This window comes from Phascolarctos cinereus, unplaced genomic scaffold (assembly GCF_003287225.1).
Source record: "Phascolarctos cinereus isolate Bilbo 61053 unplaced genomic scaffold, phaCin_HiC Scaffold_9;HRSCAF=440, whole genome shotgun sequence".
NCBI lineage: Eukaryota > Metazoa > Chordata > Mammalia > Diprotodontia > Phascolarctidae > Phascolarctos > Phascolarctos cinereus.
In genome coordinates, this window is record NW_027556402.1 from 198,892,114 (window position 1) to 199,036,292 (window position 144,179).

Genomic DNA, 144,179 nt, shown 5'->3' on the forward strand with positions numbered 1-144,179 from the left:
CACCTCAGGGACTGTGATGTCAGGGTCCAAGAATGGTGGTTTGATAGAGAAAACTGTTGTGACAGTTTGTGGAAATCTTTTCCAGGGGGCACTATATAATAAATCTGAAAAGGTAGGTGGGAGCCAGATGGTGGAGGACTTAAGTGCCCAGGGAAGAGTTTGTGTTGTATGCTAGAGGAAGTAGGGAGCCACTAAATATTCCTGAGCAGGAGAGTAACATGGTCAGACTGTGTCTTGAGAGAATGATTTTGGCAGCTTTTTGGAGGAGGGATTGGAAAAAGGAAGAAACTACAAGCAGAGAAACCTATTAGGAAGGTATTGCAGAAGTTCACATGAGAGGTGAGGAGGGTCTGAACTAGGGTGGTAGCCTTGTGAATGGAGAGAAATGTGAAAGATGTTATGAAAGTAAAATCAATAAGACTTGGCAATGGATTGCATTTGGGAGCTGACTCCAGATCAAAACACTGAGAATGGCAACGTGGTGAAACACTCAGCAGCAATAGGAAGTCAGGAGTGGGTTTTGAGGAAAGAGAATGAGCTCCATTTTGGACTTGTTGAGTTCAAGACGCCTATGGGAAATACAGATGGAGATGTCAGCGGGCAGCTGGTAATGCAAGACTAGAGTTCAATCCAGCACTCTGAGAGATTAGAGCTGGATATATAAATTTGGGAACCATCTGTATAACAATTATACTAGAGTTCCTGGGAGTTGATGAGATCACAAGGATTGAAAGAGTACTGAGAGAGAAAAGAGCACTAGAGGCAGAGCTTTGGTGGAATGTGTTATCAACGAGGCAACTTCATCTAGCAGTGAAGATCACAATCCCTACATGCCTTGGTAGCTAGTTTTGTGATTCACTGTGACCAAAATATTCACCATGAAGAAGAATCAACCAATCAAATAATTAACAAGTATTTAGTAAACATCTACTGCGTGCCAGACATCATGCTGGGTGCTGGTGATAAAAATACAAAGAGAGTGTTGAGATTGTGTGTTTGTCCTTCCTTCTCGAAGAGGACCTTGACATCAGGGAGATGATGACATGACTTGCAATCTACTTTGATTTGAATGAGGAAGGGCTGTGCAAAGTCACCAGCCTCGCTTTCTCCTCTAGAGCCATCAGGGTCCAGTGGCCAGATATTCAACAGGACAGCTGGAGAAGGCTCAGGATGCAGTGGAAGACCCTGGCCCTTTTCAGCTAAGGTCTTTTCAGGCCCTCACTTTGAGTGAGGCAATGCCCATTCAGTGAATAGACCTCTTTAAAAAGTGAGTTAAGGGATGGCCCCTTTAATTAAAAAAAAAAAATCAAACTGAGAAGGGAAGACCCTCAGAGTTGCTGGCCTAAAGAGAAACAGTTACTATTGACGTTCACTCTGAGCCAGGAGTGTTGAGGAGAGGGCCTAGGACAGAAAGTCCAGATGGGATATGGATGACGAGCCAGCCAGGAGTCTGAGAAAGAGCAGTCAGACAGGTAGGAGGGGAACCGGCAGAGATTAGTGTCATGAAAACCCAGAGAAGAAAGAGCAGTATCCAGGAGCAAAAGGTGGTCAGTGGTGTCAAATGCAGTAGGAATGTTGAGCAGGTTAAGGGCTGAGAAAAGACCACTAGAATTGGCAATTAAGAGATCATCGGTAATTTTGGAGAAAGCTGTTCCGGTTGAATGACGAGATCAGAAGGCAGACTGAAAAGGGTTGAGGAGTGAGAAGAGAGAAAGAAGAAGAAGAAGAAAGTGTAGACAGCTTTTTCTGGAGTTTGGCTGAGAGAGGGAAGGGAATCTATTAATATATAAAAAGAATCTGGGATACCGCTTCCCTCACCCCACACCTCCACTAATGGCAGTTTATAAGGAAAGGGAAGATGTGTATATTTGAACTACATGCGTAGTAAGGAAGTTGAAAACAAGAGGTTAGAAAGGTAGAAGGAGAACTTTTTGAGGATAGTGCCACAGAAACCCAAGTAGGAGAGAATACCTAGGAGAAGGGAGTGGTAAATAGTGTCAAATGCCATAGAGAGCTCAATAAAGACGAGGACTAAGAAAAAGCCATTGAATTTAGTAGATTGAATTTAGTATTGAATTTAGTAGATAGGCAATTTTTGGTCACCTCAGAAAGAGCAGTTTCTGTTGAGTGGTGGGATGTGAATCTAGGTTGCAAAAAGTTGAAAAGTAAGTGAGGAGGTGAAGAAGTGGAAGAAATTATTATAAATAGTTTTTTTCCTTAGCAGTTTGGCCATGAAAGGAAGAGGTATAAGATGATATCTTAAAGGAACAATGCAGTCAAGCATAGAGTTTATTTGGTTTTTTTAAATGAAGATCTGGGCATGTTTATAGGTTGTAGGGAAAAGTCCATGAATAAAGACAGATTGAAAATTATAGAGAGAGAAGGGATGATTGAAAGGGTAACCTAATTGAGGAGATGAGAGGAAGTGGGAGCAAAAACACAGATAGAGAGGTTTGTATTGGCAAGGATAAGGACCATGTCTCCTTCTAACACTGGAGCAAAGGAGGGTTGAGTGAAAGATGATGTTGGAGGAGACTTCAGGGGTAAAAGTAGAAGATAAAGAAGCTCCTAAATATAGGAGTCTTCTACTGAAGGTGATGAGGGAAGAGATGGTGTTGGCAGCTTGAGGAGAGAAGATGCTGTGGGGAGTGTAAGAGGGAGTCAATTAGGGAAAAGGAATAGTATTGCCATGCAGCAGTGAAGGTTCAGTTGAGATTAGATGGTGCAAATTTTTGCTGACCCTGCCAGCAAGGTTGTACCACTAGCATCATTCACTAGCTTGTGAATATCATTGGAGAATGGAAATGTTGAGACATTCTATGGTTGGATTTGGCGGTGATAGGATAGGATGGTGATAGGACAAGGGGCAGGAGATGCAAAACTGGAAAACAGCTTAAAGGTGAAATGGATGACTATAGCATTAAGATTTTGAAGGGAGAAAAATAAGGCCAGAGAAGGGGTTTTGAACCGGGAAAGCAGAGAGGACTGTAGTTTATGGAGGTTGCAGGGAAAACAAAGAATAGGATCAGGTAGCTTGAGCTGGAAAAAGCCTTAAAGGTCATTCAGTCTAATCCTTTAATGTTTCAGATGAGGAAACTGAGGCCCTGATATTTTAGGTGATTTGCCCAAGGTCACACAGGTAATAAGCAATGGAACTAAGATTTGAACCCACGTCCTCTGACTTCAAATTCATGTCTCTACTCCTCCATATACTGCAGCTCAATTATACCCACCACTGTTTTACGCAGGAGGATATATAATTCAAGTACCCATAAGGCTATATAATTTAAATTCTTCAGAAACTGTGACTTAACACTGCATAGTACTGCCAGAATTACATGCTCCTTGAGGGCAGGGACTGTCTTTCACTTCTTTTTGTATCTCTAGCACTTAGCACAGTGCCTGGAACACAGGCTCTCAATCAATCAACAATCAACATTTATAAGCACCTACTATGTACTGCTACTATTTTCAAGCACCTATTTTGTGCACATTAATATCCTAAAAGGAAGGGAACAAACCTTTATTAAGCACATATATTCTTCATCCACTTGGTGTTAGTATGTGGATAATTAGGCTGTCTGAGAATAAAAGAATCTGGAGGCCTTCACCATTGCGATACCTACGTATGCTACATTGAGTGTACATATATGACACTTGGGATACTGCAGTAGCATTAGTTGTCCACATCAGCTCAAGTGCCACCTTACTTAAGCCTATGGAAAGGCAGTGTGTCACTATATTAATTATCCAGGGAGGGAGTGTAACTGAATAAGATATCCACCAGGCGGAGCCATTCTCAAGCCACCAGCCACAGCCACCATCTCAGACTCTTTTGGGTGCACGTGTGTGCCATACCTGGGGCAATTAAAACCCCTGCTGGCTTGATTCTGAATTTAGACTAGAGGTGGCTGGCATATTGCTCATAATTATTTTAAAGACAGGAAAATCTATGGCTCTACCCTTACCCATATTTGGACTTTTCTTTCTCTAATAGGTGATCTATTAAACAATAGACGATAACCTACCGTGGCCATGAAGTTTATTAGGTATAGTACAAGTAAAACAGAAAATAGTTAAGCACTCACCACATGTAGCCTTCTTCCCAACTGTCTCCTGGAACTCCTCCAGACTCCCTTCCCTGCTCTTTGATGTATCTGGGGAAAGGTCCTGAAGCCACCCTGTCTACCGATCAGGGAGACGGAATTAGGGTGATGGAAAATAAAAGAAGCGTGGGGAAAGAGGTCTGACTTACTACCCCACAAGGTTCCTTGATAACTGACAATCTCCAGCTTGCTCTGTTTCTACTCCGAATCTGCTTGCTTCTTCACCACTGGTTTTAGCACTGGGCCTGAACATGGCAGCCGTGGTCTGAACAAGTGGCAATCAATGCCCACAGTCTTCTCTCAATCTCCCCACTGCTGGTTCCAGATACTGTGGATAGAACCTCATGACCAGGAGTCCTTTTCCAAAGTCAGCTGCTTTTTCCCATAAGGTGGATTGGGAGCTTCAGTCTGTAATGGTTCTCTCTGTTCCCTGCACCCCAGGTGGAAGACAGGAAGCCTCCCTCAACAGTGAAAGAAAAAGAGACTTGTGCACCAGCTTCTTCATATTTCACTTTCCCCTGTCAGAACTTCCTAGAGATAAGAAATCACTACAGACTCCTACACCATCTGAGGGGAATCCCTCTTCCATTTGGACTTAACACTGATTATCCTTCATTACCATGGCAAACACCTTGGACAACTGTCTCCCTTTTTGGTAATCCGTATGTAATAAAGGTCTGGCATTCATTCAGACCCCTCTCAACTGGCTTGGCTGATGCAACTTCCCCATGTAGAAGATCTAGGGAACTTGCTTCTGGGAGAATCATGCACGACACCATGGATGGAGAATGCCTTGAAGAGACTGTGGGGCATGGGTGGACATTGGGTAACTGGTTCCAGTTAGCTAACCAGTTAGCTCTTTGATCTGCTGCAGCAGCTTCAGGTACAATCTCTTTGTTCTCATTTACTCTTGGTGCTCATAGTATCTGGTAAGAAGCCATGTAGGGAGGGAAGAAAGAGGCCTTAGGTCCTATTCCGCTCTAAGACCACAAGGCACAGAGAAACAGGTCTGGTCTTTGGCTTTATCACTTGTTCTTTTCCATGCTAGGTGAAGGGATCCTCGGTGGCCTTGTGACTTCAAAAGGATTCAGACCTTGGCATTCTGGCATTTCAGAATCTGGGCTCCAGACCCAGTGCAACACAGATGCCCTAAGGAGAGAAAGAGTCCCTAAAATTCCTCAAGAGTGAAAGAGGAGGAGTAGCTAGGTGGCACAGTACATAGAGCCCCAGCCTTGGAGTTAGGAGGACCTGAGTTCAAATCCGGCCTCCAACATTTGATACTTACTAACAGTGTGACCCTGGGTAAGTTATTTAACCCCAATTGCTTCACAAAAAAGAAAAAGAAAAAAAAAAGAAGAGTGAAAGAGGGAACCTGACAGGCCTTTTTGAATGCCTCTGGAGCCTAGCAGAGGGCTTCTTCTTCACCATGTGCTTAGTCTCTTCAAGGAATCAGTTTGGAAATATTTAGGTCAGCTCCATCATGTTTCCAAAGCATTTCCCTCATGGGTTATCCTGATTCTCCCAGAAGTCAGCTCTCTGGAAAGGTTGCATCAGCTGATGAGGTCTGCAAATGATCCAGACTTTTATTTCTTAAACTAATTAATTAATTTTTAGTTTCAATATTCACTTTTATAAGATTTTGAGTTCCAAAATTTTCCCCTCCTTCCCCTCCCCCCAAAATGGCATGCTATGATATAGGCTATACATGTATAATTACATCAAACATATTTCCACATTAGTCATGTTGCGAAAGAAGAATCAGAACAAAAGGGAAAAAACATGAGAAAGAAAAAAAAAGAGAGAAAGAAAATAGTATGCTTCGACCTACATTCAGACTCCATAGTCCTTTCTCTAGATGTGGATAGCATTTTCCATTATGAGTCTTTTGGAATTGTTTTAGATTGTTGTATTGCTGAGAAGAGCTAAGTCTGTCAAAGCTGGTCATCACACAATGGTGCTGTTACTGTGTACAGTGTTCTGGCTCTGCTCACTTCACTTAGCATCAGTTCATGTAAGTCTTTCCAGGTTTTTCTGAAATCTGCTTGCTCATCATCTCTTATAAAACAATAGTATTCCATTACATTCATATGCCACAACTTGTTCAGCCATTCCCCAATTGATGGGCATCCCCTCAATTTCCAATTCTTGGCCACCAAAAAAGAGCTGCTATAAATATTTTTGTACATGTGGGTCCTTTTCCCTTTTTGATGATCTCTTTGGGATACAGACATAGTAGTGATATTGCTGACTCAGAGGGTAAGTACAGTTTTATAGCCTTTTGGCCATAGTTCCAAATTGCTCTGCAGAATGTTTGGATCAGTTCACAACTCCACCAACAATGCATTAGTGTTCCAATTTTCCCACGTCTTCTCCAACATTTATTATTTTCCTTTTTTGGAAACAAACTCTTATTACAGATTCCTAATCAGAGGATCATTCAACATTTTTATCTGTTGTTGTGTCCCTGAAAAAGGAATTGAGACATTTTGTTCTCACACAACACACTTCTCTGCTAAAACACCTAAATCACCCCTCCCATGGGGAGCATTTCCTGAAGAATTTTTTGATTATTAACAGCAAGGAGGCATTTGTACTTTAACTTTTAACAAATCAATACTTCGAGCTCTTTAAAGGAATTTTGCATTATTTTGATACATTGGAGAGATAGACTGCCATGTCTGAGGAGAGCCTTTAAGCCTGCATCAACAATCAGTAAACAAAATAGGAGCTTTAATTATCTGTACCTTTCAATCAATTGTGTGATTATGAAGATGTGATCTGCCATAGAACACCATGAGATTGACATCTCATACTTTCATCTAGGACACTTTCCATGAGCCTGCAGATAATTTTCATAAGGATTTTGTAGAGAATGGGAAAGCAAACACATGGGTTGGAATTGACTGATATTTTTTCATTCATTTTTTTTTTCATTTAGTAGTCAAAGCATTTATAATTCTCCCCCCTACACACTCTGCCAGCATCTTTTTTTCTCTCAGTTTTCTTAAGAACTGACGCCTCAATGCTCTCAAATTTGTTTGCCTCCTCAGTATATACATGCCTGCTCTTCCCACTGTCCTTGACCAGGCTGCAAAGACTCCAGGCATAAGTTTGGTGAGATACTATCCCTATAATTCCCAAACCATCCCATTTAGATTGATAGTGTTGTCAGTTCCCAGACTAGCAATGGGACCAGTCATGAATTTTTCAGCTGCAGCCATTGATAAAAGCCCATCTACTAAACCATAAAAAGGATGGCCATTTAAAATAGTGGCAGGAGTGTCCTCACCAATGACATCATGGGCTAATCTTTTGGCACCATTGCAATAATTGCTGCTATTATATTTAATGTTCATATAGTTGTATGATTTTATTTAGCAATTCTGTAATCACACCATGATACAAGTAACATCTTTGAGCTTCTGTCAAATGTGGGGCGGGGAATCTTTTTGGGAGCCTACAATCCCTCACCTGTCTCCCTGGCAGGATTATTGAGGGTATTAAGTGAGTGCAAAAAGGCAATGTATGTTGGAAAGTATAAGGCAATGTACAAATGGAATAAATGATGATAACTGCTAGGTATTACCCAGAGCCCTTCTGACAAATATCCAGAGGAGGTTTAACAGTGGGCAGGCTGAGGGAAGCTGTACATTGTGGGAGTCTGCCTCACTCTGCCTCTCAATGACCAATGCCTCTCTGCCTCTACTAGGGACCCCTTCCCAGGCTATGCTGCTGTGGGGTGTCTTGCCTCTAGTATTCTTCCAGCCTAGGAGGTCCCCAAACCATATTGGGAGTCCCTTCAACCACACAGAGCATGGCCAGCCTTGGATAAGAACTATCTCTTCCTCCCAAGTTGTCTCCATACACCTCCCCCTCCCACTTGTGTCCAACTGTGCCTGGTTATAATTTCAGGCTGTGAGGGCTTGAGGGTCTCTGTGATGACCATTTCTGTCCTGGTTTCCATGGTGACACCTGCACTTTGACCCCTAGCCTTTCTCTGTTCCCAGGGCAGAATAAAGAGGTCTTCCAAGTGGAAATCCCAGTGTTGGGGCCAAACCGGGTACCTCCGGCATTGTGTGTATGTGTGAGGGGGAGGGGGTGTCCTCCTCCTCCTCCCTCCCAGCCAGTCACAGAGCAGGGTCTTAAGAGATGGGAATCTGGCCTTCAGGCCCTTCATCTTCTCCCCTCTGACTGTGAAAGAGAAGGCAATGAACAGCCAGGAGGCCACAATGCCTGGGCATTATTGGCAAATAAGGGGGAGTGGAAAGAAAGCCAACAATAAAAAAAAAAAAGAGAGAGTGGGGGTGGGGGATGTGCTGGGGTATAGGAGAGGAGGAGCCTGGAGCCCGGGAATCTCCTAGGAGAGGTAAAAGGAACTAGACATGGATGGACAGAGCTTGGCTAAGCATCCAATTAAGGACTGGACCTGGAACTTAGAGAATCCTATGGTGTCAAAGCTGAAAGGGAGCTTACTGATTATTGAAACATAGGAGCTCAGACTTAGAGCTGGAAGGCCCTCAGAGGCCATGTAGCTGAATCCTCTCATTTGAAGAAAGAGGAAACTGAGGCCCAGAGAGAAGTCACATTCTCGAGGTCATACATGCAGTACCAGAGCCAGCATTCAAATCCATGGCTCCTGACTCCAAATCCAGTGCTCTTCCCACAGTCCTGCTTCCAGGTCTCCCCCTCGAGATGGCTGTTTCAGCAGCAGGAACTGTAAAGCACTTTCTTCTCAAGACCATTCTACCCTTCCTCCAGGAGAGAGACTTCCCTCTTCTCTTTACCTGTCGGACAAATTCCGAGACTTGAACTGTCCCTCTGCAGAGACCCAGGCACTCACAGTGCTCCTCCTTTGGGAACTTTTGGTCTCGTCTCCTTTCCCGAATTCTCTCTGCTGGCACCCAGCCCTCCCATGTACCCATCCTCTTTGGAAAGGGTTATTAACAAAAGGTCACGCTGGTTATCCACTCCTGTATAAGGTCTCTTTCTTTAGTGCGGGGCAAGGGGCCAGTCGTTATTTGTTAGTTTATGCACAAAATCACACAAAGAGACAGAGGCTCACAAACACACATACACAAACACGTGTATGCAACCAGCTATGAAATACAGCTACAAAAGTGCACACACACACACACACACACACACACACACACACACACACACAGAGATGTCTACACAGTACCTCTCGAGAAAGTGACCTCTTCAAATCTGGCCTCAGACACATAACACTTACTAGCTATGTGACCCTGGGCAAGTCACTTAACCCCAACTGCCTAAAAAAAAAAAAGATGATTTATAAATGACCTGAAGGGGAGTGAGATGGACAATTAATTAAGTAGGAAGCTAAAGCTTCTAGGAGGAGGAAGAGAGGAAGGCGTACTTTCTAGGCAGGGTGAAAGCCCGGAGTTGGGAGATCTAATAACAGGTTTTAGGAACAGCAAGCTGGGAAGCTTTTAAGTATCCAAGATCACAGAATCATAGTTAGAGGTGGAATAGAACTAAAAGGTCATCTGTCACTAAGCTACCTTTCAAGTCTTCTTTCATATTACTTTTTTCCTACCTATTCCATGCTCCAGAAAAGCTAGACAACTCTCTGTCCTCTCAGCCTGTCCCTTCACCCTCCCTCTGTGTCTTTGCTTGTGCTGTTTCCCCTGCCTGGAAAGTCCTTCCTTGACCTCTTTGCCCCTGAACTCCTTCCCAATCTTTGAAGCCCATCTCCAATACAACCTTCTCTATAAAAATCTTCCTGATTCCCCCAGGGAATAATCTCAGACCTCATATAGCACTTTCTAGCTCTCTCATAATATACTGATCATAGAATATTGTGCATTAGTTTTCACTAATGTTTATGTCTTATCTCCCTACTAAACCAGTTAATTGCTCCAGGAGGATAATAAATGTATCTTAACCTAAATACATAAAATGTATTACTCCCAGTGAGTTCTGGACTTCGAGTAAAGAAGACTTCCCAGAGCTACTTATCTCTAAAAATAAAGCCTGGATAAGGCAATGATGAAAAAACCCTTACGCTTCCAATGTGTTCAGTTCCTTGCTCAAGACATTATAATACCCAGCAAGATTTCTAGGTTCTTCCTGATGGCATCATTTGTGAACAGTGGACCACTAGAAGCAGTTAGTGGTCATTAGGTTTGACAGTCCCAAGAAATTCTCTGTGATGTTCAGTCTTCTTATACCTTATTCCCTCCCATGTACTCTTCAATCTAGTGACACTGGCCTCCTGGCTTTTCCACAAACAAGACACTCCATCTCTTAACTCTGGCATTTTCTCTGGCTGATCCCCATGCCTGGAACCCTTTCCCTCCTTATCTCTTCCTGATGATTCCCCTGGTTTGCTTTAAGTACCAGCTAAAGTTTTACCATTTCTGATGCTGAGTGAAGTGAGCAGAACCAGGAGAATGTTATACACAGAAACAGCCACATTGTACAATGACTAATATTGATAGACTTAACCCTTCTCAGCAATACAAGGATCTAAGACATCTCCAAAGGCCTCATGATGGAAAATGCTATCCATATCCAAAGAAAGAACTATGGAGTTTGAATGCAGATCGAAGCACACTGTTTGCTCATTTTTTTTCTTCTTTTGTGTTTTGTTTTCTGTTTCTGGTGGTTCCTCCTATTGGTTCTAGTTCTTACCTACAACATCACTAATGTGAAAATGTGTTTAATAGGAATATATATGTATAGCCCACATCAGGTTGTGTGCCATCTTGGGGCAGGGGAGGGAAGGGGAAAAAAATTTAAAACTCAAAAGCTTATGGAAGTGATTATTGATAATTCAAAATAAATTTTAAAAAAATAAAGTTTTACCATTTGCAGGATGCCTTCCCGACCCTTCTCAATTCTAGTGCCTTTTCTCTGTTAATTGTTTTGTATTTATCCTGTATATAGTGTGTTTGTACATATTTGTTTGTCTGTTGTCTTCCCCATTAAATTGTGAGCTTCTTGAGAGCAGGGACTGTCTTTTGCCTCTTTTTTGCCAGAGCTTAGCACAGTGCTTGGCATATAATATGCCAAAATACTTAATAAATGTCTACTGATGGATTGACTAAATACACACTCTGGGAAGAATGAATACCTTCAGTGCCAGCTTCTTTAGGACCTCTCACCAAGGAGTCACCCAACCACCATGATTCCTCTCTCTTATTCTTCCACCCAATACCAATGGTAGCTTTCTTAACGGTAACTTTGTATTTTCATAGTCATTCCTTAGAGTAAGTCATACCTAGGAATCTCAGCATCTGGGGCAAATTAAGTTGAACTGGTAGTGGCAGGCCCTGAGAGAGACAATCTGACCATGCTTGCTGTCATGCCAGGAGGAAATGCCCTGTCTCTTCTGGCAGAGTTACAATCAATTTGTAAAAGGTACTAATACCCAAGAGACCCTGCCAGCCTGTGACTTTTTATTCAATTCCTTTGGCCACTTACTACCTGAGGAATGGCTCTTCATGTTATTGATTTATGAGATACATTCTTTAAGTCCTGTCTCAAATTCACCTCTTGAAGAAAGCTATCCTTGATTTCCTCAGTCTTCCTTTGAGGAAGGAATTTTTCCTCCCTCAGACTTCACCAATAAGTGGTCAAAAGACATGGAAAAATCACTTTCATAAGGTTGATTGCAAACTATCAATAATTATATGAAAGCATGCTCCAAATCACTAATAACAATAGAAATTCAAATCAACACGACTGAAGTTTTCTCTCACACTCAGTAAATGGATGCAGATGACAATAGATGGAAATGGCCATTGTTGGAAGGACTTTGGGAAGATAGACACGCTGTTGGTGTAGCTGCAAACTGGGCAATAATTTTTTGAAAGCAATGTGAGAAAAGTCACTAAACTATGTATATATATATGTCTATGTATATGTGTATATATATATATATATGTATGTATTATGTATGTATATCCTTTTATACAGACATGCCTCTGCTGTTGATATATTCCAAGGAGTCAAAGACAGAAAGGTTCCAGTTACATTAAAATATTCACAGAAGCATTTTTTTTTGGTGAGGGGATGAGCAGCAAAATCCGGTAGTAAAGTGGGTACCCACAGATTCAAGAATGTCTGAACAAATTGTGACAGATTAAATAAACAGATTATGAAGATTTCAGAGAAACATGGGAATACTTGTATGAACGAGTGAAATAAGCAGCACCAAGAACATACATGTAACGGGGGAAAATAAAATAAAATACTGATAAGAAACCATGAACAACAATGATTCAACAATGTAAATAAAAAACCACCACCACCACCACCTCTCCCTGCCCCCCACAAAGGAAGCTGAATTCTGTGCAAATGGCCAATTTTTGCCTCCTTTCCTTGGAGAGGTGGGGAGTGTGGGTGTGGACCATAGGATATTCAGTCAGCAATTGTCATCCTCTTAGTCGGTTTGCTTAACTGTAATTTCTTTGTTACAAAGGAAGGCTCATGGGGTGGGTAGTGGTTCACTTGGAAATGATAGAGATGTAAAAAACAAAAGGCACCAATGAAATATTAATTTTAAAAGATGAAGAATGTGTATATATTCCTCTTAGCCTACAGCACCATTCCCCTCACATAGTAGGTACTTAAATGTTTGAAGAAAGGAAAGAGGGAGGCTATAATTTTACCCACAAAATAAATGTTAAAAACCCAAACAATCAAAGGAACAAATTAAAAAGAAAAAAAAATCTGCAAAACAGCCAAGGTACTTGTTAAGAAAGAGGCTTCCTTTTTGATTTAAAAATTCCATTAAATGTATTTTCTCCTCTATTCTTCCTGCAGATGATGGTGAGAGAAGGGGTAAGGCTAATCGCTGCTGGGTGAAATCTATGAGAGGAGACAACCTAGCCGTTGTCATGGCAACAGATTCCCCAGCCACAAGGCTGATAAAATTTCCCTCCGCATGCAACTGCAGCGGAGAATTTTATGAGCTCTGTGGCTGCGTGTACCCACAAATGGGGAAGGCACGGCTGAGCTGGAGGCGAAATGGTAGACAGGAATATAGGACGGCAAGATAATAGCCGCAAAGGCACTTGGTGCGTGACTCCCTCCTTCTTCCCCGCCCCTCTCCCCATCCCTTCTGCCCACTCCTGAGTCTCCATGAGCCTGCGTAGTTCATTGCAGTATCCTCCCTTTCTGCCCTTCTGGCCAGCATCCAAGAGCATCCAAGATCTGCCCTGCCTGGCTCTAGGAGCAATTCTATTCCATCTTTTGTACATCCCCTACCTGATTGTCACAGTAGCTTCACAGTCATGTAGCAATCAGAGGCCAGGAGGGATCTCAGAACATCAGAGGTAGAATGCCCTGCCTGAAAGCGTTCTCAGCAATAGATAATCTTAGTCTGAAACCCTCATCTATAGACTAGGAGGAAACAGACTACGAGAAAAGTGACTTTTCCCCAAGCACACGACAAATAGTAAAACTCTCGTAACCCTTGTGTACAAAGCTGTTAAAAACGTGCCCTCAGGCACGTTTTGGGAAACTTCTCTGTTCTCTGGCTCCTAGAATCCCCTCTGGAAAATCTGGGAAACTCACTTTAGGACTCCATCCAGTGTGCTGTGACCGATGCCCTTGACAAACACAGTTCACGAAATTCAAAGAGGAAATTCTTTATTACCTTATTTTAAACTTAAATCCTAAAACTTAAATACACAATTAGAAAAGAAAAATAAACGCATATAAACTGAAAATACTAACATACTAAATGCATAAAAACTTAAATGCAAAATAAGAAAAGAAAAAAAAGCATTGCCATGTGCATAGCAGAATATATAGAGCAATAAATTTCCATTTCAAGAAAGCCTATATAGTAAGTTCTACACAACGTGCTCAGAGCTGTCCATCTTTTCTTTGCTTCCTTGTAGGTTTTCTCTTGTTCTCTGCTGTGCACTTTTTACTTTGTTCTTGTTTCTCCCTTCCTCCACCCCCCCAAAGGCTGCAATTAAATGTGAATATATATGTCCATGTGCATATGTGTACACACATACATGTACACACAGTTACATGCACATACATATACTTAGGTATCCATAATCATACTCATATATAGACATATACATTCATATGCATCTATGTAAGACTGTGCTATACTTGTTTGTCCTGTTTCTTTGAGGGTGGACAGCATCTTCCTTCATAAGTCCAAGTCTTTCCATATTTTTCTAAGTCTAACAACTCATTATTTCCTATACCACAGTAATATTCCAACCTCATACTGTCTAGTTATTAATATGGCTGACATATAGTGTAGTTTCCCTATTGTTCTCTTTTGAGTAAATCTATTTTAGCTTTAACTTTGTCTAAGATCATGATTACTACTCCTGCTTTTTTCCCCAATAAATTCTACTCCTGATCTTTATTTTGTTTTCTGTTTATCTCTTATTTCCTATCCCTCCTGACTCCTCTACTTTACTTCTATCCACTAGCTTGCCCTCCTGTTACTTAACCTACTCTGCTCCCCTCACCCTCAAAGATCACTGCCTTCTACTTGCCCAATTCTAATTTTCAAGGAGTTTTCTTCTAGATCTCCTTTTCCAGTTGGTTGACTTTCTTTTTGCTATCTTGTTTTTCTTGGATTGCTCTTATTTTTAATTTTTTCCCCCCTCAACCTCTCTCATTTGATTTTTAAAGTCTTTTTAAAATTCTTCTACGAATTCTTTTTGGGCAGGTGACCATTTGATGTTACTCTTTTGGGTAGGAAAGGCTTTTTTGGTTTCAGCATCCTCCTCTGAAGACAAACCCTGGCATTCTCTATTCCCATAGTAACTTTCTATAGTTGGGTTCTTTCTCTTTTGCCTGCTCATTTTTAAAAAATTTGTAGCAGCTTATTAATTGTAACGACCTCTAGTCCTGGGGTATAAGAGACGGTGCCTTGGGCCTCAGATCCTCCTTCAGTTCTCCCCTCTGGCCTCCTGGGCATCCCAGCCCCACTGCTTCTGCACTCACTGGTTCCTTCTCATCCTGGGCCAAGCTGGATCTGGTGTTCCTTATCAGCAAAGGTTCCCTTAATCATCCCTGCCCCCTGCTCAGACTGCCAGACTCCCTACAGACATGGCTGAGGTGAAAATTCGTGCAGCTGGGGCTGGGGCTACCTCCCAATCCAGCTAGCCCGAGGGCTTGTACCTTTGCTGTTTCAGCAGAACTAACCTGGAGTTATTTACACTTCACAGGTTTTCTTGGGATCTTCTCAGGTTGTCTCAGGAAGACTCAACTCTTGTTTATTTTTACTGCTCTGCTTTCATCCTGGGGCTCTATTTTGTCTTGTTTGTGGGGGAAATCTGGAAAGCTTGGAATTTTCTGACCTACTTTACCATCTTCCCAGAATCCTCTCCCAAAGATGAATATTTCATTGACAGACAGCAGAAAACAAAAAGCACTGATGACAGAAATCATGGAAAATAGTAATAACCAGCCAACGAACGCCTCTCCCCTAGAACCCTCCCACAGCCTCGGTACAATGGAGCGCCTGAAAGGACTCCTAGCAGGTGCAATGCCTTCTTCCTGTAGTTTTAGGCAGCTCCAGCAGGTGGCGTGGGCATGACTTCAGGTCTGATTCCTTTGCTCATTCTGCAAAGGATGCTCCAGTTTATCCTGATGCCTCTGTATCTGTAGTAGTGTGAGTCAGAAAGGATGCAGAGTGCTGTGAGGAACTATGTTTTTCAGGTATGGATCTCTGAGAGTTTTGTGGGTGTCTCTGGGTGTGGATCCCTAAATAGTCTCTAGGGCAAACCTTGATTTAGAGGACAGGAGAAGAGCGGAGAATTAAGACAGCACACAGAGGCAGATACTGCTAGCTTTTCCATCCAGACGGCAAGACTGACAGTGCATTAGCATAGCTGTAACTAGGGTGGGGTGACAAGGGCTTGTTCCAAAGGTGCCTGGTACACAGACTACCAGCTCTGGACCATGGCCCCCAGCATCTGCAGCAACTATCTATATTCCCTCATCCAGTTCCTGGCTGCTACCTTCTTACACTACACCAGCCTCCTAGGACCAGGTCACCTTATTTCTCTTCACATCCTGGCTTGATAGACATAACTGCTTTGTGTCTTTCCCCCATTGCTGTGTTGGCTATCCCCCTCTACTTACCTCCTCCCAGAGTGCTGGGATCCCAGATGTACATTGTGGAGGAACTTCTAGATTTTCTGTGGGAAACTGGCTGCTCCTCCTCAGGCAGTCCTTCACCAGACCATGAGCAGCTCACATGAAAGCCCCCTGTGGTGCCCTAAAGGTCAGTATATACTAAGTTGTGATCTTGAGGACCTCCCTCACTATGGGTGAGCTCCTTCTCTCTAACTCCTCCCCACCCTGCTCTGTGCCTGGAGCTCTGTGGTCTTTTTCTCTTTTACCATGGTCTGTGCCAGGGATCGCCCACCATGGCACCCTGGATCCTAAAGTCCAAATTATCTTCCTAAGGTGTCTTCCCCCAAAGACATTTATACTTGCCTCAGACTCCAAAACTGTTAGTATTTAGTGTTTAAAGTCCCAGTGTTTCCCATTCAGAGTTTTGAGGACAGTGATAAAAGAGTCCTGACAGATGATATATCTGAATGGCACAGTTTTGAGTCTCTGCATGGGAAAAGAGAGTGCCCAGAGCAGTGTGAACAGAGTCAGAGCCAGAGCATCACAGTGGAGTGTGAGTGGGTTTATAATAACCTCTATTAACAGACAGCTCATTGATTCCCAAGGCAGCCCTTTTCACTGGTGGAAAACTCGAATTGTTAGGAAGATCTTCGTAACACTGAGCTGAAAATTTCTGGCCTAAGCATCCCCTACCGCCACCCCCACCTCCAGTCACCCTAGTTCTGCTCTCTGGGGCCAGCCAGGACAAATCTATCCTTGTTCCTCATGAGCTGTGGTATTTCCATTTTCCTACTTTAGACCCTAGAAAAGCTCAGCTATAAATTCAGTCATAATAATACTTGATTAAATAGTATCTTTTATCTGAGGAATACAAAGCAGTTTGTAAACCCATTAATCTTCACCTTTAAGCCTCACCACAGTCCTAGAGGCAAAACAAGGAGGTAGTATTATTAACCTGATTTACGAGGCTATAATTTATTTGAATGCAATACAGTTTTGTATTGTGTGAATTCTGTATGTAAATTGTTTCCCAGTGTGCCTCCTGTGGTAAGAGGAAGTAGAAGCAGGAGGAAAGAAGCAGGGGTTTGGATGAAGAAGAACAGGCACTGGTTTTTCAAAAGACATAATCCAAGGTGGGGAGAAAAGATGCTGTGGAATACAGGAAATGTTTTTTTTTCTTTTTTTGCAGCAGATATTTTAGAAAGGAAGGTTATTCCATCAAAACAGTGACAAAAGTGTGGGTAAAGGGCATCAAAATGTGGGAGCTGGAGGAGACTTAAGGGTAGGTGACTGCTAAAGGGATGACCTTACAAAACGACGAAGAGCTTGTTTAATAGTAAACTCAGCCTCACAGAATCTCAGAGCTCGATGGGCATCTATCTAGTCCCTACTCCTGCCTCGACAATCCCTAAAAATGGGTCATCCCTCTTCTGATTGAAGGCCTCCAATTATGAGAGGCCCATCTACGCCAGAGCGCTGCTCAGTCCATTTCTGGACAGTTCTTACTGTTAGCAAGCTTCTTCTTACATGTATCTGCCTATCCATGGTTTGTCCTCATTGCCCTTGGTGGCTAAGTAAAACAAATGTAATTTGCCATGACAGACTAGAGAAGGACTCTTCCTCACCTTCATCCAGGAATTCAGGGTTACCACCAATTGAACTAGAGCATCCTCTTTCTTCCAGGTACATTCACCATTCACCAGAGACAGTTTCACTTCCTTGATGCTGTTAAAAGGCAAATCCCCTCCCCAACAATATCATCCCTTGGTTGTCCAAGCCCTATCTGGAAGGAATTGCCTGGACCATGGGGTGGGAGGTAGAGTAGTCAATCTACCAGCTGAGGGAGATCTGAGCAGTTTTCTCAGGGTGTTTAGAGTCCTCTGAGGGGACAGGCACTCCTAGGCCCAGAAAAGGAATAAGGAAGAATGAGAGAAGATCAACTAGATCTATATCCAAAAACAGCCTTCTTTATTGGGAGCTTAAATGTAAGAAACCTTTGGAATAGAGAGCCCTTCCCCTTCCTAGAATGGAATTGATTCATCACAGACAACTTCTGGGAGGTGGTCCTGACACAAGCTACCAGCGACATGATGATGAAATTGGGACTAACAGGACAAACCTTTTGCCCTGAACTAGGCAAAATGGCATTCCCTGGGAGTTGGGAGGCAGCCCACTGAGCTGGCTACTATAGGAGGCAGTGTGTTGGGGCTGGGACTGGAAGTTCCAGCTTCTGGGATTGTGGTGAGTGATTAATGGTTTAATCCAATCTAAAGGTGAAGATGAATGGGTTTACAAACTGCTTCATATTTCTCAGATGGAAGATATTATTTAATCAAGTATTATTATAACTGAATTTATAGCTAAGCTTTTCTAGGGCCTAGAGTAGGAAAATGGAAATACCACAGCTCATGAGGAACAGGGATAGATTTATCCTGGCTGGCCTCAGAGAGCAGAACTAGGGTGACTGGAGATGGGGGGCAGGGTAGGGAGAGTTCTAGGCTAAAAATTTCAGTTTAGTATTAGGTAGATCTTCCTAGCAATAGGTAAGTAACCTATTCATGAAGGGTACTCATACAAAAGATGAGCACAGTTCTGAATACAGTATGTCATTTCTGTTTAAGAGACAGAATACAAGGGGCAGCTAGGTGACACTGGACAGAGCACTGGCCCTGAAGTCAGGAGGACCTGAGTTCAAATCTAGCCTCAGACCAAACACTTGACACTTACTAGCTGTGTGACCCTGGGCAAACCACTTAACCCCAACTGAATCACCAAAAATAAAAAGAAATATTTAATGAAATTTTAAAAAAATATAATAGAACATAGATAATGATGACATGAGATTTTCTAAATCAATATGCTTCTGGATTTATGCCTTCCTAGCATTCATAGCCATTTTAAGGTGGAACCAGGAAACAGCAAGGTCCCCCTACAGGGGAGGTCTTCAGGGAAGGCTGGCCTTGGCGAGGGGATTCTTCGTCAGGACAGGTTGGACTAAGTAGCTCCTGAGGTCCATTACAACACTGAGATTCTATAACCTATAATCACGGGATTCAAAAACCATTTCTCCAAGTTGCAAGGATCAATGATTCTGCATAGCCTCTGTGAACTCAGGGTCCATGGGGCATTGGAGCATCCACAGAAGAGGACAGAGGAACACATTAAATAAAATGATGTGATCCACTAAATGTGGCTCCACTAATATAGGAAATGCTATTTTGTCATTTATAATTACCCTTCTATGTAAGAAACACTTGTTTGGAACTAATGGGTTACCCATCAATTGGGGAAGAGCCTGAATGAGTTATGGTGCAGGAATGCGATAGAATACTATTGTGCTGTAGGAAATGATGACGGGCACGGTTTTAGAGAAACCTGAGAAGACTTTTATGAACTGATGCAAAGGGAGGTGGTCAGAACTGGGAGGGTAATTTATGTAATAACAACAATGTCATAAAAACAAACCACTTTGAAGGACGTAGGAATGTTGATCAATATGATGGAACTAACTATCATTCTAGAGGGCTGATTATCAAACGAGCTATCCTCCTCTTGACAGAGAGTAGAAGGACTCAGGGTACAAAATGAGGCTGTCTTTTTGGACATGGCCAGTGCAGGAATTTGTTTTGCTTGACTATATATGTTTGTAATAGGGGTTGTGCTTTTCTTGCTTTTTCAGGGTGTGTGTGAGGAGGGGTAGGGAAGGCAAGGTTAAGTGAAAGTGAAAGAGTGAGAGAAAGAAATCTTTGAAAATAAAACAATTCCTCAATTGTCTAAAAAAAAAGAAAAGAAAACAATTTATAAGCAGCTATTATCTGGTTATGCTGTAGCTTATGTAATGGAATGAGCACTGTACATGCAAGTCAGACCACCTGGTTTTGGATTCTGGCTCTGACAATTAAGAGCTGGGTGATCATGTTGGGTGAGTCACTTCATTTCCCTGAGGCCTAGTTTCCTCATCAGTAATATGAGAATGATAATGGTGAGACAGGCATGATGTGAAAGAAGAGTAAGAAAGAACTCACTTTTCCATAATCCACAGGGCTTGTGATACAGATGTTGACTGGAGGAGAGCTGGAACTGCTTTCCCTGATGCCTTGAGCCCAAGGTACAGACTGTGCTTGAGGGAGCAGAGCACTAAGGTTGCTGGGAGGCCAGCCCTTGGGATTGAGAGGAGAGGTTATTATGCTGGGCTGAAGCCAGGGCAGGACCACAGTAGGGAGGATGCTGATCTGACCCAGGAGAGTCCAAACTAGGGGATGCAGACTGCAGGCGGAACCGTCCAAGGGACAAGATGGCAAAACTGGCTTTTCCCACGTTCCACAATTCCACTCACGTTACTAAGACTTCAGGGGCGCTATTATTTATGTGAGGATGGGGGTTAGTACCCTCTGGGAAGGGAGGAGAAGAACAGTCCTGGACCTTTTGTTCAAGGGGAGTCCCATGCTTGTCCTAATGCTTGTAATAAATAGTGTGACGTACAAATGTGTAGAATGAGCTTGTTACTTTCAGGGAAGCCAACATGGATACTCCCTAGAGAAAAGAGGAGGAGGATCAGGAAAAACTGCCTAGTGAATGAAGGTGGCTCCTGTGCTAAGATTTAAAGATATGGATTCTGGGAGGCAGAGGTGAGAAGGAGGGCTTTCCTGGCATTCGGAACAGCTTCTACAAAGGCACAGTAAAAGGGAGATGGGACTAGCAAGTGGGTCAGTTTGGCTGGACGGAATGGTACCTCAAGAGCAATAATCTGTAATAAATCTGGAGAGGGGGGCTGGGGTCACACTGGGGCTAAGGATGAATCTTTGCATCATCTACTTAATCCAGAAGCAGCCTGGCCCGGTCCAAAGAGGGCTACAGTTCGAACCTGGGTTGAAATCTTAGCTTCCGCATCTCTCGGCCTAGATTCCCTCATCTATAGAATGAGGATAAGGATGTTTATATCTCTACCTCAAAGGGATGAAGAAAATGCTTTGTCAACCTTGAAGCCCTTTCATAAATGTGAGCTCCTATTACTGTTGTGTGTATACCCTCTGAAGGTTAAGTGGGATAAATCCTCTCTGAGGACTCAATGTACTATGGGATGGCAGTGGTCTTTGAAAATCATGAAAAGTCTTAGAAGACCTGGATTTGAGTCTTGGCTCTGATACTAGTGTGACCTTGGGCTCTTTGTCTCTCAGTTTCCTCATTTGTAATATTGAGATTCACACTCATTTCTTCAGAGGGTTGTTTTAAAGAAAGTACTTTGCCAACCTAAACTCTTATTATGTTAGTGGAGAGAGTCCTCTCAAGCTGGAAGGGCTTCCAGTATGGATCAGGCAACAGAATGACTTTTTTTTTTTGGTGAGGCAGTTGGGGTTAAGTGACTTGCCTAGGGTCACACAGCTAGTAAGTGCCAAGTGTCTGGTTTGAGGCCAGACTTGAACTCAGGGCCTCCTGACTCCAGGGCCAGTGCTCCATCCACTGTGCCACCTAGCTGCCCCTGACTTTTTGTCAATCATCCAAAGGCCTCACCTTGCTAAGTGTGGAGAGATTCATTACCAAAAGGTTGATTTTATTTTTTTTGGTCACAAGAACCCCAAAAGACTAAGGGATGAAGGAGTTTTAATCAGCAATGATGAGAGGAGCATCTGTATTGATGAAGCTAATTTTTTTCAGGTATTGAAAAAGCAGCAGTGTGGTATCATGGAAAGAGCAGTGGGCTTGTGGTCAGAGGATATTAAATCAGATCTTGGCTCCGACACTTCCTAGCCGTGTGACCACAGGTAGGTCCTGTTGCCTTTCTGGCCCCAGTTGCTTCCTCTGTAAAATGAGAGTTGGACTAGATCTTATCTAAGGTCTTGTCCAGCTCTAACTCCTGTTCTATGATTCTAAGAATTTGGTCAGCATTGTGGGAGGCACTAGAGGGGATATGAGATATAACAACAACAATAACAATAATAATAACATTTCTTATTTGATCCTGTTGAAAGTGGATTTTTGGGAGAACTTTGGGAGAACTTGGCCCAAGCCAAGACCTTTTCCCTTACCCCAAAAAGAATTTGGGTCCCATCTGTCTAAGGGATTCTCCTTGAATTCTTCCTCTTGATCAAGGAGGTCTCTGGCATTTCCCTGAGGCTATAATCCTATCAACTGGCCTTTCATTATTACCTACCACCTAATCTCCTAATTCTCTGTTACCCTTAACCTAGCCTAGCCCTCCATAGTCTTACCTCCTTATGGCCGGTGGCTACCTCCCACCCTTGACCCTACCTAGAACCCATTCTCAACCTCCCCATCACTCCCATCAACATTCTTCCTAGATCCTTCCCAGTCTTTCTGTATATAAAAGGTCCATCTCAACTCCATTAAAGGGCTCAGATTCCTTAAGAGTCTGGCCAATGCGGCGGATCTTTAATAAACCTCGTATCTGAAAGAAAGCCTGGGTCCAATTCATTTGGGCAGGACCCACTTGTCGTGATTTTGGGGTCCCAGCACCGCTAAATCTCTAGACCTCATCAAACTGACTCCATTTTGTGTTATATTTGCTATTATTATAGAAATGTACCGAATGTCTCCTTCAGTACCTCCTTTCCTCTAATCAATTTAAAGTTATACAAGAAAATTAATAGGACTTTGAATAGTTGTAGGAACTCATTTACTTCTTTTTATTTATCTAATAAGGTACATAATAAGAGTTTTGTTATTGTTTAGTCATTTCAGCTGTGTCTGACTTTTTGTGACCCCATTTGCAATTTTCTTGGCAAAGATACTGGAGTTGTACAGCACAAGGACCCTGAAAATTCTTGCAATGATTCTGGCAACCATGAAGGCACTGGTGTCTTGGACGCTCAGATTCTCCTCTTCAAAAACTTACAAAATGTGCAGAAAAGGAGATTTTACTAATTTGGGAACTTCTAGAGAAGAGGAACTGGGAGAACTGATAAAGTTGTAGTCTAGCACCTTTGTGCTTTAAAATTTGAAAACTGCTGAGACAGCTTAGTGTTTTATGGTTCCGTATTTTCTGTCTTATCTCTTATACCTAAGAAAACTTTGTGTTTCTATCTCTGGGTGATTACTTGAATAAGACCAAGATTTTTCCAAACCAAGTACCTCTTCACCTTATTTTCTGCAAGCAAATAAGAAAGAGACTTGTCTAGCTGATGATAGTCAGTGTGTCACTTTTGATTACTGGTATTGTCTTGACTCTTGACCATCCTTTCCATATAAATTTTCTGTTCATTTTCTAAGTTAATGTAAAACTTGAGGAGTTAGCAGGACTCCTACAAATAATTATATAAAGCTGATATGTCTCAATTTCAACTTGAATAGCAGGCTTCATTATAGAATCCTTTGCCAAATAAGGATTTTGACACCCAGATCATTATATAATTCTGACAGAAGTAGAGTGGAAGGAATGGTCAGTGGTCGGTGGTCATTATAGGATCTCCTCTGTTCCAGAACCAAGACCAGTGGGACTTTTATTGGCAAATTAAAAAAAAAATCCCAGGAAGGGCTGATTTGTCTAAGTCTATCCTTGGTGAGCTATGTCAATTGAATTGATAATTAATTTATGAAATTGGGGCAGGCCTGCCTGATTTTTTGGGTATTTGCTGGGAAAGTTCATGATGGCAATGGGAAATGGAGCTGCAATCACACTTTAATAAAACACAGAGAGGGATGGGAAAGGGGGAAATGGGATGGTGAAAAGACTGGTAGTGTGAAAGAAAGAATGGGAAGGGGAAGAGGTAGGGTATAACTCATGTAACCAGGATTTGAATGGGAAACACTAGACATCACTGATCCTTTGGAGATATAACAGTGCTTGGGGGGCATGAGTTGGAGGTGTCTTTTTTTTTGGGGAGGGGAAATGGACTAACTCTTATCTGTGCTGCCTTGGGGTTAGTTCATTAACAGACCCAAATCTCCTCAAAGTTATTGGTAAAACTTTAAAGTGAACAGGTCCACATCACCTCAAAACTATCAGTATCTTCTGATGTTCTGCAGGTCTTACTGCTGATGTCCAAAACTTGTCTGAACTTCACATATCATAGGACCAGAAGGCCCTGACAGCGGTGCCTAGATGGCTTCTCCTGATTTGGCACATACTCCCAGGATGTGAGTTGGTTAATATAATTTATATTACATACAATTATATTACAAATTATGTTCCTTTGATATTTGGGATGGTTGTATATGACTTCCAGGTTCCCCTCTGTAATCTTATTTCCTACTATTGCCCCCTTTATACTAGCTACTTAAACGTACTATACTGACTAGAAGGGTGGGGGAGTTGGGTCATAGTAATCAGAACAAGATACAATTTTAATACATCAATCTAAATGACCACAAAATGGTACCTTTTCCACATTCTAAAGAGTAAAAGAGCCAATTCTAATGCTAACCTCTATTTCCGGAAAACCAAGGCAATGGAAGATGAGTTTTAAGATCAGGCAGGAAAGCTGGGAAAAGTTTCTGAGGCAAAATTCAAAGCTGTGAATTGTTCTATTAAAAGCCCCAGGAGGGCAGAGACTGTCTCAAGGCTTTTTTTTATGTCCCCATAGCACTTGGGAGGCACTCTATAAATGTTTATTGACTGATTTTCTACCAAGTTAGGAACACAAAGAGAGTGACAGATGAGTAAATGTTTTTAATAAACGATGAAATAACTTTGTGGATTTTTGGGGTTATAGTTTCCCAGAATTTAACTTTGTGAAATTTTCACACAAACAGCATACTCCTATCATTTTCTCTCCTCTGGAAAGAGACAGAAAATGCTCAATTCTTCAACAGAACTGAAGCAGGTTTTAAAAGTTTTATCTTCCAAACAGGGTAAGTGGTTTTTCCTTTTGAACCTGCACCTAGCACAATTGTTAACTTTTCTTTTTGGCAGAGTGCTTTTGTGGTTAAAAGTTGTCTTTCATATTCAAATGGCAGGCTCCAGGTTGGTCAAGATAAACTTGTTACCTTGGGAAGTCTAAGGTCTAAGTGAGACCTTATCAGACTGAATTTTTAACCCAGGTAAGATCCACTGAGGGGTGAGGGCTGGAGGGGAAAATTGGAGTTACTTGGAAAGGGTATGTAAATGGGAGTCTTTTGTGAATTTCATCCTGAAACTAGATATAATTGTAAGCTAAGGAGCCCAGTTCCCAATACATGAGACAAGTGTGAGATTATTTAAATTTCCTTATAATATAGAAGTGATTTATATGGATGTCTGATTTCTGAATATGAACATTTTGAAGTTATACCTGGAATAATATGTTTTGGAGTTGCATCTTTGAGCCAATTTGGTTTCAACAGTTTAAAAGATTTTTTTAGTTCAAAAGTTTTTTTTTTCTACTTTAGGGAATATGCAATAGTAAGCCAGTTTTTTTCATACCACATATTCTCTTTACGTATAAAACTCCAGAATGTGAAGAGTTTCTTGGTTTCGTAATTGATTTTCATACCAGGATGTGTTTAGATTAAAAAAGAAAAATAAAATCACAAATGATTGCTTTTGGAAAGGCCTTGTATATACTTACTAAGGGCTGCAAAAATGTTTTTATTTATTGTAATTTATTATTGGAACATGAAAAATAACTATATCCTGCTCTAAACTGTAAGGAGTGAAACCTGCTGTGTGAGATGGAATATTTTGGGACTATAATATGATTTGTTCTGAGTTTAGGAATAATTGTTTGATTGTTAAGCTGATACTTTGCCATTCAAAGGAAATGCCAAGAACTATTCACAGATTATCTTCTCGGAAACACTACTGGTGGATATAAATGATCGAGAAAGTGGAGAAAGTGGCCTTTCAGAGGCTCAGTTTCCCTACTGTGCTATTTCCTTTTTAGATAGGAAACCTTCCCACCTGGTTGATTCTGAACCTGGCTGTGATAACCTGTGAACAATGTGGAACTCTGTTGCATGATTAGTTCTTCCAGAAAAGCTATCTCTATTTTAAATCTGATATTAACCAGGGCCAAAGGAGTTTTCTCATAGTACACCTAGATAGGCCAATCTGGATGGTCTTGACTTGATATTTTACAACCATGTCCCTCATCCTTCTCTCCTAGCACATTTCTCTGATCATAGAAGGAGAACTTCAAAGGTTTCATAAGCTAATCTTATTGCTACCATCAAGAAGAGGCAAATATGTAGGACTTAATTGCCTTTTTATTCTTCTGAATATCTGACCATTACCTGTTTCAAATTTCTAATTCTGGCAATTAAGGAAAACCAGTTCTTATTGCCGTCTCCTTGCTTATTGTTTAATTAGCTAAATATTCACGTATTAAGATTATGTATAAGTATCACATCTTTCCTGAATGATATGAGAATGAAATATATCCTCAAAAGGGAGGATATAATAAAGACATAAAAGTTTCAGTTTTAATTGATTAGTAAACTTGAGTTTGAGAAAAACAGTATGATTAGGCTGTTTCTATATGTGATTGGCTACCAAATGTTTTCTACTAGATGAAAGAATACACTTATACTCTTGATAACTGTAATTGTATTAGTAGCCTTAAAAATGTTGCTGTTGGTGCCAGTCAACACAATAACAAAAGGCTAAATAAAGATGATGGTCCTAAATGAGATATTTTAAATTTGATCCCAAAGGTAATAGAGAATGTGACTGGAAATGGTAGAGCAAAGTATGGAGTCTACTTCAGATCCATTTGAATATCTAGATATTTAGCCATACAAATGCCTAAATACACAGGCTTTGGATGTGGTTTAAATTGTCTATTAGTCCCAAGTTGGATTAAGGCCCCCATCTATAGAACTGCTTTAATTACAAAGAAAGTTTTAAATCATGGTGTGTTTTTTTTCTGTTTTGAGATCTCTCTGATAACATCAAGATAGAGGAGGACTTATTTTACAATGTTAGGTCCTCAAACAATTTTTTTAGGACCCTTCTAGCTTATAGATAGCATTGTCCATGCAAAATACAGGATTCAAACAAAGACAGAAAGTACAAATCATATGTGAAAACTGAAACTTTTCAATTCCAGTTATATTATGGGTAGCTTAATTTGATGTTCTTCCTATAACACCAAAGTTCATAAGGTTAACTCCATAAGATTACTATTGGTTTTCACCACATAGCTATTTACTGAAGGCTGATGTAAGACCCTACTAAATTATACTGTCTTATTATAACAGGTTAAGCAGTATTCCTCAGGAAAATTCCACATGTGGCTTGAACTTGGAAAGTCAATCTCCTGGAATAAATACCTTAGCAAAATCTGCAGAAACAAGGTAGAAAGCCCATTCTAGTTACTGTTGACAACTGTCACCCAGTTAAAGACACTGAGATGTTGATTCAGGGATATATGCCTCCTGAGTTTGAGTGGACCAAGCCAGACAATTTGTGGTTAGTGGTCTAGAACAAACCCCCTTGATATACAACTTCCAAAGGAAAAGGTTTCCCAGAAACAGATGATTTCATGCAATATAGACTGGTAAGTTTTGTTCAGAGTTTTTTTTTCAGGGGGGCTAGGCAATGGGGTTAAGTGACTTGCCCAGGGTCACTCAGCTAGTAAGTGTCAAGTGTCTCAGGTCAAATTTGAACTCAGGTCCTCCTGACTCCAGGGCTGGTGCTCTATCCCCTGCATCACCTAGCTGCCCCCCAGTTTACCCTTATTAATAACATGTTGTTTCTTTCTGTCTCACTTACCTTTTTATATCTCTTGTGAGTCTTGTATTTGAAGATCAAATTTTCTGCTGAGCTCTGGTCTTTTTTTATCAGGAAGGTTTGGAAGTCTCCTATTTTGCTGAATATCCATCTTCTCTCCTGAAAGATCATGCTCATTTTCGCTGGGTCCCACATCTTCTCCAACATTTATCATTTTCCTGTTTTGTCATGTTAGCCAATGTGGTAGGTGTGATGTAGTACCTCAGACCTGTTTTAATTTGCATTTCTCTAATCGAGAATGATTTAGAGCATTTTTTCATATGACTACAGATAGCTTTAATTTCTTCATCTGAAAACTGCCTGTTCATATCCTTTGACCATTTATCAATTGGGGAATGATTTCTTATAAATTTGACTCAGTTCTCTATATATTTTAGAAATGGGTCTCCCCAATTTTAATAATTGGCTATTAATATGAGAGAGAGATAATCATTTCTCTCAAGAGACTACATATATGTCATCTGTGGAACTGTGAGATACATATGCTCATCACCTACTGGGTGGATAAATCAACTGTCATATACCTGACTGTCTGTATCCTGTGCTGGCATGTTCATCCTGTGGCTAAAGCTCAAAGATCCTGAAAATTTTTGCAACAATCCTCACAACAGTGTTCCAAGGTAAGTGCTATTATCATCTCCATTTTATAGATGGGGAAACTGAGGCAGACAAGTGACTTGTCCAAGGTTACACAGCTTAGTGTCTAAGATGGGATTTGAACTTATATCTTTCTGACTTCAGGCTGGGCATTCTATCCACTTCACCACCTAGCTGCCCCTGCCCTCAATGGACTTACTAGTATGGGAGACAAGGTCTATTTTTACGGTCCATAAACAGCTAGGAAAAGCAATGTGATGCAGTGGAAATCACCCTTGATGTGGAGTCAGGAGATATCAATTCTAGTATCATCATTTTTTGTCAGTGTGATTGACTACAGTCCAGATTCCTTAGCTAGACATTCAAATCCACTGCTCTTCAACCTCATCTCAACTTCCTTTTGCAGGGTTAGCTCCTACTGGTCCCACACAGTCTCCTCACTGTCTCTCAGACACATCTTGAACTTGTGTTTCTCTGCCTTAGCTCAGATAGTCAGTCTCTCCACTCCTGGACCTGCCCATCATTCAGGGCCCTGTTCCACCAGGACTAACCCAGAGCCCTCCAGCCCACAGAGATGTCTTAGCCCAGTGAATTGAAGAACCTCAGGGCTGGAAGTGACTTCTGGGATACTTCCTTTAACCAGTACTTTAGGACTCTCCTCTACAATATCTCTGATAGCATTCTCTGCTTAAATATCTCAAACGGCAGTTAAGTCAGCACCTCCTGAAGCAACCCACTCCATAGTTGGACAGCTCTCATTGTTGGACATCTTTCCTTATGTCGAGTTGTAATCAGCCTCCACGCTGTTCCTAGTTCAGCACTAAACAGGGCAAATTGAATTCCTCCTTCACTTTGATGGCACTTCAAAAATTTGGACAGTGATTCTGTCTCCAAGTCTTTTCTTCCCCAGGCTAAACAATTCCAATTTTCTCAGTCATGCTTTTCTGGCTTTTTCTGTCCTCATCTTTGTCTCTTCCTTATGAATGTGCTCTGGCTTACGTGTTCTTCCTGAAATATGGAACCCAGAAGTGAACCCAAAACTCACATATGTTTTGATCAGGGCAAAGGACAGCAGAATTGCCTATTGCTTTCCTCATTATAGATTTTTCATACAGCCTAAAGTTGACTTGGCTATTTGGCTCAATTTTAAGTCAAATTGAGCTCAGAGTCTGTTAAAACTTTAGCTCTTTTTCTTGATGTGGGCTGCTGTATAAATTCCACATCATCTGCCTCCCCATTTGGCATTTAGCCTAGACTTTTGTTGCTGAGTTGTGTGTGCCTCTTGGTGACCCTGTTGGGGTTTTTTTTTAGCAAAGATAGTGGAGTGATTTGCCATCTTCCTAGCTGGAAGTGCCTGAGGCCAGATTTGAACTCAGGTCTTCCTGACTCCAGCCAGGGTGCTCTATCTACTGAGCCACCTCACTGCCTAGCCTAGACGATCATGAGTTTAGTAAGTTACATTTCCACCTTTTAATAACATTCCCTCAACTAGGAAAAAAACCCAACCCAACAACTATTTTATAGTAGAAACCATGTTTTACAATTTTCTGTGTATTTATTTCACAGTGGGTATCATAAATCTTAATGCATTGTTATGCAAGACCCACAGTTTATTAGACCTGTGAGGGAATGAAAATTGTAGATGCTCTGTGTAAGGCAGTTTAAAATCTGGAAGGCTTGCTCCTGGCCCTAAGTGCAATGTGAATCCATGAACTGGGAAGAGAGGACTGAGATATAGCTGATGTATAGCAGTGATTTTACCTGGCTTCTCCTTGCTATCCTTGACTTTTGCCAAGTTCTAGCACTGTGCCTGGAATACAGTAGGTGTTCCCTCTTCAATTCTATTTGCAAGAGAGGGAGACCCAAAGGATCTTGGACTGAGGGAAAACTGAAATGCCTCAGAACCATACAGAAAGTTGTAGGGTTGTTTTTTTTTTGGGTGGGGGACGGGGAGGTAGAGAACTAATCATACCACCTGCTATGGGTGTGATGACAAGAGATCTCCTTTAGGGTTAGATGTGAATTACAAGGAATGTTTAACCCAAAATCAGGGAGGGGTATAGAACACCAGGCCACACCTAGTCCATGAGCTATGCATGGCTATGGACTTGGAACCCAGTCATCAGTTCCAGTCTAGCAGCAGAGAGAGGATCAAAGACCAATTAAATACCTTCAGGCTCTGCTTATCTGGCAGGCTGTACTTAGTTTCCAAACTTTGGCCCCAGTAGCAAAGAATTTCTTCCGAGAGAAAAATGTCACACCCAGCAAAGACTCCGGGAACTAGCTGACTATTTTTGCTACAGTGATATGGATATGGAAGAGCCTGCCTTCCTTACTAAAAGAGTTCCACAGCTTATGGGCTCTGGCTAGAGGGGAGATGGCCACTCCTCTTATGAAAGGAGGTCTATATGTGAAGACAAGGTAGAAAAGCAGCAGCTCTACAACCAGTCAGTCAAAACAAAACAAAACACAGAGGCTGCCAGACACTTGAGACTAAGGGAAACAGCATCATCTAACCAGACGACATTAGAGGCTTGGCAGTGGCCTCTCCACCCAGGTACTACAGTCACATCCACCCTCTCCCACTGCCCTGTTGTATGAATAACAACAGCTAGCTTCTACATAGCTCTTTAAGGTTTGCAGTTGTTTGATTCTCACACGCATTCAGTCCACAAGCACAGATTAATTAGGCTTCAGGCCCTGGTGCCCTGGTATGTACATGTATAAACAAGACAGAAATAGTAGGAATTGGAGATGATGCACAGAGAGAAGGCACTGGTTGGGTGCTATTATCTCCATTTTGTAGGTAAGAAAACTGAGGCTATTTGTCCCAGAGTTACATTCTATTGCTTCTTTTCTAATCCCGCTATTTGTGTGACCTTAGGCATTACCTATCCTCTACAAACCTAAACCTGAAAAATGGGGACACTGAACTAGATGACCTTTAAGAACGCTTCCAGTTCTAAATCTCTGATCCTATTTGACTTTGAACTAAGTGTCTATTACCCCTGATTTTTAAAAGAGGGAGCTCAAGAGCTATGTGGCTTTTGATGGGGCACAGCTTTTCTGGAAAAGTCCCACAGTTCTAGAAGAGGGTGCCTTCCGTGATCAGTTTCCTTACCTGAAGCCTGGCCCGCTGCTAGAAGGCTGGGCTTGCCGTAAAAGGTCAGGAAGATTTGGGTTGCAGCCCCTCCAGTTGAGAGAGTGCCCCCAGGCAAGTCTGCTGGAGACCACAAGAAGTCCAGGAGGCACGGATTAGCACGAGTGGAGAGTTAACCTTGCCAAGGAAACAAAATACTCCTGTCAAAAACAAAACAAAACAAAACAAAAAACAAACCTGCACTGCACCACTTAAATCATCATTCTAGCATAGGGTCCACCTGAATAAGGCACCTTAGCTATAACGCCTTCAGGGAACTCCATTTTGCTTGAAACCCCGACTACTTGGCTCAATTAGCGCCCTAGCTAAACTACAAGCCCCAGAGTTCATTGCGGCCGCCCCGCTTGAGCCTTCCCTCCAGCGGGCCTTAGGGCTTGGCCCACGGCCTGCCGGGACTTGTAGTCTTCTCCAGCCAGCCGAACCTCAGCTTCCCGCCTCAGCTGGCACGAGGCCCGGAGGGGAGGGCGGGGACCGGGGGTCCGTAGCGAGACAGGCCGGACCCAATGGGAACGGTCGGGCGGGGTGAAGGGGCGGAGGTGCTGGTGAGTCCTCGCCCCACCCCACCCCGCGTCCTACGTTGGTCACTGCCGGGATATGGCGACCGCCGGCGCCGGGGTCTGGAGCTGAGCTGCCGCAGCCAATCGGCCCGAGCCAACGGCTAACGTTCCGCCGCTGCCGCCGCCGCCGCGCGTGCGTGCGTGGTGCCTACGTCGTGCGGGCCGCGAGCCTGCGAGGCCGGGCTGGGCCGGGCCGGGCCGCCGCGGAAGAGCCGGGAGGAGCCAGGGAGCCCGCGACCGAGCGGAGCGAGGCAGTGCCGGGCACATGGCGTCCATCTTACTGAGGAGCTGCTGTGGACGCGGGGCTGTCCGCCTCACCCGGCCCCACGCCGTCCCCGCCGCCGCTGCTGCCGTCATCCCGAGGGGTAAGCGCCCGGCGGGCCGCCTGAGACTGCGCTCCCGCCGGGGTCACCTGAGGGGAGCGACCTGAGGCGGCCTGTGGCCACGGGCGGCCCTTGGGATGGCGTGACCTTTGTCCCCGTGCGCCGGCCGGTCCTGGAAACCCATACCCTTCCTCCTTCCCCGAGGCTCTCCAGCGCCTTGCCTTTCGAGCCGCTCCTCTCGCCGTTCACCGCGGGCCCCTCTCTCTGGGCCTCCAACCTCCCTTCCCCCCATCTCTGCCCTCCCTCAGCCGTCCTCCCCTTCGGTCCTCCCTCCGCCGCTGTGCCCCTCCCTCCCTACGCTCACCTCTCCTTTCGTTCCCCTCTGCTCCCCGCGTCCCATCTCTTCCCTCCCCTTCATGCTCCCTCCCTACGCTCTCCTCTCTTCCTTCCCCTCTGTTCGCCTCCCATCTCTTCCCTCCCCGCCGTCCTCCCCCTCTGTCACCCCTTCTCCTCTACTCTCCCGGTCTAGCCTTTCTGTCCCTCCTCTCTCTATCCTCCTGCTCTTTCCTCCTCTCTGCCCCGCTCACATTTGACCTCTCAGGGTGAGAGACTGACCGTACCCCCTGAATAGCCTGTTCAGCTAGTCTCCCTCTCCGCTTTCGGCTGCTTCCCGTTGGGAAAGCTCCTCTTCGTTCTGGAGGGGACACCTCCTTGTGTATTTCCTCTTTGAACACTTTGTCCTCCCCCCTTTCATCCCATTCCTTGGGGCTGTCACGACTGCTCGGGTGGATGGTTGGCAGCACCTTCGCAGATCACCTTCTACCCATTAACCACAACGGGTCCTTTGCCCCGATTCCTCAGCAGCCCACTGCTTCCTGGTGTACCACACACGGTGCCAGTTGCCTGTTCTCTTCGGCACTTGTGCTGCCTTTTGGCCACGCTGTCCTCCGGATTCCCTTTCCCCACTCGTTATCCTCTTGCCTCACCCATCTCTCCACCTGAACTTTTGTTTTGTCCCAAACTTCTCTGGATTCTCCTCCTTTCCCCTCATATCCTCAGTTGGAGGCATTTACATGTTTTTTCCTTTTGTTTCTTTATTGAAGTCAGGGTGGTTGCTATTCAGATTTTAAACCGTGTTTTATTTATTGACACCTGTATTGGATGCCTCCTGAGGTCTTTTGAAATGAGGGGATTGTGAAGTTTTTCTTGGTGCTGTCTCAGAAGAACTAGGAGCCTAGATTTAGATCAAGAAGAGACCTTAGAGTCCATCCAGGCCAACACCCTTATTTTACAGGGGAGGAAACCTAGATCTTGAGAGGTAAAATGATTTCCCAAGGTCATCAAGTAAGTGGCAGAGCCCAGGTTGATTCCAAACTCTGGACTCTTTCTGTTTTGTAAAAGACAAGTCTCACAATGTACATTCTTAATGTTAGCTCGCTGAACTTCATGAGCAGTGTCAACCCCCCCCCACCCCATTCACTGGTTTTTAGATACATAAAAAAAGCTAGTGATATTTTAATAAAAAGGGTTTGTTGTTCCGAATGTGCAACTCATCATGGCCCCATTTCAGGTTTTCTTGGCAAAGATACTGGATTGGTTTGCCATATCCTTTTCCAGTTCATTTCACAGGTGAGGAAACTGAGGCAAACAGGGTTAAGCAACTTGCCCAGCATCACACAGCTAAGAAGTGTCTGAGATAAGATGAGCCTTCCTAACTCCAGGTCCAGCTCCCTATCCTCTCTGATACCTAGCTGCCTAAAGGCCAGTAGTAAGAACAAACAATATGTAATAAAGTTTCTTCCTTATAAGTTTCTTAGAATGCTTTATCTGGCTCTTACTTTTCCTCCTATTGTATTTTATTTGGCATCATGTTTATAAAAATGTATTCCCCCACCAGATTGTAAGCTCCAGAAATGCAGCAGTCTGTCATTTTTTAATTGCTTTTCATCTTTCAGTGCTCAGTAACTTTTTTTTGACAGACAAGGGGTGTGATTTAATGGTAAAAGGAAAAATGAATAGCATATATGTAGTATCTCTCATTTTATAAACACTTAAGTTTGACAATTAAATTCATGAAAGAAGTATTAATCATAACAAAAGAAAAATAGACACAAATAATAGGAGATAGCAACTCTCCATTATCTGAATATGAAAATCTAACAAAAATGATTAATAGTAAATATTACTAAATATGCAGATCTTAACTGTATATTTAGTAAGTTAGAATCACTTGATAATTAGAAGAAAATTAAATGCGGTGCTTAGTAACTTAACATAGGAACTTACATATAATATGCTCCTTATAGTTTGTTAAAATGAAGTAAGTTATAATATTAGCTGTACTCTTACGAGAATAAGGCTGAAATACCTTCCTCCCAGGGCTAATGTAAAAGTATATGTAAAAGTCAACTTGTTTTTCTCTTGTATTTCAGAAGCTGTTATGTAGGGAGTTGTTATCGGGTTCACTGGCTTCCTTGTTAAAAATATGAAAGGGTGACCTGTTTTGGCATTTATTACTTGTTGCTTTTCAGAAGACCTGGGTTTTAAGACCTGGTGTCATCCTTTTACTTGTAAGGTGGAAAGAAAACTGAATTTGGAGTTAGAAGACTTGGCTTTACTCCTAGCTCTGTCACTTCACAGAATCATAGTAGTCTGTGTTTTCAGCTGTGATCTCAGGCAAATCATTTGACTTTGTAGATCATCAACTTATTGGTCAGTACAGAATAGACACAGAATACTTGTACTCTCCCTTACAAAGTTGTATGAGAAAAGGATTTGGTAAACTTAAAGCATTAGGGATATGTGATTTCTTTTTACATCTCACAGTTTATTTTTACATTGCGTTCAATTTGATGTAGGTTCGTTAAAACTGGCCCAGCTCCTTTGACTAGTTTTTACATTCTTCTGCTCCCTGTATCCAGTGCGGGCTAAGGCAGATCACCGGCCTCTGGGCAATTATTAGTAGTGTCAGCAGCCTCGTGTGAACTCAGGCCTTTCTCACCTCAGGCCTGGGACTCTGGCCCCTGGGTCAGGCTGCCTCTGTCTGAATATATTACAAGAATATGTGATTGGAATAGTAGGTCTTCCTGACTCCCAAGTCCCACAATTGACAGGTCCACTGTGCCGCCTTCTCCCAAGATCATTTTGACTAAATAAACAGTGAATACCAGGAGATACAATCTAGGCCTAGCTAAATAGACATATGGCAAAGATGATCAACTATATTTGCAGATTCACAGTGGGATCCCTTTGTAAGTTGGAAAGTAAGTATTGGAAAGTATGACATGCTTTTATAACCATGTTTGGTTTTTTGTTTGTTTTTTGGCTAGGCCATGGGGTTAAGTGACTTGCCCAGGGTCACACTGCTACTGTGTTAAGTGTCTGAGGCTGGATTTGAACTCAGGTCCTCCTGACCCCAGGGCCAGTACTCTATCCACTGCACCACCTAGCTGTCCTGTGGTTTTTTGTTGTTGTTGTTTGTTTGGTTTTTTTTTTAAACAAGGCTTTTTACCATATGACTATATTTTGAGGGAACTGATTGACTTTGGGAGTATGTCAGAATCTGTAATAATGAATTGTGCTGTAGTAGAGTAATGTTCATGTCTTGAACTCAGAGCCTCCTCTGATACACATTCCCTCAGGTCCTAGAGTTAGCTGGATTTATGAAGGCAGTGCCCATGGAGTGTGGTCTGGGACTGGGCCTACAGAGCTGCAGCAGCTGCCAGTTTCGATGTGATGGCAGTCTCTCTTTCTTCCCAATATCAACCTGGTTGAAGGCAGACAGACTCTTCACCAGATTGCCTGCAGGATTATGGAATTTTTTTGACCACAGTGACTTTCAAAGACCATCTCTTAAGGCATAGAATGGTTCTGGTCTGTATTGGTGAAGGAAGTACCCACAGTGACAAAATTACAGTCCCTTGAAGTTGTTAAAAAAATTTTTCTGTTACTTTAGTCACCAACAAAAACCAACAAAAAAGAATACAGTTTTGCATAATCGCAGGGTAAGGCCAATGAATTGACAAGCAAAAAAGGTTTTATTCTGCATTCTGTTCCAGGTCTGCTTTTTTATAGAACTATATCTGGTTCTGGTTTTCCTGATTGCACTTTCTGAGACTTTATCTAGGTCTTTCCAGATCTTGTATGTTTCATAGTTATTTTATAATAGCACTGTTGTACTTCATAACGATAATATGCCATAGTTGGATATAAGTTAACATTTTTTACCGTTACACATTCACCAGATATAGATATTTTCATATAGGTAGGTGATTTTTTTCCTTCTTTTTTCTGTAACTTTAGCACAAAACCCTAACAGGAATCATTGAATTGAGAGGTCTGAAGGTTGAAGGCACTTCATATTCGTACAAGTGTGTGTATTTTCCTGGTGAGACAATCTGACAAATTTGAACCATTGAACACAAAAGGAATCTTCCTCATCTCATACAGTGCATGTACATGATATGCTCGCTGTTAGATTGTAAGCTTCTTCAGAGCAGGGCCTGCCTCATTTTTGTATACTATAACAATACCTGGCACAGAGTAGGCATTTGATAATTGTTTGTTGATTGATAATAGCAAAGGCATTTAAAGACTTTTCCTGCATATTAGAGATTTTTTTACATTTGCAGTTAAACTGATTGTCATGCTTGACGTTTATGCAGCACTTAAAGGTTGGCATACACATGGTCTCATTTGAATCTCACAACCCCATGAGGAAGATACTATTGGGAGCATTATTTTTGTTTTATATGAGGAAATTAAACTCAGAAAGGTAGTAATTTGTCCGTGGTCACACAAGCCAACGTCAGGTAGAATTTGAATCCAAATTTCTGCTGACTCCAAGCTCTGTCAGTATTCTTTACGCTATTCCCTGCTGTTGCTTTAACAAATGGATTAAGCATTGTAGGCATGATTATATTTAATATTCAAACTATACCTATGGTATTGTGTAAATATTGATATGAGACTGATGTGTATGTGTGGGGAACTCATCAAACCCCCTTAGATTTTTTTTTTTGTTTGATTTGGTGAGGCAGTTGGGGTTAAGTGACTTGCCCAAAGTCACACAGCTAGTGTTATGTGACTGAGCCTGGATCAGGTTGTCCTGACTTCAGGGCCAGTGCTCTATCCACTGTGTCACCTAGCTGCCCTAACTCCTTTAGATTTTTAAAAGACACATACACATAAGATAGAAGCAATAGTAGGCAATAGAAGATGAATCAGAAGTGTGACATGGTCCTTTAAGAATAGTGTCAGGAATATCAAATTGCTTGCCTTCTCAAGGAGGGAAGATGGGAGAGAGAGAATTTGGAACTCAAATTAAAAAAAACACTTAAAATTGTTTTTACGTGTAATTGGAAAAAAATAAAAATAACAGTGTCAAGCATGCTAAAGTTTGGAACAAGCTGAGGTTGGTGAAGACAGGGTAATAAAGGTTTAAAAATATAGTAAAAATGATAAAAGGGGGTTTTTTAAAGCCACATTAGGCAAAGAGAGAAATTCTTGAATTTTAAAGAGGAAGATAATAGAATTGGTAAACCATAGACTAGTGAGCTGGACTTTGATTCTTGGCAAAATTCTCAAATTTATTATTAAGGAGTTGGTTAGTGAACATTTCGAAGAAATAGGTGGTGGCAGAGCCTTTTGACATCATTAATAAGCTCTTAGAACTGAGAATGCTCTAGGTGTTGTTTTCTATACAGCTAATGACTTAAGAACTGATTGATGGTTGGACCTAAAAAAGAGTTATCAGTAGTTTCATGTCATCTTGGAAGGAAGTCTTCAGTTGAGGGCCTTAGGCATTTGTGTTTGGACCTGTGCTGCTTAACATTTTTATTTGTGACTTGCATAAAGGCAAAAATGGCATGGCTGTCAGATTTGTAGATGAACCAAATCAAGGAGAGAGAGTTAGCATCACTAGTTGACAAAGGCAGAAGTCAAAAAGATTGTGACAAGTTGTAACTTTGAGCCAAATCTATTAAGATGAAATGTAATGGTGATAAATGAAGTTTTACACCTGGGTTTGAAAAATCAGCCTAATAAGTACAGGATATGGGTGATGAGGCTAGGGAGCAGTTTGTCTGAAAAAGATGTGGGGAGTTAAATAGTGTGAAAACTGATATGGTTTTTGATACTGGGAGACATAAGATTTAGGAGATGTAATAGTCCCACTGTACATGATGTTAGTTGTAGAATCGTAAGACTGCAGCTCAAAAGCTGGACAGGAGCTAAGAGGTCATCTGTGTCAACATCTGTTCTATAGTGAGGGGACTGAAATGACTTGTCCAGGGTCACATGGACAGGAAGCCTCAGAATTGAATCCCGGTACTCACACTGAAGAGCTGATGGTTCCACCACCATTAATATCGTAGTCGTCTGTGGCTACTACTACCTTTTAGAAAAGACCCATTGATGGTCTGAAGATTGTACAGTGGAGAGTCTACGGCTAGGCTTGCAGAAAGGGCTAGAGGTCATACCATATGAGGTTAAGGTTAAGGAACTGGGCATGTTCAACTTAGAAAGGAGGACCTGAAAGTAATGCTCTTTAGACGTTGGATGGTCTTGAATTTGGAAGGATGATTAGACTTCTTTTGCTTAATTCCAAAGGGCGGAGCTAAGCAAAAGGTAGAAGTTGCAGAGGCAGTTTTAGGCTTAGTGTTAGGGAATATGATTAGACCTTTAATCCAGGGAACTCTTGTCCCACTATGGGCAAGACCAGAATAGTGCTTCTTAAACTGTGGGTCTTGATCCCATATGGGGCTGTGAAAATTTTGGCAATAGTAAAAGGTTTCTGAATGTGCAGTGACCAAAAATTAAAAATCAAACACATAATGGATCTGAGGTGTTTTTGGCATTGCTTGCCTGTGTTGCATCTCACAACTTCACAAGCCTTGGTTCTACACTTGCTGTCACACCATGCATCACCAATGAATGCTGCTGAAACATGAAAAGGGGTTTATGAGTGGAAAAAGCTTAAGAAGCCCTGGACTAGATGATCACTAAGGACCCTTCCAACCCAGAAACTGTTGATTCTACTTTCAATGAAGATTTATTTAATAAGAATGTTTCTTTTTTTTTCTTATTTTGAATTTTTAGGCAGTTGGGGTTAAGTGACTTGCCCATGGTGAAACAGCTATTAAGTGTCAAGTGTTTGGTCTGAGGCCCAATTTGAACTCGGGTCCTCCTGACTTCAGGGCCGGTGCTTTATCCACTGTGCCACCTAGCTGCCCCAAGAGTGTTTCTTAAAATCACACTTATGTATTATCAACTATAAAGTGCCTTTCCTTATATGAGCCTTTTGAGATCTAGGTAGTGCAAGTCTAGCTTACTCTATAATTCAGAGAGCTGAGGCTGAGAGGCTAATGGCTTGCCTCCCAGGTCATCCAGCTGGTGAGCATTAAGTTGGAACTCTAACCTAAGCCTTCTGATTTATAGAATCCTAGAGTTAGAGCCTAAAGGGACCTCAGAGCCCCCCTAGTCTAGCCCCTGCATTGTACAGATGAGGAAACTGCGGCCTACAGAGTTTGAGTGACTTACCCAAGTCACATGATGTGTAAGAAGGCTAGACAAAGCATCTAGTTAAATTTGATGAGCACTCTCTTGATGCTAGGAAGAAAATGGAACTTACTGAATCCACAAGGCTTTATTGAACACGTATGAATTATGGAAATCTAGGTGTGGAAACTACGTTTGAATTCAACACCTAAAAACAATTATAAAGTGACATCTGAATAAGTATGGGCAAACATAGCTTAGGCATGGGAAGAAAGGAATGTTTCAAGTGAAGTGGGCAGAGTTGTAACTATATGATGACATCTGGCCTGCCCACATGGCATAATAACCCTTAGGCCACTTTCCCAGAGTTTGGCTGTGGGGACCCTTTTCCTGGAGCTCACTTTTTCCACTCTAAACTCCTTGTTGGTAAAGAACAGTCTATCTTTTCTTGATACAATCGTATCTGAAATTGAACTGCCTTCTATCCTTGTGAGTTATTTCACATTGCCCTTTCTTCCCCTCTAATTGTTTTTGTCCCAGTTGAAAAAAATTCCTCATTATAAGGAAAGTGTGACCAAAACAGGATCATACAAGAAGAGAATGAAGTTGTCTATCAAGAAAGCAAAACACATGGTGATGAAGTTTTGCTTCAATTGTCTCAGATGGTCAGGGTCTGCTGCTTCAGTCACAGGGACCCTGTGGGATCGCCTTAGAAGAAAACATTTAGAGCTGGGAGAGAACTTGAATCAGTTTTCAAATATTAAATTGCTTTTTAGTGCCAATCCTTTGCTATGTTCTAGGGATGCAAGCTGTGTTGTTTTCTAAGAGAACCAGGGATGTCTTGAGGTGATGTCTTAACTTGCTTGAGAACTGGATTTAAGCGAGGCAGAGTTGCACAGAGTCATCAGGCTCACTCTTTCTTCCTGGATCTTGAAGTCCAGTGGCAGGACAAGAGTTAAGATGACTGATGATGCAGTGGATGACTTGGAGTCTTCTGTCTGGCCATACTCTTTGTGCTCCACAGTGCCTGCTTTATCTGCCTTCATGGCTGTTGGAACCAGTTGTTCTCATCTGCCCATTCTGTTGTGGGAAGTCTTCACATGCTTGGGGTAGACATCTCCCTAACTCACCAGTGGGTTTGAGATCTGTTGGTCCCCCTCAGTCTGGTTTCACTCAGTCTACTGAGAGTTTACTGGGGACATGTGTGGGGGTGGCCACTGCACATACTACAGATTCTTGGAGCCACAGGTGGGAATTGGGTGAATCAGGTGGACATCAAATGGGGATGAGCAGTCCTGAAAAGGTTTAGTAAGCCCTGCCACCAGAGGTGCTAGTCCTCCTGAATACTCAGTACATCTCCTGGGTACAAGTACAAAGAATGAAACAGCACCTACTGTCAGTTCAGCCCCATCATTTCACGGAGCAGGAAAATGAAAACCAGTGCTAAGAAATGACCAAATCACAGAGACAACAAGGACAATAGGTTGGATTTGAACCAAGGTCCTGTGTTGCCAAATCCTTGGTTCTTCACATAACATAGTGGGCAATAGGCTGCTAAACTAATTTATTAGAATTGTTTTAATGTCTATTTAGTAGATTTCAAGTTCTTTGATGTGAAAAGTCTTGTAGGGGCAGCTAGGTGGCACAGTGGATAGAGCGCTGGCCTTGGAATCAGGAGGACCTGAGTTCAAATCTAGCCTTAGACACATAACAGTTACTAGCTGTGTGACCCTGGGCAAGTCACTTAAGCCCAATTGCTTCACCAAAAAGCAAAAAAAAAAAAGTATTGTATTCATGACTGTAGTAATGATGTTTATTGCATCCAGTGTGCCATAAATAACACGTGAATTGTGTTTTTCTGTGTCCTGAGTTCCCCTGACTTCACAGCTCACAGTTGACAGTATTAGGCTATCAGCACTCCAAGAAAATTCTGACTCAGGCTGTCAATAATGGAGAATACAGAAAGACCGGCTCTCAATAATTTATAATAGATGTGATTTTGGGAGCGTGTGGTCCAGATAAGTAATTTCATCAATGTAGAGAACTCCCATTCATAGCTGATATGATACAAATTGGCAGTTGGTATCTGTAGTTTCTAGTCTTAGGAAGTTGCCTGAGAAAATTGCACTGTCTGGTCCCGTGGTCCAGTAGCTAGTATGTGTCAGAGGTAGTACTTGAATCCAGACTTCTTTGATCTAAAGGCCAGCCCAGTCTACTGGCAACATTGCCTCTCAGTTTAGTGTTACTGTGAACCAAACTGTTACCCTCTATCAAGGTTTGATGCTTGTGATACATCTCTTACTACTGTTTAACATGATTAACATAGTTTTATCAAACTGTTGTTACGCTTGTTTCCTAATATCACTGTTACAAATAACTCATATCAGATATATTTTCTCCTCTTTTTTCCTTAATAGATATGACTCTAAAACCCTTTGGTTCTTTCGTATTGGGGTATTTTTGAGATCTTACTATGTATCCCTATATACTCAGGTATATATTGACCAATTAGTATTGGATCCTATTAAATTCCTTGGAATATGGCAGATATTTGGACACTTGTTCTCTATTGAAATAGTTTTCACAGGTTGCCAATTAGCATTTATTAAGTGCCTGCCATATATGAGATGTGCTCAGTGCTGGAGAGACAAAAAAAAGGCAAAAACAAACAAAACCAAACAATCCTTGCCCTCTAAGAGCTCAGAGTCTTATGGGGAAAACAACATGCAAACAGCTCTGTGCAAACAAGATGGACACAGGGTAGACCTTGAGGAAAGCCAGGAGGCAGAAATGAGGAGGCCCAGGGGGACAGCCAGTGAGAGTGTACCAAGTTGGAAGTGGATTGTCTTATGTGCAGAACAGTGAGGAGGCCAATTTTACTGGATTGTAGAGATTGTGGAGAGGAGCATAGTGGAAGAAAAGGGGAAAGGGAGGAAGGGGCAAGTGTATGAAGGGTTTTAAGAGCTAAACAATCAATCAGTAAACATTTATTAAGCACCTACCAAATGCCAGGCACTGGGTGTGCGAAGCACTGGGAATGCAAAAAGAGGCAAAAGACCGGCTCTGCCCTCAAATAGCTTACAATCTAACAAAGGAGATAATATGCAAGTATATGTATATGTATATAGCAAATGGAGTACTGGATAAATAGGAAACAGTTAAAAGAGGGAAGGCACTTAAATTAAGAGGAATTAGGGAAGGCTTCCTGTAGAAGATGGGATTTTTAGCTGGGACTTCAAAGAATCCAGGAAAGTTAGTAGTCAGGGTTGAGGAGAGAGCATTCTGGGCATGGAGGACAGCCAGCAAACATCATTTTCTCTTTGATCCTGGAGGATAGGGAGCTGCCACTGGAGTTGGTTAAACAGGGGATGATGTAGTCAGAGCTTCCCTTTAAGAAGAACAATTTGACAGTTGAGTGCATGAAGAAATGGAATGAGGAAGGATGGGTGCTGTAATTTTGATTATATGGTGCCAATGTTTTATGTTGTATTTGATCAGAATTTTGTTGCCTTTCAATGTTATCTTAATTAAATTCAGACAGTTTTTTTTGGGGTGAGGTAATCCTGGTTAAGTGACTTGCCTAGGGTCACACAGTAAGTGTCAAGTGTCTGAGGCCAAATTTGAACTCGGGTTCTCCTGAGTCCAGGCCCATGCTCTATCCGTTGTGCCATCTAGCTGCTCCCCAGACAATTTAAAAAAAATGAACTTATCCACAAATATCAACAAACAAGAATATTTCAGTAGCTAAAGAACAGAAAAAGGGTTGCACTTGAAATTGTGAATTTCTATTGTGTGGTAGGTTAAATGAACATTGACAAGAGGGTGATTTGAACTTGGATCAGCACCAGAGGATTTGGGTTTTATTTTCCCCATACTTTCCTAGTCCTAGCAGCATCTCTGCAACAGCTAACAGTATCTACCTGTGCATTGAGAACCTTAGTGAAAAAAAAAAGTGGCTTCAAGGCTCCACAAGGAACCCAAAGAAACTGCCTAAGGGGAACTTTTTGAGCACCCCATGAATGGGGAAAAAAGGGCTTCCCACAGCAGGTAGCTGTAGGTTACTTCTTGACACATATGTTCTCTGAACTTGCCCTGAACTCTGTATATACTTGTGAGAAAGTGTGTCACAGACTTGTGGGGGAATGGTTTGTACTAACTATACCATCCAGGAGATACTCCTTTATAAAAGCTAATCAAGTTTCATTGACTAGTTGACGTCAAATACACAGGTGGGGACTTGTGAGCTATGTGCTAGATCCTAAAGAGAGACAGAGCAGCCAAGCTCTGGGGACCTAACTCATCAGTGTGAGTGTGAGTGTGGATAAGAACTCCCAGAGTCTAGATGGGCTGCATCTTCTATGTATATAATAACTTACATGTTGTTTCCTTTATTAGAATAACAACTCCTTGAGGACAGGGTGTTTTTGTCTTTCTTTGTATCTCTTGGTGCTTAGCACAATATCTGGTATATAGCAAGTGCTTAATAGTTGCTTATTGACAGACTGGAGGTATGACCTCAGGGTTGTTAATTTTCGTTTCTCTCATAAGTGATTTGCAAACATCTTCTAAGTCATTTGTTGATAATTTGTATTTTTTCTTTTGAAAACAAATTTGTATTCTTTAACCACTTGTCTCTTGAAGAACAGCTCTTAGGGAACATGTCTTATAAACACCTGACATTCAGAATTTCTACGGAATTGCCACAGATTTAAAAGACTGAGCATCATTTCCCAGTACATAAGTGGTCAAAGGATATGTGCAAATTACGGAAGTAGAAATGGAAACTATCAACAGCCAAATGAAAATAGTCTAAATCACTAATAAAAGAAATGCACATTAAAACAGTGCTGAGGTAACACTTCATACTCATCCAATTAAGCAAGTTTGTTTTTTTTTTTTAATTGGAAGAACTGATTTTATCAGTATGGGGAACTCTCAGTGAGGAGCTCCCATCTACCAATGCAGGTCTGCTACTTAGAGCCTCAGAGAGTTTAGTTAGCCTGGGACTCTGAGGGGTTAAGCAACTTGCCTGGAGTCACCTGGCCAGTATGTGACAGAAGCAGGGCTTGAATGCAAGTCTCCTTGACTCTGGGGCCAACTCTCTATCCTTTCTGCCATGCTGCTCCAGCCAGGATGATAAAAGATGTCTAATTGTAGGGGTGGTAGAAGGACAGACACAGGAAGAAGCAGAACCAAAAAAAACCATGCACAATGGTAGGTGGGGTAGAGGAAGACAACTCTGGAGAGAATTTAAATCAAATACAGGGGCCAGTGTTGGCTCAGGTGAGTGATATTATCCCAGAGTCCTGCCCTTGCTCTGAAGAAAAAGGAAAAAGAGGTAGCATCACATCCCAGTTGCTACATAAGAGCTCAGTGCTTAGCTGGCCACTTCTTTGTTTTGAGGGGACAAACCACATAGCAAAATCTGTTCATAGGGAAGTGACTATCAGTTTTAAAAAATCAAGGGATGAGATTCAAAGAAAGGCAAAAACAACCCCAGCTCTCCAGGAGCTCACCTTGTTGCTGGAAGTCCTTCTTTCCCATTCATGGGGTGCTCAAGAAGTTCCGCTTTTAGGCATGGTGTAATTTCTTTGGGTTCCTTGTTCCTTGTAGAGCTTTGAAATCATTTTTTTTTCCCACTAAGGCTTCCAGTGCAAAGGCAAGACACTGTCAGCTGCTGTTACAGGGATGCTGCTAGGACTAGGAAGGTGATGGGGGCAATCCAAATTCTTTGGTCCATTGTGAAGTTCAAGTCTTTTGACTTTGCCAAGGGGGAATGAAGAGACCAGGACCAAAGTTTCTTTCCTCCCTTCTTCTCCTCAAGATTCCTTCTCAGGATGTTTAACCAGAATACTTCCCTTTTTCCTGATATGCAATTCTGATTCTGATTAGCCTGATGGTTTTACATAAGCTTTATGGGGTATGATGGAAACTCTTGTCCAAACAGATCATACTTTAGGGAGATGACTAGGCCTTGTTCAGGTTTAATTGAAAATCCAGATGTGTTGTCACCTGATGTCTGTGTCGAGTTAAAGAGCAGTGGGTGATTTTGATCTTACTTTTTTACATACAGAATAGAAGGGGGAAGGAAAAAGCAGTTTTGGGGGGAAGAATGGGAAAGATCTTATACTCATCAAATTAACTAAGATGGTAAAATTTGTTGTTGGAGAGGCTCTGTGAAGAATTTCACTGCCGGTGGAACTGTGAAGTGTGTTTCAGCGTTTAATAAATCAGTTAGGCAGCATGTATTTGTTACTACTTGCCAGGCCCTGTGGGTAGGCCCTAGGGATACAAAGAAAGGGGAAAAAGTGCCCCCAAGGAACTCGAATTCTAATGGAGACAACATGAGTGCCAGTGTACAAATGCAGCATGTGAGATCTGGTGCCTTCTTCTGGAGCCAGGATGCTGCATCTTCCTTTCAGGACTCCAGGGATGTCTATTCTTTACTGCTGTTGCCTTGAGCCCACCAGCTTGTGTCCTTCCCCCATACTCACTGCCATTGTTGGGGCCAGTTACTGGCATCCCAGGTAGCTTTTTTGCAAAGTTCCTTTACAACTATAACATGAACAAAGTCCAGACGTTCTCTATACCAATGAAATTAGAGCTCCATTCTCTGTCCCCTGTAGTTTACCTGTCATCTGTGTCTTTTGCTGTTTGCTTTAGACTCCCAAACAAGAATTCTGACTTAACTGAATGTTTTATCTTATATCCTTGAGTTTAGCCACTGGAAATGCTTTGATTTGCTTAATCCATTTGTGAAAGATGGGGTGATTTTATCAGTGTAGAAGATCCACTGGTTAAGGTCACCAAGTTTCTGTAATGCTCTGAATTGCTTTACTGTCCCAGAAATAAAGTGATATATTTGTATAGAGTCACACAACTGTTAGGTGTGTCAAAGGCAGGCTGTTGCGACTCGAAGGCCAGTATTCTATACCATTGACCCATGCTGCCTCCCTAATATTTATTGGATTAATAAAAACAAGTAAATTTTGTAGTTATTTTAGTGCTTTATTATGTTTTTTTGATCCTCATAATAGCCCTTTGAGGTAGGTATTATAAGTATTATTGCCATTTTGCAAATGAGGAAAAAACCCCAGAAAGCTGGTGGTCACGTAACTAGTTCAAGGCCATTTAAGTTCAGGTCTTTCTTGACTCCAAATCCATTGGTTTTCCTTTTCACAGGCTGTATCTTTAAGTCTCCTGTCTTAAGGGAAGTGAAGGAATGTCATTCTGGGCCTCAGTTAACCTAATTTAGATTACTTTATTGTGAGGCCAAACTCCCTGAGGATGTTAATAATCTACCTGAAGTAATTTCTCAGTGGTTAACAAACTCTGACACCCCCCCCCACACACACATTGCTTGTCACCTTATTCCCATAGTCCTTGACCCAACCCATCCATACCCACTCTAAAGCTACCTATGCCTTCTGCTGTGATCTCTGGAATGCATGCTCTATAGGTTAAAAAAAATGCTTTTGTCTTAAATCTCTTTCTTTCCTATTCTTTCCAACTTTTGGCTTTTACCAAGATCTGGTTGTCTCCTGAATATGAAAGGGATCTTAGAGATCTGCCTGCCTCCTCATTTTATAAGAGAGGAGACTGAGTTTTAGAGATTAAGGTGATTTGCCCATGGTCTCATGGGTTATAAGGGAAAAAAAACTGAACTCACTTTTTTTGACTCCAAATCAGGCATTTTTTACATTTAATTTTAGAGGAGAGGAGAAAAATCAGAATAATGGAGAAAATCAGACAATTTCATAGTTGTTCACAAAACCAGGTAATTAAGAGAACATCAATAATCACTAATTTATAGGTCTACTTTCTTATCTTTTTAAAATCTTTGAGAATTATTAGTGGTATCCTTGATGAAAATATGAGGTGGTAACAGGCAGGTTTTTGTAAGCAGTTTTCTACAATGGATCACACTTTTTTCTTCAGAATTAATTGAAGAGTGAAGGGAAATATAAGAGCCATTTGTTCTTATTGTCTGTTTGTTATGACAAGCATTAGAAGAAAATGCAGATCTAAAGATTCTCTTCCAATAAGAAGTCTTAAATTCGCATATGTTAAGATCATACAAAGTTACTTGGTCACTGCAAATAGAGATATTTTCAAACAGAAATTATTGTCATTTGAGGCAAATGAGGGAAAGTGTGTGCTTGCCAAAGGTGCTCAGTACTGTCATGGAGAATGTTCTGTTCAAAGTCCAAGTAGAAGAAGGATTCCCTAAAGATGGTGAGGTCCTCTAGATGCTCTCATTTGCTAATAACATTCTTCTGATTCCATCAAGCTGCTGAATATGAATGAGATCCAGGCTTACTTAAAAAGAGGATGGCTTAATAATCCACAAAGGAAAAAGTCAGTTAGGTGAAGAACAGAGTAGTGATTGTTATTGTCCACAGTCTAGCTTGGAGAATGGCAAGTCCATTGAAATAATACATCATCATACATATATTGGACAGGGACTACTGATGGACAGTGAAGTGCACCTCAATTTAAATGGGAAGAAGAGAACAGGCTAGCTTGCATTTGGGAAATTGTATAGGTTTTTTTATTTTTTATTTTTTTTTAGGCAATTGAGGTTAAGTGACTTGCTCAGGGTCACACAGCTAGTAAGTGTCAAGTGTTTGATCTGAGGCTGCATTGGAACTCAGGTACTCCTGACTCCAGGGCCAGTGCTGTATCCACTGTGCCACCTAGCTGCCCAGAAAATTGTATAGTTTGTTCAACAATCTTAAAGGGATTCCCTGATACAAAAGCATATTTTTTTATTAACTTATTTTGATTTATCAACAATCACTTCCATATGCTTTTGAGTTTAAAATTTTTCTCCCCCTTCCTCCTCACCACCCTCCCCAAGATGGCGCACAATCTGATATAGTCTATACATATACATTCCTATTAAACATATTTTCACATTAGTGATGTTGTAAGTAAGAATTACAGCCAATAAGAGGAACCACCAGAAAGAGAAGCAAAACTCAACAGAAGAAAAAAAAAATAGCAAATAGTATGCTTTGATCTGCATTCAAACTCCATAGTTTGTTCTTTATTTTTTTGCCTTCATTCCAATTTTTAAAATTTATTTTTTATAAATTTATTTTGATTTATCAACAATCACTTCCATGTGCTTTTGAGTTTAAAATTTTTCTCCCCCTTTCTCCCTACCAACCATTCCCAAGACGGCGCACAATCTGATATAGGCTATATATATACATTCTTATTAAACATTTTCAGATTAGTGATGTTGTAAGTAAAAATTAGAACCAGTAGGAGGAACCACCAGAAAGAGGAAACAAAACTGAACAGAAGAAAAAAATTAGCAAATAGTATGATTCGATCTGCATTCAAACTCCATAGTTCTTTCTTTGGATGTGGATAGCATTTTCCATCACGAGGCCTTTGGACATGTCTTAGATCCTTTATTGCTGGGAAGGGTTAAATTTATCAATATTAGTCATTGCACAACGTCGCTGTTATTGTGCACGAGGTTCTCCTGGTTCTGCTCACTTCACTCAGCATCTGTCCATACAAGTCTTTCCAGGTTTTTCTGAAGTCAGCCTGTTCATCATTTCTTATGGCGTAATAGTATTCCATTACATTCATATCCCACAACTTGTTCAGCCATTTCCCAATTGATGGGCATCTTCTCAATTTCTACTTCTTTGCCACCACGAAAAGAGCTGCTATAAATATTTTTGTACATGTGGGTCCTTTTCCCCATTTGTATGATCTCTTTGGGATACAGCCCTAGAAGTGCTATTGCTGGGTCAAAGGGTATGCACATTTTCATAGCCCTTTGGGCATAGTTCCAAATTGCTCTCCAAAATGGTTGGATCATTTCACAACTCCACCAACAATGCATTGGTGTTCCAGTTTTCCTATATCTTCTCCAATGTTTATCATTTTTCTTGTTTTGTCATGTTGGCCAGTCTGGTGAGTATGATGTGGTGCCTCAGAGTTGTTTTGATTGGCATTTCTCTAATCAATAGTGATTTAGAGCATTTTTTCATATGACTATAGATGGCTTTAATTTCTTCATCTGAGAACTGCCGGTTCATATCCTTTGATCATTTATCAATTGGGGAATGACTTGTATTCTTATAAATTTGACTCAGTTCTCTATATATTTTAGAAATGAGGCCTTTATCAGAGAGACTGGTTGTAAAAACTCTTTCCCAGTTTCCTACCTTCCTTCTAATCTTAGTTGCATCGGCTTTGTTTCTGCAAAACCTTTTCATTTTAATGTAATCAAAGTTACCCATTTTGCTTTTCGTAATGTTCTCTGTCTCCTATTTGGTCATGAATTCTTCTGTTCTCCATAAATCTGATAGGTAAACTGTTCCTTGCTCTCCCAGTTCAAAAGCACATTTTTAAATGAATGTCTTCTCAGTGAGGCTTTATGGTTGTAAATCTTGGAAGAATACAGTTTTTAAAAGCTCATAGTTACAGATGATCCAAAAGGCAGTGTAGCGATGCATGGTGGACTAGGTATGCAAATAGACTGTACAATGTTTTTAACTATAATCTGTCTGCTAGAAGTGGTGTAAAGGAAATAAACCAGAAAACGTGCAATTGGAATTAAACTAAACAATGAGTATTTTTGAACTTGTACAGTGATTTCTTTACAATAGTTCGCTAAATATTTCTTTTAAAAAATTTAAATGACTTTTTACATACATGTAAGTTTGGTGTGGTTGAGATTTAATTTTAATTTTAATTTTAATTTTGTTTTTGGTTTTAGGTAGTCTGGGAGACCGTGCTTGTCTTAGTTGTACATCTCTGAATTTGATAAACCACACGTAAGTACAAGTTAAACATGACATCAAATTTTTTCATAATTTTTTGCAAGTTCCTGATAATTTAAGAATAGTGTGTTGTTGAGAGGGATTTGGGGAAACTATTTAATCCTTAAAAAAAAAAACCCAGTAACAAATCTTGTTTCTTTTCTTGTTTGCCCTTTATTTTTTTCTTAATGTCTGGAGATGTCATTACATATTTTCTTGTACTACTGAGAATACTATCAGATATTTATTTGGGCTTTCTTATTGTCTCATGTGTACTTCCTGTTTTGTTGGCTGTGTGTATAAATCAGTTATCATGGTTAGTGTGTTTGTGATCAAATGAACAAAGCCAGAATTGTGGCCATTTCTGATAGGTAATCTGTTAGGAAGATGATAATATTGGCTTGATGACAAAACAATTTCTTCACCCATAAGAAAGATAACGTCTTTTAAAAAATGATTATTTTTAACATTCTTTTCTTTTTAAATTTTGAGTTCTAGATTCTCTTCCTTCCACCCTTTACCCACCCACTGAGAAAGCAAAGAATATAATATCAACTATATATGTGAAATCACGCAAAACGTAATTTTCTGCACTGATTTTTTTGTACCTTTTTTTTCATTTGGCCAATTCTGCTTTTTAAGAAGTTCTTCAGGGGCAGCTAGGTGGCTCATTGAATAGAGCACTGGCCCTCTGTTCTGGAGGACCTGAGTTCAAATCTGACCTCAGACACATAATACTCACTACCTGTGTGACCCTGGGCAAGTCACTTAACCCCATTGCCTAACCAAAAATAAAAGTTCTTCAATGAATTTTTGTACTTCTTTTACCATTAGGCTATTTCTACTTTTTAAGGTATTACTTTCTTCAGTATATTTTTGTGCCTCTTTTATGATGCTGTTAATCTCTTTTCAAAATTTTCTTGCATTACTCTCATTTCTTTTTTTCAACACACAAGTAAAGATGATTTTTAACGTTCATTTAAAAAAATTTTGAGTTACAGATTTTCTCACCCTTTCCCTCACTTTCCCCTTCTGAGGTGGTAAGCAATTTGATATAGGTTATACATGTGCTATCCTGCAAAACATATTTCCATATTAGTCATGTTTTCTTTTTTTTTTCTTTTTTTTCGTTTGTTTTTAGGCAGTTGGGGTTAAGTGACTTGCCCAGGGTCACACAGCTAGTAAGTATCAAGTGTTTGGTCTGAGGCCGGATTTGAACTCAGGTCCTCCTGACTTCAGGGCTGGTGCTCTATCCATTGAGCCACCTACCTGCCCCTTGGTCATGTTTTCAAAGAAGATGGAGACAAAGAAAAATAAAACCATGAAAAAATTAAGTGGAAAATAGTAGGCTTTGATTTGCATTCAGATTCCCTCAGTTTTTTTTCTGGATATGGATAGCATTTTTCATCATGACCTTCATTTCTTTTCCTAATTTTTCCTCTGCCACTCATCTGTTTAATTTTCCCAGGAATTTTTGTTGAACATGGCTCCAGTTAGCATTTTTCTTTGAGGCTTTGCTTGTAGCTGTTTTCATATTATTATCTTTTTCTAGGTTTATGTCTTCTGTCTTTCCTGCCATTGTAGTAGCTTTTTATGGTCAAGTTCTTTTTTTTTTTTATTTGCTTGTTTTCCTAGCCTATTTCTTCACTGTGAACTTTATTTTAAATTTGGGCTCTGCTCATCTTGGGGTGGGGAAGAACTGTGCTTCAGGCTTTTTTATGTTGCTGTTTTCAGAGCTAGTTCTGGGAGTCTGCAAGTCTTTGGTGCTTCCAAGGTGGTGTGATTCTGGGAGAGGTGTGGTTACTGCGTCCTGGGCTGTGCTGTGGTTTTTAACCCAGGAAGGGCCCCTGTTCTCCTTCAGCTGCAAGTGGTGTAGCTCTCCTCATGTCCCTAGAACTGTGACCAGGGCCTCTGCTCCCTTGTGACAGATTACAAACATGCCTCTCCAACCTGGAACTGCATCCCAGGACTGTGTATGGGCAGTAGAATTGCCAGTCAGCACCAGCTGCACCCAGTTCCAGCAAAGGGTCCCCATGTCATATTCTGATGAGTTGTCTGAAACTCTAATGTATTCTGGGCTGAGAATTCCAGAAACTGCTGTTGCAGCCACCACTACAGCTCACCGCTGGTGCTCCTGCTATGCTCTAGGCCTGCATTCACTCTCTACTGTGGACCTCCTAAATTGTCTTAGGCTAGAAGAATGTTGCCCTTTGACCTAATGTTGCCCTTTGACCTTTTGTTGGTTCTGCTACTTGAAAATTTCATTTGAGGTGTTATTTTAAAGTTGTTTGGAAGAGAAAAGTGGGAGAATTCAGCTGGGTCCTGGCTTGTACTCTGCCATCTTGGCTCTGCCCCGATAGAGATTATTTCTGGAAAAGATTATTTATGATTATGTCTAAAATGATGAAAGTTTAAATTTCTGCATCTTATGGCATCTTTTCCCAGAAAGATGTGATGACTGAGTTATGGGAGACAAAAGAAAGGGAGATACTGGAAGAGTCTAAGGTTTTTAGGATGGTAAATTAGTGAGAGAAATAGGCAAGAGGGATAAATTGTAAAATGCTAAGTTAAATTGTAGGCAAGTTGAATTGGAGGTGATGGTAGGACATCTAAGTGGAGATGTCTTATAGGCAGTTGAAAATTGAGAGCTGGAGCTTGGGTCTGTTAGGACTGGAAATTGATAAACTAATGTATTTTAAAAAAATAAACAGAATTTATACATCTAAATGAGTGTTGATCCTTTAAAATTATTACCTTGTGAAGTTATGTACTTACATAAGCATAAGTAGGGCTGCCATTCAAAACATTTTTAAAAGTCTTTTTTTGAAAATATCTTAAGTCACATTCTTTTTTTTTTGTGCAGTCTTTTTAAAATTTTTCCACTCAATAGCATTTTATTTTTTTCCAATTACATGTAAAGTTAGTTTTCAGCATTCACTTTTATAAGATTTTGAGTACCAAATTTTTTCTCCTCCCCTCACCAAGCAATCTGATATAGGCTTTATTGGTCACATTCTTTTTGAATACATTCAGTGATCACAAATATATTTGCTCTTTTAAGGCAGATTTGAATTTTGGTTGGAGCCTAATCTAGTGAAGAAAGTTGGTGATTAAGCTGAGTGATAACCTTTTTTTTTCCCCCCAGCCAGAGACAAGGTTTTTTAGAACATCCATCATATTGGGCAGACTCTTAAGGAGTCTGAACATTAGTAAGCTATTGACTAGATTTTAAGAATCTAAGCAATGGCTAGATTATAAGAATCCCAATATCTTAATGGAGACAAGATGGACCTTATATACAGAAAGACTGTGGGAGGGATCTAGGAACGGCCAAGTAGTTTGGGGTGACTGGAGGAGGGGTCCAAGGAGATCTGGATGGGAGTGGTGAGTAAGCTGGAGTGAACAGGACTCCTGGGACCTGGACAATGGAGCCTAGCTAGGATTAAGTGTGGGAAATGGTTGGGGGCCATAGGGAGGGCTAGGCTAGGTTAAGGGTAATAGAATTGGGAGATTGGGTGTAGCCACAATGAAAGGCCAGTTGATGGGATTATAGCCTCAGGTGAACGCCATGGCCTCGTGGGAAAGTCCGGAGTTTTTCCTTTCTGGGGCCTATGTCCCATTCTCATCATCCCCCCTCAAACAAATAGGACTCAAATTCTTTTTGTAAGGGGTGAAGGTCTCAGCTTCTGAGACTGCTTCCTGCTGGCAAGGGGGGTAGAGCTGTCTCTGCCTCAAGGGGGTGCCAAAGAGGAGGTGGACTAGTACCAAGCACAGGCTGCATCCAGGGAATGATGTGGGGACCTTGGCTGATAACTTGCTGTTTGCTACCAACTGTGGGTGAATGGCCTATAGTCTGGAAGACAATTCTAATAGAAAAGAAACTGCAGGGCCCAGATAGGACAGGATAAAACATCCTTAGCTCTGTTTAGATTCAAATAATTCAGTTTTCCAACCATGCAGTATCAAATTCACCTCATAGCCAGACTGAGGAATAGCCAGGGGGGTAACATTCCTTTTCAAAGGAACATAATAGGAAACTGAGCCAGGAGGATCCCATCTTAGACTGAGGCTAAAATTGTCCTCTCAGCTTTTCCCAATGTTGACTGCTCACCAGTATCACCTTCTCTGAGTAGCTTGTGGCATCTCTCCAGATGGTGGATTATTACTTATCGATGGATTATGATCCATCAGACACCTCAAAATAAAATCCTGTGAGCTTTTACCTCAAATAGCAAGTTTCACTAATCACAGCTTAGGAAAAACTTTTCCAGGATTTACATCTCAGATTTAAATTTGTCCTGGTGTAAAAAGCCAATCATTAGAGATTTCTATACACTTGCAAATTCTCAGCAAGCCATCCATAACCCAAGCAAGCTTTTTGGCTGGTTTACACATTAAAACAATAACCAACAATAGCTAAATTATTTTAGCGGTAACCAAATTATGAAAAGTTGCTTGACATAACTGATATAGAAAGTTTACCAATTTGAAATTTGAAACAAACCCATTACCAATCAGGTGACTTCAGTTTTGTTAAATGCACTTCTAAATTACGTCACGCAGAGAATCAACATCTCATCATTAACAGTTAAAACTACAAATTTAAAAGAGTGTACTTACCCAAGTTTGGAGGCTAGCTTCATTACGTTCAGCAGGATGTGCTGAACCTGGGTGATGCTTCAGGCAAAGGTTGCTCTAGAGCCCAAGCCCATTGCCAGTGGGGCCCATGCTGTAGCTGCTGCCCCTCACCCCTCCTTCCTTTCCCAGGTTGGGGAGGGCGAAATCAAAAGTGAGGGGTAAAGGGTGAAACTCACTTCCTCTCTTCTCTTATGAGTGGGGTTAACATACCTTCTTGACTCAAGGGAAGGGAGTGGGAGAAAGGAGTGACCAGGGTTGTAAGGAGGAGTTTCAAAACTCCTTAATGATCAATCAGAAAACCTCCAAAATCTGCCAAGATATTTTTAGCTGTTCCAACTTTCCCTGTAACCTCCATGAAGGAGGATTCAGAGGTGCAGAGGGAAGGGAGTAAGTAAGCCTCAGGGAACCAAAAGGCAACTGCAGTTTTCCCCAATTCCCTAGCGCCGAGGGAATTAACAGAATTGAGCATATACTTCCGGATAGGGTGTCCGTTCTTGTCCTCTATGCTGCAGAAGGTATACTCAGGTCCATGACCTTGAACTGACCCAGTGGACTGAGGGCCTGAGGGTGTCAGGCCAAGTGTGAGACAGCCTTGTAACTCTCTGCCAGAAAAGCATGTCCAAGCCTTGGTGTTTGGAGAGCCACCCCAACTGCAGAGCAAGAAAGGAGGGGAGGGGGAGGCTTACGTAGCTTCCAGTCTTGGTTGGAGAAGAATTTGGGGTTAGGCAGTTTCCCCGTACGGGCCACCAAAATGATGCAGTTTAGGGGTTCAGGGGTCCTGGGACCCCAGAATCAGAACATGCGGGTCCTGCCTGAAAGAATTTGACCCACGCCTTTTTTCAGCCCAAAGACAAGGTTTATTAGAACATTGTCATATTGGGCAGACTCTTAAGGAGTCTGAACATGAATAATCAGTGGCTAGATTATAAGAATCTAAGCAGTGGCTAGATTTTAAGAATCCCAGCTGTGATAATCTTTTAATTAAAAAGTGAGATCTTGTTATAATGATGAGATTTATTTTGTTGCATGACTAATAAACTGGTTCTAAAGGCAGTTCCAAAAGAGAACATCATTTTTTGAGAAAATGAATGAATGAAAATGCATTTAAGGACATACTATGTGCAGAGCTGTAGGGATACAAATGAAAAAGCAAGTCCATCCTTGCTTTCAGGGAGCTCACATTCTATTTTGGGAAACAGCAAAAGCACAAGTGAGTGTATTGGTTGACATTTGGCTATCTAAAAAAATTTCAGCCATTTGATTTGTGCTCCCCCCCCCTTGACCTTTCTGCAGCATTAGCTACTATATACTTGTGGTAGTCCCAGTTTTGAAAAACAAGGAAAAAACTTTATACAATCAAGGACTATCTTACTAATCAAAACTACTAATAAATGAAAACTATGACATCTTCCTCCTGTCTTTTCTCTCTACTCAGGTTTCATGATATTGCTCTCCTAGTTCTGCTACCGGTCTGATCATTCTTCAGTCTTTTTTTATAGATTATTCTTCATATCCTTCCTGGTAGTAGTAGTAGGTCCCATAGCTCTGTTCTGGGCCTATTTTTTATATACTCTCTTTAAATTTATTGTATTAAGTTGCCATGTATCTTTTATGCAAATGACCCCCAGATCTACATATCTAACTCATTACTTTTCATAATTACAGAATTGCCCTTCATTGCCAACTGCCTGTGAAATATATCTTCACCTGGACATGCCATCTGCATCTTAAACTTAGCATGTCCAAGATGGAGTGCATTATCTTTCCCCTTTAACTTGACCGTTTTCTAGACTTTGCCCCATCTGTGTTGAGCACTATCAGCCTTCCAGTGGCCCAGGTTTATACCCTCAGAGACATCCTTGATTCTTCCATTTTGCTAATCCCCCTAATCTCGTCTTTCCCTCCCCTTCCCCCAATATACCATTAGTTACCAGGACTTGTCAGTTGTACCTCCATGAAAATTTTGCATCTCTCCCTTTGTCACCATTCATATGACCAGTATCCTTGTTCATCACTTATTTTCTGCATTGTTGCAGTATTCTTCCAGTTGGTCTCCTTGCTTCCAGTTTCTTCTTTCCAGTCTATCTTTGACACAGTTACCAAAATAATCTTACTTAATTTTACTTAAACCTGGTCACTTTCCTGCTCAGGAATTTGGTACTACCAGAATTTGATTTTATCAGAATGCTGCTAAAATCAAATGCAAGTTTTTCAGCCTGGCACTTAAAGGCCTCTGTTCTGTCTCCTGTATTCCTTTTCCCCGATCTGCTATGAGCTCCTCATTACTTAGCAAAGTGTCTGGCACATAATAGGCACTTAATAAATGTTTAGTGACTGACTCTTCAGCCTCCCTAATGGAGGAATATTAATTCAAGAGCATTTAAGCACCCATTTTGTGAACTGTATATGACATTGCCTATAAAAAGAATGGTTTCTGATCTTCAGGAGTTTACAATAGACATGAGGACCACTAGAAATTATAATCTTGCCTAAAAAGATTGTTCATTGAATAATGTAATAAAGAAGTTTATTGCTTGTAAATTTATCCAGAGATAAAAAGCACTAATGGCATTTAAAAAAAAAGAAAGAGATAAAGTCATTTATTTCTGGTGAGTTGATGTCACCTTTTGCTTTTTAATGCAATTTAGCCGCTACCTTCAGTTATCTGCTACATCCATTTAAATGACTCAGTATCAAAATTCTGCAGTTTCTTTTAAGGAATTCATATAAAAGACTAGTAAATTAAAAATTTTTACATCTAATTTTTTGTTGAAGGTGTCAGGTTGTTGACTTTGCTTTTCACATATCTCGCTCTGTTATGAAAATTTTAATCAAACTTTAGTTGATAAAAATGATAATAATGATTTGTTATAAAGAAAAGGGCATTTAGTTTTTTCGCTTCCTTAAGTATCTTAAGAAATAAAGTGTTTAAAAAATGTATCACAAGGCTTGACTGTAAGTTTTAATACAGTTGGTTTCTGAGTTCACTGTGACCCTGATAGATGTGCCATCAAAGCATGGTAGAGATCAGTCTTTAAATTTATTGTTCTTTAGATTCTACCTTTAGTTTAAAAAAAATTACCTGAAATAGCCTTTGATAATTTGAAATTTATTTCCTCTTATGTCTTCCAACATATTATTCTAGTAGGTAGCATCAAATATGACCATTAGAATTTGAGGGGGAAATGGCTTTATAATTGTGATTCTTCCAAAATAAATTAAATTGGACCTTTTTACAGTCCTTCTTCTGCAGTATTTCATGATCTGTGCTGCATAGCAGTCTCACTTTTTGACTGAACAATTCATTCTGAAATGCTGAATTCTGAAGCTGGGGTTTAGAGATAAGATTAATTAAAACCTAATTTCATTTTAAGGTTTCTGTTGTACTGTAGAGCAGTGGCAGGGAGCAAATTTTACTACTACTTAAGCATTATAAAGCATAAAGTTCTTTAAATGCTTTACAAATTAATTACAACTTTTAAAAAAATCCATAACATCTGATGATGAAAGTGCCACATTCTGTGAAATTAAACTATTTTATTCTTGTAGAAACCAGTTTACAGTGTTTTGAGTAGACATTTCTATAAAAATATAAGAAAAAAGTATGGCCAACTCACTATTTTTGTTAAGAGGTAAGAGATCCAGCAAATATTGATTGAGTGTGCACTTCCATATAGATACCAAATAAATAAAGAAATCATAATAATAGCTTAAATTTATATAGTGTTACAGTTTACAAAGCTGTTCAGACCTACTTCTGGATTAGTGTGGATTACTTCAAAGAAGTAAAAGGAAAAAAGCCCCATATATTCCAGAAGATTTTTAGCTGGTCTTTTGCAGTAAGAAAAAAGAAACTAAATGGGCGTCTATTGATCAGAGAATGACTGAACAAATTGTGGGCTGTTTATGCTGTAAGAAATGTTGAATATGGGGAATTCAGAGAAATATGAGACGACTTGAATGAACTAAATGTCAGAATGAAGTAGACAGAACTAGGACTACAGTGTACAATGACTACAGCAATATAAAAGAAAAGAATGTGAAGAGTAATTCTATATAATTATGTGTCATGGGCTCACAGAAAAAGATAAAGCATGGACTTCCTTCTTTTTCTTAGAAAAGCAGGCGCCTGGGGGCAGCTAGGTGGCACAGCAGATAGAGCACTGGCCCTGAAGTCAAGAGGACCTGAGTTCAAATTTGGCCTCAGACCAGACATTTGACACTTACTGCTGTGTGACCCTGGGCAAGTCACTTAACCCAATTGCCCCCCACCCCCTCAAAAAAAAGGGGCCTGGATGTGGAATGCAGCTTATGGTATTAGATGTCATTGCTGTGTGTGTTGGTTTTATGTTACAAAGGAAGGCTTACTGGGTGGGTATGGGTATATCTGGAAATGATTGATACTAAAACAAAAGGTATTGTTAGTTAAAAAAATGGCATTTAAAAATTTTAATCATCTGAAATGAGTGTTGAAAATATACTTTCAAATTCTAAGATTAAAAAATGATCACTTACTAGCATGTGGATTTAGAGTATAAATATGTAGAAAGAGCTTGATGAGGTATTTTTTATTATAACCAGTACTTGAATTTGGGGCATTAATGATCTCAGTTTGAGAGTCATATTTATTTCCCATGGTAAGGGCAAGGGATTTTTGAAAGTCTCATGCACCTTATCAGAGCTGGTGCTAAGCATTTAAAAAAATTTCTTTTTCCAATTATATGTAAAGATTTTTAACATTTTTTTAAAATTTTGAATTCCAAATTCTTTCCTTTCTTCCCTTCCTCTTCTCTCTCATTAAGAAGGCAAGCAATTTGATATAGATTATCCATGTACAGGCATGCAAAACACATTTCCGTATTAGTCATGTTGTAAAAGAAAATACAGATCCCCCTTTCCCCTAAAAAACCCAAGAAAAATAAAGTAAAAAAAAGTATGTTTTTACCTGCATTCAGACTCTTATCAGTTCTCTCTGGAGGTAGACAGCATTTTCATCAAGAGTCCTTCATAATTGTCTTATGTCATTGTATTGCTGAGAAGAGCTAAGTCATTCACAGTTAATCATTGCACAATATTGCGGTTATCATGTACAATGTTCTCTTGGTTCTGCTCACTTCACTCTGCATCAGTTCATGTAAGTCTTCCCAGGTTCTTCTGAAAACATCCTGCTTGTCATTTTTTATAGCATAATATATGTGTTCCATCACAATTATATACCACAACTTGTTTAGCTACCATTCTCCAACTGATGGGCATTTTCTCAGTTTCCAGTTCTTTGCCACCACAAAAAGAGCTGGTATAAATATTTTTATACTTACCGGCCCTTTTCCTTTTTTTTTTTTTTTAAATCTCTTTGTAGTGGTGCTAAGCATTGTTTAGAAGTGATGAGATCCTTAACTAGAATGGCATGTAAGGAAAGAGAATGGGACCAGATATAAGAGAATCTTAGTTAGAATAGATAGGCCATGGCAATAGATTGGATATGAGAGGTGAAGGAGAATGGAAGGTGCCTTTGATGTTATGAAATTTTGTGAATGCCAGGATGGTGGTACCCTTAGAGAAGTAGTTTCCTGGTTAAGAATTTAGGATCAGACAAACAAATGGGAGAAGGATCCACATGTACAAAAATATCCATTGCAGCTCTTTTTGTGGTGGAAAAAAAAAGAAAATGAGGGACAAACAACCACTGTTCTTGAAACTCAAAAAAAAAAAAGTTACTCCTAGGATCTTCATTTGGGGAAGGGCCTCAGACAGGCCAACCTCTATTTCCCTCCTACCTGTGCTGTTGACCTTCCCAACTTCTATATCATGCTCCCACATGGTACCTGCATCTCTTGCTTGTCCTTTTCTTCACCCACCCTGATCTTTTAGCTCCTTTTTATGCATTGTCTTCCCCCATTAGAATATGAGCTTTTTGAGAGCAGGGGCTGTCTTTCTTTTTGCTTATATTTGTATCTCCATTACTTAGCACAGTGCCTAACACGTAATAACAGCTTAATAAATGTTTGTTGCTTGTTTCCTATCCTGCACTTTGTAATCAGCTCCCTTAATTGTTTACTATTTCATCCCCAATTCTAACCTCTTTCTTATACTTCCCTCTTCCTGCTCCCCATCCCAGCAAAGTTCCGCATTTGATTTGTTATATTTCTGTACTGTGTTCTTTATGTTTTCTTAATCTTTCTTTTGCTACTAAGAATGACATCCATGAAATACCTCTTCTTTCCATTCTAGTCTTCCTATAGCTGGGTGGCTCACTGTAACTGGAGTCAGGAAAACCTGAATTTAAATCTAGCTTCAGACAGTCATGTGACTATGTGACACTGGAGAAATAACTGCTGTTTGCCTCAGTTTCCCCATCTGTAAAATGTAGATAGTTGTAGAAAATTCTTCCCAGGATTTTGGTGAGGCTAAAACAAGATAATCTATGTATAGTGTTTTGCAAAATTAAAGTACTATAAAATGCTATTTATTATCATTTAAAAAAAAGAATTTAGGATCAGAGGTCTTAGATTAAATGGGAAAAAGGAAAACCAATATGCCCTTCCCTTTTTCTATTATGATTATGAGAGGAAAGAATGGAGCTTTTTAGTTCATTTGAGATCTTATCTAAATCTGCCTACTTTTTTTTGGTGAGGGTTAAGTGACTTGCCCAGGGTCACACAGCTAGTAAGTGTCAAGTGTCTGAGGCCAGAATTGAACTCATTTCCTCCTGACTTCAAGGCTGGAGCTCTACCCAGTGTGCCCTTATCTGGCTACATTTTGAGAGGTGGAATAGGGTCTCTTACTGAGGAAAAAAGGGAGAGTAAGGCTACGGCTAAAAGTGTGATGCAAAGGTCTAAGCCTAAGGCATGAAGTAGCTAGCTTTAGAGGCTTTTCAAGCAGTGCCAGATCATGTTAGAACTACTGCTGCCTGTACACAAATGGCCCTGGAGATTTTCCCTCCTAAGTGAAGTTTTAGAGTCTTTATGTCTCTAGCTTTAGAATAGTCCTTGACATATTATTAAGTAGTAACTGATAACAAGTAAGCCAAGCAGTCTTTCTTTTCATTCTCGATCTTTATTGTGTTTTTCTTTTTAATGGAAACTATTATGTAATGCAAATTGTTTTCACAGTTAGGTTTTTGTTGAAAAATATCCGTCTTCTGTATGTATATTTTAATCTTGCTTATGAAAGTCCCCAGTGTTTGCTGAGCTGCAGAAGTGGTGCTTGGCACTGCTGTCACCTGGTGATATCTACTAGTATTGCAGGCATAAGGTTTAGGGGGAAATAATGAGGGTTTAGAGACATCTTGAAATACTAACATATTACATTGCAAGTTTTTTCCATATCTTTATCTTGTTCTGATAGATGAGAAGGACTTGGTGCAGTTAGCATGATCTAATAGGAACAAGCTGATCTGGAGCACCTCTTTAGAGGAAATTACTCTTCAATTTGGATTTTACACTAGATCTTTTCCGCAACAATAATGAACATAAACACCTTGTTGAGGAAGAGACTTTTAAAAAAATTTTTTTTTATTTTTATTTTTTATTTTTAACATGTGTTTTTGAAACTTTGGCTTACAAATTTTCTCCCTCCCTCCCTCCCCACCCACCCTCATTGAAAAAAGGCAAGCATCTCGATACAGGTTGTAGATGTGTAGGCTTGCGAAACACTTCCATAGTAGTCATGTTGTGGAAAACTAAGTATGTTTCCCTTCATCCTGTCCTACTCCCCATTTATTCTGTTCTCTTTTGACCCTGTCCCTTCTCAGAAGTGTTTGCTTTTGATTATCCTCTCCCCCAATCTGCCCTCCCCTCTCTCAACCCTCTCCTCTCTTGTCCCCTTTCCCCCTTGTTTTCCTGTAGGGTAAGATAGATTTCCATACCCCATTGTGTATGTTATTCCCTCCTTACATCAAATCCTTTGAGGATAAGATTCATTTATTCCCTCGCACCCTTCCCCCTTTCCCCTCCACTGTAAAAGCCTTTTCTTGTCTGTTTCATGTGAGATAATTTACCACATTCTACTTCTTCCTTTCTCCTTCTCCCAGTATAATCCTCTCTCACCCTTTAATTTTATTTTCAAGATATCACCCCTTCATCTTCAACTCACCCTGTGCCCTATATCTATCTATACATATGTGGAAGAGACTTTTAAGGCATTAAAGTATTAATGATTAATAGGTGTGAAGCTACTGTGTGTGTGTTTAAACAATTTTTTGGTGTCTCTTATTCTTTGCTTCTGAATATAATTTTCCAAATTTTATTTATCTTTGACCCTTACCTTTGACCAAATTTGCATTGAGGTCAAGTATCAAAGTACTAATTGATCTAATTTGGAGAATCTCAGAGGGTGGTGATGAGGTCCTGTAGGCAAGGTATTTGGATATACAGGTCTAGACCTTGGAAAAGACATTGGGGAAAACTGTGGGAAACAGCTCCATTTAGAAAATAGCTGTATAAGAGAGCCAGGGTTGGTGAGATATCCAGAATGGGGAGGGATTGGGAAGGGCTGGTCTATGACATTAACTACAGAGAAGCTGAGGAAGATGAGACTGAATTATTTATACTTAACTGATTATACTTTGAATATAACTCCCTTGTGTTAAAAATTTACAAGCAGTTCAAAAAAATCAACTAGGAATTTTACCTTTTATGCCAAATTATAGAAGGAAAAATTCTTCCCCTTTTTTGAAGAATTGTGTTATGGGGATATTTTGGAGGCTGTATGATTCCTGAGAATCACACATTCAGAGCCTGCCTATTGACCATAAAGATAAGCTTGATTTATACTTTTTTGGGGTACCTTGGGATTTAGGAAGAAGAGGAAAACCTCTTACTTCGATGTAGATCAATCCCACAATCCTGTCTTCATTGGTATCATGTCTTACCCAATTGAGCTAGCCAATCAGACCACTTCTGTGTTTTCTTTTTATTCAAACTCTGTAGGAACCAGCAATTCAGACATTTATAAATAGGTCACCTTGGAGGCTAGAGACTTCAAAATTTCCCTTTAATATTATTTATATAGATTTATGGTAAAAGAAAAGTGGTTAGTTTCTTGACTCAAGAAGCAATTTTTTTCAGTAAATAGTCTACAGTGAATTACTCTGAAGACATTTTAACATGAAGCATTTAGTTAGTATATTGTCTTAACTGATTTTAATGTTATTTGTCCAGAGCCACTTTATACAGGTATTTTTTGACAAAGTATGGCATATTAGTTCACTTTGTCTTGCTATAGCTGTATGTAGTTTTTAGATCTTAAGTTAAATTCCTTGATTGCTCACTGTTCTCTCTCTCTCTTTTTGTTAAAGGAATATTAAGTTTGGTTGTTGCACTCATGTCCACCCTGTTTACATTTCCTTCAAAAGCGATCACTTAAATTGTTGGACTAAAAGACCCGAACAAACATATATGGTAATAACATCTCCTAAATCATGGACGCTTCTTTCCCGTTTGTGCTCTCTGGAACCTCCACGCGTTTCTGTGCGATGCTTGCATTCTTCTTGTCCCCTTCGAGATGACTCAGTAGTGGAAAAGTCCCTGAAGTCTATTAAGGATAAAAATAAGAAGCTTGAAGAAGGTGGACCTGTGTACAGCCCCACTGTAGAGGCGGCTGTGAAGAAATCACTTGTTCAAAAGGTTGTGGATGAGTTGAAGCACTATTATCATGGTTTCCGATTGTTGTGGATCGATACAAAGATTGCTGCCCGAACACTTTGGCGAATTCTCCATGGTAGCACCTTATCTCGGAGGGAGCGGAGACAGGTAACAGGGAGTGAATGTTTTTTATTTCCTGTGTTTGATTTTGCTTGATTTCATGTTACTTTAAACATTCTTAGTTTAAATGGGTTAGGAACAGAGAAGTTATTTTTTTGTAGGATTATGTAAAGTATTTTCATGCTTTATGAGGACTAATTCATGGTTATGCTTATATGGAAAAAAGATCCTTCTCTCCCCCAGTCTGCCTCCCCCCTTCTTTTTTAAGTGTAAAGATTAACATTTTGAGAATTAATTCAAGGTAATCTATAAGCCAGTGGCCTTTCTAGATGATTGGGCTGGATGGTAGAAGACTTCGATCTCTTCTTACTGAGTATCCATCCTAGAGACTAAATGCTTCGTTGTTCTCTTCTGCACTTAAAGAAAGGAATAAACCTATTCTCTCAGGCAATTATGTAGGAATTTTTGAGGAGATTCACTGAATATGTTTTGATAAGTTCTTCATGCTCTTGGTGTTGTATAGAATATATGTAGAATTATGAATAATTGATATGCAGTGTAGTACTTATTAGGGAAACAAAATTAAGACACATTGAAAGCCCTAAAATTTGCATTTTAGGTATCTTTTAAACTAATGATATAGAGTAATCATAGTAATACTCAGATGTTTAATACTCTAGACAAAAGCATTAATAGAATGTATTTTTGTAGTGTTTTCACTGAGTGCTGTAAAGGGATGTATCTGACAAATATATTGGGTTTGTATCAGCAGTTTTTGTGTTATTAAACTTGAAGAAGAAAAAAGAAAAGCATGTTATCCTGATCCAGGAGAACTTTTTAGATTCAGGTCTTTTCCCTGAAAATGAATATAAGAGTAAGAGACTTGGAAGGACAGATGAACTTTGTGTACCCCCAAAACAATTGAGTTGAGACTTTGGAAAGTAGGAAGGATACACAGATTACTACTTGACTACATCAAAGTCTTGGAGTCCTATGGTCTGAGTGTCTGTTAGTTTGTTCACTGCTTGAAAACTAATGAAACGTTATCCTCATTTGGGTGTTTGGAATAAAAAAGAGAAGCTTTATGAAATCCTCTATACAAGTGTGTGTGCATAAGCACAACCTTTGAAAGGAAAATAATGGAAAGCTTTTTTCAGATTTCTTGTTTAAAACATTCAATGACAATTACTGGTTATAAGTTTTACATTTTTTATTATGCCTTGTTAAAAAGAGTAGGATGTTTGGTTGTGATCTATAAAAATGTGATTTCTAATTCAGCTTTTCAAATTCTAATAAGTTGTTTTTTATTTGTGTGATTTTTTTTCAAATAGCTTTTATAGAGGGGAAATGCAAAATATTCAAATCCAAAAAATCCAAATAGCTAAATAATCTTAAGTAGTAATAAATAAACTCAATTTGGAATGATTTAATTGAATAATTTAATTAAATAATTTAGTTTTCTAGGTGTAATTTGTATCATTGAATAGCTGGGCATGTCAGAATTATACTGTTAAACATTTATTTTTGTCAACATATTGTTTTCTTATACACATTATGGTTTGAGTCAGGTGTTTATTGATCTCTGGGTTAATTTTAAGCATCAATACTGGAAATTATACTTGTATTTCATAATTACTCATTGAAATAACACATAAAGCTAATTATCTTAGTAGATGCCTGCTTTATTGAGGAATTCAGAATTGAAATTCTTAATGTTGGGTGTGTAAATGAATAAGAAAATCTAGTGTGTAAATATAGTGTCTGTTAATTTTTAATGTGGTTGCCTTAAAAAAAAAGTCTAGTAGTATGTTGTTTTTACCTAAGTGTTCAGTTGGAAACTTTTGAATAGCAAAGATCAAAGGAGTAGTATCCTTATGACAATTCAAAGTAGCAGCAGGAAACTAAGGCACAATGAACCCTTAGAATTTAAGAACCTGGGGAGACAGGCAGATTGACAGCAAATTTGGTGTGTAATGTCTACAAGGGTTTTTTTGTTTTGTTTTGTTTTGTTTTTGTGTTTTAGATCAATGAAGCAACTAATTAGGCTTAGCATATAGAGTATTTCTCTTTGGAAATGTCTGAATAAATGAATTTCGTTATTACATTTCAGTACAAGTGTAGTTTAATAGTGTAGACTTTGGGGATGGTGAGGAGCAGAGCTGCTTCCTGGAGTTTTTCCCCTCAGTTTAAGATTGCATGTTCATTGTAATTCGAGGTTGAATGCATGATCAGAGATCTCTTCCGAAGGGAAAAATGTATCCAGTAAAGGGTAACAAAATAATTGAGGTTGTGCATTGCAGACCGACCATATGGTGTTTCTTGCCTTTTTTCAGGGAAGTAACTGGCAGCTTGTTGTATTGTCAGCTGGCCTTTTGTCTCTCTATTTTCTGAAGCATGCCACTGCTAGTGGGGAGTGTTCTAATGATGGACCTGTTCCTGGCTGGAGTGAAAGTGTGGGAAATGCCATTAATATATGTTAGACATTTAATATCAAATGATAAATTCATAGTTCAGAAAATAACTGCAAATAAACGAGTCTTGACATTAAAAATATTTTGTCACCTTTATAAGAAATTTTATTTTCTAAATGTGTGGTCTTTTAGAAACTAAGTTTAAGGAAAGGAGATATTGTCAAAAATCTGATTTTATTTTTTTCAGTATTTTTACTTTTCAGAAGGCCACACATAATTGACAGCATACATGGAAAACATTAGAATTATGTAACTAGATCAATATTTATAGTAATAATACCTGAATTTTTAAATGGCTGTTTATAAAATGCTTTCCTCACAACCCCGAGGGATAGCACTGTAAGTTTTTTTCTTCCAGTTTTGTATATGAGGTGACAGAGACTCAAAAAGAGTTGGAAATACTTGTCTATAGTTACTTCCTTGATGGGTAAATGCCAGAGGTAGGCCTGGAGCCCAGGCCTCTGATTCCACCTTTTTCTCCCGGGGTGTATTATCATGTATACCTTAGAGCTCAAAAAAGGCATCATAAATTGCCTACAAGAAGCTGCTGTGTGAAAGGTCCCTTTCCCTAGTCATCTTGGAAGGTTCCATTGTTTTGCTCTCCTTTGTCTGAGATAGGAGGAAGTGATGACATAGAGAATGAGAAGGAGAGCATTATCTGTCCTGGAGCCATTGTCTGCTGCCTCCGTTTTTCTTCCTTAGAGCAGGAAGTGAATGTAGCATGTATGACACCCATCTGCCATCAGTTATTAGGTGGCAGACATTTTGAAACATAGCTATGTCTACTAATTAGAAAATAAATTGAATGGTATAAAATGATTTGGCATGTAATATAGTGATGTGTGTATCATAAAAGGTGATGAAAGAATTTGAATAAAATGTCAATAATTATAATACTTGCAGAAAAAGTCTTCTTTCAGAGTCTTATTGTAGGGCAATATAGAATCCCTGGCAGGTTTTATGAAACTGAAAAGGCTTCAGGTAGGTCAGGTGATAGATTGTACTTCTGGCATCTGAAGACCAGCCTGGCTAAGATTGGGCAAACTCATTAAATGGCAGGCTGTATGCTTTTAACTGGTACCTCATGAAAACTATCATTTAAGGCAGAGAAAACTTTCAGTCTCCATCCGTGGAGAGAACATCTACACTGATGAAATCTTAGATTCTTGAAGGACTGAAAAGGAGAAAAATCACATATAAAAAATTATCATGGAATAAAGTACACATGATGAGAAACTGAGGTTCATTAAAGAAGCCAAAGCGCTGTATAAATGACAGCTGTGGTTTACCTAGAATGTTAGTCTGATCATTATTAAAAAGAGGCTATGGAAATTATATTTGTATAGAGGATCACAGTAATAGAAAGGTAGACATTATTTCATAGTTAAATATACATGGAATAGAGACTTTTCTGAAAAGTTCTTAAAATTTCTGTTTTATATTCTTCCATTTTTCCATTGACTTCCTTATAAAACAAGAGAAATTCCTTTGCTTGCCCTAGAGTATAATAAAATCATACTTAGAATATGGCAAAGAAAAATTTTCTTTTCTTTTTTTATTAATTTATTTTGATTGATCAGTATTCATTTCCATAAGCTTTTGAGTTTTCAATTTTTCTCCCCCTCCCTCTCTATCTCCCTCCCCAAGAAGGTAAGCAGTCTGACATAGGCTATCCATATATATTCCTATTAAATATATTTTCATATTAGTCATGTTGTAAGGAAGAATTAGAACCAATAGAAGAAACCATAAGAAAGAGGAAACAAAATAAAACGGAAGAAAAAAAAAGAGCAAATAATATGCTTGGATCTGCATTCAAACTCCATTATTCTTTCTTTGGATGTGGATAGATGAGGCCTTTGGAAATGTCTTAGATCCTTGTATTGCTGAGGAGGGTTAAGTCTATCAATATTAGTCATCACACAACGTGGCTGTTATTGTGTACAAAGTCCTCTTGGTTCTGCTCACTTCACTCAGCATCAGACCATACAGGTCTTTCCAGGTTTTTCTGAAGTCTGCCTGTTCATCATTTCTTATAGCTCAATAGTATTCCATTACATTCATATGCTACAACTTGTTCAGCCACTCCCCAACCGATGGGCATCCTCTCAATTTCTAATTCTTTGCCACCGCGAAAAGAACTGCTGTAAATATTTTTGTACATATGGGTCTGTTTCCCATTTGTATGATCTCTTTGGGATAGAAGTACTTATTGTTGGGTGTGCACATTTTTATAGCCCTTTGGGCATAGTTCCAAATTGCTCTCCAAAATGGTTGGATCATTTCGCAACTCCACCAACAATGCATCAGTGTTCCAGTTTTCCCACATCTCCAACATTTATCATTTTCCTGTTTTGTCATGTTGGCCAATATGATAGGTGTGATGTGGTACCTCAAGAGTTGTTTTGATTTGCATTTCTGTGATCAATAGTGATTTAGAGCATTTTTTCATATGACTATAGATGGCTTTAATTTCCTCATCTGAAAACTGCCTGTTCATATCCTTTGACCATTTATCAATTGGGTAATGACTTGTATTCTTATAAATTTGACTTCATTCTGTATATATTTTAGAAATGAGACCCATATCAGAGATACCAGTTACAAAATTTTTTCCCTAGTTTTCTACTTCCTCCTAATCTTGATTGCATTGGCTTTGTTTGTGCAAAAACTTTTCAATTTAATGTAATCAAAATTATCCATTTTGCATTTCATCATGTTCTCCATCTCCTGTTTGGTCAAAAATTCTTCTGTTCTCCATAAACCTGAAGGGAAAACTATTCCTTGCTCCCAGTTTGCTTATAGTATTAGCCTTTATATCTAAATCATGAACCCATTTTGACTTTATTTGGTATGTAGTGTGAGATTTTAGTCTAAGGACAAAAAAATTTTAGTGAATTTTACAAAATCAAATATTAATAGTTCTCACCTTGTTACAAAGTAATATTGAAACTAGACATAACAGTGGTAGTCAATGTGGAAGGTATTATTATAGACAGAAGTAAACCTTAAGTAGTTAACCTTAATGACTTCCTGATTTAGCTTTGTCTGTGTACTATTTCAGCCAGTCAGTACTTCTAATTTTACCTTAAGATAACTTCTCTATGAATCTCTTTTCCCCCTTGGGCTGCCCCAGCAGTTTGCTGATCATTTTAGGTACATCTTTGGTTTTATAACCTTGAGATCTGGTTTTTGGTATCTTTGGTCAGATTAAATGCTCTGATCCCTTAAGTGCTCCCTGATGAATTGATAAAGATAGCCATTCTTATTCCAATGTGGTCTGGTAGTCAGGCACTTGCACTAGGAGAGGGAGGCTTGGTTACCCTACTGGCTGGCAGAGATCTCAGTGGTGATCTTTTATTTTTTTTCTGAAGATAAAATATTTCCATTTGTGCTGGGGAGCATCCTGAATTCTCTCTTTGTCCTGAATTCTGTGGCCTCCGTTTTTCCTTAGATTTTAGCTATTGAGGAGGGTCTTCTTTCTCAGCTAGAGCTTTAGGTATTTTCAACAAAGACTTAAGTTAGGCTTGACTAGAGATGAGTGTTTGGAATGACAGACATGAGACATTTGTCACATTTGGTGATTTGCCTAAATTTTTAGGTAAATTCATTTATAATGCGATTTTATAGGATAATTGTCCGCATATTGGCTTACTTCATTTCAAGGGATAACTAAATAGTAATCTGGTTGGCCTGGTGATTTTTGAGTGAACTATGGATATTTATTCAACAGACACCTATTATGTGCCTGCTAAGCACGGTTTTAGGCACTAAGACACACTAAGACACAAAAAGACAAAAACAGTCCCTGATTGTTAGCTTATATAATCATTGGCTGTCCCAATATGAGACATATCTATTCTTTTTTAGCTGTTTTGAAAATGACAGCAGTGGATTTGCCAAGCCTTGGTTGGTTGCTTAGAGATAAGGATTCTCTTTTTATTTTCCTTCTGAATAGCTTGTGTCTTGGGATCTTGTTTTGGCATAAGGACTTCCATAGATAAAATTTAAATGTGGGTTAACCTATAGTCTTATGTGTTGAATTTTTCTGCCTTTTGAAATTTAACTTAACTAAAACTGCACTCAGCAAACATCACAGATTACCTAATTATTCATAGTATGCTGATTACATGAAAGAAAGATAATGTGATCAAACTGATTATTCTCTATTGATGCAGACTGTTATGCTGTCAAGTGATAAAAAATAATTTTATTAAAAATATTTTCCATAATATTTAAGTTTATAGACTAACATGTTATTTTGTGTCTAGCAACTAATTACAGTATTAAATTGCTCTCATCTGACAATTCTTGCTGCAAAGTGTATGATCTCTTCAGTTTTGAGATGCTTTAAACTTCTACTCTTAGACCCTCAGGTTTCTGGAATGACTGTACTAAAATTCATTGCAGTGGGGGCAGAAAAGGGGCCTAGGCTTTGGCCGAAAACTGCTTTTTATGACCCAGCAAGAAAGGAATTCGGCAGAGCAGAACTGAAGCTCACACCTGGTGCACTGTGCTGGGGATTTTGCTATGTAAAAGAAAAGCATTTCTGTGTGATGGTGATATGAAAGAAATGCTGGAGTCTTGTAGGATAAGCAGTAGGGTATAAAAGCTAAGACAAAAGGGACGAATAAATGGGGGTGGTCAGGAGCTCCTGGGAGAGAGGCAAGAAGCAGGTTCTTTGACACTGGAAGAGGAGGAAAACTGATAAAATAATAGAAGGCATACTTTTGTGCTGTCCCTCAAAAGACTTTGAAGGAGTAAAGTATCTCTTCCCTGACCTTTGATAACAGTCCTGTGACTGCTGAGAAAGACATGAGATATTTCACTGTGTGGAAGTGAGACCAGGAATCATCCATGCTGTGCCTCTGTGACTCTTGGAAGATGTTGTTATGCATGATTTCAGCAGTATGAGAGGCAGCATTCACTGTGTATGATAATGTCTTTTATTATTATGGCAATCCTGGAAGCCACAAAAGGGTTGGTAGACTACTGTAGTTGGGAAGACAGCACGGACACAATTAGCCCAACAGAAACTACCTCGACGTGAGTCCTTTCTGTGTTTATCCATTCTTTTTTCCTTCCCTTTAATTCCAAAGGCTGTGATCCTCTGTCTCTTAGCTCCTTCCCCTTGGTCTATAAAACATATTCAGCTGTCCCCTATCTAACCTCCCCCCCCCCACGCCAAGAGGACCTCCCCCTCTTCCCCAATCCAAACCCCAGTCTTTCTCTTAACTGTGTTCCTAGTTCAAGGGATTATTCTGCCTCTCCCCTTTCACCACCAAATTTCTGAAAAGAGTAGTTTCCACTTTCTGTTTACATTTTACCTACCTGTTTTTTAGCTTCTCGAAAGGTAGGTTGGGATCAGGTGACAAAGGGCTTCAAAAGCTAAGCAAAGGCTTATATTTGCATTATAATATAATATATCATATTATATCATTTATTTTATATTATATAAGCCATTTGAGTTTGTTGAGTAGGAGAGTGACATGATCAGAACCGCTGTTATAAGGTTTAGTTTGGAAGCTGTGTGGATAAATTAGAACATGGTAGAGAAATTAGCCTGTTGGAGAACATGATAAAGGCTTGCATTAAGGTGGTAGTCATGTGAGCAGAGAGGAGATGGATGTGAGAGAGATTGTTGGGTTAGAAAGATTTGGGAAATGATTGGCTATGTGGAGAGTGAGGAGTTAAGGATAACACCAAGGTTAGAAGTGTTGCTTGTGCTCTCAACAGAAATAGGGAAATTCTAAAGTGGAATAAACTTGAGGGAAAAAATAAGATGTCTATTTTGGACTTGCTGAGCTTTAGTTGCCTATAGGATATTTGTTTCAAAGTAATCATTGGGCAGTTAGAGATTTGAAACAAGCTTAGGAGAGAGACTAGGGCTGGACATAATATGAGTCTAGGAGTCATCTGAATAAAAATGATCATCAGATATCAGTAGCTAATGAAGTCACAAAATGAGAAAGTATAGGAAGAGTAGAGGGCCCCAGGATATATCCTTGAAGCAGACCCTTAGTAAGCAGGCATTATATTTATGATAAACCAGTAAGAGAGAGCAGATAGGAGTAGAAAGAGAAAGCAAGGTCAGGAAAACCTTGAAGGGAGAGAGTATCTAGGAAGTGTTGGCCAACAATATTGAAAGTTGCAGAGGTTGAGAAGGATGAGGATTTAGAGAGTGCCATTAGATTTGACATTTGAGAGATCATGTGTAACTTTGGAGTTTTAGTTGAATGTTAGGTTAGAAGCTAGATTGCAAGAAATTGATAAGTGAAAGGAGAGGAAGTGGAAGAAATGAATAGATGGATATTTTTCCCCTCTAGGAATTGACTGTGAAAGGGGTAGGGGTAGGATGACAATTTGAGGAGGTAGTAGGATCTAATGAGGGGTTTTTAAGGATGGGGTAGGCTTGGGCACATTGATGGGGTGGCCAGTTGATAGGGAGTGAAGTTGAAGGAGTGGGGAGGTAGGTGTGAATGAGGGGGTAAACTGCTGGAGGAGACAAGAGAGGATGAAAAGTATATGTTGATAGGGTTGGCCATTTTGAGGAGACTAAAGTAAGGGTTGAAGAGACTGGAGGATGACCTTAAGTGTATGTAGAAAAGAAAAAACTATGGAACTTGTGGCAGGTGGTCTGATTTCTCAGTGCAGTGCTCTATTATTCATTCAAGGTCTCTATTTTCTCCTCACCTGAGAAGGATTGAAAGGGTAGTGTGAGAGGGAGATCTAAGAAGAGAAGACAGTCTCCATGGGGATTGAGAAAGAGAATCAATGAGGGGGGATAAAAATTATCTTGCTGTAGTTAGGGCCCATTTGAAATTAGAAAATATAAATTTGTAGTGGACTCAGCTGCTTATTTGCATGATTTCCTCAAGCTTTGGTAGTAGTATGTTAGGATTGAAGAGGTGGATGGTAGGAATAATTGATTAAGGTTTGGCACAGTGTGCGTTTGGGTAATGTTGGGTAGAGGGGGAAAGGATTAGAGGGCAGAGAACAATATAGAATTGAGACTGGGAAGGGAGGAAAGTGAGGTTAGAGTAGTGTTGATAGCCAGAGTACACTGTGAAATGGAGAGTGAATGGCCAAGTGAGGATGAAAAATAGTTTTAGGAGGGGTACATTCTATAGGGAGAGATGGAATATGATAGGAAGTTGTGATCTGAAAAAAAAAAATTTCAGAATTTAGCTGTGTTATGGAATACTTGTGGATGATGGACAGATCAAGGGTGTGATCAGGTGTGAGGGTGAGGTATCAATCTTGGGCATCTACAAGATTAAGGAAGTGGGAGGTTAGAGTGTTTGAAAAGACATCAACAAGTGTGCTACAGTCCCCAGGGCAGAGGTTGGGGTGGGGAGGGAGAATGTCCTGGGGACTCAGGTAAGTGCTGTTAGGATCCTGATTGTGTAATATCTCTTGCTGAATGATAGTAGCAAGGGGAGAGTTCAGACTGCTTGTCTTGGAGTTAGAGGTAGGAAAAGGGAACACAGATCCTCCTGCCATCCCAGCCATGAGACTGGTCACATCACACTGCCTTGGTGGAAATAAATGACAAATTTTCTTTTAATTCGTTTAGAAGAGCTAGTATATATTGTGTTGTTTCCACAAAGCAATGGTTGTGAACTCTGAGAGAGGCAGTGTCATATGTCCTCCTCCCTTGGGGCTTAGACCATGGGGCAGTTAACTTAGCCTAGAGGACCTTGGGTTTCCTATGTTTAAATAAACATAATAATATTTGTATAATCTCTTCTAGTAATGAGAATCAGATGAAGTCAATAGAAATAACTTAAATAGAATGATCTCTGAATGTGAGCTATTATGGTTTATTGGGGAAAAGTAATACTTTTTAAAAAACATATTTTTTTCCCAATTACATGTTAAAACAATTTTTAATATTTTTTAAAAGGTTTTGAGTTCCAAATTCTTTTCCTTTCTCCCTCCCCTTTCCTGTCCCTGAGACAGTAAGTAATCAGATATAGGTTATACTTGTGCAATCATGTGAAACATTTCCATGTTGGTCATTTTGTACAAGAAGACTCAAAAGAAAAAGAATAAAGGAAAGGAAGTGAAAAACAGCACGCTCCAGTCTGTATTCAAACAACGCCGGTTCTTTTGCTGGAGTCGAATAGTGTGCTGCGTCGTTAGTGTTGTGGATCTTGGATCGTTGTATTGCTGAAAATAGCTAAGTCATTCGCAGTTCTTTATTGTACAGTATTGACGTTACTGGGTATAACTGTCTCCTGATTCTGTTCACTTCACTTTGCATCAGTTCGTGTAAGTCTTTCCAGGTTTTTCTGAAATCATTCTGCTTGTTGTTTCTTTCTTTTCTTTTTCTTTTTGGTGAGGCAATCTGGGTTAAGTGACTTGCCCAGGGTCACACCGATGGTAAGTGTCAAGTGTCTGAGGCTGCATTTGAACTCAGGTCCACCTGACTTCAAGGCCTGACCTCTATCCATTGTGTCACCTACCTGCCCCCTGCTTGTTATTTCTTATAGCACAATAGTATTCCATCACAGTCATATGCCACATTTAGTCATTCCCCGGTTGATGAGCATCTCATCTATTTCCAATTCCTTGCCACCACAGAAAGAGCTGCTATAAATATTTTTGTACAAATAGGTCCTTGTGCCCCCCCCTTTTTTTTAATGTCTTTGGCAAATAGATGTAGCAGTGGTATTGCTGGATCAAAGGCTGTGCACAGTAAGATAGCCCTTTGGGCATGGTTCCAAATTGCTATCCAGAATGGTTGGATCAGTTCACAGCTCCAACAGCAGCTCATTCATATTCCAGTTTTCCCACATCCACATCCACATCCACATCCATCATTTTCCTTTTTTTGTCCTATTAGCCAATCTGATAGGTGTGAGGTGGTTTCTCTAATCAGTAGTGTTTTAGAGCATTTTTTCATATGACTGTAGATAGCTTTGATTGTCTGAAAACTACCTGTTCATATTCTTTGACCATTTATCAATTGAAGAATGACTTGTATTTTTATGAATTTGACTCAGTTCTCTATATATTTGAGAAATGAGGCTGTTAGCAGAGATATTTGTTGCAGATTTCTCCTACAGTTTTCTGCTTTCCTTTTAATTTTGGTTGCATTTGTTTTGTTTGCAAAAACTTTTTAATTTCATATAATCAGAATTATCTGTTTTACATTTTATAATGCTCTCTACGTTTTCTTTGGTCCCACATTCTTCCTTTATTCATAGATCTGACAGATAAACTATTCCATGCTCTCCTAATTTGCTTATGGTATTACTCTTTATGTGTAAAACAGGAAAAGTAATTCTTTTTATTAGTTGAATTAGACTTTCTAGTTTTTAGGGAGATTGCATGCTATGTATTTTCATTTATAGATAAAATAGACAGGTCAGTATTTCAATTCTTTGAGAATTTTGTCCTAGGATTATGGTTTACTCCTTTCTAAAGAAATGGGATAACTTAAATTTTTTTTATTGTTTTTGTTTTTGTGTTACCAGAATTTCTTCCAACAACTTTCCCTAACACCTTCCCAGGGAGCTTACCTCATATAACAAATAATTGTTTTTTAAAGAAAAAAAAAAAAGAAAGCCACTCAGCGAAACAGATCACTACAAATGGTATAACTCTTTATATTTTTAAATTTTTTTTAAATTTTATTAATTTATTTTGATTTATCAGCAATCACTTCCATATGCTTTTGAGTTGAAAATTTTTCTCCCCCTTCCTCCCCTCCACCCTCCCCAAGATGGCGCACAATCTGATATAGGCTTTACATTTACATACCCATTAAACATATTTTCCCATTAGTGAAGTTGTAAGTGAAAATTAAAACCAATAGGAGGAACCATCAGAAAGATGGCACAAAACTCAACAGAAGGTAAAAATAAGTGATAGCGATTCGACTTCCATAGTTCTTTCTTTGGTCAGCATTTTCCATAGTGAGGCCTCTGGAGATGTCTTAGATCCTCATAATGCTGAGAAAGGTTCAGTTTAACAATATTAGTTATCGTATAACGTGGCTGTTATTGTGTACAAAGTCCTCTTGGTTCTGCTCACTTCACTCAGCATCAGACCATATAAGTCTTTCCAGGTTTTTCTGAAGTCAGCCTGTTCATCATTTCTTATAGCACAATAGTATTCCATTACATTCATCTACTACAACTTGCTCAGCCATTCCCCAGTTGATGGGCATCCTCTCAATTTCCAATTCTTTGCCACCACAAAAAAAGCTGCTATGAATATTTTTGTACATGTGGGTCCTTTTCCCATTTGTTTGCTCTCTTTGGGATATAGCCCTAGAAGTGCTATTGCTGGATCAAAGGGTATGCACATTTTTGTAGCCCTTTGGGCAGAGTTCCAAATTGTTGTCCAAAATGGTTGGATCAGTTCACAACTCCACCAACAATGTATTAGTGTTCCAATTTTCCCACATCTTCTCCAACATTTATCATTGTCCTGTTTTGTCATGTTGGCCAGTCTGATAGGTGTGATGTGGTACCTCAGAGTTGTTTTGATTTGCATTTCTCTAATCAATAACGATTTAGAGCATTTTTTCATATGACTATAGATGGCTTTAATATCTTCATCTGAGAACTGTCTGTTCATATCCTTTGACCCAAATGGTATAACTCTTAAAGAGAACAGAGTAATCAAAGTAGAATTAATCACCATAATGCTTCTAAGAAATGTTAACATTGTCCTTTTTCACTCAGTACCTTCAGACTTAAGCTGATTTGGAAACTCACATTGATCATCTCTAGTGTTATGTTTTTGATGGTTGTACTTGCTTCTTTCAAGAGACTTATTTATGTGAATTGAGTTTTGTTCCCATTTATGAAAGCTTCTTAGAGGATTCATTGCATATTTTAAGACTTTGTTAAAATACAAACTAATAATAAAAGACTATTCATTTAAAGAATTAATAAAAGTTAATTTCTAGAGTTGGACTAGGTAGCAAACAGCTTTGCTTACGTTGAAATATATATTTTTTAAGATAGGAAAAGCTATGATTTATTTTTTTAAAAAGAACATTTACATCACATAGCAAAAGATCTATGGAATGTAGTGTGCACTTAGACAAATTTTGGAAAGGCACTGGATAGACTGTTTCATGCATATTGGAAAGATCCTAAACCTCTGCTTCCTTAATTTTGTTATCTGAAATATCATTTGGAAAGTTTAGCAATGCACCTCAGCAGAAATTTTTTTTAACATATATTAAGAAAGTAAAAGCTTACATTTAATGAATTTAGCATTATAGAATTTTTTATTTTTAAAAAAAATTTTTATTTTCAGTTTCAAATTCTCTCCCTGCAGCCTATCCCCCACCCATTGGGAAGGCAAATAATACAATACTAATTATACATATGAAGTTATGCAAAACATTTCTGCATTAGTCATGTCCTCCCCTCCTTCCAAGAGAAATAAAGGAAAAAAATATGCCTCAATATGCACTCTGAGACTGTCAGTTCTCTATCTTGAGGTGGATAGCATTTAATATCATGAGTGCTTTGGAGTTGTGGTAGATCATTGTATTGATCAAAGTTCCTAGGTCTTTGACAGTTGATTATCTGTACAATGTTGCTTTTACTGTGTAGATTGTTCTGGTTCTGCTCGCTTTATTTTCTATCAGTTCATATAGGTCTTTACATTTTTTTCTGAAACGATCCCCTTCATCATTTCTTATAGCACAGTAGTATTCATTACATTTTTGTATCATAACTTGTTCAGCCATTCCCCAATTGAAGGGCAACTCCTCAGTGTCCAATTCAGTTTCTAGTTCTTTGTAATCACAAAAAGATCCTGCTATAAATGTTTTGGTACACATGCATCCTTTTCCTTTTTCTTTGATCTTCTTGGGGTATAGACCTGGTAGTGACATTGCTGAGTGAAAGGGTATGTAGAGTTTTGTAGTCCTTTTAAGCATGGTTGCAAATTGTTCTCCAGAATAGTTAGACTAGTTGGCAGCTCCTCCAGCAGTTCATTAGTGTACCTATTTTCCCTCAACCCCTCCAGCATTTTTCATTTCTGATAGTTGTGAGGTGGTACCCCAACATTGTTTCACTTTGCAATCTCTAATCAATAATGATTTAGAGAATTTTTTCATAGGACTATAAAAAGTTTCAATTTGTTCTTCTGCAAATTGCCTGTTTATATCCTTTGACCATTTATCATTTGAGGAATGGCTCCTAAAAATTGTCTTAGTTCTCTATATATTTGAGAAATGAAACCTTCAGAGAAACTTGCTGTAAATATTTTCCCCTGGTTTCTTGCTTTTCTTCTAATTTTGGCTGTATCGGTTTTGTTTGTACAACTTAAGTTTTATGTAATCAAAATTAGGCAGTTTACCTCGTGTGAACCTCTATATCTCTTGTTTGTTCACGAACTCTTTTGTATCCATGCATCTAATAGGTAATTTCTTCCATGCTCCCTTAATTTGCTTATGTTATCAGCCTTTATGTCTAAGTCATGTACTCATTTTGGTATATGTTGTATGAATGTTGGTCTGTGCCTAGTTTCTGCCAGACTACTTTCCAATTTTCTCAGTTAATTTTTGCCAAATAGTGAGTTCTTGCCCCAAAAGCCGGGATCTTTAGGTTTATCAAACACTAGTTTACTGTGCTCATTTGCTTCTCTGTATTGTATTCCTAATCTATTCCATTGATCAATCGCTCTACTTCTTATCCAGTAGCATATTGTTTTGATGATTAACACTTACTAATACAGTTTGAAATCTAGTACTGTTAGACCCCCTTCCTTTTTATTTTTAAAAATTGATTCTTGTGATAGTGTTGACCTTTTGTTCCTAGCACTATAGAATATTAAAACTAAACAATTTCTGCAACAGACTTAGAGCAGCACACTGGTACTTTGTGGGGCCCTTTAAATCTGTAGTTGTTTAATTGTTACTTAACCTGCATGTGTGTATTTTTTAAACCATTTCTTACAAATGTAAGCATGAATCTTCAAAAACATTAGCGAGGATTTAAGATTCTCAAGGCAAAAGTTAGTCATCTCTGTCATGTACATTTTATGTTACAGTTTTTATAATTTTTTGTTTGTTTTAGGCAATTGGGGTTAGGTAACTTGCCCAGGGTCACACAGCTAGTAAGTGTCAGGTGTTTGGTCTGAGGTCAGATTTGAACTCAGGTCCTCCTGACTTCGGGGCTGGTTCTCTATCCACTGGGCCACCTACCTGCCCCAGTTTTTTTTTCTTCAACGCAGTGTTAAAGGATACTTATTAGGATCATGTTGCAATTAATATCCAGTTAATATTATAATGAACAATAGGAAGCTATCCTTATTCTAGATGTCATATTTCTTTAGAAAGTTCCTTAATATTTAACCTTTTCTTTTTCTTTCTTTAATGTTAATTATTCCCTTTTTCCAGTTGTGAGTAAAGGAGTCATTATTGATTGAAAGAATTTATGAAATATTTTTCTTACCTGAAAAGAGTTGGTCCACCTCAAGTCCAGCAGCCATCACGTTAGGTCATGAAATCTGTTTCATGATGAATTCTGAGGAAGAGAGGACTGTGTATTTAAAGACATGATTGTATTCCCCAAGTAAACAATAGTAATTTCAGGCTGCAAGCAGAGCTTTACTCCAGAAGTCATTTCAATGTTTTGTCAGGACTTTTCTTCCTCCTTAATTTCTGAGTTTTCTGCCTGGATTTAAGGATTTCAGTAGCAATGTTTTATTTTATTTTTTAAAATTCAGTCAACATTTATTAATCACCTGTTGAGTGTAATCCATTTTAACTGATGAAAATCTTACTAATCTCAATCAGAATAATGATTAAAACTGATGGATGATGAAGGGGCAGAATGTCTTTGATGAAGATTAAAGAATATCCCTTCTTAGGTTTTATTTTGGTCTTTAGGAGAGATTTAAAAAAAATTTTTGTTAATTTATTTTGATTTATCAACAATCACTTCCATAAGCTTTTGAGTTTAAAAATTTTCTCCCCCAACTCCCTGCCAAGACAGCACACAATCTGATACTGGCTTTACATAAAAATTCCTATTAAATATATTTTCACATAGTATGCTTCAATCTGCATTCAGACTCCATAGTTCATTCTTTGGATGTGGATAGCATTTTCCGTCATGAGACTTTTGGAGATGTCTTAGATTCTTGTATTTGCTGAGAAGGACTAAGTCTATCAAAGTTAGTCATTGTACAGCATGGCTGTTTCAGTAACAGTATTTTAATTTCAATATATTAGCTCCAGAAAGCAACTCCTTTATTGAACTACACACATTGTTCATGACAAACTAGAGATTTTGCAAGACAATGACAGTTTTGTTTAACTATATTAGATTGGCACATTGATCAGATTACAAAGGCTTTGCCGTGTCTTATGGGCTGAGCCTGTAGCACTTTTATTTCTTGCTTCAGGTTTCGTAAGTTTGCCTTCATAGTCCACTTAGGCATCATCTCTAGATTCTAGTCCACTTGTACTGTCAGTTCAAGGTTGCTTTCTATTTATCATTTTTACTTCTAATTCCTAGTCAAATATTCTCACCATTCCTGCCTGCGTTTCAGAGAAGTTTGAATCTCATTAATCTTTCTTCTTGGCTTAGCATTTTCTTCTTTAAGTGTTTCATTGCTTATCTGCAGAAACTGAAAATGCTTATCTCTCAAGGATTCCCTTTGAGCAGAAAATTCTTTGTTGTTCATTTGAGATATAGTGGAGATCTTTTAAGGTTGATGCAACAAGAAACTCATTCTCTGATAGGAGAAAGAAAGATATGCACTCTGTAATGTTAGCAGCAACCTCTGGAGGCATGAGTTTGTTACATAGCAGATTGATGGTAAACCCCACTCTACTCATCACCCACATTCAACAAGTTTCCAGCCCCCAGTTGAGTTTTTGAAAAAAGAGTCTTTTATAATCTAGATCATATTGTAGAGTTTTAGGTGTTGGGTAATTGTCTTTAAGGCCTATTTTGTAGGTATCTTTGTGTAAATTCTAGTATTGCTTGCCCCTTCTTTGATAACTCAGTGTTCTTGGTTTTCTTTCTTTTCCTTTTCTTCTCTCTCTCTCTCTCTCTCTCTCTCTCTCTCTCTCTCTTTTTTTGGAGAGATATTTGGGGATAAATGACTTGCCCGGGGTCACACAGCTAGTAAGTGTCTGAGGCTGAATTTGAACTCAGGTCTTTCTGACTACAGGGCCTGTTGCTCTATCCACTGAGCCATCTGGCTGCCCCAGTGTTCTTGGTTTTCAAAAACCCTTGAAAGGGAAATGAATTAGCCTTGTCTAGATCTTCAACATTGTTACCTTATTGGTGAGTCCTGTGTTGCTGGTGTAAGATGTCCCTTCCCAGCCTCACTTCTGCTGTGGACATGACCAGATCTCTATTACCTGGGCAGCCATGGCTATTCACCTCACCTCACCTCAGCTCACCTGGGCTTGGGACCCTTTCCTTCTCTGCTTCCTCTTCTTCTTTGGTTCCTTGCCTAAAATGGGAAGGCTGAGCTGCCTACCTTAGATAATCTGTAAAGGTTAACTTTCTATGCTTTAAACCACCTATAATACATAGCCATATTATTGTTCTATTGATGAATGTATATTAAAGTGCTCATACTATGTGAATTAACATGCCTTAAAAAAAGAGAAGAGATTGTATGTGGTTTAATTTACATTATATCAAAATTTGTAGAATGTATATCAAAAATCATACTCAGAATCTTAGATTTTAAAGGAACTCAAGATAGAACTAGGTGGAATCCCTCTAATCTAGCCCTTATTTAAAGTCAGAAACCTTGTGCGACATCCTTGGCAAATGGTTTTCTAGCCCTGCTTGAAGATCTCTGGGGACAGAATGTCTCTTCCTTATAATGTAGTTGTCAGTGATCCTAATGTAGGAAAAAACATTCTTCCTTTGTAAAAATAATTCTTTTCAGTTACCCACTAATAATTTTCTTTTCCCCAGTTTCTTCGGATATGTGCTGATCTCTTTCGCCTGGTCCCTTTCCTAGTCTTTATTGTGGTCCCATTCATGGAGTTCCTGCTTCCAATTGCTGTTAAGCTCTTCCCAAATATGTTACCGTCAACATTTGAGACACAGTCCATAAAGGTAATGATAGCTATGGGTCAAAATGAGCTCGCTTATGAATGATTTTTAAAATTGCTTAAAACAGCTTTTCAATTCACTGGCCAAATTTCAGATGTTAACCATAGTTGTCAATTTGGAATCTTTGTGTTAACTTTATATTGCACTGCTGTAATTTTCAGTACACTTAGAGATTTCCTGATTATGCTATTCTATTTTAAGTAAAATAAAACTTTTTTTGTGATCTGTATTCCAAAGTGAAATAATAGGGAAGGTATTTTGTTCTTTTGGAGCCAGCCATGATAAAATGGTCCATTTCTGCCAACAAGATGGCAGCTCCCCGGTTTCTGCAAATTCCTAATGGCAATCCTCTAGTGAGAAGACATTGATGTTGTAGTTACTCTTGAGTGAGATACAGCAGAGCAAGTTTTCAGAATTAATATGTATTTCTGAGATAGGCCATTGTGAGCCAAAGCTTCTTTTTTCCCCCCCTTTATAGGAGGAGAGATTGAAGAAAGAATTGAGAGTAAAACTTGAAGTGGCTAAATTTCTTCAAGACACTATTGAGGAAATGGCCTTAAAAAACACAGCTGCTAAAGGAAATGCTACAGAAGACTTCTCAAAATTTTTTCAAAAGGTGAATATGATCTCTCAAGTGTTTAACTTGTTTTGTTTTAGAATATTTATCTGACTTTATGCATTTGAAGCTATTTACATAAGGAACTTAAACCAGTTGTCAATTTTTGTAATGTTATCTGAAATCTATCTTTCTTGCTTGCTTCCTTTCTTTTTTGCTTTGGACATTCATTAGAAGGAAAATTTTACTATGAAATTTTATTAGTGTTAAATCTGAAAACTTAAGTAAGTTTTGATGGAAGGGCCTTAGACTGACTTGGGTTGTAATCTTAGTCCTGCTGTAGTATAGTCATGGGACCATGAACAAGTCATCTTTCCTTTCTGTGAGCTTCAGTTTCCTCATTTGTAAACTAGAGGTAATAATCCTATTTTGTATTTATGTTTATGCATAAATACAGTTTACTCATAAAAAATGCAAAGTCTCCACAGTTTTTTCAAGCTAATGTTTTCACAGAGTCAATTTAATTCAGCACTAGGCTAAGTTCCAATCTGTACTGAACAGTTGTTATTATAGTCATGACTATAAGAAGGCCCAGTGCAATTGATGATAATTTCCCCATTTGTAAGGTGAGAAAAATAATGTCCACTCATTTTGTCATGCTCATTTCTGGGGCTCCCTTAGCGTAGTGAAGAAGAGTGATAGGCTTATCTGAGACACAGTAGCAAAGCTGGGACTGCACCTTGTGCCCCTCCTGCAATACCCCCACACGTGCCTGTGCTTTTTTATTCTCTCCACAAAGCTTCAAACTAAGAACAGTTTTCTTCTTGCCAGAAGTAGAATGGTCACAAGAGCTAAGCCAGACAGAAGCTTTGATTGGAGTTAATGCCAGGACGGAGCCATGCTGTATTTTGTTCTATTCGAGGGAAGTTGAGAGGATTTACAGGTAGTAGCCTCATTTTGATGTAGCTTGAGATTCCTTTTGAAATGCACAAGTAAGAGTTTAGTCTTCTTTAGAGATAAAAATTAGAGAAGTTTAGAGTTGGAAGGGATCATCTGTTCTCACTTTGAAGAAAAGGAAACAAGCCCAGAGAAGTGACTTGAAACAAGAGCAGATGCCATACATTTTAGAAAGATTTCTGTCAGAAGAGCAAAAATAATCATAAACGATAACCTTTAAAAGGGTAAAGCTTCATTTCATTTGGAAATTGCACTTTTATTTAGCAGTTGTTTTTCTGTTGATACCGTACAAATAAAGTGGTGTTTTACATATTACCAAAATCTGTCCATGTTTGTTCATCTCAAATCAGCAGAAATTGGACCTATGCTGCCAGTTCTGCTTTCAAAACAATATTTGACTAAGAGAACTCATTATTACTTGCTATTAATCTATCAAAATTATATTTGTTGATCTGGCCAAAGTAAAATATTGTTTTTATACTCATTCCACTGCTTCTAAGACTTGATTTTTGAAACACATTTGATGATTTTCTCATAAATTCAAAATTCACAGTCATCAAGTTAAATTTTGAGTATCCATCATTTCTTGTTGTCCTGGATTTCAGTCCCAGTTAAGTGAAATGCAACTGAGAAATCATAAAAGAGAGAAAGGTCCTTTAATTCATAAGGAGTCTTATAAATTGAGAGGGCTTTCACCTCTGTGAAAAGTTCTGTCTTCAGCCATATGTGGGGTGATATTTGGGTGGATTAAATTAAACTCCTTTTGGTCCCAGAGGGCAGAAGTTAAGGGATAATAGGTAGAAATTACGGGGAGGTAAATTTTAGCTGAGTAGATGAAAGGTCCTTGTAGTACATGGACTTGTCCCCAAATAGAATGGGTGGCTTCAGGAAGATAATGATGCAGGAACTAGCTGGCAGCTGTCGGTAGAGTGGGGTTCTGTTGCTTCCTGCTAGGACTAAGGCTATGTCTTTGTTGAGTAGTGGGCATGGGAGGACTCTGTTAACATTTCAGTTTGTTTTGTCAGAGCATTTTCCCAAATGTAGTAACAAGCCAAATGGAGAGGGCTTTGAAATTCCTTGTCTCTGGACTCATGCAGTACTTGTAATTGTCAGGGTTTTGAATACCTGTGATTAAGTTTCATTTTGCTAGGCCTTTGGTTTCATGCAAAAGCACAAAGTACAGTGGCTTCAGTTACCTATATTGCTGTATGTAATTTTAACTTTAGTACTTAGGACTATAAAGATTCCCTTGAAAAAAATTATTTCTAGACTGTCCTTAATACAAAAAATGGTTTCTTATATTTTACGTGATTAGCTTTGATTCTCAGGCCTCTCTCCCATCCAAGAACATCCTCATAAACTTAGAATAAACAGTTATATAAAATTATGAATACCCAGTACACTTATGTTCGTTGATACGTTGCTAGATTTGCTTTAGAAATGTTTGCCTGGAGTTTTGATGACAGGTAATCCACTTAGAATTCAAAAAAAAAAAAAGCTCTCTTAAAGATACGTGCTTTCTAAATTGAGAGGGTTCGAATTTCTAAAAGGTATTCTCGTCAAGTATTTGAAGGACAGTTTTATGGAAGAATGATTTGGCAGTAGGAGTAATGGGAGGAAGTTACAGAGAGATGCATTTTGGTCCAGTATGAGAAATAAATAACATTTAGGTCAGTTAAGACTGAAATAGGTTGGGGGTGAGATGCAGTAAAGTTGGTTCCCATTCAGGTCTTGGTTGGATGAGATGAAGCCTTTCTAGCTCAGACATGCTTTGACCAGTCTGGGAAACCTGTGACAGGACCCCAGTGCAGGACCTGGGTGCTCTATTCCATGGGGCTTTAGATCTTCAGAGATGAAGGGGAGATGGGGTTCCTGGATATGCCTTGAGGCTTGTGGCTGACTTGCTTGTGGCCCAGTGGAGAGCCTTTGTCTCCTGTTTGGTTTGCAGATACGAGAGACTGGAGAGAGGCCCACCAATGAGGAGATCTTGCGCTTCTCCAAACTGTTTGAGGATGAGCTGACTCTGGACAACCTGACCAGACCACAGCTGGTGGCCCTCTGCAAACTACTGGAGCTGCAGTCTATTGGGACAAATAACTTTTTGCGCTTTCAGTTGATCATGAGACTGCGGTCAATGAAAGCAGATGACAAGGTAGGTGGGCAGGAGAGTTGAGTAGGCCCATAGAAAACTGGCAGGGGCACTGTCTGATGTTTGCAAGGGCCTTTTTGGTAGCAGAGTCTTTGCTTAGGATTCTAGTGCTTCTCTGCTGATTTATAAAGGGGGAGGGAGGGAGTTCTGGGGGTGTGAATTTTCTTCCTTTTCAAGGAAGAAGGTTTAATTGAAACATCCGGGGTGTTCCAAAAGTTTTTGTGCAGTTTTAACCTTTAATAACTTCATGAGCAGAATGCGAGGATCAGAACTTTGGTAGACCTAGCTCTTCTCAGCAATACAATGATCTAAGACAATTCCACGCCACTCATGATGGAAAATATTATCCACATGCAGAGAAAGAGCAATGGAGTCTGAATACAGATTGAAGCATACTATTTTCTCTCTCTTTTTTCTTTCTTGTGGTTTACCCCTTTGTTCTGATTCTCCTTTCACAACATGAATAATGTAGAAATATGTTTGATATGGTTGTACATGTATAGTCCCTATCAGATTGCGTGCTGTCTTGGAGAGTGGAAAAGGGAGAGAGGAGGAGAAAATTTGGAACTCAAAATCTTATAAAAGTGAATGTTGAAAACTAAAAATAAATTAAAAAAGAAGAAAAAAAGCTTTAATAACTGCAGAAGTAGTAAATAATACAACATTACCCAAAAATCCTTTTAAAGTTTAATTATTCATATTTATTTTACATATATTAATTTTATGAATTCTGACTGACAAATTTTTAATTTTAATAAGACAGCATACTTTATCATTACATGTTCCATGTGTGAGTTTCTGGATGACACTTTCTCAGACCAGTGGATTGTTTGAGGAAGTTTACTTGCTTGGCCACCTCAGTCACCTGATATATCTCCTTTAGGCTTTTTCTTATGAGGTTACATCAGAACTGGCATGTATGCATCAAAGCTACATTCTTTGGATTACATTAAGGCCAGAATTACAAATGCAATTTTTTATGCACTGAGCAGCAGCTGCTGAAGATTTTTTACAAAGTTCAAAAATTGAGTAGAGTGATGTGTAGCACAAGATGATGGTGATTTTGAATTTTAGTAAGACATGTCAGTAGTTAACATTTCTAATAATTAGCCTTTCAAATGTTTTTTGTAAGTTTGTAGCATTTATGCTTCTGAAGTTATTTAAATTTAAGACCACAATAAGACTTTTGGGACAACCTATATTTTGGTTTTGGGATCTACTTAGGAGTATCTTTTCTTTAATTTTTCATGTCATAGCCTGTGGATTAAAACTGACATGTTTAGAAATGAGAATGAGCTTTGATTAAGCTGGTCCTCTGTCACTGAGATTATTGTAAAAGGTTTAGGACTGAAATAGCCAGTCATCTGCAGGTCAGAAGCAGAAGGCACTGGCATAACCTTTTGCAGAACTGCTGTGGCATCTGCTTGTTCCTTATGCCAAGCCCTGCCTCACCCAAACACTGGTCATTTTCTGTTCTTTCTGCTTCATTGTTTCTTGAGTGTAGGTAGAATATCTTGAGTTTCAAAATCTTAAAATCTTTGTTTTGGAAACAGGGCACCCAAAAGGAGTCACAAGGAAAGGTATTTTTTATGACCAATTAGGAAAATTGCCAGTTTCTCCTATTGTTTCCATATTAATATATCTGTATATCAGAAATTCTTAACCTGAGGCCATTGAACTTTTTTTTTAATATATTACTAACTATAATTCAATAAAATGAGTTTCCTTTGTAATCCTCTGTATCTTATTTTATGTTTTTTCCACCATTACTCTGAGAACGAGTAGGTTCTGAGCCTGGTCTCTGATCCTTCCTTTGTCCTGTGATTTGGATAAGTCCTTTCACCTCTCATAGCCTTCTGTTCATTTCCAGATGATATCTAAGGGCCCCTTCTACCCAAAGTCTTGTGACTCTTGCTTAAAATGCTGGAGCATGGCCTATTGACACCCTGTACATTTCATTTAAACTTCCTTCCTTGAAATTTAGAAAACGAACATCCCTAGAGCTGCCGCGCGCGCCCCCCCCCATTTTATAAATAAATAGTGTTAGGGTTGCTAAAGAAGTGCTAGAATTCTAAGTAAAAATACTACTGCTAAAAAGGTTATAATTTTCCAGTAGTTTGGTTATGTCACAGGATTGAGAAGACTTGTTTCACTAGATTCTTCAAGCTTTCCTCCATTGTGGCTATTAAGCTTACAGCACAAAAATTGTGGAAGACTAGAATCCCGGCCTTAGGATTGGGGAGGCTTATTCAGATCTGCTTCTAGGGGTTGCACGCATTGTGACTGACTGTGGGCAAAGCATTCCAGACCCTCATTTATAAAAACAGGGGGTAATGATACTTGTACCTCCCACCTTACAGGGCTTTTATCAGGATCTGTTGAGAGACTATAAAGTGCTTTGCACAGTGAATTGCACTATATAAATGTCTGTCATTACAGTTGTTGAATTCACAATTGTGAAATTATGGGGACTTGGCCTAGATCAGAGATGTCAAACAGAATGTAATTAGGAGGTACTTAAAAAAATAAATATAAATATAATGGAACATAATGTTAACATGTGTTTTTCTGAAGGTCAATATGTGGCCCACAGAGTTGTCATGTATTGTTTAGTGGTCCCAGTTTACATTTGAGTTTGACATTGTTCTACATTGTTTTTGTAGCTTTACTCACTATTTTAATTTATTTGCTATTTTGAAAGGAAGACCCTTCCCCTGCTATCTTCCTCCATGTCTGGCATGTCACAGAGGCAAGCCAGGCTGCTTCCAGGGCAATGCAAGTTCTAGCAGATCCTACCAAGGTGAAAAGGCTTTGAGGGTGGACTCTTTCCACATGCTTGTGGGTGCAAACACATGTATTCACACATGACTTTTTGACTGTAAAGTGAGTCTAAAAGTGAAGTTTTCCTTGGATATTTCTTTTGTGTTTTTTTAAAAATTAATTTATTTTTAGTTTTCAACATTCACTTCTATAAGCATTTGAGTTTTCAGTTTTCTCCCCCTCCCTTCCTACCTCCCTCCCCAAGATGGCATGCAATCTGATATGGGCTCTACATATTCATGGCTATTTTATTTAAATCTTTTTTCTAAACATTAGACATAATCGTATTTTGACATGATAGCAGCCCCTAGTGGCTATTATCTAGATAAAAGTAAATAACAAAGCTGGAGCTCTTGGCCACTGATGCTTTTTTGTCCTTGGTGCTTTATTCTGATAGGCTTTATATAAAACAGAGCATTATATATACTTCCTGCCCCATAGGCTGCTAATGAAGCTAGTATTTGCTTCCTTTATATAGTGCTTTACAATGTGTTGTTACAACAACTCTGTGATAATACATGATTTGAGGAAGAAAGTGAGCCTTCTGAGAAGTGATTTGCCTTTAGCCAGCCTGCTAGTAAGTGGTAGGTTTAGAATATGAACACTGCTCTTTTAGTAGCTTTTTCTACCTCACCAAGATGCCCAAATAAATTGATAGGAGGCAAACATGGCTAAGAAACAAGTCCAGAAATGGGCAGCATAGCATCATAGAGCTGCAGGGCTCTTGGCAGTTCAGCCTGGTAGACAGCTGTCAGAAATCATTTGGTCTGTGTCTTGATTGCTTTGGCCTTTGCCACAATTCTTCATGTTCCACCTTGCTTCTGTTTTCTGTATTTTATTTTACTAAGTTAAGAGGCCGTAGGAATCTACCAGTGGGAAAAGTCAGTGCTTTCCTATGATAGGTTCCTCTGAAAATTAGTCAAAAGAGAGTTGAAAGGAAATGAAAAGTAGAGTATTTTTAGGCCCATTCCTGGAATTTTAAGCTTTTCCTTTCAGGCCTGTGCATTGATATCATACTCATTTTTCAAGATCTTTACTCATACCTTAAGTTCATGGGCTTGTGACTTTGGCTTGTGGACTATCCTTGTCTTCTTACTTTTCTGGTAATTCCCATTTACCAGCCAGCTTCCCTCATTCCTTATGTCTCCTGTACATCATACATTTTCCTATCACTATTCTCAGTGATCAGGCCTGGGCCCTGTTGTTCCCTTTACATATATTATTCCTTATTTTCCCTATTCCCCACCTCTCCTGGAAGTTCTTGAAGCTTTTAAGTTAACACGTAAAAAATTTTAAGAGATGTTTTAACCTAGAACCATGTTTTGTTGCTGCCTCTTAAAAGATTAGACAAACCTTGATTGGAGAGAAATAGTTTATAAGCTAGAGCTTACTAATCAGTTGTGTTAATCATAGCTGGCTTCATAAAACCTTTAGTAATTTTTTTAAAAAATCACATTTTTGAGATTCTTGTATTTCATTTTATATTACAGCTTATTGCTGAGGAAGGAGTAGATACTTTGAATGTCAAAGAATTACAAGCTGCTTGTCGGGCACGAGGCATGAGGGCTTTGGGAGTCACCGAAGAACGTCTCAGGGAACAACTTAAACAGGTAAATAACAAGCACTAATTTATAGTTTGTACAGAATGAGGAATTGCTAACTCTTATGCAAATTGAATTGTGAATGTACTAGATAATATGTGGGCTGTTCTTGAGAGTCACAAAGTGACTGAAAATCTGTAATTGCATTTTGACTTGATAACCAATCCCAGCCTTGTGACTTTTTGCAAACGTATCAGTTGTGCCTGGTGCCGAATGGATTGGGATAATTACTGTTTTGAGATGCTCATTTGAAATGGACCCTTTTAGATGCATTTTTGTTGTCCGTTTTAGCATTTCTCAAACTAATTTCAGAACCCATAAAGTCACTGGTCCTCAGGATTCTGAGGCCATATAGTAGCTTTGAGATAAAGTGGGGAATAAAGGAAAATTTAGAGTGTAAAAGACCATTTTTATACTGAAAAAGTTAACTTGTGATAAATATTTTGTAATATATTTTAAAAACTCTTTTTAAAAAATGTTGCTAGTATTTACATTTTCCCTTGAAATTTCTTTTGATTGTCATCATGTGGCTTACTCAGGGTTCCTTGGAATACAGTTTCAGAAATTCTGGTCTGTTTTTTTAGGCCAGAAGAAACATAAATGAACCAAATCAGTAGATAATTTCTGAACCTCAAAGCCTTACTATCTGACAGCATTGCTAATAAGTAAAATGAAGTTGGTTTCACCTTGAACCTTCTAGATGAATACTAATAAGCAGAAGCAGAGTATCTTTATATTCCACAGATACTATAATTAGCTCCTAAGTAATCTAGAATTGATCTTTTTTCTTGGAAAGGAATGAGGTAATCTTTTGATTTAGGCTAGGATTTTTCTCCCTATTCTAGAGGTACAGAAAGAGACATTTTTTCTGTGGGCTCACTTGAAGGTAGTGGTATGTGTGACTCTTGACATGTTGGTCCTTCCTTGAGTGATTCTGTGCTCTGAGTCCTGTGATGTGGGCACATGTTCTGCCAGGTCAGCCCACCTTCCAGCTGCCCTCAGCTTCTGGCCTGATCTGGTTTGTGTTCTGCCCTAACTCCTCCCTTGACTGTCTGCATCATGTGCAGAAGGCTTGTAATGTGCCATGGATAGTTTTCCCTGCGTGACTAGTTTTTCCACTCATCTGTTTATAATTTCTAATGCCATTTCTTGCATGCAAGTCATTGTTCATAAATATGGTGTAGGCAGCCTTCTTCTACCACATGTCTCTCCATTGCCTTTTTTGCATGATCTATAATTTATGTTCTTTGGAGATTATGGTATTTCATTATTTGTAGCCATGAAGCATTACCAGCAAAATAGTGATGGATTTTTGTGTCAGGCTTAGAATCATTTAAAGTATAGCACATTTCCAAATTCAACCTAGTGTGCTACTCCTGTTCCAGACAAAAACTCAGTTTCCCCCCTTACCCTGTCAAGCTTGAGGACTTTGCCTCACACTTTATTGAGAAATAGAGGCTATTTGCCATGACCTCTTTCTTTTCCCTATCTCTTCATCTCAGAATGCCTTGACATTATCCTTGAGTCTTTCTTCCCTTTATCCCAGTCTTTGCTAATGAGGTGGCCCTTCTCCTTCCCTAGGCTAACCGATCTACATGTGTAATTCATTTCTCATCTTTTCTAGCAGATTCCTTTCTCAGTCACCACCTTCCCCTTTCTCCTCCCTGGTAAGCTTTCTGTCCTTCTTTGTCCGTTCCTGCCCTGCTGCTTTCAAACATGCCCAGATCTCCTTCACTCTTAAAAAAAAAAATCTTCATTCGATCCATCCATCATCTCCTTAAGCTATCATCTCTGAGATCTTGAAAATTACTTCTTCTCTGCTTTCAAAATCCTGACATCTCCAGCATGGATTTCCTTTGTGTGTACGTGGTTTGCTATTGCTGTGTTTCCTGACTTCATCTGTCCCAACTTCAGGTACCATTGGTAGTGTTAAGTATCTATTCATGTGTACACATATGTGTTTGTGCATTGTTCTTGCCTAGACCTGTGCTCTCATCAGTGTAGGGAGTTCCCTTATGAGGAAACACCATCTTGTCAATACAAATCTGCCACTGCTGTGTGAATTTAATCTTAGAGAGCTGCTTAGGGCAGTGGGGGATGATGACCTGCCCGGTCAGTGTGTGGACGAGGTGGACATCTTGACTTCCAGGTTAACTTTTTGTCCCTTCTGTACTCCTTTGCCTCTCATGGATGTGGATGTGTGTGCGTGTGTTTGCATACACAGATACTAATTGGGATCAGGTAATGCCATTTTATAGGTGATAATGCAGAAACTCAAAAAGAGGTTGTCCCAAGGCCAATAGAGGATGAATATTGCATCTGGACTTATGCTTTCTGATTTCATATCTAATGTTCTTTTCCTCTCAACTCTCATGGGATTTCTGGCTTCCAGGCTGCTGCTTCTCATTGGCAGCTTTTAGTCTAGGAGCAGAAAGCCCAGACCCACCCTAGGTCCGGGTCTTTACTGTCACAGCCTTCCTTTTCTATCCCCTACTAATGGACTCAGGGCTTCAGAGAAATATAGTAGCTTCTTAGAAAAAGCTGGGGGGGAGGTCCTTCCTTTCTTAACGGTCTGGAGCAAGGAAGGTGGTATGATACTTTTCTGGTCCTCTGCAGTAATCAGATCTCATCTAGAATATTATACCCATTTCTGGATCCATGTTTAAGAAGAAACATTGATAGCTACAGTTTGTCTAGAATAGAGAACTTGAAACTATGTCATAAAACCTGTTGAAGGAATTTGGGACTGCTTCATCTGCAAAGAGAAGACTTATGGAAGGAAGACATTTCAAGTATTTGGTGTCTTTAGAGATGGAAGGGCCTTAGAGATCATTTAGTCTAACACCCTCATTTTACAGAAGAGGAAACGTGATCCACAGAGGCTTAAGTGATTTGCCTTATATAGATAGTTATTAATGGATTTGTATCCAGGTTCTCTGATTCCAAAATCCAGCACCCTGTCCAGTACACCACCCTGCCTCTTCAGAGTATCTTAGAGATCTGTAAAAAATAAAAAGAAATACTTGTGAGAGTTATTTTATCTGATCCTGAATCTAAGAGACCCTTACTAGACTGTCTTTCTGTATTATGCTTAAGAGTAATTTCAAAAACAAAACATTTCATATAATCTGTGATCTCTTTTGAATTGTAGTGGTTAGACCTCCATCTGAACCAGGAAATCCCTACTTCATTACTTCTCCTCTCCAGAGCTATGTATCTGCCTGAAACCCTGTCACCAGCTGATCAGCTCAAAACAACCTTACAGACCCTTCCGGAGAGTGCAGTAAGTATGACATATCTAATGCAGTTTTTCTTTTAATGTAGGGAATACATTTTGATCTTAGTCTTTTTTCTGAATCTGTAAATATAAATTTCCACAAATTATCGCATCATTATGATATCTTTTAGATAGCCATTCTGATACAAATAATAACTTGCTTCTTGACAGCACCCTGTCATTGTCAACAGCAGTAGGCATTTATTGGGCTTCGATTCTGGGGAGGTCACTAGGCCGGAGGAAGCAGAGAGGTCTAAACCAAGCCCTATTGCTAGAGGCTTGCTACCCAGTTGATAATACAATTCTACTAGAGAGAAATATTTGATGAAGTTGCAAGATAGACTATCTGACATGAATGGTACCAGCAACAAAGAGCTCTCTTGGAGTGCTGTGATCAGAGAAGGACCGTTTAAGAAAGGGGTACCTGGGCTAGCCTTTGGGCAGGGCTTTGATTAGGGGAAACATTAGGGGGTCAGTTCCCATAGTGTTACTATTTCTGTAGCATTTCAGAATTTACAAAATGCTCTCCTCATAATAGTTGTGTAAAGGAGGTGAGTGCAACTATTGTATCCCCATTTTACATGGAGGAAACATACAGAAGTGTTATAATTTGGGCCTAGGGCTTGAACTCTGGTCTTCAGCCTCCAAAACTGGTTGGTACTTTTCCCATCGCACCAGACAGACAGGGTAAACAGATTTTGGAATGTTAGAGATGAAGATAGGAAAGGATATCTACCACTATAGAGATGAGGAAAGTGACCTGATATTAAGCTTTCATGACCTCTATTTTGAAGACCATCATATGGCCACAAGAACAGGGAAAAAAAATGGGACATGTCTTTCGGAGTGAAACATTGGTAAAATATAAATGCCATTCATTCACTGGCCAGTTAAATTATTCATTCTTTAATTGGACTATATCTCAGGTTGGTAAACCCAAATCCCACATATTTGGAACATCTTGAACAATTAGTAACATAGAGGTAGTTATTTGCATTCCACTATGGCCTTTGCCACTACTGTGTTGCTGTGTAATCCTGGGCAAGATCCGTAGAACTTAGTCATTCATTGATGGTTAAAAAAAAAAAAAGGGATGTCATGGTTCACCTCAAAATTTTGGTGCTGTGAATCCTGGCATGTTCCTGTTCTAGTTTGGCGGAGTAGACTTTGTGTAGGGGGTGTCATCTCCCTGATCGTCATTTTTGTGTGGTTTTTCCAATACCAATGCCATTCTTTCTGGCAGAGAAAACAGAAGCCAAATCAGATTTAAGCAGCTCAGCCTTCTCTCTCTTGTCAGTTGTGATCCTGGCTACCACAAAGGTCCTGTCCCTTCTTTGTTACTGTAGTTCCTCAAAATAGCTTAAAAAAAATTAACACCTCCATCTCTAGTTCCTAAAACCAACCAATTTTGTCACCTTTAGCTTCACTTGACAGCCTTCTCTTGTTTTGAGCCTTAACACACCTACAGGCCTCGGCTGTGGTCTTATGTTTATCCTCAGTTACCTGGCCTGGCTTCTCTCTCCTGTACATTTCTTTTTATAATTCAAGGTGGTTGGTTGTGTGTATCTATTTGGTCCATTTTCATAAATCTCATTTTTTCCTCCTCATTAGAATTGTTTCCCTTTATGTTTTCAGAATTTTGTTTTTGGTAGTTCCATTCCTCTTGGGCAGACTTCCCTTGTAGAATTTTATTTTAGTCCATTAGATTCTATCTGTCTTCTGAACTTTTGAAAAATCTTTTCCTCAGATCTTTGGTGCTTTTCAGAGTGTACCTAGAGTTCTCTTTTCTAACACAAACTCTTGGAGGGATTAGGTTCCCACCCTGTGCCTCCCCCTGCCAAGGGTCCTAACATTTCAACTCCCCAAATCTCCTTGTTAATGAGAATCAGATACAGAATAGAATTTTTCCTCTTTGGTTCTTCTAAAACTGGGCATCATTGTCAGACATTCATATTTGCCCCTGTGCAATCCATATGTGCAGAAATAATATTAAATGCTCTATGATACTGCCTTGCAAATTTTTGACTCTTTAGAATCCACATTTCTAGACTTTGACATTTTCTTTGCATAGCTACAGGAGGGAAGAAAATGGAGGGACGTTTAAAAATCGGCATGTGGTGTTGGACAGGGGGATTGGTTTCTCACTTAAAAATGGTTTCCCCCGTTGTAATGGTTACAAATAGTCTTTTTAGACTATTCAGAAGTGCGACTTTAGGGCCACGTGTAGGACATAGATCATACTGTTTTACTTTTACAGGCCAAAGAAGCTAAAGTCAAAGTTGCTGAAGTTGAAGGTGAGAAAGTGGACAATAAAGCTAAGCTGGAAGCCACTCTGATGGAAGAAGAAGCCATTAGACAAGAAAATAAAGAGAAGGAGGAGCAGGAAAGGTTGACTGAAGCTTCTGAGAAGGCCAGAGAAGTGCTCCAGGAAGAAGCAGCTGGAAAGGTGATTTTTGTATTTGAAAATAAAATGGTGGTGGCATGCTTCCTTGGGTTTTTAGATCCTTAACTTGTGTCTGTTTACTTAATCTAGTAATTCTTTGCTTTAAATGATGATGTTTTCTTATCTATTTGGAGGATATGAATAGAAATGGTGGTATTTTGGGGCAAACTGAAAACAAATTTTCAACTATTTTTAAAAGTTCCATGGTTTTCCTTTCTGACCCCTTAAACCGTCCCCCAAAATTTGTTCTCAAAGGTACTTTGTTTTTACTTTATCTTAATTTTTATCCCTCATTGTGACCATCAGATTCCTTGACCACTGGCTTTTCTTCTTTATCATCATCTTCACTGTGACTTCATTTGTCTCCATATGCAACCATGATCTCACAAACTCTAATGATTCAGTGGTCCCACCACCTTACTAGAATTCCTCAACTTCTGAACCTTCCATCATTCCCATCCCCCTAATCCTAATCTCTGAATAATTCTTATCATCCGCTTCCTCCATTGCTAGTTAACAGCTTCTGAGCATTACTGGAAGAAGTCAGGGAAAAGAACTTTGTCATCTCCTACATAATATCCACTACATAGTGACAATGCATAACCTTATCTTGGTCCCCAGTGTCATTTAGTAATATAACAGTTCTTTAATGTTCTCTCATTGCCCATAATAGCTGTTGTAAACGTTTTTCTCATTCCTGAATCTAGTGTCACCTCACCTCTCACACAGTCACTAATCTAGTCCAGGGATTAGTAAACATTTCTGTAAAGAGTCAGGTACTAAATATTTCAAGCTTTGTGGACTAAGGTGCAAAATCAAGGGTAATGTGTAGGTATTTGTATAACAAGAAAGAAAACAAATTGATGAAATAAAAAGTATGATAATACAAATTGAGCATGTATGTATATATACATATATGTGTGTGTACCTACATACATACACACACAAGTCTACTAATGAGAAGAATGTGATTCTTTTTTTGAGGGGAGTAAGATTTAGCTTGATTCAGAGTCAAAGTTAGTTTTCCTTATCAAAATTGATTGCAAATGTTCATCTGTTAATGCTGATATTTAATGAGATTTTTCATATTTCATCCTTGGAAATCTCTTTTCACAAAGATAAGTAATGCCAAAATAATATTAGTCCATGAACATGATTTTAATTGAACATAGTCATTGCTTAGAAGGCACTTACAGAATCCTATTTGATTCTTCTTTGGATGTTTGCTTTTTGGCTTCTCATTGCATTATAGATTAATCATTTTCATTTGAAGGTTAAGTGAAAAGTCCTCAGTTGCACAGTTAGATGGACCTTGAAATATGAAAATTACTTTTGTACTTGGACTGAGGTTCAAAAAACATTGCCGGAAGTGTAATTTGGGCTCCGAAAAGAAATCCATTGTAGATTTGTGTGGGGATAGAGCTCTCACTTCTTGTTTTGACTTTTGACAGCACAGAAAGTATAAAAAGCAGCTTGACATTACTTGTGATTCAAACAGTATTAGCTGTCATTGAATTAACTTTATTGCAGTATAAATTTTGCATGTAAGTGCTGTTTTGCTTTGTTATTTTAAACTGCATTTATTAAGAAACACCATTAAGTCTTCTGCAAAAGTTAATTTCCAAAACCATTCAGTGTTCAATATTAGAGGTTGAAGGTACTTCTTTTCATTCAGAAAAATTTCAGTCTCAGCCCTGAGCTCAGAAAATCATAGTAAAACTTTTTTATTCCTCTGCTTTTCTTGTTTTGACAAGATGATTAACTCTGGTAATTAAAAAAACTAAGATGTCACAGTGCTGTGGACCTGCAAACACTGTCAAATTATAAGTGCATCACTATGATTGGTATTGCATGAGTAGTGGGGTAAAGTGATGAGAATATCACATAGTGTCTCCATCCTGACTACTCAGCTCTACCTTTGTAACACAAAAGCAACTGTACACAATAAGAAAACAAATAAGTATGGCTATGTTCCAAGAAAGCTCTATTTTAAAATGTAAAAGCCATTCTTTGCTCACAGGCTGTACAAAAACTGACGTTGCACCAGATTTGGCCTGTGGGTTGTAGTTTGCTGACACCAATCTAGTCTTTTAACTTTGCCAAGAAGATAGAAGTCAAGGGATATTAACATTCTCAGTTCCCCTCTTTTTCATCCTTCAAACCCCAGTATCATCATCTGTTTTCTCCGCCTTCCCTCCAGTCACAGACAAGGAACGTCCTTATCCCTCAGTAAAACTAATCTCTAATCTCTTTCCCTGTACCCTTAATCTCATTCCTTATTGCCTCTTCTACAGTTTCGTTCCAGTAATCATCCTCCTTTTGTGTATCTTCAATTTTAAGTTCCTTCACTTCTTACCATGCATACATGTACAGATTTTTCCAATTTGAAACAATTGTTGTTTGACCTTGTTGTCCCACATAGTTAGTATTCCATCTTTTCTTCCTTTCACTGCCAAACTTCTGAAAAGGTCTCATATATCTCTTAACTCCTCTCCTTTGATAACTTCTCTCTTTTGTCTTATGATCTGACTTATGTTCCTACTACCCTCTTGGAGCTACCCTTGAAAAGGGGAGCAAAGCCTCCAAAGCACCAAATTCGTTAGCCTTTTTTTGTTGTCATTTTTCTTAGGCTCTCTGCAACCACCTTGCCTTTTTTCTTTCTTTTTTGCTATTGAGACATCATACTCTTTAGGTTCTTCTCTTCTTGCTCTTTACTTCTCTCTGGGAGCCCTTTACAGGCTCTTCCTCTACTTTTTTTTTTTATTATTAAGGCAATTGGGATTAAGTGACTTGCCCAGGGTCACACAGCTAGTAAGTGTCAAGTGTTTGGTCTGAGGCCAGATTTGAATTCAGGGCCGGTGCTCTATCCACTGCACCACCTAGCTGCCCCTTCTTCCTCTACTTCTTAACCCCTTAATGTGGGTATTTTCCTTAATATGTGTCCTTGACGTTCATTATTCCTCCCTACATACTTTCTCTTGGTAATTTCATTTGTTCCCACAGTTTTCCTTCTAGTTTACACAGATGAACCTCAGGTCTAGATCTCCAGTCCTGATACCTAGAGATCCAGGCCTAGATTCCCAACTTTCCATAAAACCCCACCTGGTGGTCCCCATGGCACTTCAAATCCAACCTTTCCAAAATTGAGTTTGTAATCTTTCCACCTGACCTCCGCATCCTTTGGACTTGATCATTTCTGTTTGTAGTTATGCTTTTAATCCAATTACTGATGTTCAGAATTTTTATGTATCTTTAGCTCTTCATTTTTCCTCAAGTCTTTATGTTTGATTGGGTACATGTCTTGTTAATTGCAGTGGAATTTATTTTTCTTACATTATTTCCTTTCTTTCTGTCACTATCCTAGTCAGGCCCTAATTATCCTATGAACAGAGTAGTACAATAACTAGTCTTCCTGCCTAAGCTGTCTCCCAACCCCCAATTCATTATTTTTTCTGTTGCCATTGTAATCTCCTGTATGTAAAGTCTAGCTCATGTTCTGCTTCATCTATTAAGACTGCTACTTCCATGCTCTTACATCTTCTTCAGGGCCAAGCATAATGCGGTGCACACAAACACATAATTTGTTTGTTGAATCAAATGTGTAACTTGTAGCATCTCTTTGCACTGCATTTTATTTTGTGCGAAAGTCCTAAAGCGTATGATTATCTTATACCTAGTGCTCTAGTCTATGTGTGTGTGTGTGTGTGTGTGTGTGTGTTTTTGGTAATTTATATACTTTTCTGAGTAGATGGAGGTAGGTGATAGTCATGGTAATTCAGAATAATAAGTTAATCTAAAAATTCATTACTATTTGGTTTGGAGTGCAACATGGTGTTAGTGTTAGATCACATTCTTGATTCATTGAGCTTAAAACCCCTGTTTTTTTTTTCCAAACTGCTGTCCAACTTTGCCTCCCCATCCTATATTTGTGAAGTTTTAAACTTTTTTTTAACCCAGGTGAAAGACTTCACATTTATACTTTTAAAATTTCATATTAATTAGATTCAGCCTACAATTAACACACTGTTTAAGTGGCACGGGTGACTCAGCATCTTTAAGCTAAGTTTGTCCAAGAATAATTGAGAATTAAATGTATTTCAATGTAAAAGTTATATATAAATTGTATATATAGTTATATATATATGTATATATACATATATTCTAGTTATATAATTATATATATGTATATGTGAAGATATATATAAATTATATATCCATTACAGTCATTTTATGGTCTTCTTTTGGCCTCTTTACTCCTCACTTTCTTTCACCCTTCCCCTGTTTCCCCACAACCCAAATAGGAACATGATTTCGTAATTTGCAAGGTATTTTAAAAATACTGTTTTGCTTTTTTACCTTACTTTATAATGTGTTTTTGAAATTGTTATGTATAAGTAGAATTTTTTAAATTGAATCCTATTTTTCATAAATCATGTGAAGGAATCCAGTCAAGGGTTCTTTTGTAAATTAAGGAATTGATCTCCTTAATTCATATTTTGCTAATCCAAATGTTTATATCATGTTTATTTAAGGTGGGAACTTTAATAACATAACTTGTGTGGTGACCTTCATAGACTATTACTCTATATACTACCTACTACTGTGGAATTATTTTTGATTTGTGTGTGGCCTTCAATTCAGAAAGAAGCTGAGTTGGGTCCAGAAGTCCTTCAGCAGGAAAGAACAATCCCTGAATCTCGAGGTCTGGAGCCAGAGCTCACCAAGGTGCCACTGAAATCGGAGATTCTGATTGACACTGCCCCAGTCTTAGAAGGCCTGAAGGTAACTGACATGCCAAACCGTAGTGTTTCGAATGTTTTTGCAAGGTCAGGTAGGAATTGTGGGGAGAAGTTTCAATAGGTCCAGATCAGTAAAACCCTGTTGGTATATTCAGTATTTCACAAGGTTTTACTTGACTCTAGATAAACAGAATATTCATGAAAAAAGCAAAATAAATAATTTGTCCTACTTTATGAAGTCAAAATAGAGCAGGTTTGATGATGAATACCAGTAACTTTGACTGATAAAAATTTCCATTATTTTGTCCACATTTTTGCCTGCCTTAACAAAAAAGATGAAGAAATTAAAAAACAAGGAGGCTAGAAGAAGCTAGGAAGCAAATGCTGGGAGATATTTGTGGCAGTGAGAAGAGAAAATGTAATTTTATTAACCTTTACTCTCAACATCTGTTTCTCTAGGGTATCAGTAACCCCAGAGAAAATGTAGAGTTGTTTTACACCCCTTGCCTCCCCCCCAAAAAAATTCCACTCATGAATATTAAAATGTACTTGTAAGCCCTGTGTATAAATAAAATTGTTAGGATTGTTTTTAAATATCTAAGTTGGAAGATAAGGCTTCTAAACAAGGACAAATGCAAAAAAGTAGCATGAACTTGTAAATCTAGTGTTAAGAAGGCTAAATAAAGCCCAGAGTGACTTGAGTATTGCAGAAAATGTGAAGAACGCAAAAAGGAATTCTAAAAAATGAACTTTGGAAGTAAAACAGAAGAGAAAACCAAGTGCCCTGGTTTGGAGAGGCAGTACTCTCAGGTAGCAGGGGTAAAGTGGCACTCCCTTTCTCCGTCATGGAAAGTGGTTTTCCAAGGGAAAGGGTAGAACACACAGTGTAATGAACCAGTCCCAGCTCAGGATAATTCAGAGGGATGGCAAAAAGCGCCCAGTCTTGCTAAGTGAACTTGCTTGATTCCTTTTAGGATAAAATTGAAACTCTTCAGCCTGGCCCTACAGGCTTTTCTATCCTGGTTTCCCTTGACTTCCCACACTACCCTCTGCTCCAGCCAAACACATGAAACTTTCCCTCAAACTCACCTTTCCTTCTCTGGCATTCCACATGTTCCTTTCTATAGTTTTTCTGCCTAGCATGGAGGACACTGACTCTCATTTTTGCCAGCACCCATCTTTTGCAGAGCTTTCCTTGATCTTCTCAGTTGTCAGGGTTCTCTCTTTGATTGCCTTTAATTATGCATGTTGTATTTCCCTAATTAAGAGGGTCTGTTTTACATTTGTTCTTGTTCTCCTAGTACCTAAAAATAAATATTTGAATTCTGTCCTGGGCTCCTAAATGAACTTGAAGATATGGTCTCATGATCTTTGGAAAATTATATAGAATGGGGAAAGTAACAGAAAGCAAGAGATAAACAGTTGTTATCCTAGCAGGAGAAAGTGGATTCCCAAACCTGCAAAGTCATCAGTTTAATCTGAATCCCCAGCAAAATTCTAGAGCAGTTTTTTAAAACAGCTTTTGAACATTTAAAAAAGTGTGTGCTGATCACTAGCATCCAACCAATGTAGGGTCATTAAGAATAAGACTGACCCTCTTTCCCTTTTTGCAAAAAGGTTACAAAGTTGATAGGTCAGAAGAACACCAGTCAATAAGGGATTCTTTTTGGGAAAACTTTTGATCATATTCCATGGTATCCTTGTATGTGAAGCAAGGAAACATGCAGTGGATTATCTTATTGCTGGGCAGATGGGGAGGTAGTTTACGAAGAAGAATGCCCACAATTTATGTAGCTCTTGACGTGCTGTGCAAGTAAGGATTTCATTTGATCCTCATGACAATCTTATGAGGTAGGTGCTATCATTCAGTCAATCTACAAGTATTTATTAAGTATTTACTTTTTGCCAAACACTGTGCTAAGTGTTGGGGCTACAAATAAAAAAGTAAAAAGTCTCTGCCCTTAGGGAGCTTACATTCTATCCCTGTTTTACAGATAAGGAAACTGAGACAAAGAGGTTAAGTGACTTATCCAGGGTTTCACGGCTAGTGTCTGAGATGGAATTTGAACTCAGATCTTCCTGACTCCAAGCCCAGTGCCAGCATTAGAGGTCACTGGCAGGGAAGTAATTTCAGCAGTGATGAGACAGAACATCTCTATTGTTTTTTGGGTTAAACTGCCATCAGCACCTTGATAACCCTTGAGGGAGTGTAGCACTGTGTCTGGGGGCAGAGGAGGGGGAGTAGCAGCCAGCCCAGAGTGGGTCTCAACAGCCCCTTTTGTTGTACCGCAATATTCTTGAAGACCTAGTTTTGCCTTCCCAGCCAGGACAGTGACATTCGCTGTAGAATGTGGCATCCGCATCTCTATCATAACTGTAAGGCAGTATGGACCAGTGCAGTAGTAGCTGGATTTGGGGCCAGAGGACTTGGCTTTGGAGCCCAGCTTTGCTACTGAGTAATTACTGACCTTGAGCAAACTCTGGGCTTCCCTTCCTTCATACATAAATGGAAGTGACTGGACTAGATGATCCTTCCAACTCCAGATCCTTTGGTAATGATGAACCAACTAAGCAGAAGAAGATGTTGTAGTAGTAGTAGTAGTAGTAGTAGTAGTAGTAGTAGTAGTAGTAGTAGTAGTAGTGGTGCTAGTAGTACTAGTAGTCGTAGTAGTAGTAGTGGTGGTGGTGGTGCTAGTAGTACTAGTAGTTGTAGTAGTAAACAACTTTAATTTATATAGTACCTACTGTGTACCAGGTGCTGTGCTAAGCACTTTACAATTATTATCTCATTTGATCATCACAATATCCTTGGGAGATAGGCGATGTTATTATCCCCATTTTACAGATGAGGAAGCTGAGGCGGACAAGGTTAAGTGACTTGCCCAGAGTCACACAGCTAGTTTGAGGCTGGATTTGAACTCAGGTCTAAGTGAGTCAAGTTTAGTATAGTAGCTTTAAGGTGTCAGAGTTGTAGAAAGACTTTGCATTAAAAAGAAAAAATTAAAGTAAAATCCTCAGCTGTTTGGGAAACAAGTTTTACTGTAACATTTTTATTGTAGCAGTTGCTAATTTATTAAGGTCTGGATACATTCTGATAGTTTTGGAATCCTGTCGATTTCCTGTAACGTGTCATTTTTGCTTATAAAACTGAACTTTTAAATGCTTAGTACTAGGTACTTTAGTGCAATGTCCTAGGGTGTGGTGAGACTCCAAGAACTTAGTTTCCCCATTATTTGCTTAAAATTCTATAAATTCCAACACTGTGAACAACATTTCTATAGGCTGCGTGATGCTCTAGTAACACCAGGAGACCTTGCTCCTGTATTCTATTGTTACTAGAAGTTGAAACTTTTAAGCCTAATGAAATAAGTACTTCCTCTACATTTGTTTTTAAAAATTAGTCTTCTTTTTTTAGTGTTTGAAAGACAATTTGTTTAGTGTAGGGATTGTGTTAACTTAAAAGCATTGCTTATAAAGTAGTTACAACTTACTGCAGATAAATCTAAGTTGAAGTTATTAGTGTGAGTAGCAGTGTAAAGAAATAGGGGCTAAAGTAGTCTAAATAGGGCAGTAATCACAAAGAGAGCTTGTTGCAGGATAAATCCAGTGGTAAAAAGGGGGCAGCAGCTATGGTCCTTGTCCAAGAACTCATCTGGAATATGCAGCCAGTGAGTGCTGCTGATCTGCAGCCACCCAAGGCCCGAGAATGCCTTGAAGGACTTCCCAGAATGGACAGGAGGAGTGAGCCTCGCCAACCCTGCCCTTGTTTAGCTTGGTGAAATGAGGCAAATTTAGTGCCTCTTCAAGAGGCTTCTTTTTGGAGCTCTCACGTTAGGAAATTTGAGCCTACTTCTGTGTATAGTGAGGCCAAGTAATTAATGTTTTCTTTCCCAAATTGTTGATACATTAAAATATCTAGAAGATAAAGGAACAAGAAAAGAATTGGAACACCATTTTTACAAATAAGGATTCACTTATTGTATAGACATGGATTTTTCTTTTCTCCTAAGGATTAGTAATTTTAACATTTCTACATTGTTTTCCAGTGTATGGAAACCATCATTCAGGGAAATGTTCTGAGAGTTGCTACTTTTTTAGTGTTGTGATCCTCAAATACATGTCAATGTATCTTCTTAACCACCTAGTTGTATTTAGCCTGCGAAATTGGTCAGCAGATGGAGCCCATCTTTTTTTTCCCCTTCAGATCACATTGCAGCTGGAAGAGTGTGTTGTCCTCATGTGTCCCTGAGAAACTGGTGACACTAAAGTGCTTCTTGCTGTCACTCAGTATTTTAGACAGGAACAATAAAGCTGAGTGCCAGTTTTCTGCTGAGGTTTTCCACTGGAATGTTAAAGATATGAAACAGAGCTTTTTCCACAATTCCCTCAGTCAATGAGATATAAAATTATTTTTTAACACAGGTATTGTATCTGGTACTTTTTAAAAAAAAAACCTTAAAAATTTTTATTATGTAAAAGATTGAGTTTAACTTTATGGGAAGACATAATTCTTTCATAGCAGTAAATAAGTAACAGGGAGACATGTCTTACTCTCAGCAAGGGAAGAAGGTGTTAAAAGGTCCAGAAAGTTGCTTGGCCTATTAAGAGAGGTGATGTGTTTTTTTGGAATTTTTTCCCCCACTTGTTTTGTTCTTTATTATGTGGGTATTCATTATGCCCTTCATCATAAGGGTATCTTCTGGGTAGTGAAATGGGAGGAGATATATTTGAAAGGAAGATGATGTAAAAAACAAAGATATCACTAAAAAAAATTTTTTTTTAGAGAGGTGACACACCACCTACTTAGAGCCAGATAGTCTAGACCAAGAAATGCTGGATTGAGGGCTAGCAGATCTGTATTTGATACCGCATAGGCACTAACTTCCATTCTCTAAGTCTCATTTTCCCCATCTTTATAATGTGGTGCTTTTTTAGATGGTCTCTAAGGATTCCTTTCAGTTTTTGCATCCTGTAAGTCTTCTGTTGAGGCATCTTGTGAACATTCCATGGGGTCATCTTCTCTATGCCATTTATGATCTTGTTAACTTTTATCTAATGCCTTCTGTACCTCTGTCCTCTGACATTTAATTTTAATATTAACAGGTTTATTTAGTTTTTTAAATTGATAAAATGGTAGTTAGACAACCACTATGAATATATAATGGGAATATATGGTATTTGAAAACTTGAGCCTGTGAAATTATCCAGGAACAAAGTTCAAGTGTTCTCATTTATTATTTGGGGCTCTACTTTTTGTCCAGGGAGAAGAAATAACCAAGGAAGAAATTGACCTGCTTAGCGATGCTTGCAGTAAACTGAAGGAACAGAAGAAATCGTTAACCAAAGAGAAGGAGGAGCTCAAGTTGCTGAAAGATGATGTTCAGGAATATAAAGAGGTACCAAGGATCAGTGGGAAGAGAGATGGAGAGAACAGGAATCTTGGTGGCAAGCGTTTTCCACTTGAGCTTCAAGCTGTCTCTATTGGCTTATTATTCTCATGATGGGTAGTGTTTTTTAATGTTACTGTTCTGTCTGCCAGGGTCTCCAGGGTCCTTCAGCAGGTATTGACTTGTTGGATTTCAGGGCTGATCCATCGTGCATTTGAAATCTGTCATCCTGAATAATTTGCTTCCCTTCCCTAAGTTTATTTGCTCATCTGTAAAATGGCAACACGATTGCTTGGTTTCCTTCCCTCACACCTATGTTGTAAGAAAAGTGCTTCATAAAACTTAAAAGTATAATAGGAATGGAGGATATTTGTTCTTAGTGTTCCTGGCTCCTGTGGAAGTGACCAGGAGAAAAAAGTGCCCTAATGAGAATGGGTTGCAGCTAGCTGGTTCTGTCACCTTTGCTGAGCAGCAGTGTTCTTGACTGCTCTCGAGGGTGGAAATTAGGTTCACTTTGACATAGGAGAGGAAGAGATGGAGAACTGAGCTGTCTGTCCCTTTTCACTCACCCTCTTCCTGGCCTGATGCTGATTAACAGCTTAGGCAGCCTGTGATAGGGCAGAAAGGAGAAGGGGAGTGGCTTCCTTCTCGTAGTAAATTTCCATTTGGTGATGGTTTGCAAATTAAAAGACAGTCTGTAAAGTGGGAGTGATTTTTATATGGCTTGTATCTATCTGTCAGGTGCCATTATTACAAAATCACTTCATTGTTACCCTGTTTAATACACTAGTATATGAAAGAAGATGTTGTAGTTATTTCTTCTTTGTCTAACTGAGTAGAGTAACTGCAGAAATGGAAGTGTTTTATAGAGAAAATGAAGATGGATTGTCAAAACTGCTTTCAGGAGTGATGATGAGAAAAACTCTACTGGTTTATGATATTTACTCCTGGAATTAAGATTGGGATAAAAGTAAAATTATGGTTCCTATTATTCTTAAATGTATGTAGTTAAAAGTCTCTATATTGCATCTCATAAATTAAATTAATATTTTAATATTAATATTTTAAATTAATAATACTGATATTAATTAACAATTTATTTCTGCTGATATTCTGGCATCATCCTTTTTTTGACTTGACATTAAATTTGAATTACCAGTAACACATATCTTGATGTGCTGTTGTTTAATTGCTAAGTTAATATAGAATGTGACTGACAGGTCACAAACACAGAGCAGAACTAAAGGACATTCATTTCTTTTAGTATATAATCAGAGTGGCTTTCAGTTCCCAAATGTAAGAAGGAGACAGATAAATATGTTTTATTGTTACTTTAATAAGAAATGTTTATTTTTACATATCATGAAAAAGAATTGCAACTTTACCCTATTTTATGTATTGGCTTGAAGTGGGGGAGTGTGTCTTAGGTCTGCTAATATTAGTTTGCTTTTTTAATAAAGCTTATGAAAGATTATTTCATACAGGTGGGGTAGGGGTGGAGCAAGCTTAAATTTTTTGCTTTATTATAATGTTCATTTTGTTGTTTATATTAATAGCCTGAACCCAGGCAGTCACTTATGCTCCTAAAATTTGGCTTTAGGAGGAAGAATGATTCAGATATTAACAAAAAGTTGAAATCCAAAAAGATTTTTTTTCTCTTGCCACTGAATAAAATTTCTGGTGATTAGAGATAATTGCATGCTCAATTGTACGTTAGTCACAAGCAAAAAGACAGTATATGGTGTGTATACGTACGTGTATATTATATGTAACATGTATATGTATATATATACACATATGTAGAGTGTGTATATATGAATGTGTGTATTTATAGTTTTATGTATGTATGTACATGAGAGAGAGAGAGTGTGAGCAATTTCTGTGATTGATAACAGTGGAAACTCTTTAAGTACCTAACATATCATTTTATATCTTTTCAGTGCTAGTACTCTTGAATTTTATTACTTCCTTGAAGTTAAGCTATATTTTAAGTTTAAACATGTCTCATGAAGATTTAATGTGTCCTTTTTTAAACCTTCATCAGGATTTGCAAGAGATCAAAAAAGAGCTTTCCAAGACTGGTCAAGAACAGGTTATAGAAGAATCTAAAGCAAGCAAGAGATTGTCCAAGAGGGTGAACCAGATGATTGGACAGATAGGAAAAATACTTCATGAATTAGAGGATGATCAAAAGGCAGTAACGGGGAAAACGGACAGTCGTAATGTTGTTGCTACTGGGTAAGTAGTGATAAATTAATTTGGACTTCATTTTTTAAAACGGGATGACTATTCGAAGTACAATGTTACTTTCAAATATTAGGGGGAAATTGTTTTTAAAATTAGTTATTTACTTTAGAAATATTTTGCTTTGATCACTTGTTTTGTTCTTTTAAATATAAGTTCTTCCAGGTACCTGAAAACTATAATGTTTGTTCCTCCCCCATACCCAACCTCACCCCCTTCATCCTCCACATAGTTTCAATCCCAAGATAATTTATTCCTGATGACTTCAGTGACATAATTGGAGGTCAGTAAACGTAGATGATGAAGAGCCACCATTTAGCTAGGTCCTGATATTTTCCTGGAACTGTAAACACTGCTTGGCTGCAGATGTTAATCAGTGACTAGACGTTATTTCTGCTTTAATAACATATAAATGGTAATATAGAAAGATTCATAGAATCTAGAAATAAGAAATTGAGGAACAGACTATATGTCTTCTAGAATTCTGGTGAAGTACCATAAAAATGCTTTGTGTAGTTTGCCATTCTGAACCTTTGTTTTTTCCTTGTAATGAGATTGTAAGGAATTTTTGATATGATGAGAAAGATGATACGATAGCACAGGGAGGAGCAGGGGTGTTCATGGATGAGATGCCACTTCATTTAATTTGGTATTAGTGTTTCTACGGAAATTGTTGCTTTTATCTCTATAATTTTAAGTTTATTATAGACTTTTGTTCAAATAGCCATATCCCTAGGAATACAAAATACCCCAGTTTAACTCCATAGTGGAATATTAAAACAATGTAAAAACAGGGCCTTGCATACTCTTGACATCGAATTCCCTTTAAACTAGGCCTCTGGGTTTGGTCAGCCACCTATGAGCTAAATTACTTCTCAGCTCTCACAGTCTGTATTGCGACTGAATGATATACTTACAGTGTGGCTATCCATCCATTTATTATAATCCGTCTGCTCTTTTGAAAGCAAGCATCTTGCCTAGACTTTGCACAGTATAACATTTCCCAACCCTTTTCTGATGGGACTGGAGCAGGAATCCTATAAATTGTGTTTTAAAGAATCCTTAGTGCAATAATAGATTAACAAAAGGTTTTATCAGATTCCCCCTCTCCTAATGAGTACCGTATTTCAGTGACATGGTAACTGTACCTAGGAATACAAACCAAAAAATGCACCAGAGCTTATACTTTATCAAATATATAGTTTTTTAAAATTCCACTTTGTATATCTAGTCTTTGTTCCTTATTTTTGGATAAGAAGTTGGAGAAAGCAGGGCAGGGGGTTAAGGTTAAGGGAGAGAGTTGAAGGGAATTTGGGCAGGTTAGATGGTCGGTTTAAGGTAGAGGAAGGATGGGGGTGAGAGGTTTGGAGTCAGTTTGGTTCAGAAAGTAAAAGGAACAGGCACCAGCTTTAGAGTGTGGCAGTTAACTGGGAAAGAATCAGGATGTGCAAGTTAGATTCATGGGTTTAAACTGACAGAAGATTTTAATGGAAAAGCTCGAGTATCCAGTGATGTCTTAGGTTTTGAGGATTTTGCTTGTTCAGGGACTTCAGAAATGAAGACCAGAGATCCATATTGTCGTAGGGAGAAATTGTCTGAGACTATATATGAAGTTCACCTGGTATGCATCCTTTGAAGAGAAGGTTGTGTCGGGGTTCAGTCTCTTGAAGGAAATGTATAGAAGCTGAAACTGATTTAGGAGGAAGTGATAACTAATTCAGATATGATGTATAGACATTCTAAAAGCCCATTTTATTGAGCAGAGGGGTTGGTACAGTGATCCTTAACCAAGTTCCCAAGGGAAACACAATATTCTGAGCATTTGCTGCTTTCTCATGGTAGCATATTTCCAGTCCAGGTGGTCATTTGTACTAATGCACTTCAGTATTTTAAGAAGGAAAAGTGTCTTTAATTTCTTACTTAGAATTTGCAACAATTCCCTTAACATTTCCCCAACCTCTTAAGTAGAAAAGATATTGGGACCAAGAGACTGTGTAGCTAGGGTGGAATGTCTTACCCTGAATATTAATATTAATTTGGATAGGACTTTGGACAGCAGGAGACCTGTAAAGAATGTTACTACCAGCAGAGCTATTTGAATTCAGGGGCCACTCATATGGTCTGCATTCTGCTGTGGGAGATGATGACATGCTTCTGCTCCTTGTATATCTCTTTCTAGTTCTTCTGTTCACAGTAACTGTTTGCCATATACAGATTGGGTTTCCCCCTTAGGGAAAATGTCATCACCATCGGTGAGCTCATAAATGTCATGAAACAACTTGAGCAAATTCCGGAGAGAAAATTGATGAAGTTGGCTACTGCCCTGGATGAAAACAAGGATGGCAAGATTAATATAGATGATGTTGCCAAGGTAAGTGTCAAGTGAGATTTAACAGTGACAAAAGAGTGCAGAGTTATGTACAATTTTACCAAAGTTGAATTGATGTAGTTCCAGTTACCTTTAAAAAGAAAAAAGCCATGTCTTCCTCTTTTGATGTCTGGAGTTTCACCTTTGTTTCTGCAAAGTGTGTGTTGTAGGATACAGTTTGTACTTCCATTCATTGATGTATTTCTACCTGGCTTGGGCCCACATTCTATTGCATGGTTAAAACCAACAAGATAAGCCACCCAAACATACTGAAAAAGCTTTCATTGTCCAGGTTTCAGTTAGGAAATGTAGGGACAGATTTCAGTTAAAAATGTAATCATTTTATTGACTATTTCCAATATTGTGTTTTAGATTCTCTTGTCTCCTTTGAAATTATGCCATAAATTAGGGGGGTTGGGAGGGAGAGATTTTTCAAATCCATAAAATGGCAGTATGTTAGTCTAGTAAACAAAAGAGAGAAAATTTGACGGAAGACTTTAGTCAGTTAGGAATATTCTGTGTTCCCTAATTGTTTTGTTCCAAATTGCTATGTTTTTGCTCCGTGTTCTTTGTTGCTTTTTGCTTGTGTTATGTTGAATAGATCCTAGAAAGGAATTATACTTTAATTTCTTTGCATTTTTTCTCATTGTTAGTTTCTAATACCTGATTATTAACCTGCCTGCTCTTTCCCTTTTTTTTCCTTCACAAACTTCCCTGAAATAAAAATTTCAAGTGGAAATTTTCACTAGCTTTAAAAATCAAATGGAATGTTCTTCAAATCTACAACGATTCGCCAGAATATTAATGTGTTATAGGGTGAGGGTAGCATAGTATGTGAAATGTATGTTATTATTTCATCCTTTTCATTTACTTTTTTTTTAAACATTTTTCTCATTTTTCAGGCAGTTAAGAGAAATTTGATGACAGTCTTGTAGGTCATCTTGCAGGCTTGTAAAGAACCTTGAGCATCTCTGCACTTAGCTACTTCAGTGTCTTTTTGAGGAACAGGGTTGATATCATCACACTCAATTCTATTGTAATCCCATTTTGGTTTTCATCATTGGTTGGAATGTAGTCTCTCTTTACCTTGCCATTTTGATAGTTGCCCATTGCCGATAGTTTTTTTTTTTGGAGGGGGATGAGGCAATTGGGGTTAAGTGACTTGTCCAGAGTCACACAGCTAGTAAGTTTCTGGTCTGAGACTGGATTTGAACTCAAGTCCTCCTGATTCCAGGACTAGTGCTCTCTCCACTGCGCCATTGCAGATGGTTTTAAAGTGTTCTTCTCTCTGGAGGGAATTTGGAGCAATGGGAATTGAGAGAGTGTGGGCCAAGAGGGGGCTCTCTGTATTGGAGAGCTGCATTGTGGTGAGGTCACTGTTGGGTTAAATATATAGTGGAGGTCGCATTAAGGGGCAGAAGTGAGCATAAATAAACACAATACCTAGAGACCTCTACTTGAATCAAGTAGATTCTTTCTTTTTGCAAATGCCTGCAAATGTGAACTCCACATTTGTTCACACTCCAGATCTTAAACTTAAAGCTGGAAGGAACCTTAGAGATCATTGTGGTCCAGTGTCCTCCTGTTAGAGACGAGTGCACTGAGGCCCAGGGAAGTGAATTGTGCTGCCCAAAGTCTCCAGGGTTTCTGGCTCTGAGTCCCGTGTTCATTCAGCTAAGCTCTGACCCGGAACCCCGGTCCATTTGCCCTGCCTGCATTCATGGGCCCTGAAACACATGGATGAGCCCTGAGGCAGGAAGGAACTGTTTCTCTGGCGGCCTTTGATTCCCAATGGCCATGCTGGATTCCTTTTGCTTCTCATTTCCCTTTTATTTTCTCCTTTGTGTTTCCCCCAACCAGGTTTCCTCTTCATCTCACTTGCTGTGCTAGTGCTGCTCTTGGTTATCTCCTGGTGTGTCATTGTTCGTAGATGGGTGTGTGGCCTGCACAGAGGACTCGAGGTTTTAGGCTGTTGTGACCCTGGAGTACAGCGCCTGCTCTGGCCCCAGCCCACGCTGGGCTTGACTCTCAGCAGCATAGGGTTGGGTGTGGGGCCCATGAGGGCCAAAAGAGGCTTCACCTTCATGGCACTGCAGAAGATTCAGAATAGTTTTTATCATTGCTTAAAAGTTCATAGGGTTGTAGATGGAAGCTTCCTCAGAAGTCATTTAGTCAAGCTCTTCGCTTTACAGATGAAAAAGCAGAGTCCCAAAGAGGCAAAGTAACACAGGTAGTAAGTAGCTGAGTCAGGGTTCAAACACAGATCCGCTGACTCCAAATGCAGCATGTTTCCACATGAGTGAGCTTGGGAATAGGTAAGTGGTGTTACTATTGGAAAGTTGTCATTGTATAACTCTGCCGTGTTCTCTTTGGGTTCCTGTAGGTCATCGAACTGATTGACAAAGAAGACATCGACATCTCCACGGGTCAGGTCACTGAGATTGTGGCATTGCTCCACAAAGAAGAGAAGGTGGGAGAGAAAGAGAAGGCAAAGGAAAAGGCTGAGAAAGAAGCTGCGGAAATAAAAATTTAAGCCTCAGCCTGCGACGCAACTGGAGATTTGGAGAGGCAGCTTGTGCGCTGGGCAGCACATGACAAGTGCCTCCTCCTCATGCTTGAACCTCTATGGTGGTGAGAAATGGTGATCTTGCTTTGAGGTGATGCTAGTGGCAAAGCACCTATTTTTCTGGAATAAAGCAGACACTTCCATGATCAAATAAGTAATTTTCTATCATTCCATGAAGATGAAAGCAATCTGGACCCTCCTCCCCCTTCTCTTCCTGTGAAATCATATATTGGTCAACATCCCTATGGGGGTCATGATTCCATCAGCTAGCTTATCTACAGAATACAAACCATGCCCACTGAAAATGTACGTACACACTGTGTGCACTTAGAATTAGATGTACCATAAACTGCCAAGTAATAATGATGGATTTAAAAGGGGGGAAGGTGAGGCAGAAAGTATCTGGTCCCATCTTTCCTACTTTGGCAAAAAATTTTCAGGTGATTTTTTTTCCCCTCGTATTTAAAATGATACTTTCCTACAGATGACTTAGAATCACTCCTTTGTTTTCCCAGGTGATAGCTTTCAAACGTTTAAAAACAAAGCTAAATTCATTCAAATTCCCACCCTCCAAAGGGGGGGGCAGTGTTTCACTTAGTTCTTATTGGGTCGATTTTGAGGTTTGGGTTTGGTTTTGAAGCTGTTTAAGATGAGTGGTTGGTTTTTTGGGTTTTTTTTGGCCCTTTCTGTTAACTCTGTTTTGGTTGCTCTAGCAGTCTTTAGATTGGGCAGGTATATTTCTAGGGATATATTCACATTCATTTGAATGAAAACTTGATTTTTTAAAAGGAGATTTAAATAAATGTATGAATGTATACCCCAGAAATAAAATGTAATTCAAATCTATCAGAATAGACTTCCACCAGTATAAAACTGTAACTATTAAGAAAATTGTTTATTTTCTTCTTTATGTATGAGCAATAATGATATCATCTGACCACTTAAATTTTTTTTTTATCCTTGCACATTGTGTGTCAGGGAATGATTTCTTTTTCAGAGATGGGGAATGGTTTTTCATCCTAGTGATAACGTTCTTGACCAGTAAACTGACAGGTATGTTCTCTTATACATCCCTAGCCTTGCATACCTGTTTTAAAATTAGTTGTGTCAGTTATACTTTGGAAAAAAACAAATGAAGTAGGTTGACAACTAGTGTATCTGAATTTACTGTACCAACTCATTTTATTTTCTGAAATGTTTGATATTTGAGTAAATAATGACTTTTTGGGGGTTTTTGAATGAGTAGATTTTCTTAGTTGTCCTCATTTTCAAATTTTAGCTTAATAGACAAGGACACATTTCAGTATGCTTTTAGTTGTATGATATTTCTCATGAACTTGGGATTGCCTTCTTTAAAACTATTATTTTTAAGACCTGTGATTCATACTTTATATCAGTTACCATCCAGCAATCATTTCCTATTTCAAGAATACTTATGCTATGTAAAAAAAAATCTAAGCACTCCCCTTGGATTGGTGAGTGTTCAATTTTTAATCCCAAACTCAGATAGATGATTTCTTGGATAAAATTTAAATTTTTAAAGTAAATCATTAGGAGAGCTGATGGTGCGAAGTTCAGTTTGATGATCACCACTTACATGATGGACCATAGTATTTTCTTAGAAAAATGTATACATAGCAGCAAGTCAGATGCTTACTTTGCTGCCACTGGTGTGTTGGGTTTTTTTTTGAGGGTTTTTGAAAAATTATTTTTAGAATCATTTGTCATTAGTAGTGAAATGTTAGATGTATTGAGAACAACTAAAGGTATAACTATTTGTAAATTTTGTGTATTTGGCAGATGATAAAGAATTATAGAATGTGTTCTTTGAAATACTTGTACTGTATTTTGAAACTGGGCATTTTCAAACTGCTATTGGTAAGGGTGAGTTATAGCTCCCTCGATAAAGTTAGGTGGTCTGGTTGTTTGATTTGGCTATATTTCATATAAACTTGCCGTCCAGTACTGAAAGCAAGAGTAGTTTTAAAAATCTATATTAAAACAAAACTTTAGAACAGTATTTTTTTTGTGTGTGTTAAAATAATGAAAGTTGGAAAACTTATTTTTTCACATTCATATCACCCCCCAACACAGCTTTTATTTAATAATAATAGTTGTGCCAAATTCTTAGTCGGCCCATAATTATGGTATTTGGGTGGTGTATATTTTGGGCAAAAATCTTAACTATCAACAGTATGGCTTTCATATGTCATCTAAATATAGGAGTATAGAAGTATAGGAATAAAATAACTCCTGCAGCTAAATATAGACAGTGAGGAAAGAGAACTCGATGAATAGGCTCTAAATTGCTTTCAGTGTTTTACTTAGTGGTTATATGGCAGCTTAAAAGCAGTTAATAGGATTGTACGTTCTACAAGGGACACTTTGGAGAGAGAATAATTGCATTCAGGTTTTCGTTTTTCCTATCTGAAGTGGATAGGTTGGATACTTTAATATTTATGAATCATTTTAGATTAGTTATTTTAATTTGATTTTCAGTGGTAAAAGACCTTATGATTGCCAAATATATCATTAATCTTAGAGTTTTCATTTGTGAGAGACATTTCCTTATATGGGGCATAGATTAAAATTAGTGAGTAAAACCCACAGATATCAGGAGAGGGGACCCTTGGCTGACCATCCCTTGGGCATTGTTTGTGGCTAGAGAAGAAGCAAGCAAAATGACTAAACTTTATGGGGCTGTGGCACAGTAGTCCCTGAGGGCACTCACTCAGAATTCAAGTGACTTTTACAAAAACAGAATTTAAAGGGAAATGAGCCTGTTAATTGCAAATTGAATCTAAATACCCCATAGTTGATGAAGTTTGATTAAGAAAACTCCTATCTCTGTAAGAGATATGTAACTTCAAAACAAGATGCTACAGTCTTCCTCTTTGCACCCTAATCTTGAATACTTTTCTCTAAATCCTCATTGGACAGAAGGGGCCATGAGAGAGAAGCAGGGCGGACTAGGTTCTATAGAAGGAACCATAGACTGTAAAGCCTTGAATGCATTGACAGTCCTCTAACCAAGTCCCTCATTTTACAGATGAAGAAACAAGGCCCAGAAAAGGGGAGGAAGTGATCTGTCTAAAGCCACAAGCCTGCCAGTAGAGCTGAGACAAGAACCTAAGTCTCAGCTTCCACTGGAGCTACCAGTTATAATTCCCTTTTCTTCCTTCCTCCTTCTCTTCCTTCTTTTATGCCCTCTGGTATTTTATGCACTTGACTATTGGATTCTCATTTGCAACTACTTGTGTATCACTTTGATAGAGCATCAGAGATTTAGGAAGGACTTTGAGTATCTTATCCATATTTTACCTTGCCCTGTGTCAAGCATTGCTTCATTTTTGTATGGGCACTGGCTATTGGACTCCAGTTTATAAATCTCATCACTCTAATACGAGAGGGTCAGTGATGGACTTGGAACCAGACAATAGATTAGATGACTCTTCAGCCTGCCATGAGTGCAATAGCAACAAATCTTTTTTTTTTCTTCCAGAGTTAAGATCCTGGGATTTTTTATGTATAAAAATGTCAGTTTTAGTAAATTTGTAATGTTTTGACACCAGGTCTATTTGGTTATTTTTATTTTGTGTGCATATATGTATTGGGGGAGGGAGGGAACTATGCTGAATTTTATTTATTGCTGCTTAAATAAATCACCAGGTACAATTCAGAGATATGGTGGATCCAAGAATTCAAAGTTTTTGTGATGAGGTAACAAAAGGACTGAGTTATGATGTGAACTTTGGGATTTTATAACTGTTAAAAAGTAGTTGAGTGTCACGCTTTTTCACTGTCAGAGAATCTACCATGTTTCTAGGAGGTTGTGCGAACTTTTCAGGCTTACACAAAGCAGAGATAGGTCTCTAAAGAGAGCCTGAGTGGGTGTTTTTAAGCAGATATAAACTGTCGACCTTTCCTTTTCCCCTCTTATCCAATCTAAATATCAATGTTTATAGGAATTTTTTTAATTGGCTTGGTTCCAAGTGGCATTTTGAACAGTCCAACTCCAGATGCTGCTTTTGAGATTTGACAGTTACCTGGCTATTTTTTGAAAGTAGTCCAGAGGTAGATGTAAGCATTTTAGGACAGTTTTTTAAAAAAAGTTAATAAGCATATTTATATTAATGTATCAACTCAAAATAACAGGCTTCTGAACTTTAATCCAGTAAAAGGAAGTATATCAAAGTGATTTAAAATATTTGCCTTCATGTTTCAGAGCGTGTGTGTGTGTGTGTGTGTGTGTGTGTGTGTACACTTCAAAATGGAAATAAGTTATCTTAAGTGCTGGAACAACTAAGTAAAATGGCCTTGAGGTTTGAGTTTTGGTTTTTTTTGGTTAACTATCTCAGTATGAGGGAATGAGTTAGTTGAATTAAGGACATACTTACAGCCTTAACTACATTTCCGGTGCCTCGCACAGTGCTCTGCATACAATAGGCACTCAGTAAGTGTTTGTCAAATTGAATTTCTTGGCTGTTGTCAGCAAGACAACAATTTTTATTTAATATGTATGAGTGACTTATTTCTCACAAGCATGACTAAAGTCAAAGTAACCAGAGCCCTGGACTTTTGAAATTCCTTCCTCTCTTAAATGTAATTTACTTCAGAGTTCAGAGACCTTTGGATACACCATTATCTTACTGGTAGAAATGCACTGATAATGTAAAACATAATTTAAGTGATACAATGTCATACATTTTTACTGTGTATTTTAAAGAAATATCAATAGTCCAGTTTCTTTGTATGACTTTCAGAAGAAACATGCTCGTATGTTTTCTGGACAAATTAAATTTGATGTAAGGAAAAAATATATATAAATAAAGGGATGTCAATTACTTTTTTATTTTGTGTTTTTTCCCCTCCTTTTTTTTTATTAGATAGTGTCAAGGGGCAGCTAGGTGGCGCTATGGATAGAGCACCGGCCCTGGATTCAGGAGGACCTGAGTTCAAATGGGGCCTCAGACACATAACACTTACTAGCTGTGTGACCCTGGGCAAGTCACTTAACCCCATTACCTAAAACAACAAAAACCAAAAAAAAAAAAAGGTAATAATAATATTAGATAGTGTCAAGACAAAGCTGACAGTTGGTCTGCCTCCTTTGATAGAATCTCAGTATGAAAGCTATAGAGTGTCTCCATCACCAGGCCTGCCTGCTTCTGTTTCCAATTATTTATGTTTCCTAACCACCCTAAATTTTTATGAATTTGGTGGAGATTTTCCAGTTGACTGGAGCAGCTGGGTAATTGGTTATGACTGTGACAAACATGATGGAATGATAGTCTTCAAAGTAGACCCCTCAGAAGGGTATATGCTTATTCTAAGGACGCTCAACTGTTGAATTCACCAAATCTGTGACTCCCCTCGGGGAACAGCCTTCACAGCCTGTGGTGTGTTATCTTTGTCCTTTAGGATGGATTCGACTTCGGGAAACTCAATAAATATAAAACCCTGACTCAGACATCTGAGATACTTTGTCTCCAGCCTACCTGTCTAGCTTTATCATGTACAAATTAACTAAAAGTATTCTTTCTTTTGGCCAAACTGGATTATCCTCTGTCTCTGATCTCATTTGACTATTTGTTCTTCCTTTGCTTACTAGATTTTCTCAACCCTTGTATAGATTCCCTTTTGTATTTATCCATTTAGAGGTTAGTGTTTAACAATGCTTTCCATAAATTCGGCACTTAATGTTTGTTACATGTATTGCTGAATTGAAACAGTTAAGCATTGTTTCAGAGACAAGTCTAGTGATAAATGAGTGATTAAGCTGTGTAATTGATCAGCAACAAGGAACATTTATTAAACACCAACTGTGTGCCAGGTCCTGTTAGTTAGGCACTGAGGATACAATAAGGAACTGTCCCTGACCTTGAGGATCATAGCAGTTTGTTGGGGAAAGTAATATACATAAATAAGAAATTTAAAATAAAGGCAAGGTAACGTTGAGGCAGAGATGCTGTCAACCGTGAGGATCAGGAAAGGCTTTATGTGTAAGGTGGCACTTGGCCTGAGTTTTGAAGATTAAGAGGCTGAAATCAGGAGGGAGTAGTACATTCCAGGTATGCGGGGTAGTCTCCACACATTTATGGAGGTAATACTGGTTTGAATCAGAAACAGCGTGACTAGGAAGTAATGAGACCAGGTCGGTATTTCTAGTGTGGCTCTTTGGCATTGTGAAAGAAAAAGTGTAGACATGTTTAAAAGAGGCGGTCTCCTGAAGCTAGTACCTGGAAGGGTGAAATTGATTTGGATGTATAAATCCTGATTTTAAGAAAATCATTACTACATTGTGCCTTATCCCTGTAACCTTGCCACGTTCCCTGGACTCCTCAGGCCAGAAACTTGCGTCGCAATCTTGGCAGTGACAGGAGCATTGGAGTTCATCAAGTACAACTCTACCTGAACAGGAATCCCTTTTACGAACTGTAAATAGTGGTCTTCCAGCTTCTACCTGAAGACCTCCTGCAATGGGAATCCTATTACAACAGAAGGCAGTCCACCCCTCAGCAGCAGCACTCAGCTGGTGTTGCCCAATAAGAGGTTCCAGTTGGCTGGAAGGAGAGTTGCCTCATGTCACGGTTTTGTTCACTACAGCAATTTGCCGCCATCTCCTGGAAACCCTGCTCGAAACCAACCTGGTTGATAATGACCTTTCCCCCACTCTGATAGAGTTATATATTTGATCCTGTAGTTTTTTAGGTGCCTAATTGGAATAGACTTAAGTCCATTAAAGGCAGGGACTAAGTCTTAACCTAAATAGTATACCATCACCAATGTCTAGCACAGGGATTTACAGTACTAATGGTAGCTCACATTTCTGTGGCATTCTAAGATTGACAAAAGTGCTTTCCTCTACAACCATTTCAGAAAGCAGTTTGGCATTAAATAATTAATAATTTGGTGGCAATTAATATAAATAGGAATGGCCAGGATGCCCAGAGATTCCACTGCCTGGCATGTACCCCAGCAAGGTTATTGACAAAAAGTAAAGGCTCAGTATATTGTACACCAAAATATTTATAACAGCACTTCTGTGGTAGCAAAGAACTGGCAACAAAGATGCCCATCAACTGGGGAATAGCTAAACAAATTGGTATATGAATGTGACAATATTGTGGTGCTGTCAAATTGTGATTATGATGAATACAGGGAAGCATGGGAAAATATGAACTGATGCAAAGTGAAGTAAGTGGAATGAGGGAAACAACGTACAGGCCAACTACAGCAATATAAACGAAAAGCACAACCGCCACAAAGCAATCACGAATGAAACTTACAAAATTATTAAACAAGTTTGCCCTTGAGAAGGTCCGAGAAGATAAGTCTCCCCTACTGCTTTGTAGAGGTTGAGGATCCATAGGTGTAGAACATTGCATACAATATCTGCTTTCTATGATATTTTGATTAGTTTTGTGGAATTTTCTCATTTTTTAAAAAGCTATCTCCCCAATAGATCAATGGTTGAAGGATATGAATAAGCAATTTTCAAAGGAAGAAATCCAACTTATTACCAATCATGAAAAAAATGCTCTAAATCACTAATAATTAGAGAAATGCAACTTAATGTTGAGATTTCATCTCATACCTATGAGACTGGCAAAGAGGACAAAAATGAAAAATGGCATGTTGAAGGGGTCATGGGAAAACAAGGACACTGGTGGTGCTGTTGGCCATTCTGAAAAGCAATTTGATACTATGCCCAGAAGTTACCAAACTGTATACCTTTTGGCCTAACTATACCACTGTCACTCCTATACCACCTATGTCCCCCAAAGAAATCAAAGTGGAAAAGTGCTGATAAGCACTTATAACCATGATAGCCTAAAATTGGAAGCTAAGGGGCTGTCCTATTGAGGAATGCTTAAACAAATTGGGATATATGAATATAATGAAATATTGTGCCATAAGAAATTATGAAATGGGCAATTTTGAAGGAAGTGGGAACACCTGTATGAACTGATGCAGAGCAAAGTGAACAGAACTGTATCGATTTGTACAGTAATATTATAGAGAAAACAGAACTCTGATCAATACGATGATAAACCTATAAGTCCGAAAGATAAAACTTCATTTGCCTCCTGACAGGCAATGAACTTAAAATGAGGAAAAAGACATACATTTTTATACATAGCTAATATAGAAGTTTTGTTTTGCCACCTGTGGATATGTTTTAGAGGATTTCTTTTTTTAGACTTAAAAAAATTGACCTATGGTGGGGGGAGTATGGAAAGAACAGATTAATTTTGTTTTAAAAAATGCTACTTGAAAAAAGTTAAAATTAAAAAGTTATCCACCCAAAAGATGGTTTGTGGAAAGAGGCATACTAATGTATTGTTAGTAGAGCTGAGAATTAGTCCAGCCATTTTTTACAAAAATAATTTATTTTCATTTATCAACAGTCATTTCCATAAGCTTTTGAGTTTTAAATTTTTTCTCCCCTTCCTTCCCCACCTCCCTCCCCAAGACGGCACGCAGTCTGATATAGGTGATACATATATATTCCTATGAAACATATTTTTACATGAGTGATGTTGTAAGCAAGGATTAGAACCGATAAGAGGAAACAAAACACAACAGAAGAAAAAAAAATAGCAAATAATATGCTTCAATCTGCACTCAGACTCCATAGTTCTTTCTTTGCACGTGGATAGCATTTTCCATCATGAGGCCTTTGGAGATGTTTTAGATCCTTGTATTGCTGAGAAGGGTTAAGTCTATCAATATTAGTCGTCACACAACGTGGCTGTTACTGTGTACAACATTCTCCTGGTTCTGCTCACTTCACTCAGCATCAGACCGTACAAGTCTTTCCAGGTTGTTCTGAAGTCAGCCTGTTCATCATTTCTTACAGCACAATAGTATTCCATCACATTCATATACCACAACTCATTCAGCCATTCCCCAATCGATGGGCATCCTCTCAATTTCTAATTCTCTGCCACCGCGGAAAGAGCTGCTATAAATATTTTTGTACATGTGGGTCCTTTTCCCATTTGTATGATCTCTTTGGGATAGAAGTGCTTATTGTTGGATGTGCGTGTTTTTACAGCCATTTGGGCATAGTTCCAAATTGCTCTCCAAAATGGTTGGATCATTTCACAACTCCACCAACAATGCATTAGCGTTCCAGTTTTCCCACATCTTCTCCAACATTTATCATTTTCCTGTTTTGTCATGTTGGCCAATCTGATAGGTGTGATGTGGTACCTCAGAGTTGTTTTGATTTGCATTTCTGTGATCAATAGTGATTTAGAGCATTTTTTCATATGACTATGGATGGCTTTAATTTGCTTGTTCATATCCTTTGACCATTTACTGATTGGGGAATGACTTGTATTCTTATAGATTTGAACTTAATTCTCTATGTATTTTAGAAATGAGGCCCTTATCAGAGAGAGTGGTTGTAAAAATTAGTCCAGCCATTCTTGAAAAGCAATTATGCAAATGTCAGAATTATCAAAATGTCTGTCTTTTTTGATCCCAAAATCCTGCCACTAGGCGTGTATCTTAAGTCAGTGACAAAATGAAAGGCAGTAAAATGTAATAGAACTTTTTATAGTAGCAAAGGACTGGAAACATAGTGGATATCAGTTGTTTGAAGAATGGCTAAACAAGTTTTAATATATGAGTATAATAGAATGCCACTTTGCTGTAGGAAATTATGAATATATTGAATACAGAGAAGCATGAGAAGACTTGAATTGATGCAAAATGAATTAAGTAGAATCAGGGAAACCACTATTTAAATGGAGAGAGCAGCAAAAAATGGAAACAGAATGGCTGTGGAATTATGACTACACTTGACCAGAAGACATGAGCGCGTACACACACACACACACACACACACACACACACACACCCCATCTCTTTGCTGAGATAATGTATCATTGATGCGGAGCACTGTATATAATGTTAGATTTTTTTCAATGCGTTGGATTAGTTTTGCTGAACAATTTTTTCTCTTCAAAATTGTTATGGCTCTCTGAACTAGTGATGGTGAAAGAACACATTGGTAATATGGCTGATATCTAAAAAACCCAAAAACATTCTTTAAAAGCAGGAATGTCACTCATAATTGAGGGCAGAACACAGGACCAGGGTTTGGGAGTCTTAGGGAAACAGATTTTGGATTAAAGGGAATTTTTTTTTAAGAAACAGATTTTAGGGGCAGCTAGGTGGCGCAGTGGATAGAGCACCAGCCCTGGATTCAGGAGGATCTGAGTTCAAATGTGACTTCAGACACATAACACTTACTAGCTGTGTGACCCTGGGCAAGTCACTTAACCCCATTGCCTAGCCAAAAAAAACCAAAAAAACAAACAAATTTTAACTCACCAATGAAGCAGGCTGCCTAGAGATGGCGAGTTCTGGGTTACCGAAGGTATCCAAGTTTAGGTTGGAGAGAGGATTAGTACACTGAGTAGGGACTTGGAATAGAAACCGTATACGGTCACTCAGCACTGGAAATAAGATAAGTAGATAAGTAGAGGTGCACTGGACTTGGTCCAAAGACCCTAATTCTGGCTCTGTGTTCATGGATGAGGTTGCCTAACGTAAGGCAAAGAGGGCTGGGTGTCAGCCAGAAAATAAGGCCTTTTGGATTCCTCTTTGTCACTTGCAAAACCGACATTGGGACAAGCAGCTTCCCTTTTCTGGGTCTATTTCCTCAACTATAAAACGAGAGGGTTGGATTAGACGGTCTCTGAAGTCCTTCTAGCTCTGTTGGTAGACGTGCCTTCCCTCCACAGCCTCTGTTTCCTTGTCTTGTGAAGGGGCAGAATGTGAGGAAAGCCCTTTGCAAATGTGAGCTCATGTTTTTATAGGATTCTTCGGGTTGACAGTTCCAGGAGCCTGCCCTTTTGTTTATTTCTTTCCTCACATTTCCGAAGAGTGTTGCCTACATTGGAAGGAATCGATCTTACTGGGGCATTCAGATGCCTTCAACTCATTATAGATCTTAGACCTAGGCTTAGATCTTGAATGAATAGCAACAGACCTGTAAGGAAAGAAAAATGTTTAGCCTGGAGAAGAGATGAATTAGGGAAAGTCTGATAGTTTTCTTCCTTCTCTCCTTCCTCCCTCCCTTCCTTCCTTCCCTCCTTCCCTCCCTCCCTTCCCTCCCACCCTCCCTCCCCCCCTTCCCTCCCTCCCCCCTCCCCTCCCTCCCCCCTCCCCTCCCTCCTCCCTCCCTCCCTCCCTCCCTCCCTCCCTCCTCTCCCTTCCTCCTCCTCCCTCCCTCCCTCCTTCCTCCCTCCCTTCCTTCCTTCCTTCCTTCCTTCCTTCCTTCCTTCCTTCCTTCCTTCCTTCCTTCCTTCCTTCCTTCCTTTCTTGTTAAACTTGTTCTGTTGGCCATAGAAGGTATAACTAAGAGCAGTGGGTGGAAATAAAAAAGATACATATTCAGGCTTGATGAACTGTCCAGAAATATTAAGGACTTTTTTGGGGGGATGTAAGTTTGGACCCCAAATTATTGGGGCAATTTGAGTCCCAATTTGACATAGAATAAGCTAGCCCACAGATAGGTCCCTGTGGAAGCTAGGACACTCATCCGGGGGAGCAGGGACCCCGGGGGAACTGCACTCCTACCCCCAAGGGCTCACCCCTAGGCTGGTGCATCTGAAACAGATCTCTGGGTCAGTCAGAAAACATTGAGTGCTTACTGTGTGCCGGACACTGTGGATGCAAAGAAAGGATAGAGTCACAGACAGTGAAACATACTGGAACTTCTGAAAGGTGTTTCGTAGAAGGGTGTACTCCTCACAGAATCAGGGCCGGGAAGAAACCTCAAGACCAGGATCCCCTTTGGCTGTCTGGCAAACCCTGAGGAACCCTTTGGCATTTTGGTGAGAGCTATGGGACTCCTGCCATGTATAATGTTTTTAAATGTACCAAATAAAATAACAGAATTACAAAGGAAACCAATTTTGTTGATATAAACTTTTTTCCTAAGTTCACAAACCCCCTGAAGTCTACCCACAGGCTTCTAAAGGGTTCTGTAGACATCAGGTTAAGAACCACCTGTCTTAACCCCTTTGATCAAGAATCCCCTTACAACATCAAAAGTGGTCCTGCAGCGTTTATGTGAAGACCTCTAGGGAAGATCTCACACTAGCCATCCTCTTAAGACAGCTCATTCCACTTTTGGATAGCTTTAGTCCTTGTTCTATGCTCTGGGGCCAGAGAACAAATGGAATTCTTTAGGTTTTTGAAGTGGCAATCATATCACCACTAAGTGTTCTGTTCTTTCAGCCAGTCTTCTAATGTCTCTAGTCCTCTCACCATCTCGGTGGCCCTGCTCTGAACCCACAGTCCTTGACAGGCAGTTGCTGCAAGAGGCTTGGGGGAGGTGGCCTGAGATGCAGGAAAGGATATATCACAGGGCGCTGGAGACAGTTTTGTTCTTTCAAACATACCTTCATCTCAGAATGACTTAAATTTTTTTTACTCTAATTTTATTAACAAATACAAATGAACAGAAGAGTAATAATAAATCACATCTATAGAACTTTGTGAATTGTGAAGCATTTTTCTTAAAATAGTCAAATTCAATTGCCTACATGACTGGTTATCAGAAACCCCTGCTTCTGAATTACTGTGTGACTGACCTTGGGCCAGCTCCCTTGCCTTCATGATTGGCTTAGATGATCTCTCCCAGCTCTGAAATTGGATGTCTAAGGCCCCTTACAGTGCCAGCATTCTGTGTTTTATGTTTCCTGTGTGCTAAGGTCTCTTCCAGTGCTGATATTCCTTGTTATAATGTCCCTTCCAACTCTAACATCCTGTTGCTAAGGTCCCTTCCATCTTTGACATTCTGTATTTCCAGTTCTAACATTCTGTGTTCTCATCTCCCTCTCAACTCTGACATTCTATGCCCTAATGACTTTTCCAGCTATGGCATTCTGTGTTCTCAGCTTCCTTATAACTTAATTTTATGTTCTAAGGTCTCTTCAAGCTCTGATCTTTAATGTCCTACGTTCTAAGGTTCTCCTCACTTCTGACATTCTGTTCAGCCATTCAGAGTACTCGATACCAAATGGTGGGACCACACAAGGTTGTCATTTGGAGATATGCTGTCCTTGGGTCGCTAGGTGGCGCTTCAGGACTGTGTAGAGCCAGAGGTTTGCTTTGAGTAGGAAACATGTGGTCAGAAAATCAGCCAGCAGCTGTGCCAGTGAATGCAAAGTGTTTCCTCAAACACTCCTGGCTACCTTTCTTGCTGTCCAGAGGAGGAGAATGAGGAGGAGGGGGTGAAAGGGCTCCAAGCAGATGGCTGACTTGTAGAGCTTCAGCTGGACCTCTGCTCTCTGCACCTCTTCCTCCCACCCCCGTCCTAGAATCCTAGACCTTCAGAGCTAGAAGGGACCTTCAGGGGCATTCAAACCAGCAGGAGTTTCCTCTGCCATATCCTAGATAAGTGGCTATTCAGCCCTGACTTGAAGAGCTCAGTGACAGGAGAGTTCAGTGTCTTGAGGAGGTGACTGCCCCATTTTCAAGACTGCCCTCCTTATATGTACAACTTCCTCTTCTTGCTCCTTGTTTTTTCCCTTCTGAGACCAAGCAGAATAATCTGAAGTGATTTGTGTGATGATAATGAGAAGGGATGGAGAGAGTAGTGGACTGCAAACAGCCTCAGTCAGGAAAAGCTGGGTTTAAGTCTCATCCCTAACATACTGGCCCGGGGATGCTGTATAAGTCACTTTAAGTTGGCGCTCCCAGGCAACCCTCTGACGTTATAAGAAATAGATCTAGGAGAGATAATTTAAGAATCATTGGACTGCCTGAAGGCCATGAACAAAAAAAATAGCCTAGACATCATAGTTCAAGAAATTAGCATTATAAGGTTTAGAGGAGGTGCCGATCTACATCAGTAAAGGGAGTATCCTCACTGGGAGTTCTCTATATTGATGAAATCACAGATCTGGTCAAATGATGATGTAATAAGAGTCCCAGGAATTAGGGAACAGGATTTTGGGGCTTGGAAAGGTCATCTGATTTACCCCCTGCTTTTTCCTGGAACGCTTACAAACTAGACCAGGTTGTAACAAATCACGTTTCTCTAAGGATAATCCTATAAGTACAAGTATTATTATACTTGTTTTACAAGTGAGAATAGTAAAGCTCAGAGAGGGGAAATGACTTTTCTGTAGTCACACAGCTACTAAATGTAAGAGGAAGGTCTTGAATCTGGATCTTCTGACTCCAAGTCTTTGCTAGGCAAATTACAATGGAATCTGATAATTTCATAATACTTTACTTTAATAAAATAGTGGGGTCACAACATGACAACTGAAAGAAACTAGTTCCCATGCTTCATTTTACAAATTGGGGAACTGAGGCACACAGGTAGCTGACTTGCCCAAAATTATGCATTCAGTAAGTGGTAAAGGTCTAACCCTCAGCTGATGGAAACCTGGCCCCCTCTCACTCCCGCCACAACTAGAAATCAGATCGTCAATAGGAGTCAGAAAACCTGGATTCAACATTAACCCTGGTCCTGTCACCAACTTATGTGACCTTGACAAAGTCACTTTCCCTCTGTGGACCTTGGTTTCTCTATCTGTGACATGGGGGTAATAATCTTTCTTTGTCTACTTCCCAAGTGTGTGTGAGGATACAATGAGAAAAAACCTTGAAAAGTTTGGTCTGGAGTGGTAAGGGGAGGGAAGAGGGCAAGGAGAAAGGACAGACCCCTAGGAACCACAGAAATTGTTGTGCCCTCTTCCTTCTTCCCATCCCCATTCTCCCTGTTTTTTCCTCTTTGGTGCTCACCCATTCTTCCCAATATCTTCCTGTATATTGGCAACTCCACTTTGACTAATGGGACCAGTCAATCACTGCCAAAACATTTCAGGTACTAGAGTTCTCTTGAGTTGAGAACAGGTCAGAAGATAGGGTGCCTCTAACCTCAATTCCCCCATGCACAGCAGCTGGGCTAATCCATTTCCTTACTGTCCCTGAGACATATTACTCTCATCCTGGCACATAATGTCCTCCCTAACTGAGGACACCCTATCTTTCCAACCCAGTATCATATTACTTCTTTCCTGTCAAATACAGCTGTCTCTAAACTCTGTTACTCTCTGTACTTGGATTCTATCTTGCCGTCTCCTAACTCCATTTGGGGTTTAATAGGAAAAGCCCTGGATTTTGAATCCAAGGACCTGAGTTTGAATCCCAGCTCTCCTGCTTGCAACTGTGTGACCTTGGGAAAGTCACTTAACCCCTCTTGGCCTCAGTTTCATGTGTAAATTGAAGGTAGATGAACTAGATCTCTAAGGTGTCTTCTAGCTCTAAATCTATGTTGCTGTCATCCCTTACTTATAGTCCCACAGAATCTCAGAAGTATGGAAGAGACCTCAGAATCCATCTAGTCCTATCCTTAATTATTCAGCCTCGGCTTAGATACCTATAGTGATCAACAATTCACCTTGGAAGGTGGAATCAAGATGATAGAGTTAGAGTTACCATTTCTGCCCATGTCTTCCAACACACTTCCTCCACAACAACCTAGAAAACATGCTGGACTAAATTCTGGTCAGAAAGTTAAGAAAAAGTCACAGTGAGTCATTTTTCCAACCCAAGGCAGCTTAGGCATACAGATAGGTCAGCAGACACTGCAGTGGGGGCTGATAAGGAGCATAGCTCGGTAGTGGTGGCACAATAGTGGGACAGAAAAGAAACCAAAATAGAGTATCAGAGCAGAAGGCAATGAGGCAGAAAGAAATCCCAGGGGACCCCTGAACTAGCTCTAAGGGCAGGAATGAGGGGCATCTGGCAACTGTGTTACCCATTATCCAGTTCTGGGTCACAGATCCAGGGATGAGAGGAAAAGCTGCAACTAAGCATAGGGCCATACCTGAGTACTGAGTACAAAACAAATTCCAAAAACTTATCTGTGTGGCCTTGAGTCCAAGGGCAGAACAATGATTCAGTTCTAGCCTTTAGCCTAACACCTAAGTCTGTAGTGGAAAAACTAGGGCAGGAGACCCAGAGCAAAGGAGAACCAGCAATTTAATCATTCTGAACCTGCAAAACCTCTCAGTAGTCTAACAGTGACTAAGTCCAGCAGTGGTCTACTGAAACTCAATTACATACAAGACAACAGACCCTAATCTAGGTCAGGAACTTGCAGAACTCAGACCAGGAGAGGTGTGAACAGATCTTTCCTCAGATCACATCACTTTGGAAGCACTAAGAATTTGTAGACCCAGACTGAGCTGTGAAAGCAGCAGTATATAAAAGGATAGATGCTCAGTTCAGACATCCCCCTTAGAAGAGAGCAGAGCCCAATGCTAACAAAGTACAAAATCAAGAAAAAAACAAGAACAATGAATAAACAAAAAAGGAGCCTAATCATAAAAACTACTGTGGTGACAGGGAAGCTCAAGACACAAAGAAGACAATGACTTGAAAACACATATAAGAAAGCCTAAAAGAAAATGCAGATTGGATTCAATCCCCAAAAGAATTCCTAGAAGAATTAAAGCAAGAACTAAAGAAAGAGATTTTTTTAAAACAGCAAAAAACAAAACAAAAACTAAAACCCAAATTAGGGTGGTTGAGGAAAAAAAAGGGAAAGTAAATGAGAACTGGCCAATAAAATTATGCGATGAGAATTAACAGCTTGGTAAAAGAGATACAAAACCTTACTGAAGAAAATAACTACTTAAGAATTAGAGTTGGCCAAATTGAAGCTAATGACTCCATGAGACCTCAAGAAATAATAAAATCAGAAAACTGAAAAATAGAAGAAAATATGAAATATTTGATAGGAAAAACAACTGACTTAGAAAATAGATCAAGGACAGAAAATTTAAGAACCATTTGACTACCTGAAAGTCATCAACAAAAAAAGAGCATATACATCACATTTCAAGAAATTATAAAGGGAAACTACCCAGATATCTTAGAATTAGAGGGTAAATTAAAAGAAGCTACTCACCTCCTGAAAGAAATCTCAATGTGAAAACTCCCAGGAATATTGTAGCCAAAATCTAGAACTTCCAAGTTAAGGAGAAAATATTTGTAAGCTGTGAGAAAGAAAGAATTCAAGTACTACGGAGCTATAGTCAGGATCATAGAAGATTTAGCAGTTACCACTAAATAGAAAACTTATTCAATCATTGGACTCGAGAGAAAAATAACAATGTAAATATGAATGAAAAAATCATAAGGGACTGAAAAAAGGTTAAATCATATGGGAACATGTAACCCCTCAGAACTTTGTCATCACCAGGAGACTTAGAGGGGGTCTGGACAGAGAGCTTGGGTGTGATTTTTTCATATTTGGATGACATGTAACGGAAGGGCCCTGGCTGTCAATTCACAGTACGTTATATATAATATATATAATCCCAATACATTAAAAATGCATATTGGTTTAGTCTCCTTATCTCGTGGTCATAAAGAGGGGTTTTTTTTGATTGGTGAGTGAAAAGGAACTGAGAACAAACAAAAAACTCCCATGGGACAACTCAATCCTTTTCTGCCTAGCTGATTCATATGAGGAAGATATGCAGTAACTTTCCAGATGAGAACTCTGTGTGTGTATATTTGTATAGTTTCACAGTAATCTGGAATTCAAGCGTATTTGTACTATTGAAATATGTACTCTTCAATTCCTATTGAAGAACTTAGTTTTCTGGAAACTGTGAAGAGCAAGGCACACCCAGTGTAAATGCCTAGTATTCAAAGTCCCCCACAGTCTAGCCCCATCTGACCTCTCCAGTCTTACCCCTGCTCCCACCCTCACTCCTACCCCTACACTCCCAGCCACCATCAGTGTCCCAATTCTATCTTCTTGCTTGCATCTTCCTGCATGGGCTTCCCACCCCCACACCCCCAATTCTATTTGCTCAAGCCTGACTCATCCTTCAAGGCCCATCTCCAGTCCCGCCTCTTCCAGGGTGCCTGGGATCTCTCCTTCTGCTTGGCTGGCTCCTCTCAGAACCTCTGTTTTTAAGGAGGAGGCCCAAGGTCAATCATGATTTTATTCTTCTTTAGGCTGTACTCTTGATTCATTTCCACAGGACTTTCTCTACCATGCCACTGACCATAAGTGCCAAACAAATGGCCCCAGGGCCACATGGCCCATATGAGGCCCACAGCACTCTCAGGTGTGGCCCAGACCAGATTAAAATGTAGTCTCTGATTTTAATGTGTTGATGTATTAATAAAAAAGGAAATATATAAACATGTGTGGTTTTCTAAGTCAATATGTGGCCTGCAGGGATCCTTATATACAATTTAGTGGCCCCTATTTCTATTTTGAATTTGGCACCACTGTCGTATATGACTCCTTAGTCTGGAAACTCACTCTACCCCTGGACTACCTGTCACATTGGAAGTACCCACTGCCCCTGTGGCCTCCCTCTGCTTGGCTGGTTCCTCCCAGAACCCCCATTTCAAGGAGGAGGCCCAGTTATTCCCCTGCTGCCTACTCTCCTCTCCACAGGATTTTCTCTACCATGACCCAATGCCAAGTGCCTTCTTTCTCCCTCTTCCAAGCCTCACTTTTATATGTTGTCTTCACCCATTAGACCATAAGTTCCTTGAGGTCAGGGGCTGTCTTTCTGCTTGACTTTGTGTTCCCAGCACTTAGCACAGTGCTTGGTCTATAGTAATCACTTAACAAATACTTGTCGACTAACTGATGCCTTCTTCGACCACCCTAGGCCACAGAGATCTCTCCTTTCTCCTACAGATGGACTGCCTATGTTGCTTATTAGGATCAGTTATACTAAGTTTGGGGTAAATATCGTCTCCATAACTAGACCAAGAATTCCTTCTCTCTACTCCCTTCAGCTGTCAGTCCACTAAAGACTTAGTTCACAGCATCGAGGGCTATAAGAAAACTTAGAAATGATCAAGTCCAAATCATTTTACAGATGAAGAAACTGAGGGCACAGGCAGAAAATTACTTGCTCATATAGATAGTAAGTTTCAGAGAACACTTGAACCCAAGTCTCCTGATTCCAGATTCAAGGTTCTTTCTGAATGAGTTAATGAACAAAGAAATGAGTGAATATATGAATAAACAAATAATAAATTGGGTTTCTCTAATACTTTCAGATTGTCATTGTGCTTTCCTCATAACAGCCCTGAGAGGTAGTCTAAGGATTCTTATCTCTATTTTACAGATGATGGAAATGAGATTCAGGCACATAAGTGACCTGCCCAAAGTCACAGGGCAGAAATTGGATCCAGGATTTCTGGTTCCAAAGCCAGCCTCTATCCCCTCCCCTCTCCCTGCACTGCTTCTCAAGGCAGGATTTCCCTAACATTTTGAGGTTCCTGGCTGGCCCAGAGAAACTAAAAGAATGATTGAAGAAGCACCTTCTCTTTGGGACTGGGTTCTGCCTCCCTGACTCCATCTCTGGCCTTCATTCCCACTCCCACTGATTCTCCAGAAACAACCCAATAGAGAATGACTCACTTGGCCACTTCCTGGGGCTCTGAAGTACTTCAAGAAACCACCTGCCTGATGTTAAGTACTTAATTCTGAGAGTCACAGCTTCCCAGAAGTCTGGTCACATTCTCCTCCCATCTGGCTCGGCGCGGAGAGGGAGTGACCTAGCCTAATTCCTTGCTGCAGGCTTATACTCTTCCCTCTTTCGTCTTCTCCAGGTAGGCATGAAAGCACATTCCAGGGAAGCACACTTGGCCAGGGGTTTTCATTCCTGCTTGGGTGTAGACCCATGATGAGCGGGCAAAGTATAGAATTATAAAGCTAGGGATCTCAGAACTTGGAAGGCCACTTAGAACATGGAATGTAGAATGCCATTGCTGGAAAGGTCCTTGGTATATGGGCCATGGAATGTAAGAACAGCAATTTTAGAACTTAGAATGTTAGAGCTAGGAGGAACCTTAGAACATACAACAAAGAACATTAGAGCTGAGAGTGAGATTAGAACATGGACTGTTAGCTGGGAAGAGAACCTTACAACATACAATATAGAATATCTGAGCTGGGAGAGAAGGGACCTTAAAACATAGGAAGTAGAATGTCAGCTGGAGGGAGCTTAGAACATACAACATAGAACATTAGAGGTGAGAGTAAGATTGGAATGTGGACTGTTGGCTGAGAAGGGAACTTTAGAACTTAGAATGTAAAATGTCTGAGTTGGGAAGGAAGGGACTGTAGAACATAGAAAGAATGCTAGCTGGAGGGATCTTAGAACATACAACATACAACATAGAACATTAGAGCTGAGAGTAAGGTTAGAACACAGAACTGTCATGGACCATCAGCTGGGAGGAGAGTCTTAGAACGTACAATGTAGAATGTCAGAGCTGGATGGGACCTTAGAACATAGAATGTAGACTGTCAGAGTTGGAAGGGGCTTTCATGGAAGGGGATAGGAGAAAGTGGAGTGTCTGTGCTGAGAGGGACCTTACAACCTAAAATGTAGACCATCAGAGCTGGTCTTTGACTCTTGCACTTCCTGATCTGCATTCTTGCTTACAGTTTTGATGGGAGACCATAGAAATATGAGGGCATTTTTTTTTCTCCTGTTGCTCATTTTATTTTCCTATTCATGGAGGCCAGCACATGAGAAGCACCACGCTCTTGGCTGCTCTAGGCAGGCAGGGTGACCAGCTGTCCCTGGACTCGCACAGTGGAATTGCTGGCCTGAATAAACCAATGTGAATTCCCAGGATTATCACGATTACAACCTGTTTATATCAAGTTACATCATGGCTGACAGCCTCAGCCTCCCCCACATCCCTCCCAGCCCCCCAGGGCTTGACCAGCTGTAGCAAGTGGAAGTCCTCTCCATCAAGCATTCCTCAGAAGGCTGGGGGATTGTGATGCCTGCAGATGGGGTATGTGGGGATTCTTCAAAGGCCTTGAGAAGTTACAGGGCTTTCAGTGAGCACTGCTCGGTCTAGAGGAGGCTGAAAAAGGGGGCACAGGCAAGCAGATTCTACCGCCCTGGCACCATCCCAGGCAGGTCACCAGGGCTTTCCTTCAACTCTTGTGTACCTGGTTATGCTGTAGGGGTGAAAAGAGCAACAGGCCTGGCCCCACCCTCCCAACACCTCCCTATTGCTAATGTTCCTCATAATGCTTTTGGCATAAGTCCAAGATAGAGGAGGTATTGTTTGTAGTTGGTCCAAAAATGTTCTGGGGGTTTTAGTGGACTGCAAGCTCGGTATGCCTCATCATAATAGTGTGGTAACTAAAAAAGCCCATATGATCTTGAGCTACTTCCATTTACTCTGAACCAAGGAGTTTTAGAGATGGCAGACAGCCAGTCTCACTCATACCCCAAAAGGACTCATCTCCACTTCAACATACCCAGCACACCCGACCAGCAGTCATCCAGCCCCCAGGACCTCCAAAGAAGAGAAGTCCGAACCCTTCACTCTTGGGTGGCTCCAATGGTTTAGGAAGCTTTCCCCAAATTATCTTCTTTGCAACTCCTAGTTCTGATCTGTGAGGCCAAATAAAAATAACATTGCTGTCCTTTCACATACTTAAAGATAACTGTTGTGTCTCACCCCATCAGACCCCAGTCTCTCTTCTGCAGGCTAAATATGCCTGGTTCCTTTAATCCATCACTGTATGGCCTGCTGGCCGAGCTGTTTATTCTCCTGGTCACCCTCCTCTGGAAGCTCTCCATCTTATCAATGCCCTTCTTACACGGTGGTATCCAGAACTGAATGTGGTATTCCAGATGTCGTCTCTGACCACAGCCTAGACCAGGGGAATTACTAACCACCTTATTCCCTGAAGGTTTGCCCAAGCTCCCACATCACACGACCAAGTCTCTCCAGGTCCTTTGGGAACCATCCCTTACAGCGCAATGGTATTCCCTTTCATTCATATACCATCCTCTGTTCAGCCATCCCCCAAGGGATGGGCAGAGAGGAGGTGGAATGGAGACAGGATGAGCAAAGGAACAGAAGAGGTAATGGACGCAGTGAGAGAATGATGAGGTCACAGGTGATGTGGGAGGTAAGAGTGTTAGGCCTGGAGTCAGTATAGACCTAAATTCACATCTGGCCTCAGTTACTTACTAGCTCTGTGACAACTTAATCTCTGTCTGCCTTGGTTTCCTAATCTATAAATGTGGATAATAATAGTACCTACCTGTCAGGATTATTTTATTTTATTATTATATATTTGTCAGATATATGATATATTTATGTTATATTCAGATATATGAATATAATATATAATATGTATTATATATGAATAAGTAATATAATAATACTTTATAAAGATGAAAGGAGATAATATCTATAAAGCATTTCTATAAACCTTTTTTTTTTTGGTTGGGCAATGGGGGTTAAGTGACTTACCCAGAGTCACATAGCTAGTAAGTGTTATGTGTCTGGGGCCGGATTTGAACTCAGGTCCTCCTGACTTCAGAGCCAGTGCTGTATCCACTGCACCACCTAGCTGCCCCTGCATCTCTATAAACCTTAAAATGTCATAAAATTCTGGTTCATATTATTTTAGCTGTTGTATGTCCTGAAAGGTCAGGGCTGCTGGATGTAGAAGGTCATTCTAGGAGATGGTTCCATTATAAAGCCACTTAACCTTTCTAAATCTCAGTCTCTTCATCTGTCAAATGGGTATGTATAACAAGGAGGCAGCTATTGTATAGCAGCAAGAGTGCTTGTCCTGCAGTGGGAAGACTTCTAGTCCTGTTCTGCCACTTAATACTTGTATGACTTTGTATGACTCTTTACTTCTCAGTCTCATTTGTCTCATCTATAATCCTAATATTTTCATTTAATTTAGGAAAAATACCTTGTTAGGGAGATTAACCTTTGAGGCTCCCATCACCACAGGAGTCCTTTATCATGCAATGAGAAAACAAAATGATAGGTTTTTTTTTTTAAAGTCTGGCTAATTTATTAATCAGATCTCAAATATTCACATAGATGGGTGAACCCTGGGAACAAGTTCTTTGGACAGCCTCAGATCCTCGTCTTTCTGCCCACTCCAGCCATGGTCCCCTTGGGGTGCTGGCAAGCCCAGACAGAGTGAGAGTAGCCTACCCACAGGAAGGTCAGTCGGTCGATCTCAAAGGTGTTGTGAGGAAAGTTCTTTATCAAGCGTGAAGCCCTGCAGTGACGATGACCTTCCACCCCTCCTGTAGAGGCTGAGAAGAAAGCGCTTTGTAAACTGCACAGCTCTATAGAGACAGAAGCTGCTGGTATCACGATGGTGGTTTTATTATCCACACAGGAGTGGGAGGACCTCTGACTGGCCGTCAGCTGTTGGCTGTCATTTCAAGGCTGATGTCTTTGAGCTATTCCCTGCACATGCCTTTCTAAGGACTCATAAAATAACCATGACTTGATAGAGGAGAGGCTTCTTTCCGGTCACATGGGAGTACAGGCTGGGAATTTACAGTTTCCAGAAGGTTTTCACATGCATTTTCTTGTTTAATCCTCACCCGGGGAGAAAGGACAAGGATTATTCCCATTTTACAGATGAGGAGACTAAAGCATATGAAGTGACTTGCTTTTACCTTAGCAAGTAAGTGACCAAACTGGAATTGGAACCCACATGTCTTGATAGCTCAGGCTGATTTTCAATTCAGGTCAGTTCAACAAATCTGCATTAGGAGTCTCTGCCGTGTCCCAGCAACTCTTCTGGTTCTGAGAAAATAAAAACCAAAATAAAACAATTCCTACCTGCAAGAAGTTTATATTCCACTGTGGGGAAACAGAAAATAAAAATATATGCAAGGGCATTTTGATTCCCCCCCCCCATTAGAATGTGAACTGCCTGAGGGTAAGGACTGCTTTTGCCTTTCTTTTTGTCTCCAGCTCTAAGCACAGTGCCTGGAACATAACAAGTGCTGGTGAACGGACTTACTTGGTAGGCAGCTGAAGTAATCAGGAAAGGTCTCTTGGTGACATTCAAGCTGATCCTTGAAGGGAGCTTAAGTTCCAAGGGGAAGAAGTGAGCTGGAACCTAGAGTCTGTGATAGAGAATAACATAATCAGCCTGGAAAAATAGGTTGAAGCCAAGTTGGGAAGGCCTTTAAACACCAGAAAAGTTTGGTTTTGATTTTGAAGGAAATAGGGAGCCATTGAAACTTCATGAGCAATGGAGTGTCGTGGTCAGACCTGTGCTTTAGGAATATCAAGCTGGTCAAGTGTGGTGACCAACACCAGTAATCCCTGCTACCAGGAAGCCAAGGCCGGTGGAACTCTTGTGCTTGGAATTTTGGAGCTACATTGACTAAAACTAAGTAGGGCATCAATATGGTGAGTCCACTCCAGGTGTCAGGTTGCCTAAAGAAGACGAACATACCCAGGTCAGAAACAGGGCAGGTCAAAGCTCTCATTAGAATTAGTAGTGGGATCAAACCTGTGAATTGCCCCCTGCACTTCCAGCCTGAGCAAGATAGGGACCTAGTCAGAGGATGAGAAAAAGAGACACTGAGACAGAGACAGAGGAAGGGGGGGAGAAGGAGAAGGAGAAGAAGAAAAGAAGAAAAAGGAGGAGGAGGAGGAGGAGGAGAAAGAGGAGGAGGATGAAAAGAAAAGAAGGAAGGAGGGAAGGAAGAAAGAAGGAAGAATCAATTTGGCAGCTTTGTGGATGGAATGGAGAGGGAAGAGGCTGGGTACAAGCAGATCAGTTAGAAGACTCTGCAAAAGTCTAGGCAGGAACTGGTAAGTGCCTGAACTAGGATGGCGACCACAGTAGTGAAGAGAAGGGGACAGATGTGAAGGGTGTGGTGGTAGAATCAATAGCACTTAGCAACTAATTGGATGTGAGGGTTGAGGGAGAGTCAAGTTAGGGATGATTCCAAGTTTGTGATCCTGGGGGACTGGAAGGTGGTGGCACTCTCGATAGAAACAGGAAAGTTAGGAGGAGAGGTGGGTTTAAGGAGAAAGGTGGTGAGCTCAACTCTGTATTTTTGAGTTTGGGATCTTTATGAAACATCGGCGAGGAGATGTCCTAAGGCCATTGGCGAGGGAGATTAAGGCTGGATTTTGAGGTCTGAGAGTCATCTGCATAGAAATAGTAGTTGAAATCATGGGAACCAATGAGATAGGTCCTCAGAAGAGAATTTAGGGAGAGAAGAGAAGGGGGCCCAGGACAGAGCTCTGAGGTTACACCTACCCAATAGGTACAGGACACACGGATGATGATCCTTCAAAGCAGACTGACTTGGGAATCTTTGAGGAATTGGAGACTGGAATCCAAGGCTCTAGGAAGCCTTTGTCATTAATGAACTTCCCTAATTATGTAATATTGTTTATCATAGTTATCTATGTCTTCAAGAGGCTATGTTTCATAGTGCATAGAGAGGGTTTGGCTTTAGAGCCAGTTAGATCTGGGTTCAAGTCCTGACTCACATTAGCTATATGATCCTGAGCAAGCTGGTTAACGTCTCTGTTCCAGGCAATTCTCTATGACTATAAATTGTAGAAAAAGGTGATGCCCTGTATTGGTAGAGGAAGTTCCTCACTGGTTATCCCTTATATCTGGAACACTCTCCCTCACCTCCACTTTCTGCCTTCCCTGGCTTCCTTCAAGTGTCAGATAATATCCCAGCTTCTAGGACGTCTTTCCCAGTCCCCCTTAATCTTAGTGCTTTCCCTCTGAGACTATCTCCAATTTACTCTTTCTAGAAATAGTTTGGAGAGATAGAAAACATTATGAAATACAAAATGAATAATTTTGATTACATCAAATTAAAAGTTTTTGCACAGACAATGCCAACGCAACCAAGATTAGAAGGAAACCAGAAAGCTGGGAAACAATTTTTACAACCAGTGTCTCTGATAAGGGCCTCATTTCTAAAATATATAGAGAACTGAGTCAAATTTATAAGATAGAAGTCATTTCCCAATTGATAAATGGTCAAAAGATATGAACAGTTTTCAGATGAAGAAATTAAAGCTACCTATAGTCATATGAAAAAATGTTCTAAATCACTATTGATTAGAGAAATGTAAATCAAAACAACTCTGAGGTACCACATCACACCCATCAGACTGGCCAACATGACAAAACAAGAAAAATGATAAATGTTGGAGAAGATATGGGGAAACTGGAACACTAATGGATTGTTGGTGGGAGCTATGCCCAAAGAGCTATAAAACTGTGCATACCTACTATAACTAGTTTGGACATAGGTGAGTTTCTGGAGAGCAGGGACTGTCTTTAACCTTTCTATGTATCTCCAGGCCTAGCACAGTGCCTGGCATGCAGAAGATGTTTAATAAATACTAATAGACTATCTGAGTGACTCTGTATACCATTGAAATCACAAGTCTAGTCTCCATCCCTATCCCATATTTATATATATTATATGAAATGCAGGAGCAGGGACAGAGGCAGCAGCATGATAAGGGCCAGAGAGGAGAGAAGCCTGGCTCTAACCTCCATTCTGAGGTCAAGGTTGGATGACACCAGACAATACCTAGAGGGACAGGACATTTCAGTCCAGTATCTAAGTATCCGATCTCTACGTAGCATCTGACATTTGGATATTTGGAAATCTCAGGCTGTTGGGCTGAGTTTTTCTTACCTTATCAGTGGGACCCTTGTGAGAATTATGTCCCTCAGATGGAAATGGGGAAGTCTAGGCCCTGGTATGAATAATGAATCCTTTGATTATAGAACATCACAGCTGAAAGGGACCTTAGAGAACACTGAACTCACACCCTCCCCATTTTACAAAGGATGAAACTGAGAAGCCCAGATTAACTCAAAAGTTACACAGCAAGTAATTAGAAGAGTCGGGACAAGGACCTAGATCTCCTAAGAGCTGACCGTGTGTGATGCACACAAAAAGTGGAAGCCTTCTCCTAATCATAGTCTGTGGTCAGGGCATGGAAGCAGGTCCAGCGCTCAGCCTGAGCCATGGAATAGAAGGAAGCCCAACAAATGATCGAGACTCGAACCCCTAGCCACCTTATCAGCACCATATAATCTCCAAAATGCTTTAAGCTCTGAGCTGGAAGGGCTCTCAGAGGGCATCCAGTCCAGCCTCCGTGGCCAGGACTCACCCAGCTCTGCTTGAGCGGCTCCAATGACAGGGAGCTCACTGCCTAGCGATGCAGCCCATTCCATCGCTGGCCACCTCTAATTGTTAGGAAGTACTTTCTTTTTTTTTATTTTGTGAATAAAATTTTTATTTATACATTTTATCTAGAAGCAGATATGTAAGTTCTTATTTTTATTATATTATTGTTATATATTATATTTTATTTTCTTATACACCTAAGTTCTTATTTTCCAGAAATGTGCAATAAATTTTATTTACAAACCAAAACACACATTAAAATCAATGGACTTTGGATAATTCTCATTCTGTGGTGTGCTCAGTACAAATGGTACCCACCTGGTTTGACACACAGAAAAAGTGTAAACTACAGCAATCTGGATTGCAAGTATCAATTTCATGGCACTCTATCACCACTATAAAATTTCTTTAACCTAATATGTATACTTAATACAAAAGTCTATAAGAATTTTTCATGATCTGTGGGTGTAGAGTATGGAACACTTTTCATACAGCAACAACACAACATTTTCCATGTTATGGTTAACTATTATAAAAAGGATGTTTATTAAAAAAACATTCTTTACAGGATTAAAAAAGTGTTAAAAGAAACCAAATTTGCAATTATTACCATACCAATAATTTTAGTTTAGGATTTAAAAGTTGTTAGGCAAATCTGGCCTCAGACACTTGATATTTACTAGCTGTGTGACCCTGGGCAAGTCACCTAACCCCGATTGACTCACCAAAAAAGCAAAAAAAAGAAAAAAATGTTATCAGGAAGAACTTTCTTATGAGGAACTTTTCTGTATCTTTCCTCAGCCAGAAGCTAGGGAAGGAAGGTATTGACTGCAGTCAATGGAGCTTTTCCTTTGCCCCAAGGAAAAGTAGCTTGGACTCCACAAGCCAGCATGACAGCCCGATGCTAATGATGTTCTCAGGCCCTGAGCAATTCCCCAGATGGACTGGGAGCTGAGAGTCCCTGGAACAGGTGCTTCTGCCTCCGTGCCTGCCTGCCTCATGGGCACCAGGTGCTTGGGCCCGGAGAAAGGAGGAAAGGGGAGGAGAGGCAGGCAGTGGGCCTTCCCTGGGCTGCCTGCTTCCCCAAAATATTTCCGGACCATCTCCCCAAACAGCTGGCCAGCTGGGCTGTCAGCAGCTGGGGAGGGGGCTGGGAAACATTTTGTCAGTTCCCAGAGCGACGGCTAGCCCTGCCTCTGCTTCCTGCCTGCGGAAAGTGTAGAGGAGTGGGAAGAAGCCTGGCCTGGGAAATCCAGGAAACCTAGATTTTAGGCCCCACTCTGTGAATGACTTGCTGCGTCACCTTGGACATCTTCCCTCTCCAGGCCTCAGTTTCCTCCTCTGTCAAAAGGGGAGGGGAGCAGGGAGGAGTTAGAGGATGATCTTTAAGGTCCCCTCCAACTTTGATGTTCTCGGTTCTAAGCACCCCTCCAGCTTTGACATCCTATGTTCGATGTCCTCAGGTCCATTTGAAGTAGGACTCTGTTTTCTAGATCTTTGCTTGGTGCAATGGAAAGAACCAGGATTTGGAGTCTAAGGACATGGTTTTGAATTTCAGGTCTACCTATTTATATATGCCTTGTGTAGGTCCCTTCCCATCTCTAGGCCTCAGTTTCCTTGTTTATAAAATGAGAGGCTTTGACTAAATGAAATCTCAGGGCCTTTCCACCTTGGCAAATGGTGTTGTTTAGTCATGTCTGGCTCTGTGACCCTATTTTGGGGGTTTTCTTGGCAAAGATACTGGAGTGGTTTGCCATTTTCTCCTCTAGCTCATTTTACAGATGAGGAAACTGAGGCAAACAGAGTTCAGTGACTTTCCCAAGGTCATGCAGCTAGTAAGCATCTGAGGCCAGACAAATAATAAAGGCAAAAACCCAAAGCTACTCTTGATGTCCACATGGACATGGACATCGCCTCCACCCTGGTTCAGACCCTCATCCCCTCTTGCCTAGGCTATTGCAACAGTCTCCTTATTAATCTCCCTGTCTCTGACTCCCACCTTCTCCAATACATCTTCAACATAGCTGCTAAATTGATATCCTTGAACCACAGGTCTGACCACATTGCTTCCTTACTTGAGATTTTATCTCACTTTGCTCTCCCTCACACACTTCATGTTCCAGCTGAACTGGGGCCAACTTGAGGAACACAGAAGTTCGTCTCCCACCTCTGTGGGGAGAGCATTCCATCATCACTTCCACTTTTTGGAATTCTTACCTCCCTTCAAGGTTCATATCAAGTGCTGCTTCCTCCGATGCATCACCCTGGGCAAGTCGCAATTGTCTCATGTCTCTTCCAGGTCTTACCTTCCCAATTACTTAGCACTTTCTCCTTCCTTCACTCTGCATATACATGCGTATATAAGCAGCCCTGAAAAGGGCTTGGCAAGCCCT

The 144,179-nt window shown here is 39.6% G+C and overlaps 1 protein-coding gene across 2 annotated transcripts; it reads left to right on the top strand.

Annotated features, from left to right (window-relative positions):
* The first annotated feature begins 32,224 nt into the window (after nucleotides 1-32,224).
* LETM1 (leucine zipper and EF-hand containing transmembrane protein 1) lies at nucleotides 32,225-119,618 on the top strand. Of its 2 annotated transcripts, none has more exons than XM_020992228.2 (14): nucleotides 32,225-32,540; nucleotides 50,740-50,797; nucleotides 64,719-65,172; nucleotides 83,519-83,662; nucleotides 84,138-84,275; nucleotides 87,121-87,324; nucleotides 91,632-91,751; nucleotides 94,894-95,025; nucleotides 97,277-97,465; nucleotides 102,104-102,244; nucleotides 107,463-107,597; nucleotides 109,633-109,826; nucleotides 112,047-112,203; nucleotides 114,584-119,618. In XM_020992228.2, exons 1-14 carry the CDS (start codon nucleotides 32,441-32,443, stop codon nucleotides 114,731-114,733), a joined length of 2,316 nt encoding a protein of 771 aa, XP_020847887.1. In that variant the 5' UTR covers nucleotides 32,225-32,440; the 3' UTR covers nucleotides 114,734-119,618. The 2 variants fall into 2 exon arrangements, with proteins under 2 accessions (XP_020847887.1, XP_020847888.1); XM_020992229.2 differs by having other exon boundaries at nucleotides 32,226-32,540; nucleotides 112,065-112,203.
* The last annotated feature ends 24,561 nt before the right edge of the window (nucleotides 119,619-144,179 follow it).

Bases quoted from the DNA above. Each gene is read 5' to 3' on its own strand.
- LETM1 (XM_020992228.2), top strand. From the start codon at position 32,441: ATGGCGTCCATCTTACTGAGGAGCTGCTGTGGACGCGGGGCTGTCCGC. The intron at 32,541-50,739 runs GTAAGCGCCCGG...TTTTGGTTTTAG, and splicing joins TGCTGCCGTCATCCCGAGGG to GTAGTCTGGGAGACCGTGCT. The intron at 109,827-112,046 runs GTAAGTAGTGAT...TGCCATATACAG, and splicing joins CGTAATGTTGTTGCTACTGG to ATTGGGTTTCCCCCTTAGGG.